General features: G+C 41.8%; 5 protein-coding genes and 3 pseudogenes across 5 annotated transcripts in view; 3 read left to right on the top strand and 5 right to left on the bottom strand.

Moving 5' to 3' along the window:
• Positions 1-1243, bottom strand: part of LOC139474554 (uncharacterized) — a 19008-nt gene extending 17765 nt beyond the window's left edge. Inside the window, exon 1 of the mRNA XM_071257616.1 lies at positions 1159-1243. The gene's annotated coding sequence lies outside the window, so the exon portion shown is untranslated. The remainder of the gene's footprint in view (positions 1-1158) is intronic.
• Positions 1244-7692: 6449 nt separating this feature from the next.
• LOC139475082 (uncharacterized) lies at positions 7693-26049 on the bottom strand (annotated as a pseudogene).
• A 13184-nt stretch (positions 26050-39233) lies between these two features.
• LOC139474678 (putative transferase CAF17 homolog, mitochondrial) lies at positions 39234-51486 on the top strand. Its single transcript, XM_071257775.1, has 7 exons — positions 39234-39333; positions 42983-43306; positions 43852-44001; positions 46739-46880; positions 47435-47578; positions 48896-48995; positions 51109-51486. Exons 2-7 carry the CDS (start codon positions 43031-43033, stop codon positions 51341-51343), a joined length of 1047 nt encoding a protein of 348 aa, XP_071113876.1. The 5' UTR covers positions 39234-39333; positions 42983-43030; the 3' UTR covers positions 51344-51486.
• An 8137-nt stretch (positions 51487-59623) lies between these two features.
• LOC139474836 (perlucin-like) lies at positions 59624-89803 on the bottom strand. The gene is made up of 4 exons (XM_071257984.1): positions 89694-89803; positions 86802-86890; positions 62742-62835; positions 59624-59935 (listed from the first exon to the last, which is right to left on the bottom strand). The coding sequence occupies exons 1-4, from the start codon at positions 89746-89748 to the stop codon at positions 59718-59720; spliced, it is 456 nt and encodes a 151-aa protein (XP_071114085.1). The 5' UTR covers positions 89749-89803; the 3' UTR covers positions 59624-59717.
• Positions 89804-105204: 15401 nt separating this feature from the next.
• Positions 105205-108728, bottom strand: LOC139474711 (uncharacterized; annotated as a pseudogene).
• Positions 106259-107736, top strand: LOC139473979 (uncharacterized; annotated as a pseudogene).
• Positions 108729-112432: 3704 nt separating the features above from the next.
• LOC139473969 (hexokinase type 2-like) lies at positions 112433-134993 on the top strand. Its single transcript, XM_071256836.1, has 13 exons — positions 112433-112554; positions 116270-116334; positions 118850-119018; positions 119941-120080; positions 122651-122732; positions 124582-124724; positions 125521-125620; positions 126258-126337; positions 126899-127011; positions 127950-128105; positions 129966-130108; positions 130615-130748; positions 132527-134993. Exons 2-13 carry the CDS (start codon positions 116272-116274, stop codon positions 132623-132625), a joined length of 1422 nt encoding a protein of 473 aa, XP_071112937.1. The 5' UTR covers positions 112433-112554; positions 116270-116271; the 3' UTR covers positions 132626-134993.
• Positions 134994-136535: 1542 nt separating this feature from the next.
• On the bottom strand, positions 136536-142676 carry LOC139473813 (cystatin-B-like). The gene is made up of 3 exons (XM_071256573.1): positions 142497-142676; positions 139063-139164; positions 136536-138288 (listed from the first exon to the last, which is right to left on the bottom strand). Exons 1-3 carry the CDS (start codon positions 142563-142565, stop codon positions 138148-138150), a joined length of 312 nt encoding a protein of 103 aa, XP_071112674.1. The 5' UTR covers positions 142566-142676; the 3' UTR covers positions 136536-138147.
• Between the last annotated feature and the right edge of the window lie 1503 nt (positions 142677-144179).

The following is a 144179-nucleotide window of genomic DNA, read 5'->3' as shown; positions in this document are numbered from 1 at the left end:
TGGGGAAAATGCGTGAACCATTATGCAACGAGTTGACAATTGTTTTAGGTATGCCCGTTTGCGCGAAGACGGAACCCGGTCGCAAAAATGGCCACGAGAGGGGCACGAGTCGCTATTCGGCTTGTCCCGGAATAACACGAGTTGGTCACGAATGGCCCCCATTCGTCACCATTTTGCGACCGGGTTCCGTCTTAGCGCAAACGGGCATACCTAAAACAATTGTCAATTCGTTGCTTAATGGTTCACATATATTTCCCCATATATTATACATATTTCAGATGCAATTGAAAGCACATCGGGACGTGCAGAATTATACAGTATGACTAAAAACATTTAACTGTGTCTTGGCTATATTTTTAGATGCAAGACATATGTAAATTTCAAAATTATTTCTGAGGGATTCTTTGACGAAGTACTTGAAATCATACGCGCATTCTGATTGGTTTGTCGTATTTTCGCACATAACATTCATCGATAGGGGGACGAGTCTTCTTGCAGGTTACGGAAAGGGGCGAGTGGTGACGAATGACGAATGTGATGACTTTGTAGGAGGCATTTGTGCATTCGGTGCGTGATGGTTCACATATATTTCCCCCACTATTATATATATTTCAGATGCACGTTACAGCACATTGGGACATGCGGAATTATACAGTTTGATTGACATTTATAAGTTTCTATAATGAACATGGGTATTGTTACGGCATATCTGTAACAAATCCATTATAACAGCAAATAACAGAACAAATTAAATATGTATTTATTATTGTATGTATTAGATTTGAAAGTGATAAGAATCATTATACATTGATTTACGTTAATTATCAATTATACGTTAAACCTAACTCACTCACTCACTCACTCACTCAGAGTGTTTTCAGTGTACCCAACACCCCGTACAACGCATTGTCTCTCTTCAGTAATAGGGAAACAATCAGTTGTCTGAAACACTGAAATTAAACTTGCTGGACTGTCAGATAACCAGAGTAAAGCTTCCCTATAACAACCATCACTCCATTAATATTTTGATACGAACGTTGCTTCCTTGTTCAAATCTAACAGTGAAAGTACTGCTCTCAAACTTACATCAATAATTTCACAACAACATTTAAATCTAAGCCAACCGTTAATTGTAAATCATGAATATTCTCAACCCACCTTTTTATCGTCAGAGGGGGACGGTTTTTCTGATTTCACTCAATGTTTTCCTGCCGGTGTCGTTATCACTCACGTGATGGTCTGTCATGTCATTCAGTGAGTATCCCGTGTCACCGTCACACTGATACCCGCCTGTCTGTGTGCCGGTATCGGGTTGCTTAAATGCCTGACCTATATATACATATACATATGACAAGGTACAGGTATTGTTTCAGGCCTCGTGCTGTCGGGACCTAGTCCTGTATCAGATGTTGTTCAATGCAATACAGTACTCGGATAAGCACCGTTAGTTCAAGGTGTGGGGCTTATTATTTGAATATATGCATACATAAAAACCATGCGCTATGTATGGCTTGAGGGGATCGTTGGAGCTAAATGCGTTCGTCTATAAATTATTTTTTTTAATCTATACCCTACCTCAGTGTGTGTGTGTGTGTGTGTGTGTGTGTGTGTGTGTGTGTGTGTGTGTGTTGTTATTTCTCTATGTGTGAGGTGTACTGTGTGTGCAATGTATGTATATGGTGTGTGTGTGTTTCTTACGTGTGTGTGTGTGTGTTTATTTTCTCTATGTGTGTGTGCGTGTGGCATGCGTGTGTGTCTGTTTCCTGTTTGTATCTGTTTTGTATCTGTGTTTTCACTCTATGTGTTGTGAAGTGTACAACTACCCCCCCCCCCCCCCCCCCCCACACACACACACACACACATGCACGCACGCGCACACACACACGCACGCACGCACGCACGCACGCACGCACACACACACACACACTGAGGTAGGGTATAGATTAAAAAAAATAATCTCCACTGATACGATGGAAATGTCCTCCACATGTCTTCTGTACCATTTTTTTAGATCTTTACTGATTGTACAATCGATACTGAAACTGAATTATTCTTGAAATCAAAACTTTCAAATAAATTCTATATAAGTAGCCACTGGAAGGTAAATTTGTACATTTTGTGAGTTGATATCATTTGTCATTAACATATCAGACTTAAAGTCATTATCCAAGAAAAAAGAGAGATGTAGACCATAACTTGTATTACTTCCTACACTTGAATAATACGTGGAATTCATCTTCAATTTCACCTCTAACAAACTGAGTAAGGATAAGATATATGGATGAACAACTTCTTTGTTACAATAAGGAGCGAGGTTTCGGTGAAGGTTCTAACACCGTTAGGGATTACTTGCTTGATAACGGTGTTAGAACCCACCACAGCACAGGTTGGATGTTACAAATATCATGTGAAATCCATACAAAAGTAAAAACACACATGTGAATAATATATTCCTGACATAGATACCTAGTTACGTTTAAGATAATCATCCTACTACTTTCACAGTTTAAAACATTGCAGAGGACATCTGCATTCTTCCATTATTAGACCCGACCGCGTCATACCAAAAGACGTTAAATAGGCATCAGTCCGGACTAGTACAAGCAGCCAGACAAACTCACACACGTACATGCACGTCGCTATATAAGTGCAATAATCTTGTACGCGACGTTAAACCCGAATTCACCTCACCTTCCATTATTACTTCATCCAGTAATTAACTACCCTTACTTGGCTACGTCAAAAACTATTACATCAAGAATTGTTTGATTTCTGGGCACATTTACCAATACCCCAAAACGTTTGAAATATGTGGTATGTCCTTTTGCGACGGCAGCATAATACATGTATTCTGGTCCCATATCTCCTTACCATATACAGTAAAGTACGGTTATAACGAACTCAAAGGGACTACTAATTTTAGTTCGTTATAACCGTAGTTCGTTATAAGCATATATACAGCATAACTACAGCAAATAGTCGGGACCAAAAAGTAAGTTCGTTATATCCGTCAGTTCGTTATAAGCGTGTTCGTTATAACCGTAGTTGACTGTAGTAATATTGGTGCAATTTTTACGGTCAAAACGTTTCAAGCTGTTGAAAATAATATGCATTTTTTTGTATACAGACACACAGGCAAGCTTGAACAGCGAGATGTTTCCAAGCTGATGACCACATACATATTGAACAAACATTAAACCCGAATATTAATAGTTAATTACTTGCTTAACCATTTCCATACGCTCATCTTTCCTTTTCGGCAACTATTCCATTTCTGAACACAATTATGTTTGTTCTATTCAAATTTACCACTAATCCTCATTTCAAACAAAAGAATTGTGATATATATAAGTGTTTTTGTAACCCACTTACTCTCTCACCGTTTTATTATTCAAACGTGAAGTTACACACATGTGACATGTAGCAATATTAATCAGACAATCCAGTGATTGACATCATGAGTATCGGTCCATGGAATTGGGATGCGATGACATGCATCAACCAAGTTAGCGAGCCTAACCACCCGATCCCGTTAGTCGCCTCTTACGAGAAGCATAGTCACCTTTTACGGCAAGCATGGGTTGCTGATGACCTATTCTACCCCGGATCTTCACGGGTCGAAACGAATGATGACAATAGCGATAACCAAAACATTAAAATGTGCTGTAAAATATATGCTTCTGCTGCGTGAACTGGCAATGACTGATAAGATGAAAAGAGAGCTCATTGAAATTATTAAATATATGAGACATAATTAGCGCTTAATTATATTTTACATTGTGTCAGCAACATTGCTGCCATTTAGCTATATACCTTTATGAGCTATTGAATCAGGGCGGTCGGGTAACCTAGTGGTTAAAGCGTTCGCTCGTCACGCCGAAGACCTGGGTTCGATTCCCGACATTGGTACAATGTGTGAAGCCCATTTCTGGTGTCCCCCGTCGTGATATTGCTGGAATATTGCTAAAAGCGGCGTAAAACCATACTCACTCACTTTAAGGAATCATTTATGTATATTGGATTTGGATTTGCCGAAAAGTACATTATTGATTACAACTTCACTGGGAAAAAATGTGACTCATGGTTTTCTTTCCCTACGCGGGGTTACAACAATTGTGCGCGTTCAGTTTGAAAAAATAACTTTATATTTGTTTTGAATGTATTTCATGTGAGGAAAACATGATTCGTCAACATGCGAATACCACTCACACTCACACCACGCACACACTCACACTCACACCACGCACACACTCACACCACGCACACACTCACACCACGCACACACTCCAATTCACACCACGCACACACTCCAATTCACACCACGCACACACTCACACCACGCACACACTCACACTCACACCACGCACACACACGTGACTCTCTTGTTGATATTACTGTGGCATTTTGTACCCCTTTTGAGTTATTTTATTTCTAAATGTGTATTTTGCATTCTTTCCGTGAATAGGGATTTAATCCTAAGACAGAATCACCCTAGAGTGTACTGCGAGGAGAGTGATTAAATCTTGTCACCTCGGTTCGCCCTGATTATGTTTCAAGGTTTGTCAGCACCATACCCGTACTCGCGGTTGTTACCAAAGTGGTAAACGTCTGAGACCTGCATCACATCAGGCTTTTCCTCCACATTAAGCTGACAAGTGGTGATATAACTGGAATACTACTAAAATAGTGGCGTTAAACGGTTTTAACCAAACTCAATCACTCACTCTAGACCCGTTAAGATCCTGGGTAGAATAGGTCTTCAGCGATTATTCTCCTCGTAAGAGGCGACATCTGATCGGGTGGTCAGGCTCGCTGACTTGGTTGATGCATTTAATCGGATCCCAATTGCGTTGATCGATGATCATGATGTCAATCATTGGATTGTCTGGTCCAGACTCGATTATTTACAACTGCCGTCATATAGCTTGAATAGTGCTGAGTGCGACGTTAAACAACAAACAAACAAACAAAATCACTCACTCCAACACAAAAGTAAATAACTTGCCTGCAATATTTAAAAGAGAAATACCACTACAATTATTTGGGTCCGTGAAGAAGGGAAAATACCTGATCTAAAACTTTGTTATACAGTAGTTTCAAAAAGGGAATGAGGTAAGGTCCTGAAAACATTAAATGGTATTTCCTATTTGCAATGCCATGTCATTATAATCTGTAATGTTGTCCACTGGATAATCGAAAGTATGCTTTGGCTTTTAATTAATTACAGCCGTGATTGTATTACACTTTCACAAACAGTTGGAACGAAATATGCTTTGGGTAGGAATAAAAAAACGTATTTAAAAATCCTCGTAAACAAAAGTGATGGTGAGATGTGTGTATTTAACAAAACCTGTTACCAAATCTTTATATTCATTTGATTTTAATCCGAAAATGCTCTTCCAAAAAGAACATTAAAACGTAAACACAACATATTATTCAAAATAATGATAATTATTTTATTGTCATGATATGCCGTATTTACAAGACTAATCAGATATAAACATTAGTCTCTTGTTAAAACATTAACTGTTCTTCAGGAAAAACATATATAATTACAATATTTAATTCATTTTCAAAAATAGTACATATAGAACAATGACGTTTTGTAAGAATACATTGTCACGTATGACCTAACCACGTGGCTCGTCACTCATGTTGTCGACCACACGTTTGTCCAATCAGGAATCGATTGTCTACAGGCATAACTTTGACACTGCCGGATGTGACGTAAAATAAATTCATGTCATAACATAATCTCGAAACAATATTCGAGTTTGTCTGGTGGAAATACATCATGTTATGCTCCATGAGATTCCAGTGCTCTGCAAGTTAACCTGGGGAGCACCAAGAGATCCTTCCAAGAAGAAAAAAAGAACAAACAGAAAATAATGTACTGCTTCAATGGACGTATACGAGTAGAGTCCGGTATAGAGAGGTTGTTGTTATCCTTACGTGCGACATTGATCAGCATTGACCTGGGTTTGTTGAGTCATCGTTCACAATGACGTTAGTTCAGTGACGTACTGATAATTGGACTTCCAGTCTAAAGTAACCTACTTATTAGCATTGATATGTACAAAACTGACAATAGAGCAGTCCACAGGCCCCGAATCAGGATAAAACGCCGGACCATGTATATAAATAGACACGGTACCTCACTCATACACGCATTCTGATTGGTTTGTCGTATTTTCGCACAACACATTCATCGTTAGGGGGGCGAGTCTTCTTGCAGGTTACGGAAAGGAGCGAGAGGTGACGAATGCACTCGAAGGATCAAACTGTTTTTCTACTAGGACTTACTGGGTGTTAAGAAAAGAAAGTGTAGTTTAAAAAAACTGAATAAAAAATTGTTCGTATTCTGCTCCCGGGGAGAAGAACATGTTTCCCGAAAAATATGTGGTTGTCTTGAAATAGCAACCGAAAAAAATAAATATTATATCTTTACAAAAAGCCAAAATAGTTGGTCCCTTAACACATGTTTCCCACTTTAGTAGGTACGCACTACCTTGCATGCATCGACACTCATACAGGCAGGACGACTATTCGAGGTAACTATGTCAGTATGCTGTCTCGAAAAAGCAGGGGGCACGGTGCTCTTTGTGAACACGAAATTAGGTCAACTTTGAGTAAGAGAGTAAAACAAATATTTATTCAAAGTGTCGCATATCGTATAATTTACACTTAAAAATGACGTTCAACCTATAAGGTAACGGTACACTTTAAAACAATAAATGTCAACATAAAAAACAACAACTGATGATGATAGTATCACAAATGTATTGCTCTGAGAGGCTGTAAGGGAGCATGTATCCCTCTGATTATTGTGGCGAAATGTCGTAAATGTGTCCTGACTGCTGAAGTCAACACAGGTCGACATGAAGATCCATTGTCTTAGAAACCGAACTGTTCTTATTTTCAAGGTTCATATATATGTATCATTTGGGTATTTACAAATACGGAACACTTTTGTGCCACAGACCTTAATATGAGGATAATAAGACTTTTTTTATTTCGAGAATAAAGCCAGTTCAGTTATTCACATAAAATACATTCTATATACTGTGAGCGTACATAATTTAGAGTCCAACTGACAGTATGGATATTGCACAATGACGAGAAACATCATTTTCCCCCTTAAAATGTGTACGTGATCCTTTCCATTCTCTAACACCAACCTCAGGAATTTGTTATTGGTCAGTGAATAAAAATATATACTAGATAAGTAGTCCAGGTACTCTTAAGTACACAAGGAACAACTGCCTCGGCCCAACTGCAGGCCCCCCCCTCCCCACACACACCCCGCCCCCGCGCTGCACCGTAACACCTTGATTCCCCTCCCACCCACCCGACCCCCACATCACCATAACTACCGCACACCCATTACACCCCACTCACCTGTCCCACCCCTAGGAGCCACTGACAGCCCTTATGTTGATGTAACACGGCACAACAAAAACATCTTCTCCCCGAAGCACATCCACGCCCCGACCCCACCCCACAACCAAAGCCACCACATTCAACCAACCCCACCCTACGCCTGTCCCACCCCTAGGAGCCACTGACAGCTCTTATGTTGATATAACATGGCACAACAAAAGTATCTTCTCCCCTTGCACCTCCCCATCCCGACCCCACCCCACAACCAAGGCCACCACACTCAACCTGCCCCACCCTACGCCTGTCCAACCCCTAGGAACCACTGGCCGCAGTGATGTTGATATAACACGGCACAGTGAAAGCGCCTGGCGCAAGGAGACCAGCAAAGGCAGAGTACGTGGAGGCGATACCAGCGACCAGGCCCACGAACACGATCTCATACAGAGCCACCCTCTTGTGCAGGGGGACCTCACTGCAATAAACCACAGAAATAAGCATTATGTTATAGTTTCAAATATACAAACAGAATGGGATGATTAACCCCCTATCACAGTTCCATTTCACGTGGTGTTGGAATTTACAATTGGGACAGCAAATAATGGCCCTGAAGAGGTACCTTTTAGCTGATATGGATAGATAGATACATGCACACAGACAGGCAGACACACAGACAAACAGACAGACAGTCAGGCAGACATACAGGCAGACAGGCAGGCAGGCAAGCAGGCAGACAGACAGACAGACAGACAGACAGACAGGCAGACAGGCAGGCAGGCAGACAGATGAACTCTGGAAAGGAGAACCATGGATCTGGGAATCACAAGGAATCACAGAATCTGGGAATCACAAGGAATCAAGGGATCTGGGAATCACAATTAAGGAATCACGGAATCTGGGAATCACAAGGAATCATGGAATCACAAGGAATCACGGAATCTGGGAATCACAAGGAATCACGGAATCTGGGAATCACAATTTAGGAATCACGAAATCACAAGGAATTACGGAACCTGGGAATCACAAGGAATCACGGAATCTGGGAATCACAAGGAATCACAGAATCTGGGAATCACAAGGAATCATGGAATCATGGAAACTGGGAATCACAAGGAATTACGGAACCTGGGAATCACAAGGAATCACGGAATCTGGAAATCACAAGGAATCACGGAATCTGGGAATCACAATTAAGGAATCATGGAATCTGGGAATCACAAGGAATCATGGAATCACAAGGAATCATGGAATCTGGGAATCACAAGGAATCATGGAATCTGGGAATCACAATTAAGGAATCACGGAATCTGGGAGCCACAAGGAATCATGGAATCATGGAATCTGGGAATCACAAGGAATCATGGAATGTGAGGAATCACAAGGAATCACGTAACTGAGGAATCTCGGAATGCTACAGGAACAGGTTCATTGGCCTTCTAATATATAATAAGTGTATCGTACCGACTGCACCTATCATCACATGCTAATTAGCCTTGAGATAAAACACGTATGTATACGACCCAGATATTGCCTTGTTAGGAGAAGGTAAAGTCCACATATCGGAGACAATCGGGAGAAGGGTGCACCACGTACATTTTCTCCCAGTCCCCCTCCATCTTGGCGAGTTTGAGGTAGAAGAGGGGCGGACAGATGAAGGCTAGGATGGAGATGGTGGATCCGCCAACTAGTGCCAGGATAGCGCCGAACTTGGGCACCGTCTCAGCACCAAACAAAACCAGGGCAACAAGAACAGTCCTCAGTAAACAACGCTTCCAGCCGAAATCTGAAACAATATTAATGACATACTTAAAATGAGACAATGATCTACGGCCTTGTATCTGCTTACAGCCTAAGGGGCATGGGTGGCCCAGTCGTCTAAGGATTCCCTGTACCGAGTTGCGTCCCTTGGGCATGCCAGAAACCTACGATTGTGGGTTCGAATCCCGGTTCGCCCCGATATGTTTCTAGGTTTGTCAGCACCATACCCGTGCTCGTGGGTTTCACCGAAGTGGTAAGCGTCAGAGACCTGCATCACTTTGGGCTTTCCTCCCACATTAAGCTTATACGCCGTGATATAACTGGAATACTGTTAAAAGCGGCGTAAAACCGAACTCACTCACTCACGCTTACAGTCTACTTCAAGGCAATGTAATTAGTGTCAGGTGTGAAACTGAGATACTGTTTTTTTGTTTTTTTTGTTTTTTGTTTGTTTCTTTTTTTTGTGTGTGTTTTTTTTTTTTTTTTTTTTTTTTTGGGGGGGGGGGGGCGCTTTTTAACGCCGCACTCAGCAATATTCCAGCTATATGACGGCGGCCTGTAAAAAAAATCGAATTTGTAAATCCATTGATCATACTCTGAGCAGTGATTAACGCCATCGGGGTACGATGACAAGCACGCAACCAAGTCACCAAACATGGCAAATGGACACCCAGTATTCCGTTCATCTCGCCTTCAATACCGTATTAGACAATGCTTTCACTTACATCTTGTGAACGAAACACTTTTTTTTTTCTTAAATGACATATATGTCAATGTTTCCTGGTAGTTAAATACTTTTTGACATTGAATAAGGACATTGATGTGCTCTGTGGAATAAGGGCAAACTTGTTTGATTCGATTTTTAAAAACAGCAATCTTTATAGAAGACATCAAAATGGTAGGATGTGGTTTGTGAATTTGTAAATATAGGTGTTGCCATATAATATTTTATTATATGTATGGGCTCAGAAGAAAATCGACGAAGATTTCGGGGTAGAATAGGTCTTCAGCAACCCATACTTGCCGTAAAAGGCGACTGTGCTTGTCGTAAAAGGCGACTAACGGGATCGGGTGGTCAGGCTCGCTGACTTGGTTGATATATGTCATCGATCCCAATTGCTTAGATCGATGCTCATGATGTCAATGATTGTCTGGTCCAGACTCGATTATTTTACAGACCGCCGTCATATAGCTGGAATATTGCTGAGTGCGGCGTTAAACAACTAACAAACAAACAAACAAATCAGAAGAAAATCTTGCGGGTTTGATACCTAAAGGTTCAGACTTAGATCAAAATGATGATTGACTCTTTGTGTCTTTATATCAAGCTGTTCGGGAACATTTGCGGTTTACTGAGACAGACATACTTACGGTGGGGTACTTTGAATATTTCCTCTACTTCCTGACTAAAAGGGTTGATAATGATGATGAATCCACAAAACAGATGAAGGGTGACGAGAATCTGCACAGTCACCAACATGGGGCCCGACGACACCGTCTGCAGGATGTTAGCCTGGGTATCTCTCCCGTACACGAAGTACCCCCGTTACAGAGACAGGAATGTACATGCACAACACAACTGGAAAAAAAGCAGACGACACTTTATGTTGAAGCACACGACATGTCGGAGATTAACATTATGAGAACTTGAGAAGCAGACGACACGTTGGATGGACATTAATGGGAAGCATACGATATGTCGGAGATTAACATTATGAGAAGCAGACGACACGTTGGATGGACATTAATGGGAAGCATACGATATGTCGGAGATTAACATTATGAGAAGCAGACGACACGAATGTTATGGAAAAGCTGACGTTACGTTAGATGGACGTTATGAGGAAGCAGACAACATGTCGGAGATTAGTGAGTCAGTGAATATGGTTTTACGCCGCTTTTAGCAATATTCCAGCAATATCAAGGCGGGGGACACCAGAAATGGGCTTCACACATTGTACCCATGTCAGGAATGGAACCCGGGTCTTCGGCGTGACGAGCGAACGCTTTAACTACTAGGCTACCCGACCGCCCCATGTTGGAGATTAACATTATGAGGAATCACATAGGATAGTCGAGACAGATAATTCCCTGGCGTTGACGTTTTCTGTTTACGTCATCGGGAACCCGATGTTGATTGACGTTAAGAGATAGCAGACGACATATTAATTAGACGTTATTGGGACGTAGACGTTGATGTGATGTTTAAAAAAAAACTTTTATTGACTTTTACGTTTGTTTGACGTTGGATTCGTAAGCAGACGATCGCAACACCTAGGGTGGAGGCAGCAGACGTTGGACTGACATTTTGAATAAGCAGGTGACATTTGGTTCTGTCGTTATACGAAAGTACACATTGACTTCACATGTAGGGGATGTAGATGTTAGACGGTCGTTATGAGAGATAAGACAAAGCATTTGGGAGAACGGCAGAGAGTACACTGGCTTTGCGCCTTCGGTGCCAGAATTCGACGTGGATAACGTCATATTCACGTGATGTCTATATGACTTCTGTTTGTTTGCCATAGGTCAACACCCTTTTGGCAAATTTGTACAGCGTCAATGCAAGTTTGAAAGGCAGAAGATGATGCAAGGACAGTCTAAATTAAACCGAAATGGTTCTAATTCGATGTGGATAATTATGTCCCTTTGTTGTGCTAGCAGTTCTTGGGTTCGAATCCCATATAATCCCGGATCTTTCAGCACCATATCCATGCTCATGGGTTTCAACAAAGTAGTAAAGGTCTAAGACAGGCATCACGTTCGTTTCGTCCCACATAAAGTGGACAGGCCGTGATATTGTTCAAAGAGGCATTAAACCGACTCCCTCCCTCGATCAATCCAATATAAAAGGTGTTTCATGTATCATTGACTCCGTCAGCCAGGGTTATGATTGTTATTATTCGAGCGTGTTTACAGAAGAAATCTTTTGGCCGAGACATCAAAGCCAAAACTGCCCCCCCCCCCCCCCCCCCCCCCCCCACACACACACACACCCCGTTTTGCAAAACGAGCATATTTCTTAAACGGTTCTTCTTGACATATTTGAGCAGAATGCCTACACTTCTACAGACCCAATTCAACATAAATATTTTATTTTCAGATCAGTAAATCTGCACGTCGCTGCATAAGTGCAGTAATTTTGAAAGCGACGTTAAACCCCATTTCACCCTGCCTCAACTTCTCACAGAGCTCAAAGCCAGACACGAACGGGCATACCCAAAAGGACCATCTTCCCGAGGCAAGAGCGTTAGCGGACTCTAAAAGTCCAGTTTCCACCCTTGCCGAACTAGGCTGGAATTCCTGGGCTCGATCGTAGCGCCACCAGTGGCTACTACGAGTTATGTCCTTTCTATGCATCTCCCATTTGACCAATCAGATTCCAACTCTCGTATAACATGCATTTGCTTCAAACAAAATGGTGGCGCCCAGTCAAGACGATCTGATCGACCATCAAGATCTATTTTGTGATAAAACGATTCTTACGTCGCGAAGTACATCAAATCACGTGAGCACCTTGATTAGAAACATGAAAAGATTTGAAAAAAATATGTTGACAAGGAGTTGGCGATGCACATGCTTTGCAAATCCATCAATTCACCGAACTCTGCATGACAGTTTACGAACCGGATTTCGATTTCGGTGCGTGATTTTGATTTGCCTATGCATAAACTCGTTAGCCCAGCCAAAATGTAACTCCATAATCCCAGCCTAGTTCGGCAAGGGTGGAAACTGGACTTTTATAGTCAGTTAACTCTCTTGCCTCGGGAAGATGCAAAAGGACAGGTACAATGCGTCATGCACGGAATTGGGAGATACACGGACACCTTTACATTCGTAGAAAATAAATGTTTGAATTGGCAAAATATTTACTCAAATAAACTTAATATTTTGTTAAAACTTGGTAATTACCTACTCATGTAAGCAAGCAGGACAGCTTTGCCGAATTGCCTGTGGTCCTTCATGTCTGTCTGGAAGGTGGGGAACGCTGGGTGCCCCCCGAACGCGAAGCAGATGGTGCCGAACGCCGTGAAGAAGGACACAAAGCCAGGAGTATCGTGAACGACTTCGGGAAGGTCCTTCTTGTCGATGACCATGTTGGTGGTGAGGATGATACAGGCCGTGCCTGTCGCCACGGCAGCGCCTACTGCTATTGGCCTGTGAAGAACAAAGAGGAAGAAGTGAACATTCTAGAAAACTCGGTCCTCAGAGCGATCTTAGCTATCTCGTAATAACCACTCAGACAAATTCAGCTTTTCCCACGACAAATGCATATTACCGTTACGGAGAGTTAAAACACTGACATCGTGACAAGCCGTGTTTATGTTATTAAGAACAAAATAAACGTCTAAATAACGTCGCAGACAAGCATGTAGGAATGGTGTTTTAAGATGGCGTCTTACCAGAAATCTTTTGGAGTGCCTAGCCAGGATAAAGGTAGTAGTATGCCAGCCACTATCAGCAACCAGAAACAGAAGGAGATGTCTTTGTGGACGTCAGCAAATAGTGACTGGAGGTTCTCTGAGGCAAGGATCAAGTAGACCACAGCCCCACCGTACATGGTAAAGTTGATGGAAAAGGATACTAGGTACCTAGAGGGTAGATAAAGATGATTATACACTTGCAACTGACCCCAAATCCTACATGATTATAACCTTGGGGCTATAACCAATTCTCCAACTCTCACACTACGTGATCTAGGGGCAGCCAAGTTACCAACTCTCTTTCTAGGCGAGCTAGGGACAGTCAAGTTACCAACTCTCTCACAACGTAATCTAGGGGCAACCAAGTTACCAACTCCTCTCACCACGTGACCTAGGAGCAAACAAGTTACCAACTCTCTCATGACGTGACCTAGGGGCAACCAAGTTACCAACTCTCTCACCACGTGACCTAGGTGCAACCAAGTTACCAACTCTCTCACCACGTTACCTAGGGTAAACCAAGTTACCATCTCTCTCACGACGTGACCTAGGGTAAACCAAGTTACCATCTCTCTCACGACGTGACCTAGGGTAAACCAAGTTACCATCTCACTCACCACGTGACATAGGGTGAACCAGGTTACCAACTCTCCCACCACGTGACCTAGGGGCAACCAAGGTACCATCTCACTCACCACGTGACCTAGGGTGAACCAAGTTACAATCTCTCTCACCACGTGCCCTAGGGGCAACCAAGTTACCATCTCTCTCACCACGTGCCCTAGGGGCAACCAAGTTATCAACTCTCTCACCACGTGCCCTAGGGGCAACCAAGGTATCAACTCTCTCACCACGTTACCTAGGGTGAACCAAGGTACCATCTCGCTCACCACGTGCCCTAGGGGCAACCAAGTTACCATCTCTCTCACCACGTGACCTAGGGGCAACGAAGTTACCAACTCTCTCCCCACGTGACCTAAGGGCAACCAAGTTACCGTCTCTCACCACGTGACCTAGGGTGAACCAAGGTACCATCTCGCTCACCACGTGCCCTAGGGGCAACCAAGTTACCATCTCTCTCACCACGTGACCTAGGGGCAACCAAGTTACCAACTCTCTCCCCACGTGACCTAAGGGCAACCAAGTTACCGTCTCTCACCACGTGACCTAGGGTGAACCAAGTTACCAACTCACTCACCACGTGCCCTAGGGGCAACCAAGTTACCAACTCTCTCACCACGTGCCCTAGGGACAACCAAGGTACCACCTCTCTCACCACGTGACCCACCTTCCAGGTTTCCCGTACGTGATCTCCCCAATGGCCGGGTAGGGGTATCTGATGTGGCCCCGGTACTGCTCATAGCGGTCTTGGATGATGCACCAAGCCGTCCCCAGCACGTCGCCGGTGTAGGTGGAGATGAAGCAGCACAGGAACAGCATCACCATCCCGATCCAGCCTAGGAATAGAGATGTTAGTTGTGTACTTCGTGATAATATGTTGTTTGTTTGTTTGTTTGTTGTTTAACGCCGCACTCAGCAGTAGTCAAGCTAAAGGGCGGCGGTCTGTACATAATCGAGTCTGGACCAGACCATCCAGTGATTGACATCATAAGCATCAATCCACGCAATTGGGCGTGATAATATGTGATACTTAACATAACCATCACCATCGATACCCACCACAACCATACCTATTTCTCATCCGAATCGCATTCCCACTTTCTCCTATGCCTAACTTCCTAACACCGCCACTAACACACGCACACAGAACTTCTGCAACATCTTGTGACACACCAACATCGTCATCCCCCCCCCCCCCCCCCCCCCCCACCTCCTTCCAGCACCGCCACTAACACACAGTAGTGGTTCATTGGTTCAAGCGTTCAAGCGTCACGCCGAAGACCCGGATTCGAATCCCCCACATGGGTACAATGTGTGAAGCCCATTTCTGGTGTCGCTCGCCGTGACATTGCTGGAATATTGCTAAAAGCGGCGTAAAACCATACTCACTCACTTCCTTCTAGCACCGCCATCAACACACCGACACAGAACTTCTTCAACATCTGACAGACCACCACCTTCTAACACCGCCATCAACACGCCCACACAGAACTTCTCCAACATCTGATACACCACCACCTTCTAACACCGCCATCAACACACCCACACAGAACTTCTTCAACATCTGACACACCACCACCTTCTAACACCGCCATCAACACACCCACACAGAACTTCCCCAACATCTGATACATCACAACCTTCTAGCACCGCCACCAACACACCCACACAGAACTTCTCCAACATCTGACACACCCGCCACCTTCTAGCACCGCCACCAACATGCCAACACAGAACTTCTCCAACATCTGACACACCGCCACCTTCTAGCACCGCCACCAACGTGCCAACACAGAACTTCTCCAACATCTGACACACCGCCACCTTCTAGCACCGCCACCAACACGCCAACACAGAACTTCTCCAACATCTGACACACCGCCACCTTCTAGCACCGCCACCAACATGCCAACACAGAACTTCTCCAACATCTGACACACCGCCACCTTCTAGCACCGCCACCAACATGCCAACACAGAACTTCTCCAACATCTGACACACCGCCACCTTCTAGCACCGCCACCAACATGCCAACACAGAACTTCCCCAACATCTGACACACCACCACCTTCTAGCACCGCCACCAACACACCCACACAGAACTTCCCCAACATCTGACACACCACCACCTTCTAGCACCGCCACCAACATGCCAACACAGAACTTCCCCAACATCTGACACACCACCACCTTCTAACACCGCCACCAACACGCCCACACAGAACTTCCCCAACATCTGACACACCACCACCTTCTAGCACCGCCACCAACACACCCACACAGAACTTCCCCAACATCTGACACACCACCACCTTCTAACACCGCCACCAACACGCCCACACAGAACTTCCCCAACATCTGACACACCACCACCTAGCACCGCCACCAACACACCCACACAGAACTTCCCCAACATCTGACACACCACCACCTTCTAACACCGCCACCAACACACCCACACAGAACTTCCCCAACATCTGACACACCACCACCTTCTAGCACCGCCACCAACACGCCAACACAGAACTTCCCCAACATCTGACACACCACCACCTTCTAACACCGCCACCAACACGCCCACACAGAACTTCCCCAACATCTGACACACCACCACCTTCTAACACCGCCACCAACACACCCACACAGAACTTCCCCAACATCTGACACACCACCACCTTCTAGCACCGCCACCAACACGCCCGCACAGAACTTCCCCAACATCTGACACACCGCCACCTAGCACCGCCATCAACACGCCCACACAGAACTTCCCCAACATCTGACACACCACCACCTTCTAGCACCGCCACCAACACGCCCACACAGAACTTCCCCAACATCTGACACACCGCCACCTTCTAGCACCGCCACCAACACACCCACACAGAACTTCTCCAACATCTGACACACCGCCACCTTCTAGCAGCGCCACCAACACGCCCACACAGAACTTCTCCAACATCTGACACACCGCCACCTTCTAGCACCGCCACCAACACACCCACACAGAACTTCCCCAACATCTGACACACCACCACCTTCTAGCACCGCCACCAACACACCCACACAGAACTTCTCCAACATCTGACACACCGCCACCTAGCACCGCCACCAACACACCCACACAGAACTTCCCCAACATCTGACACACCACCACCTTCTAACACCGCCACCAACACGCCCACACAGAACTTCCCCAACATCTGACACACCGCCACCTTCTAGCACCGCCACCAACACACCCACACAGAACTTCCCCAACATCTGACACACCGCCACCTTCTAGCACCGCCACCAACACACCCACACAGAACTTCCCCAACATCTGACACACCGCCACCTAGCACCGCCACCAACACACCCACACAGAACTTCCCCAACATCTGACACACCACCACCTTCTAACACCGCCACCAACACACCCACACAGAACTTCCCCAACATCTGATACACCACCACCTAGCACCGCCACCAACATGCCCACACAGAACTTCTCCAATATCTGACACACCACCACCTTCTAACACCGCCATCAACACACCCACACAGAACTTCTCCAATATCTGACACACCACCACCTAGCACCGCCACCAACACACCCACACAGAACTTCCCCAACATCTGACACACCACCACCTAGCACCGCCACCAACACGCCCACACAGAACTTCCCCAACATCTGATACATCACAACCTTCTAGCACCGCCACCAACACACCCACACAGAACTTCTCCAACATCTGACACACCGCCACCTTCTAGCACCGCCACCAACATGCCAACACAGAACTTCTCCAACATCTGACACACCGCCACCTTCTAGCACCGCCACCAACATGCCAACACAGAACTTCTCCAACATCTGACACACCGCCACCTTCTAGCACCGCCACCAACACGCCAACACAGAACTTCTCCAACATCTGACACACCGCCACCTTCTAGCACCGCCACCAACATGCCAACACAGAACTTCTCCAACATCTGACACACCGCCACCTTCTAGCACCGCCACCAACATGCCAACACAGAACTTCTCCAACATCTGACACACCGCCACCTTCTAGCACCGCCACCAACATGCCAACACAGAACTTCCCCAACATCTGACACACCACCACCTTCTAGCACCGCCACCAACACACCCACACAGAAATTCCCCAACATCTGACACACCACCACCTTCTAGCACCGCCACCAACATGCCAACACAGAACTTCCCCAACATCTGACACACCACCACCTTCTAACACCGCCACCAACACGCCCACACAGAACTTCCCCAACATCTGACACACCACCACCTTCTAGCACCGCCACCAACACACCCACACAGAACTTCCCCAACATCTGACACACCACCACCTTCTAACACCGCCACCAACACGCCCACACAGAACTTCCCCAACATCTGATACACCACCACCTAGCACCGCCACCAACACACCCACACAGAACTTCCCCAACATCTGACACACCACCACCTTCTAACACCGCCACCAACACACCCACACAGAACTTCCCCAACATCTGACACACCACCACCTTCTAGCACCGCCACCAACACGCCCACACAGAACTTCCCCAACATCTGACACACCACCACCTTCTAACACCGCCACCAACACACCCACACAGAACTTCCCCAACATCTGACACACCACCACCTTCTAGCACCGCCACCAACACGCCCACACAGAACTTCCCCAACATCTGACACACCGCCACCTAGCACCGCCATCAACACACCCACACAGAACTTCCCCAACATCTGACACACCACCACCTTCTAGCACCGCCACCAACACACCCACACAGAACTTCCCCAACATCTGACACACCGCCACCTTCTAGCACCGCCACCAACACACCCACACAGAACTTCTCCAACATCTGACACACCGCCACCTTCTAGCAGCGCCACCAACACGCCCACACAGAACTTCTCCAACATCTGACACACCACCACCTTCTAGCACCGCCACCAACACACCCACACAGAACTTCTCCAACATCTGACACACCGCCACCTAGCACCGCCACCAACACACCCACACAGAACTTCCCCAACATCTGACACACCACCACCTTCTAACACCGCCACCAACACGCCCACACAGAACTTCCCCAACATCTGACACACCACCACCTTCTAGCACCGCCACCAACACACCCACACAGAACTTCCCCAACATCTGACACACCGCCACCTTCTAGCACCGCCACCAACACACCCACACAGAACTTCCCCAACATCTGACACACCGCCACCTAGCACCGCCACCAACACACCCTCACAGAACTTCCCCAACATCTGACACACCACCACCTTCTAACACCGCCACCAACACACCCACACAGAACTTCCCAAACATCTGATACACCACCACCTAGCACCGCCACCAACACGCCCACACAGAACTTCTCCAATATCTGACACACCACCACCTTCTAACACCGCCATCAACACACCCACACAGAACTTCTCCAATATCTGACACACCACCACCTAGCACCGCCACCAACACACCCACACAGAACTTCCCCAACATCTGACACACCACCACCTAGCACCGCCACCAACACGCCCACACAGAACTTCCCCAACATCTGACACACCACCACCTTCTAGCACCGCCACCAACACGCCCACACAGAACTTCTCCAATATCTGACACACCACCACCTAGCACCGCCACCAACACACCCACACAGAACTTCCCCAACATCTGACACACCACCACCTTCTAACACCGCCACCAACACACCCACACAGAACTTCTCCAATATCTGACACACCACCACCTAGCACCGCCACCAACACACCCACACAGAACTTCTCCAACATCTGACACACCGCCACCTAGCACCGCCACCAACACGCCCACACAGAACTTCCCCAACATCTGACACACCACCACCTTCTAGCACCGCCACCAACACACCCACACAGAACTTCCCCAACATCTGACACACCGCCACCTAGCACCGCCACCAACACACCCACACAGAACTTCCCCAACATCTGACACACCACCACCTTCTAGCACCGCCACCAACACACCCACACAGAACTTCTCCAATATCTGACACACCACCACCTAGCACCGCCACCAACACACCCACACAGAACTTCCCCAACATCTGACACACCACCACCTTCTAGCACCGCCACCAACACACCCACACAGAACTTCTCCAATATCTGACACACCACCACCTAGCACCGCCACCAACACACCCACACAGAACTTCTCCAATATCTGACACACCACCACCTAGCACCGCCACCAACACACCCACACAGAACTTCTCCAATATCTGACACACCACCACCTAGCACCGCCACCAACACGCCCACACAGAACTTCCCCAACATCTGACACACCACCACCTTCTAGCACCGCCACCAACACACCCACACAGAACTTCCCCAACATCTGACACACCGCCACCTTCTAACACCGCCACCAACACGCCAACACAGAACTTCCCCAACATCTGACACACCACCACCACCTTCTAGCACCGCCACCAACACGCCCACACAGAACTTCCCCAACATCTGACACACCACCACCTTCTAGCACCGCCACCAACACACCCACACAGAACTTCCCCAACATCTGACACACCACCACCTTCTAGCACCGCAACCAACACGCCCACACAGAACTTCTCCAACATCTGACACACCGCCACCTAGCACCGCCACCAACACACCCACACAGAACTTCCCCAACATCTGACACACCGCCACCTTCTAACACCGCCACCAACACACCCACACAGAACTTCTCCAACATCTGACACACCGCCACCTTCTAGCACCGCCACCAACACACCCACACAGAACTTCTCCAACATCTGACACACCACCACCTTCTAGCACCGCCACCAACACACCCACACAGAACTTCCCCAACATCTGACACACCGCCACCTTCTAACACCGCCACCAACACACCCACACAGAACTTCCCCAACATCTGACACACCGCCACCTTCTAACACCGCCACCAACACGCCAACACAGAACTTCCCCAACATCTGACACACCACCACCTAGCACCGCCACCAACACGCCCACACAGAACTTCCCCAACATCTGACACACCGCCACCTAGCACCGCCACCAACACGCCCACACAGAACTTCCCCAACATCTGACACACCACCACCTTCTAGCACCGCCACCAACACACCCACACAGAACTTCCCCAACATCTGACACACCACCACCTTCTAGCACCGCCACCAACACGCCCACACAGAACTTCCCCAACATCTGACACACCACCACCTTCTAGCACCGCCACCAACACACCCACACAGAACTTCCCCAACATCTGACACACCACCACCTTCTAGCACCGCCACCAACACGCCCACACAGAACTTCCCCAACATCTGACACACCACCACCTTCTAGCACCGCCACCAACACACCCACACAGAACTTCTCCAACATCTGACACACCGCCACCTTCTAACACCGCCACCAACACGCCCACACAGAACTTCCCCAACATCTGACACACCACCACCTTCTAGCACCGCCACCAACACACCCACACAGAACTTCTCCAACATCTGACACACCGCCACCTTCTAACACCGCCACCAACACGCCCACACAGAACTTCCCCAACATCTGACACACCACCACCTTCTAGCACCGCCACCAACACACCCACACAGAACTTCTCCAACATCTGACACACCGCCACCTTCTAACACCGCCACCAACACGCCAACACAGAACTTCCCCAACATCTGACACACCACCACCTTCTAGCACCGCCACCAACACGCCCACACAGAACTTCCCCAACATCTGACACACCACCACCTTCTAACACCGCCACCAACACGCCAACACAGAACTTCCCCAACATCTGACACACCGCCACCTAGCACCGCCACCAACACGCCCACACAGAACTTCCCCAACATCTGACACACCGCCACCTTCTAACACCGCCACCAACACGCCCACACAGAACTTCCCCAACTTCTGACACACCACCACCTTCTAGCACCGCCACCAACACGCCCACACAGAACTTCCCCAACATCTGACACACCACCACCGCCGCTTTTAACAGTATTCCAGTCATATCTCGGCATGTCAGCTTAATGTGGAAAGCCCGAAGTGATGCAGGTCTCAGACGTTTACCACTTCGGTGAAACCCACGAGCACGGGTATGGTGCAGACAAACCTAGAAACATAATCGGGGCGAACCGGGATCCGAACCCACAATCGTAGGTGTCTGGCATGCCCAAGGGACGCAACTCTGCACAGTGAATCGCGACGCCTTAGACGACTTAGACGAGGTTCAATGAGCATGGGGGGAGTGTCATAAGTTCTGCAATCCTAAGGTCATTAAGATTACATGTTACACCCTCTAAGACACTCTTAAGCTTAAAATGCAGAGTGGACACGCCTGGGGTAACACATACGCAAGGGATACAGGAAAATTCAATGTTCTGTGGTTGTGGTCAGTGCAGAGACACGTGTATGTCCTCAACATGTGAACTATAAATGACCTCACCGTGTCACTGACGTTGTTGCTATACACCAACCAGCTCACGCTTTGAAACAAATGCAAATTAATGTCAACATGACTTAACTATGACAAAGTAGTAAATTTAGGAATAACAATGTTTTTATTTACTGTAAAGGCGACGTTTCGGTATAGATCCTTATACCATTGTCAAGCAAGGCTGACTTGACTTGACTTGACTACCTTCCTTGACAACGGTATACCGAAACGTCGCCTTTACAGTAAACAAAGAAATTGTTATCCTTAACTTGTGTCTACTTTGTCCTCCGTCATCTTCTAAGTAATGCCTATCAAACAATTCAACGTATAAATCTGAACCCAGGCATATGACCGAACATGTAGGAGCCTATAAATCTAAACCTAGTCATATTAGATTTCCGAACTCTTACGATTATTGCACAGGCTTGAAATACAAGAAAACGAAAATCATATTTACGCACCTCTGAAACATATATTCATTTGCATTTATATTTCTTTGTTTTCAAGACCCGCATTAATATGTGCAAATATGGCGGGCAAATGACACGTATATTTGAAACGGTTGTCATATGCATTTAGGGTTGCACGTTCATATACTAGCATGGATAATTTAATAGCACGTGTATATAATGTTATAACGTTAAAAGTCAGAATTTAACCTGACGCGCCCATTCCTTTCAATGGAACGGCCAAGAGAATGTCACAAGTGACGCAAATGCATGTGCATGTGACAGCACAATATGAATATAGTAGCATAATCAAGAAATACAATCTCGATAAACATATGCATGGCTTGTGTGTTAGGACACAAGAGAATCTGAGAGTATAGTATAGGTGTCAAGCATAGATATCCGCATACAATATTCAAGGTCTGCGTCACTATTACTTACAGTCATAAAATGATGACACGATTAGCTGCCATCTTGAAAACATGGCAGCCATCTTGGATTTCTTTTATGGTTAACGTTTATTTTCTCAATATTTACCTTGTATAATATTATATGTGAACAGTGTATGTGTTTATACGTCATATCTCCTGTTGTGTTATTGGTGCCCCTCGCTTGATGCCCTCCGTCACCAACCACCGTTTAGATTATGATTGACAAGTTTTTTTAATGAAAAACTACAATTCCGATTGTCTTTACCTGCTCCCTCGACAGCACTCGGCAAGGCCAGCACCCCCGACCCTGCAATCTCCCCGACGATGAACACTGCGGCAGTCCATATTGTCAGTCCGTGGACGGCTTTAACCTGGAACGGGTGGATGGAGCACACTATAAAAAGTGTCAGGGAACAGAATGATGCTGCTTACTTAACTTACATGTGCCCGCTTTCTCAGGTTTACACAGTTTTCCCCTACCCATCCGATATATTGCAGGCAACACATCCGATATATCCCTGTCCACTCAACAGATATATTATTTTCCACTCAACAGATTTATTCCTGTCCACTCAACAGATTTATTCCTGTCCACTCAACAGATTTATTCCTGTCTACTCAACAGATATATTCCTGTCCACTCAACAGATTTATTCCTGTGAACTCAACAGATTTATTCCTGTCTACTCAACAGATTTATTCCTGTCTACTCAACAGATTTATTCCTGTCTACTCAACAGATTTATTCCTGTCCACTCAACAGATTTATTCCTGTCTACTCAACAGATTTATTCCTGTCTACTCAACAGATTTATTCCTGTCCACTCATAGGATTTATTCCTGTCCACTAAACATATTTATTCCTGTCCAGTGAACAGATTTATTCCTGTCTACTCAACAGATTTATTCCTGTCCACTCAACATATTTATTCCTGTCTACTCAACATATTTATTCCCGTCCACTCAACAGATTTATTCCTGTCTACTCAACAGATTTATTCCTGTCCACTCAACAGATTTATACCTGTCCACTCAACAGATGTATATCTGTCCACTCAACAGATTTATTCCTGTCCACTCAACAGATTTATTCCTGTCTACTCAACAGATTTATTCCTGTCCACTCAACAGATTTATTCCTGTCTACTCAACAGATTTATTCCTGTCCACTCAACAGATTTATTCCTGTCTACTCAACAGATTTATTCCTGTCCTCTCAACAGATTTATTCCTGTCCACTCAACAGATATATTCGTGTCTACTCAACAAATATATTCCCGTCTACTCAGCAGATATATTCCTTTATCATATAATGGGTAGGTTTCTCGGCAGGATAAAGCCAACGGATAAAACGATATCCGTTGGGGTCATATGCGGATAGAGATGCAAATATCACAGGTCAAGTAGGGACTACTTTTACTGTTTATAAACAAACATGGCGTCGGACTCGTCATTCGGCGATCGAGTCAGAATTAACCATCGGGAATCTGGATAAACTACAGGGATAATTGCTATCATTATCAAAAGAACAGTCTAATATACTGAAAATCTGTGTCTAACTGTGACGCAGCTAAGGCATTTTATAAGTTTTGGCAACTTTGGAGATATAAATTTCGAAACAATTTGGCGAGGGCACGAGGCCTAGCCAAGCGGGATCAGTAGCCATATCTGGGCTTGAAACCTTCTCAACAAATTAAAATAGTTGGATTTGACGGAAATATGTTTGAATCGTTACCTTGTTTCGTTTTGTCGCTATGTGAACATCTGAGTACACTTCTTATCGTTATGACAGGACAGACCGACTGTCAACACCGTTTGACCGTGGCCGTGACGTCTCATAGACTAGGGTTAGAGTAGCTTCCCTTTGACAAAGGGCAGTTACTCTAGCGGACAGACCGATGGATTGCCGCGAAAGGCAATTAAAAACAATTGTTGTTTTGCGTATATGTTGCATCGCCACTGTATAAGAAACAGATTTCAGTTGGAACTATATTGGCTACTGTCACTGTCCGACTGAGACATCACTTACCCTGTGACGTAATAAATATTAATGCGCGCATTGCAGGAAAACTCGCAATGTTTCGGTAATGTTTGTGAGAGAGGGTAAGCGATTTTGAAGCACAGAATTAAAGAATGACATTATATGATAAAGAGGTTATCACGCGAGTGTGTTTGGGGATTGTAAATATCCTGCATTAGGAATTAACATTGTATTTAGCGAGCCTTGGCGAGCTATAAATACATAGTGTTTATTCCTAATACAGGATATTTACCATCCCCAAACACACTCGCGTGATAACCTCTATGTCCACTCAGATATATTCCGTGTTTACTCACGAGCAAAGTAATGGACCATCGATCCTACCCAATAGATTACCTTCTTATCTTCCACATTCAACCCCTCGGGGAAAGAGGACGACTGTTTTCTCGTTGCATCCACCATGTTGGTTAACTCCACAAACTACGACAGCTGTCAGTAACGTTTGTCAAGGATGATATGCTGATTTATGTACACCGGTAATGCGATATAACCATGCCCTGGGTGAAATATGGCGTATCGAGTGTCTGCTGTGTGACCAATGTGATAGCTGAAACAGCATAATCATTGTCGGGATCATCCTTCTCCTCAGCAGCAGCAGCAGCAACAGCAGCAGCAGGGTGACGACATCCGTATTGTCACTCAGTGGGGATTTAGACAATGAAGATATGTGCACCTTGACAGAAATATGATTTGAAGCTCCCGTTCTTTAGGACTAAAGCCATTTTACTCTTAACCCGCTTTAGTTAGTGTCGTCCGATCAAATTAGTTTCCTCGTCATGTTTTCCAGAAGTGTCATGTTTTACCTACCAGGTCAGTCGTCAATCAGTATTTATGAGCCAACGTATGCTAAAAGTGTTCCGTTGCTCTATATTAAGGAGCGCCTCTGTAGGATTCCGGTGAAGGCTTTGTCATGTTGCCTCTATCACACGAATGCTGGTCGTAAGATCCGACAACAGTGGTCCAGAGCCCCGTTCCACAAAGCATCTTAGCGCTACGATTGTCAGTAAGTGTTAAAGACTTAGCGCTAAGATCACTTTGTGGAACGGGGCCCAGGTCGTTAGGCTCGGGTGCTTGGCTTACTACAATAAACGCCTGCCTTGCAGAAACTCCGGGTCGTATTTTAGTCTACACAATTTAGTTGCCTAATGCTCCCTTTTCATGCCGCTAGTGTACTGACCCAGGTGTAATTACATTGAACACACAAAAGATAAATTATTTAAGGATCAAAAGGGGTTTGTTTTTGTTTAAATTAATGTTTGGGTTTTCGGTTCTTACCTCAATGAATCTGATACAATACACTGTCAATCCTTACAACTGATTGTCGCAACAGAATCACAATGTTCATATTTTCCTGTGACCCTCTAAATCTTAATTGATCGCCGCATACGACGTCAACCTGAGCCACAGACATTGCAACAGCTTAAACAATTACTACAGACCGGACTGGTAGCATTACCCGACGTATGATCCGTACTATCAGTCCATTACCCGACGTATGATCCATACTATCAGTCCATTACCCGACGTATGATCCGTACTATCAGTCCACTACCCGACGTACGATCCGTACTATCAGTCCATTACCCGACGTATCATCCGTACTATCAGTCCATTACCCGACGTACGATCCGTACTATCAGTCCATTACCCGACGTACGATCCGTACTATCAGTCCATTACCCGACGTATGATCCGTACTATCAGTCCATTACCCGACGTATGATCCGTACTATCAGTCCACTACCCGACGTATGATCCGTAATATCAGTCCATTACCCGACGTATGATCCGTACTGTCAGTCCATTTCCCGACGTATGATCCGTACTATCAGTCCATTACCCGACGTATGATCCATACTATCAGTCCATTACCCGACGTATGATCAAAGTTTGACGAGAAATAGGATGGTTTCTATTCCATCAAAGTCCCGTCAAAAGCATGTTACACCATAAAAAATTTGGTCAAAATGGACTTTGACCAAGTTTTTTAATCAAAGTGTTTGACAGTGTAACGGGGGATTAATACTCATTTGTTAGAAGATGTTGATATTTTGTTATATATTATCTTTTATAAAATGAACTGCATTTAAAAATACCCCCATCAAGATTTAATCAGATTCTTTATTTCTCCATAGACCACCGATGGCGGTACAAGTGCATATATACAATACAGAGATAAACATAATATGTACATCAAGCAGGCTGCGTGGATTTAGATTTACCATTCAAAGTGGTAAATACAAATAATACATATTTTGATAGACGTTTTAACTCGTTTAGATTAGATGTTGAAAATAGGCCTTTAAATGATAACACATTTAACCAAGTTAAATATCTGCTAGGAATAAGTGAAAGTCTTTTGTTATCAAAAGCTTGACATCCAAATATATAATGAAATACATCAGCTATTGATGGGGAGTTACAGAGTGAACATAGACGTTGTTCTCTGGGTACATTATTCTAGCGGCCAGTCTCGACTGATAAATTGTGGTTATTAGTGCGAACTTTTAAGAGCGGGTTAACAAATATAGGTAGAAAGAGATAGTTTTCAAATATGGCATTTTTTAAAGATGTTTATAATAGAAAACTTTTGAGCGCAGCAATATTGAACTTCTCCAGGATTGTAGAAAATGATCGGTCAATATTCTTTCCACAGACAAGTCCAGCCACTTGGTGTTGAAATTACATGTCATATTATATACTTGGGTCAGGCCACAGGAGCTTAATAAACATTCTAAATTATTTAACCAAGAGTGAATATTGGAGTTTACGTTAGCATCCATCTGAATTCATATATTAGAGTCGAAAACGTATTTTGTGGAGAACGTATAATATGTCTACGCCAAAAACCTATAATTCTCTTAGCTACTCTAATATTTTCGGGGTCCTGCCGAAATCACCATAGACCATAAAAGAATGAGTAGATAATTCTATACATGAGTTGATACTCCCAGGAGCAGTGCCCTTAAAGTTGAAACTGAACATTCCGAACAGATTATTTAAATGGCCGTCATGGCGGCCATATTGAACGTGTTTTACTGTGGATGCCATGTCTTTTTCCCGCTGACACATTATGCCTGCCAGCGTATTTAATTTCAAACACAGTGATATTGGCTGGGCATGATCGCACTTGCTGGTCTGCGACAGCTGTTGATACGGTTTCGCTGAGTTCAAGATCAGTGAGTGCATGAAAGTTATTTTAATTTTTACCTGTATTTCAGTTAAACCACATCGTGTCTGCTTAAAGGGGCTTGGAAGGCCCTGTTTACCTCCTTGGTGAAACCTACGAGCACGATGTTAACGAACTTATGATCATAATCAGGGTGAGCCTGGGATTCCAAACAACGATCTGAGGATCATGACACATCCAAGGGACGCAACTCTGTAAAGAGACATTGCGGTGCCTCAGCCAAATGAGCCATTCATACAAATCCACAAAGTGGTGTTTAGATATGTCAAATAAACGCCCCTAACACTGAGTACGGTTTTGATACAAAATTGTTGCTCCAATCAATTAAGGATCACGATCGGGGCAAATCTGAAATCGAGTGGAAACCGCCTCAGTGGTCTGGTGGTAGAGCGTCCGCCCGGAGAGCGGAAGGTCCGGGTTCGATCCCCGGATGCGTCATACCAATAGACATTATAATGATGGTGCCTGTTGTTACCCTACCTGGCGCTCGGCTTTTAGGGGCTTAAACAAGGACTGGTCGGGTCGGAGTCAGTATACTGTGTCTGAATTGGGTATTCATGTTAAACTGCGGCATGGTATCTCATTGAGCTAGCACTATAAATCGGCATCAGTCCGGACTAGTACAAGCAAACACACACACACACTCACACACACACACACACACACACACACACACACACACACACACACACACACACACATGCACGTCGCTATATAAGTGCAATAATCTTGGACGCGAGGTTAAACCCCATTTCACCTCACCTGAAATGGAGTTGGCACGCCAGAAACCTATGACTGTGGGTTCGAATCCTGGTTCGCCGCGATAGTTTCTAGGTTTGTGGGTTTCACCAAAGTGGTAAACGTCTGAAACAAGCTTCACCTCGGGATTCCCTCCCACATCAAGCTGACACGCCGTTGTATAACTGGAATACTGTTGAATCCGTCAAGAAGGCGGTATGTTGTAAGGAATATGGTGGTAAATATTTTCTGCACATGTGTACACCAACGCACCACGAGCCACACATCCACCCCTTGATAAATAATAAGTCCCTAAGACCACTATCCACATCTGCTGTAGGTATAGTCGTCAATACTTCACAGCTTTCTGTACACCAAGTTCCTCTGTGGATTATTTGCTGTGAATTAGTTACGCTTGTCGTGTCAGTCAGCTACTGAAATGAGGACACTTATAACTCACTGAGGTCAGAGGATGCTTACTCCGGGCAATTACGTTTTGCGAACCCCAATGGTGCCAGATATTGAAGCAATGCGAAGATGCCAGCAAGACTCTATTTTAAATTTTGGCGAGAAATATTGGCGATGTAATCTGAGCGCCCATTGGTCTGAGCACTCGCCGGTTTTCCTTTCTCTAGGACCAGGTTGCCGCTTGATTCGTAGGTTAAAAATAGCATCTACGCGACAAAGCGGTCCTACCTATACATGCGTAGCTCTTAAAGAAACGGATTATATTGTATGTGTAAATATAAAACGTCAGCGCCGGAGAATAGCCATTGTCGATTCCACAAGGCGTAAAAGGCCATTCGTCACCACTCGCCCCTTTCCGGAACCTGTGAGAAGACTCGTCCCCCCTATCGATGAATGTTATTTGCGAAAATACGACAAACCAATCATAATGCGCCTATGATTTCAAGTTCTTCGTCAAAGAATCCCTCAGAAATAATTTTTGATTTTATATATGTCTTGCATCTTAAAATATACCCAAGACACAGTTAAATGTATAATTCCGCATGTCCCGGTGTGCTGTAACTTGCATCTGAAATATACATAATATATGGGGAAATATATTTGAACCATCACGCACCGAGTTGACAATTGTTTTAGGTATGCCCGTTTGCGCTAAGACGGAACCCGGTCGCAAAGATGGCCATGGGAGGGGCACGAGTCGCTATTCGGCTTGTCCCGGGATAACACGAGTTGGTCACGAATGGTAAAAGGCAAAATAGCAGTAAAAATTACATGCATCCCTGAAAATCAGTGATGACACCAGGTGTTCGCGAGAGAGCAAGCAGGTCCTGCTGTACCAATGGTCACACAATTTTCATAATAAAAGTAAGTGTTTGTTTGTTGCCCGACGCTGCACAGCAGCACTCCTGCTATACGACGGGGACTAACCTTTTGCTGCCGACCAACAAATTAATAATTCAGGGACCCTTGTTTGATTACGGCTATTAAAGCATATTGATGAATAAAGCGACATCAGTGTCTTTGTAACTAAAACAGCAGTCAAGCTCATCTAAGGATGGTTTGTGTGTAACAATCCCATTAATTATATTAACAGTCCTTGTGATAAGCATATGTTGCAGACTAAAAGAGTTGTAATTACTTAATTACAGTACGGTGATACTGCTATATCTGATAGCGAAGCAGGCTATTACTGTAGCTGTGCATCCTCCCGAGGCAAGGGAGTTAACTGACTACAGAAGTCCAGTTTCCACCCTTGCCGAACTAGCTGGAATTTCCAGGCGCAACCAGTGGCTATTACGAGTTAAGTCCCTTTTATGTCCCTCCTACTGACCAATCCATCACTCATATCACGTTTCGGTAATATATACTCATACCGTTGTCAAGCCTTATGTGCGCGAAATACGCATATGTCGGAATGCGCACGTAAAATTCCTAATTTAAGGATCTACACCCAAGCGTCGCCTTTACAGTAATTAAAGAAGTTGTTATCCATAAATTGTCTCTACTTTGTCATCTGTCATCTTCTAAGTAATGCCTATCAAACAATTCACTTGCATATTCTTCAAACAAAATGCCCCCCCCCCCCAAGTGAAAACGATCTGATCGATAACCAAGATCTTTATTGTAAAAATACGGATCGTACGCCGCGAAAAAACATCAAACACTTGAGCACCTTGATTAATAACATGATTGCAAAATACCTGTCGACGCCCAATTGGCCATACACATGTTTTGCAAATCCTGCAGTCAACCGAATCTGCACGTTGACATCCATTTAGTTCGTTACGCGATTTTGATTGGACTATGCACAGACTCGTTAGTCCAGCCAAAATGTAACTCCGGGAGCACGAGAGCTGGACCTTTAAAGTCAGATAACGCCCTTGCCTCGGGAAGATGGCGGCTGTGAGTCCGCCTGTGTCTTTGAAAAAATAATTGGTCCTCATTGCATACCTAAAGAAATATTGTTCTCAGGAAATGCTGAATGCCCTGGAAAAAATCTTCGGCTCGGCACAGATAGAAATACGTGTTTTGAATTAGTGACTGAAACCACATTTGTCTCTAACGGAAATACCACGCCCTTCCTAGAATATTCAACGTGGGTCCCTAGTTGTGGGTAATATAAAGCACAAAATTCCCAGGATGCAGGACCTTAATTGTTTGTTGTTCAACGCCGCACTCAGCAATATTCCAGCTAAATGACGGCGGTTAATCAGACAATCTAGTAATTACTATTGTGAGCAACGATCCACGCCGTAGCTGTTAATTAGATTAATTAAATAAATATTCGTTGTGTTCTTTGTAATTCCTGCATTCTGATCAGCTGAATTGGTCACGTGTTATTGCATTCATTTCCCAATGAATGTAAACATTTAAGCCACGCCCACCGAAGCGGACTACTTTTTATTACTTAGGAATGTCGGGGAATCCCAATATTACAGTCGAGGGAATTCCCTTTCTCCTCACGTGTATCGTCATGCACGGGACATTTAGCGATATTCATGCATATTCATTGTCCAAACCACCCATTAAGACCGAAGGCCGAGAAGGAATGAAACAGCAAACGTGCAGTCTCCCTCGGCTGTTTTTTTCCACTTGCCACAAATTCCATGTCTTCGAGTTTAAATTCTAAGCAGCACTTTCCAATTGTGTCTTCCCATTCTCAGAGAACTAAATAAATGTTTGAGTCTGGCGGTGACTGACCATGTCATCCGAAACCTTCTCCCGGAAATATTTGATCCGGTTCGTTACTGTCTGACTCATTCGTCACCACTCGCCCCTTTCCGTAACCTGCAAGTTGGTCACGAATGGGTTTGACTGTTGCAGTTCTTCTCACCTCTTGCCTTGATTGACAGGTCCTATGAACCTTGTTTTGATCCTACTCTCCGTTGAGTGGCTACTGACTTTGTAGGCGTGTCAAGTTATGTGCATAAATCAAACAATCACCTGATTCATGTCACGCCACAGCATGTACTCATACATCTGGAATGTTTATCAATCTCGTCATTTTTGTCTGCTTTATTATTTACAAATGATGTTACGCGGATTCATACCGTTTTCAAATCGGTTTTTCGATTCATATCTGAATGAACCGAAATAAATACAGTAAATCCTTAATACACACACACACACACACACACACACACACACTTCATTTCTTCAGTAAAATACGATTTGCAGCGGTCTCATTAGAATGATAAATACAAAAGTCCAAAGATGAGCTGTATAATTTACTCAACCGGTTTCACGCATGTGATTTTCATATATATATATATATATATATATATATATATATATATATATATATATATATATATATATATATATATATGTGGCAGATACATATTATTGTATTATATAGTTATGTAAATATTAGTTTTAAGTCATTTAAGTGTTGCATTGATATTTGTATACTGACAATTGCATTATGAATTGCAGGTGTATTATTTCCGATTTTAACTAATGAATGTATTTTTTCTATCAACAGGTTTGGTCATTTTTTGATACAGGCTATAATTATAAGGACACAGAAGGTTGAGTCTATTATTAGCTCTATAGTTAGTTTCATTCTAATATGATTAAGGGTAGATAGGTAGGGCTACCACATTATTACGTGGCCTGATTTCATGAACACCGATTGGATCATTCAAACTCTTGCCCTCTTTCCTAATTCAAAGCTGCACTTCACAGTCACTCTTTGCACCATCAGGATTGTTATGCCATGGAGTCATAAACAAATGCAAATACCTCACAGGTTAGTTTTATCTCTTACATTGGTTTATGAGTGTGTACACTTTATATGTTATATTTGTATTGTGTGGATATAAATAAAATAAGTAAATTCAACCTTAATAATGGTAAATCTAACCTAAATGTAAAAAACACTTCAGTCAGGTTCTAGTGCATCTCAGAGTATAGAATCAATACAAAAACTATCAAATAACTCATATAATTCATTCAGGTAATTATATTTTCCCTATGAGTGAATTGTTGCATGTTTGAGTGTTTGATTGATTGACTGATTTCATATATGAGAGGAAGAATAGTGTATATGTGAATGTAAGTACGAATGTGATTTTAGCCTAAGTTGTTTTGATGTGTTCCAGGTATTGGTAATGATAATAGCTATGTTGATTTGTAGTTACTGTAGAATTAATGTTGCATATTGTTTACACGGATTTTAGGTACGCTTGGTATACCTGGCTTGGCGGAGCTTGGTGAACGTCGTGTGCACCCTAGTGCCATACACCGGATAGGAATTATGCTATTTTGCATCTCGTATGTTTATGTGATACTGAGTATCACATCTATTCTATTTAATATGCGTATTGCATTAAGACGTCTGTGTCATATTTAATTTGAAGATATGAGTTAATCAAGGAGTTATCTCCCCTTGTTGTATTGTCATACGATCTGTCATTTTTGTTTCACCTAATTTGTGTAATGGACTGTTTTTTAAGCCTCAGGTATATTGTATGACGCTATATATATATTGAATGATATATTGTTTCAGGGTGTGTTTAATTGACCGGGAATAAAACGTTCTCACCCCGTAACCAGTGTCTTGGACTTTTGATGTTGCCTCCACACTAAAATCGGTTACATATATATATATATATATATATATATATATATATATATATATATATATATATATATATATATATATATATATATATATATATATATATATATATATATATATATATATATATATATATATATATAATTTTAAACAATTTCAGAACACGATCATTGCATGAAACTTTAATTACTTAACAATGATATATGTACACAACAATGATTTCCGGAATGTTATAAAGTTTAAAGTCAAATCAAATCCTGAATAAGCGAAATAACGTTTGAGCTCTGGGACCAAAACGCTATTAAGGATAACTTTTTTCAAGATATGCGATAATTGACACGTACAATAAATGAAAAGAAAATGATCATCTGGAGTGAGTGAGTGAGTGAGTGAGTGAGTGACACAACATTCAGCATATGCAATTGTATCACGGGATTCGCAGTTGATCGAATCTAGACCAGACAAACCAGAGGGTGATATCATGAGCAACATCTCACACCATCAGCTGATCTAATCAGCTGACAGTTGGTAGATTAGGTACTGGTACTATTTTTGACTACTACCTACTACTATCGAAAAAATACAAGAAAATCCACAGTTTATCGATGTCTTTTGTTATAGTATTTAAGTCCCATTTTATCACAAGAACGGGATACAGGTACAGATACAAGGAGTACATGTCCCCATGCTCCGTCCAACAGTACGTGTAGTCAATCTGGTTTTTTAGACTGTAAAGATTTAAAAAATATTAAATGTTTTTACCTTCTTGGTCGAAGCATCACCATTTATCAACACATCCGTAATTTCTGATTCCATGCTGTTGATGTGGCCGTATCCCTGTTACCATTACAACACTGAACGACAAGGCTGTTCAGTATAAAACAAACCGATATCAAGTTAAGGTGGACTTTGGCGTAGTTGTGATACGACAGATCACATATCACATGAAACACTGATAGCCGTCAGCGTTGTTTCGAAAGACGTGATACATATCAATAAGATTTAACACGTGCACATCACATGGAACAGGGTTTTGGATAATAAATAATTATTTTTATGCTTCAAAATGTGACCAATCAGGGAGCAGAACTACTGACCCCATATGAGCCCGAATATTGTTAGTAAAAATCTTAGATGGTTGTTACTGAACTAATATGAGACCGTTTTCCGTCAGTAACAACCATCTTCGATTTTACAACACCCACATCACATATTTCACATGGAATTTCTTGTACAGAAATTCTTTATTCGACATTGTTGTTTTTTTTATATCATTAAGTGTGACGTGCAAGGACAATAATCTTTATTGAAATCATTTTCGTGACTTTATTAATAAAACTTATTGAGTAGTCGACGAAGGAGGGGAATTGAGCAGAAAGAGGGCTTCTGCATATGATAATGCCCTGAAAAAAAATCGTTACCGTTATTAGAGCTTAAATGGGTAGAATTTTTAGCTAATCAACAGAAGAATATAACTTAAAACAGCAGCTTACGTTTAGTAGCTGTACAAAAATACTCCCAAAACGGAGGTCACTGATTGGCGCTTGCAGCTTGATGACGTCGTAAATTGGACGACGTTTTTGAGGTGTGAGTTGTTCCCCATAGACGTAGCTGGGCAGCGTAGATAAACGCAATGGCCGAACGATCGCATCCTTAAGGGGGAAATATGTGACAATCGGTATTGGGAGAAAGTGGTTCAGATAATCGACGTAAAAGTTGTTTTCCGCCTCTCGTGGTTTATTCTCCCTGCAGGGGGCACGGGTGGCCTAGCCGTCTAAGGCGCTGTGCAGAGTTGCGCCCCGTGGACACGCTAGAAACCTATGATTGTGGGTTCGAATCCCGGTTCGCCCCGGTTATGTTGCTGGGTTTGTCAGCACCATACCCGTGCTCGTGGGTTTCAACGAAGTGGTAAACGTCTAAGACCTGCATCACTTCGGGATTTCCTCCCACATTAAGCGTACACGCCGTGATGTAACTGGAATACTGTTAAATGCGGCATTAAACACAACTCACTCACTCACTATTCTCCCTGCAGTGTTTTATTGTTTGATAATTAACTCCCACTCGTCGTATATTTCTTAATAACAACGTCATAGAACATACAGGGTAACGTCACAATAAAGACACATCACGCCAATGACGTCACATAACAATGGAATATAAAGCAGCTCGTCGTTAGGCAAAAGAGGACTGCTATCACGATTGTTTCATTTATTGGTTTTAGGTTAACGCCGCGCTCAGCAATATTCCAGCTATATGATGGCGGTATGTAAATAATGGAGTCTGGTCCAGACAATCCAGTGATTAATATAATTAGCTTGGATGCGCGCAATTGGGATCGGTTACATGTATCATCCAAGTCAGCCAGCCAGCGAATTCCTGGGCTCGATTGTAGCGTCACCAGTGGCTATTATGAGTTATGTTGCGCAATTTTGATTGGACTATGCATAGACTCGTTAGTCCAGCCAAACTGTAACTCCATAATACCAGCCTAGTTCGGCAAGGGTGGAAACTGGACTTTTATAGTCAGTTTACTCTCTTGCCTCGGGAAGATGGAGGTATCCAGGTCTCGCATCTAAATGAGAGGTTTCACTCCTGCATCCTCCAGAGTCAGAGAACATTTCAAACGTATCCAATCTGATTCCACTAAACAAAGTAGAATCAAAGTCAGACTCGTGGTAAGACGTGTCATCAAGTATACGTAGGTTTTGCCGAACCTTCTCACTCGTCTCCATAGGTAGGTGTAGAAACTATTTGCACGGTCCTCGTTTGAGTCGCATGTATGGAATACTGTAAGGGACATTCTCGCGATCTCGACCTTTGGAAACGAGCTAAATATGCCCAAAACACGAGAATGCGAGATCGCGAGAATGTCCCTTACAGAATTCCATACGTATGACGTATGTTGGACAATGTCCTTCTTTTACCCTTGAGTGCATGAACAAAGCCATATCGAGCGCTGGTTGCACTTTTTCACTCTGAATTTTTTAACGCACTGCAGGAAGAGCACGTTCAGAGTGGCCAGGGAAATCGTGGCTCAGAACCAACTGCGTGACGTCATCATAATGGTTTAACATGAGGGAAATGGTGCTTTTAGATATGGGTATTTGGGCTGAATTGGTCGTCGTACACATAAACCGTATTACAAATTTGTACCCCAGGTACCTTACTGTTTTCTGAAATATAAATCAATTTCAAGATATAGCATTGCAATTGATTGGCCAAGCAATGTTTGGTTCCCTTATAGTCCTTAAACCTGAAGGCTAGCGGACAACTTTTTTTCGCCTGTGTTGCTTCGTTGCTTTGAATGATGTAATTCATTTCGTATCGTTGTCTACACGTTATTGTGTTAATGATAAAGTACGCTGTCCGTGAAGACACCAGTACTATTGTTGATGGATTTAAAAAAAAAATTGACTTCAATATTTGTTTTGAGTTTATGGAAGTATAATCATAAAAACGCTGTGCAGAATTTGCGCAAATGCGCTACGCAATCCCAGATCTATGTACCCTATCTTGGCAATGTATGGTTGGCATTAATTGACGACGCGGCCGTTACATGATGTGGGAATCGGTAAGGAAGCCTAAATTCCGTAAGACTTCAAAGGCACCGCGGTCTCGTGCATTGCCGAATCCCCATGCCCTGGACCCAGTGACATATTTGAGTGTTCCAATTTTTGATAGGGTATTTCAGTAGAACGGTAACTGATGTAGCGTATCTTCAGTACCCATACGACAACGGGCCCCTTAAGATTTATTAAACCATTATTTTGTCAGAGCAAAGACGTATAGTAGATATATATAGAGACATATTTATCATTCAAAACTGGCTCCCACAGGAGATATCGCTTGGATTAGATCAAGAGATATATCTACACTGTAGATATCGCTGCAATGAAATTACATCACAATGCTTTGCAAACCATTGTGACGTCACCGGTTACCATGACGTCACAATCAAATGACATCACTAATGGCTCTGCTTCTGAAGCTGTTAGCAGTACTTTTTACACTGAAAACACGGCTAATTACTGTCTACAAATTGAAGAAGTTGGGAGAATGGTGTTGGATGATAAATAAAATCTAACCCTCGTGTCTTTTGATATCATATATATCAACACTCGTTGATAAAAGTGGCAAAAATCCTCGGCAAGCCTCGGAATTTTTCCACTTTTATCAACTCGTGTTGATATATTTGATATCAAAAGACATTCGGATGAGATTTTCTATATATACGTCTTTGGTCAGAGGAATCTTGTTGTCAACCTATTGGATATTGTTTAAAAGCAATTCTCACATCTTACTTACACAAGCAATATTTGGCATAACTTGATTGATAAATTACAAGACGTTAAGAGAGCAATAACATTGAGCGTTAATGATCTATATCCAAATAAAGCGGTGCTCCAGATACTCGATTTACAATCGAAGAGGGCCAAGAGTATAACTCTTTTTTTCTTGAAGTTACAGATTTTGTATTAAGTTGAACTAGTTCTTCTCTCTGACTCGCTTCTACCATTGCGCTAAATGTTTCATACGTTTTAGTTTAGCCAGAACCCAGTTGACAGTTTTTATGTAAGGGACATAACTCTCATCTTCGCATCATGATTCGGACAGATTTCTCTCCGGACAAGATATGTTTATGTAGAACAATATCGTAATAGTATTGCTCCTGGATGGTGCTTGAGAGAACGCATCTTTTTCAATGGTAAGCAAATCCTTTGACCGACTGTAGCTTGAGGAGAATGTGTCTGAGAAGACCAGCGGGGTACCTGCAGCCGATATCAGCTGCTGACTGTTTCGAAGGCTAGCCTGATCGTATTCGTAAACCTGCCCTACTCCTTGGTTATTTCAGGGACGTTAAATATAGATCGTGTCCCTGCCAGTGCTTGTTTGTTTGTTGTTTACGCCACAGTCAGCAATATTCCAGTTAAATGGCGGCGGTCTGTAAATAATCGAGTTTGGAGCAGACATAGCCGAGAGTCGCGATGGGGTTCTACAGTCAAGACATATCATGACTGTAGTGCCCCATCGCGGCACTCGGCAAGGCAAGCATGGGTTGCTGAAAACCTCCAAATGTTTTATAAGTATGCATTGCCGCTCAATCGTTTAAATCATATTTATATTTGAGGGGGGATACGGGCGGAAGTCTTACGATCATACCCCGGATGTTCACGTGTGGAACTGATTAAGGCCAGTAAGAGCTTTACGTTAAAGGCTGCTTGTGATGGGTCCATCTAGTATTGAACGTTATCGAGATGACAGCTGCACTGATCATAATGTGCATTTAGGAATCATTCATCCCTGTTTTGCGATATCTAATATGATTTTAATGATTTCGAATTCATGATCTTGAATTAAACTCAGTGTCAAGACCCAAAAAGAATACACTGGTCAATGTCTGGTGTTTATTTACATGCAGTCGTCATATAGCAAGATTATTGCAGTGTTAAACAGCAAACAAACAAGCACGCATGATATGAGCGTGGAGTTCTCTTTCATTATATAATATGCATGTAAGTTTGGGGAGCTTGAGTTTTTGCTACTGATTTGAGAGTGGTTAGTCTAGCGTAGTATGAGTACCTACATCTATGTAGTTTAATGTTTCATGATCTTGAATCATTCAGTGACCAAACCCTGAGTTTAGTCAAGGTTTCCTAAGGGGATTAAAATGAAATATGGGATCAAATTGAAAAATAAATATTTATTGTTTCATGCCACAGTTGGCAGCATTCTAATTATTTCGAGTCAAGGCCAACCAGGGATTGATAGCTTGATAAACACCTTAGGGTCACGGAGCCTTAGTACCCAATCATCATTTCCTTAAGCCCAAAATAAGTAAGTCAATTAACATATTCCCAATTAGCTGCAGTCAACACTCAACCCTAAAATATGAATTTCTTCCAGAAAATTAGATATTTAGTTAGATCAACACCTCAAAAGTTGTCCATTTGGTGGTGTGACTATGAATACATCAGGCTCACATTCTGAAAAGTCTTTTTCCAGTCAACAACAGACTAGTAATTCTTCTTTTTGTAAGGGATACTTGTTATCATGGTTACTGAATACTGATATTTTAAGATTCTAATTTCTACTGAATCTTAGAACATGACAGCAAAACAGTGTTGTGCATATAGGCCATGAATCACATCTTCCAGGACTGTATGTTGAATATGGGCTAGAAAACGTACATAGGCCAACATACAAAGGCAGCCTTCTCGAAATCTGCTCCCCGTGGTCTGTTCGGAGAGCAAAAGGTCCAGGGTTAAATCATCAGCCGCGTCATACCAAAAGACGTTAAAAGATGGTACTTGTATACTGTGTCTGAGTGGGGTATTCATGTTATTGTTAAGCTGCAGCATGGTATCTCATCAGTCCAGAAGGGGCGGTCGGGTAGCCTAGTGGTTAAAGCGTTCGCTCGTCACGCCGAAGACCAGGGTTCGAATCCCGACATGGGTACAATGTGTGAAGCCCATTTCTGGTGTCCCCCACCGTGATATTGCTGGAATATTGCTAAAAGCGGCGTAAAACCAAACTCACTCACTCGTTAGTCCAGACTGGTGCAAACACACATGCACGCACGCAAGCACGCACACACACACACACACACGCGTGTAAGTGCAACAATCTTGAATGCGATATTAAACACCATTCCACCTTGAAATCTGCTCAAATACGGCCTGAAGTTGTTGTACAATACTTGCTTACAAGTAATGATCAGTATATGACGTGAGAAGTTATGAGAAGATATAAATATGTCCATGCTGAATATCTTTTCAGGGATTTATGCCCATGGAATGGAAATTTGGAGGGGGGGGGGGGGGGAATTACTATTTTATTCATATTACCTTAAGTTCAGATGTATTTAACATTGCATTCAATGCAGTTATGTCAAAACAAAGCATTAACGCCTCTTCCTGTTTAATGTTGTTATCAGTGGAATACACGACACATCTTTCTAAACATTCATTGCCTTAGTTCTAATTCTATGTATTGGGAGGTGTTTAACTCACTTAAAGAATTCCACTGGAAAGCAGGATGTGTCTTTTGTCTTTGTACCAAAGGGAAGGAATTGGTAAATATGAAGTAAAATGAAACCCATCAATCATATCTATGAAAACGTTCAATTGATTAATTAAATCTTCTGCTTCTGTAGTTTTCCCATCTGCCCATTATTAAGATAAGTAAACTAATAATTTAACTATAAACAGTTTCAAACACAATAACATTATTACATTATGGATTGCGACTTCATTATTCTCTCTGTATGATGTTTCAATAAAGATGCAATTACCTTGACCAAACTCGTACCTCCATGATTTGCTTTGTGGAGGTACTAGCATCTGTACCAATATGTCACTCTGTCTTCATTGCACACATTATTATTGTGTGTTTGTTTGGTTTTTAACGCTGCGCTCAGCAATATTCCAGCTATGTGACCACAGTCAGTAAATAATCGAGTCAGACAATCCAGAGATTGACATCATAAGCATCGGTCTAAGCAATTGGGATACAACTGCATGCAAGGTGGCCTGACAATCATCGTCGCCTTTAACAGCAAGCACAGGTTGCTGAAGACCTATTCTAACCCAGATCTATGGTTTTAATGAGTGAGTGAATGTTTGTTTGTCTATTTGATGTTTAACGCCGCACTCAGCAATATTCCAGCTATATGACGGCTGTCTGTACAAGACAATTCAGTGATTGACATCATGAGCATCGATCCATTTATTTGGGATACAATGGCATGCATCAACCAAGTCAGCGAGCCTGACCACCCGATCCTGTTAGTCGCCTCTTACAACAAGCATTGTCGCCTTTTACAGCAAGCATGTGTTGCTGAAGACCTATTCTACCCCGGGCCTTCACATGTTCCGTATAATTGAACCATACACATGATAAACAATTTCAGATCAGAACGTTATTATGGCATCAAAGTTCTTCCTATCATATTTATGCATATGAAATAATCAATAAAAGGTTTTAATAAAGTCCTTTTTAAGTCATCGTCATATTTTCTACTTCTTCTTCAAAATAGCATGATGGATGTAGCTGAAATCAAGTCTGGGCCAGACAATCCAGTGATTTATATTATGAACATCGATCTACGCAATTGGGATACCATGACATCAGTGAGCCTGACCACCTGATCCCATTAGACACCTCTTATGACAAGGATTGTGGATATTTGTTACTAGGGGTTCAAGTTTGTTCAAGGCATCAGATAATTAGGATATTGTTGGGTATGATGTTAAACAACAAACAAACAAACAAATTTACCATTATGATAATTTTTTTACAGAAACCTCAAACCTGTTAAATATATTTCTGAAGTACATTCATGTGTTTTCTTGTAGGCATCTACAGGTGACTGAGTAATTATACTCCAAGCAATAAGAAGCAAGATGTTTTGCCAGAGGGCACTAGCTAAGATCTCCAGAAGCCTGACAAGATGCACAACAAGACCTGCCCTGGGCTCGCTGCAGGGCGTGCTGCGGTCACTGTGGCAGGTGTCCCGAGCCAGCTCCACACAGGGCACGCTGCACGAGCTGAAGACTCGGGGGTTGGTGGAGCTGAGTGGTCGAGACACCGTGGACTTCTTACAGGGTCTTGTTACCAGCGATGTTGCTGCCTTGGAGGGAGATGTAACCTCTCAGTACTCCATGATGCTTAATGTGCAGGTACACTATATTCACTAACTCTTCACTTTAGGCAAAACATTTCTAATCAACATCGACATACAACTCCAATGTCCCTGAAAATATTAAATGTATGATTTTCATATGTTTTCAATATCCATAAGTAAGGATTCAATATGTGTTCAATATCCATAAGTAAGGATTCAGTATGTGTTCAATATCCATAAGTAAGGATTCAATATGTGTTCAATATTCATAAGTAAGGATTCAGTATGTGTTCAATATCCATAAGTAAGGATTCAATATGTGTTCAATATTCATAAGTAAGGATTCAATATGTGTTCAATATCCATAAGTATTGATCCAATATGTGTTCAATATTCATAAGTAAGGATTCAATATGTGTTCAATATTCATTTATTTCATGTATGCATTGAGCATGGTGGACACACCCCTTTGTGTTTGTCATAACTTGTATGGTATAAATTGAGGTAGTTTAGAAAAGGGTCCAAAGTATATTTGACAAAGAGACAAATTCCTAAGTTTCCATGAGATAACGTTTGTAAGACTGGTGCCCTGATGTCCAGGGTCGAGTGCTGTACGATCTGCTGCTGTATCGACACCCGGACAGTGCCATGAGTGGTCAGTCTGACCAGCCACGCCTCCTGCTGGAGTGTGACCGCACCGTGCTGGACGAGATGCTCAAGGTCATCCGCAAATACAAGATCAGAAAGAAGGTGAGGCACAAGCATGTTGAGGAGTCCAACACAGTTGTAGTGACCTGACTTACAGAGTTGGTCATGTTTGTTTGTTTGTTTGTTTGTTTAACGCTGCACTCAGCAATATTCCAGCTATATGACGGCGGTCTGTAAATAATCGAGTCTGGACCAGACAATCCTGTAATTGACATCATGAGCATCGATCCAAGCAATTGGGATATGATGACATGCATCAACCAAGTCAGCGAGTCTGACCAACCGTTCCCGTTAGTCACCTCTTACGACAATTAGTCGCCTTTTGCGGCAAGCATGGGTTGCTGAAGACCTATTCTACCCTGGATCTTCACGGTGGAGTTGGTAATGATTTGACTTGAGAGTTGTTTGTTTCTCATTGAAAATATGTTTTCCCTTGTTTAATTGAACCTATCAGTGACAATGCATAAGAGGCCAGACAAATTTGTTTCTAGATGTACTGATGTGTCTATCCAAAAAGTTAAACAAATAGCCGACGACGTGTTGTCTTTTATTGTAATTCAATGAATACCCTGTGTTGACTTTTCGAGGTTGTATGATTAGAAAACACATTCCTACTCTCACTATCCCGATCTGGTAAGCGATGCTGTGGTTGGTCAGATAAAAGCTCGTTCCAACATGACCCATTATGGGCATGATGGGATGTCCGCAGATCTTTGTTTAGCCGCAGCGAGCACTAAGGTCCGATTTTAATGAGATTGGTTGAAATAATTAGGGATGTCACAATGCAGGTACTGTAAATCTGGAAATTAATGCATCCCCAAATTAATACGACTGCTAACCCCTAGCCCAAAATGTGACCCAATATCTATGCGATTCCCCCCACCCCTTCCCCAGTGGAATGATGCATATCCTTACTTTAATCCAATAAAACTGCAAATATCATCGCTTATTAGCACTGAGAAGAGCACTTCCGTAGAAACAATAAACAGTGTTTTCCTAATAATAACACACAGTTTATCTGATTACTCTGTTGAGTGGCATTAACATGATTAAGGTTCAAAGGCAATACACAACTGAATCAACAACAGTTCACTGATTGGTATGCGGAGAAGGTGTCAACAAGCTTGACACGAGTGGGTAGAACTCTTGACCCCAGCAGTGATAACTCACCGGATGCCCAATGTGTAATTCCTATTCTTTGAATGACATTATTATGAACTTGTGACAACTGCTGCTCAATAAACCGTGTTGGTATTTCCGCCATCCAAAGTGCGCAGTGAGGCCGTCTTATTGTTGATAGTTTTTTTGGAGACATAAATGCGAAGTTAATAAATGCGAGCAAAGACCACTCGCATTTTTCGCATATAATTCATGCTCTCATTATTTTCAAGATTTACAGTATCACATGATACGATACATATCTTGATACAGAAGCCATGACAGCATATGTATGTCGATACTACATATAAGACATTTTGTGTGGAAATCCTAGTCATTGGACTGAGAATAGAGTCCAAAGACTCACTCATAAAGTAAAGGACAACTGACTAATACCCATCAACATGACACTTTATGAGAAAATAATAAGAAACAAACAAGTTTATGTACTGTATTATGACAGGCAGGTAGGAAAAGCTGGTCAGTCTTGTTATCGGGCCGGTTTCATATCAGAAACATTACCAAGAAAGTTATGAGGAATTAAAAAAACAGTTTGTATTGCATATTGATATTGATTATGTTGATGTGAGATCAACAAGGACAATCAATATGTGGTTAAATGTGAATCGATGCCAAATTAAGTGTATCGGGTTTCGTATTGTGCAAAGTTTGGCGACGATGCACCAGTGTACCAGTGAATAGTGACATCATTAGAAATTATACTTTTCTTTCGGGGGGATTGGAAATTAACATGTAATTTATCACTGTAACATTCTTTATATTCATTATTCACTCTCCTTCCTCTTTGCTCCAGAAAACTGTAAAACCAAGAAGAACAAGAATGATTTAACAGTGGTTGTTCTATTTGTAAATTGAGGATTTATAATGTTTTTATAATTGGTTGCGTGAATTCATGCTCATGGTGTGTCAATCACTGGATTGTCTTGTCCTGAACAGAAATTTGAAGAAAAAATACTTTTTGACAAATTTGGTTTAGTCAACTTAGGTGAAATGAAAAAAAATGGGACATTTTATCACCGTTGTTCATAAGAAAGGGTGAATAATATGTCTAAAATTCCTTATTCTAACAAAAAAAATCCAATCAATTATCTTTCAGTATCATTTGGCAATCCTGCTTCCATGATGGTGTGACATACAAGTTTGTTTTCTATTCATTTGTAGGAGTCATCATCTGGAAGTGACTCGTGAAGATCCGGGGTAGAATAGGTCTTCAGCAACCCATACTTGCCGTAAAAGGCGACTATGCTTGTCCTAAGAGGTGACTAACGGGCTCGGGTGGTCAGGCTCGCTGACTTGGTTGATGCATGTCATCGTATCCCAATTGCATGGATCGATGCTCATGATGTCAATCACTGGATTGTGTGCTCCAGACTCAATTATTTACAGACCGCCGTCATATAGCTGGAATATTGCTGAGTGCGGCGTTAAACAACAAACAAACAAAAACATTTTAAAAAATCATCTGGAAGTTGAAATTCATTTTTATTGTTTTTTGGACCAAACATTTTGTTTACAACTACTCAGGGGTAAAAAGGGGCCTTTCACAGCTGTCTGCTCATCCTTTATGAATAAGTTACCAATCATGGGATTCCATTGTCAGGTCAATATCCGCCCTGTGGATGAGGAGTGGAGACTGTTTGCTGTGGTGATGGACGTTGAACAGAGAGGGGTGACAGTCGGGGTACCTGACCCCCGGGTGCCTACGTTTGGGAGGAGGGTTTTACACCCTGCTGACAAGCCAGGTGAGGAGATGTGGTGTGAGGGAGGTGATATTTGATGTTCCTGACCCCTGGGTGTCTTATGTGGGTCTTATGTCTTAGTTATAGTGTGTGTGTGCGTGCGTGCGTGTGTGTGAGGGAGGGTTTCGGGTGGGTTTGGTTGGGGTGGGGAAGGAGGAGAGGGAGGTGGCTGTGGGGATTCCTGACCACCAGGTGTCTAATGTTTAGGTGGGGAGTCTACACCCTGCTGACAAGTCAGCTGAGGAGATGTTGGGTGGAGGAAGAGGGCGGTGAAAGAAGTGTTATAACAGACTCCTGTCATCTTGTATACCCATTCCCGTGGGTAGTAAATGTGCTAAGAATGAAAACTGAGGTGATTCTGAGATTCTGAAACCTATTATGTGGGGATCCTGGCATGGCTAAGGGACACAACTTTGTAGAGCAAAACATGGAAACCTTAGGCTCTAGTCCACCTCGCAATTGTATCAGTAGTCTCTGAAAATATTTTGAGATAGTAAACATACTTTGGATCCTGCACATAGAATATTTAGTTTCTACTTTAACTTTTTGTGCATCAGACCTGGAAGTAGAAGGGATGGAACTGGAGTCGGAGACGGAGTACCACCGGCGCCGCTACATGTGGGGGATCTCAGAGGGGGTGTCGGACCTGCCTCCGGGGAACTGCTTCCCACTGGAGAGCAACCTGGTGTTTCATCAAGGAGGTAAGCCATCTCATCAGCCATCTTCTACACAACCTGCACATGTTCATAAGCTGCGGTTCTTGTCTCAGGGGCAGTAGTGTGAAGCGTCTGTGTTTGATTCCCCTCCTGGGTACAATGTGTGAAGCCCATTTCTAATGTGCCCTGCTGTGATATTACTGGAATATTGCTGAAAGTGACATAGTCCCATCCTTGCTCATTTTGTCTGAGGCCATGTTTCAGGAACGCTTTAACATTTTATTGGTTTGATTGGTATTTCTTAAAGTGTTTTTCACTAAAATGGTTGACTCAAACATTTTTACATTAACCCATGACGGTCCTGGGTAGAATAGGTCTTCAGCCACCCATGCTTGCCGTAAAAGCCGACTATGCTTGTCGTAAGAGGCGACTAATGGGGCCGGGTGGTCTGGCTCGCTGACTTGGTTGATGCATGTCATCATGTTCCAATTTCGTGGATTGATGCTCCTGATGTCAGTCACTGGATTGTGTGGTCCAGACTTGATTTTTAACAAACCGCTGTCATATAGCTGGAATATTGCTGAGTGCTACGTTAAACAACAAACAAACAATGAAAACATGTTAATGAAGTTTAGTTTCCCTCCTTGTCCCAGGGTTCCCATAGATGTGGAAGTTATAAGGTTCAGAAGCATGTGCTGTTTATGTGTTTACCATCCAAATCTCGATTTATTAATGCAAGTTAGTTTGGGTTAACGCTGCTTTTAACAGAATTCCAGTTATATCACGTGGGAGGAAAGCCCAAAGTGATGCAGGTCTCAGACATTTACCACTTTGGTGAAACCCACAAGCACGGGTATGGTGCTGACAAACCTAGAAACATAATCGTGGACCCATGACCATAGGTTTCTGTTGTGCCCAAGGGATGCAACTCTGCATGAGAGTTACGACGCCTTAGATGACTGGGCCACCCTTGTCCCTTATTTATACAAGTAGATGACTCCTTGTTGAGGTGTCGACAATGAGAAACTTGTAGTCGTTTCACCATTTTTGATTTGTAGGTTCATGTAAATTTATGTCATGGCGCATATTGACCAGGGTGCTGTTGTACAGAGCGATCTTAGCGCTAAGGAGATCGTAACTCCCATACCTTAACATAGACTTAAAACAGTCATAGCGCTAAGGTTGTTTTGTACATTGGCACCAAGGAAAATCTGTAAAACAACAAATTAAGTTGGTCTGTCCTTAAAGTATTCCTGCATCTAGAAATGTATGAGAGACACCAGATTCAGTACCCATACATTGTTATCTTGTCAGTTTGATTCCTTAAGTCTGGGATGATGGCTGAGTCTTTTATGTTTGCAGTGAGTTTCCAGAAGGGCTGCTACGTTGGTCAAGAGCTGACCGCCCGGACGCACCACACCGGGGTCACCAGGAAGAGACTCATGCCTCTAGTGTTTGACAGGTATGTGTTCCGTCGTCACGCGACTAATGTGTGTGTTTGTTTGTTTGTTGTTTAACGCCATACACAGCAATACTACAGCTATATGATGGTGGTCTGTACATAATCAAGTCTGGACCAAACAATCCAGTGATTGACATCATGAGCATCCATTCACCCAATTGGGATATGGTGACATGCATCAACCAAGTCAGCGAGCCTGACCACCCGATCCTGTTGGTTGCCTCTTAGGACAAGCGGAGTCGCCTTTTATGGCAAGCATGGGTTGCAGAAAACCTACTCTACCCCAGGTCTTCACGGGTCTGAGTGAGTGAATGAGTGCATTTGGTTTTAGCAATATTCCAGCAATATCACGTTGGGGGACACCGGAAATGGGCTTCCCACATTGTACCCATGTTGGGAATCAAACCCGGGCCTATGGTGTGACAAGCGAACGCTCTATCCACTAGGCTACCACACCTCCCCACTAGTGTGTGACAGATTGTTCGATCATGCCACTGGTGTTTGACATGCTAAATACAATCTATAATTCTGGTAAAAGGTTACTTTGTTGTGCAAAGAGCTGAGAGATGTGTAGCACTAGGGCTGTAACTTTTAATGCAACACAACTGCCCATGCTGTTTAAATCAATGACAGCTTACAGTATCAATAGTTACATTGAAGCTGTGCTACGTAATCTGTACTGATGATTGATGGATATAATAAATTGAACAAAACAAATCCATTGGTTTTGTTTCAATATACAGGGATTTATCTAGACCTGAACAGAGACCGAAATTCGGCCCCAAGTCTGCAGGAAATGTCAGTACAAAATCCCAAATTGGAACAATTTCCCAATTCTTGCTGTTATAGCAATGTCTTTGTAGAGGTGTCTTGTATTCCACTGATGACATGGCATATTGAGGAGGAGGCTTTATTTTTTTTGATATTTTGCATTGAAAGCGATTTGAAATAACCACTAAATTTTTTAAATTAAGTTGAAAAAAAAAAATCAAAATTTTGAGTTAAATAGATATGTTCCCAATATGCCTGCCATGGAATCCAAGACAAAATCACTGACATAACTTATTATGCAAGATGTTTTAGGCTTTGCCATCTTGTCAAGTTATGCCGGGAAGTCTATGTTTAAGGACAGTGCATTGGCTTATCAACAAAGCACAAGGCTACTGCAATAGTTGTATTTATTTCAATAATATTGCAATAGTATGTTTGAACACTAGTATCCAGTGTATTATGGGTGGTGGGGTAGCCTAGTGGTTGAAGCGTTCACCCATCATGCAGACGGCCTGGGTTCAATTCTCCACAGTGTGTGGAGGCCATTTCTTCTGTTCCATGCAGTGATATTGATTGAATATTGCTAAAAGCGGAGTAAAACCATACTCACTCACTCAGTCCCAGTGTATCATATCTCTGTTTTGTTTTCATCAATACCCTGGGTCCTTTCACCACCAACCTTTGTTTTGAGTCCAGGTTGACTGACAGGACACTAAACATAGCCGTCCAATCAAATTATCATGACTGAACCAAGCAGTGATATCCCCCTGTACTTGACTTGCCTTTGCATGTCATCTCAAATACCATCCAGAACATCTTACTGCATTAGGATCCCAATCTTAATACTGAGGAAAACATCTTTCTATGGCGATGAGACCACCTCTAGTGGAAAGGGTATCTGCCCAGAGGGCAGAATATCGTGGTCGATCCGGGGCGAAGGTATACCTATAGACGTTAAAAGATGGTACTTGTTGTCACCCTGCCTGGCGGTTGGCATTAAGGGCGAAATGAGGAATGGTTGGCTCAGGGTCAGTGTACCCTGAGGAGGGTATCCATGTTGAACTGTGGCATGGTATCTCGGTGGGTTAGCATGGGCTAGCATGGGCTAGCACAAGCAGCCACACACACACATCCATGTCGCTAAACACGTTCAATAATCTTGATCAAGGCGTTAAACCACATTTTACCTCACCTCTATGGTGGTGAACTGGCCAGGGTATATATCTTAATAAAATGGAAACGTGATACACTGAATAATTGACAATGTCACGTACTGTAGTGGCTTTATAAACCGCCCACACTAGTCCCCCTGTTTAACATCATCCTGACTGACTGATTTCAGAGATGGCGCTCCCATAGAGACGGGGACGAACATTACAAGAGATGATGGCAAAAATGTTGGCAAATTCAGAAACTCAGTTGGCAAATATGGACTCGGACTGATTCGCATGGCTGATGTCAAAGGTCAACTGTCTGTAGCCAATACGGGTGGAGAGGCTGTTCCAGTGATTACCAACCCTCCCTTGTGGTGGCCGCACGAAGCACAAATACAGTGGAAGACTGAGAGAGGGAAATGATCCCATGTGTTCAACAGACCATGGAAAACTATGAATAGTGCAAAACCTCTTGAGATTACGATACAGATGTTTGTTAATTGTAACAAGATTTTAGTTGTGTTATTGAATATACTGATTGTGAATGTGTGCCTGTTGTTTTTTTACTTTATGATCGTGGAGTCTGAAATTGTTTTTGGAGATGGGTCCTTCCCATGCTGTTCATCTCAACTAACAATACTTGCAAGGCCAAATCGGTATCTGAAATAGTTTCCCGAGTCACCTCTTGGCCTGATAGTTTAGGCTGTCACAGGGATTTATCTAGACCTGCTTAGAGGCCGATATTGAGCCCAAGTCTGCAGCAAATGGAAGTAAAAATATCCAAATTGGAATTATATGTTTCTCAATTCCTGCTGTTATTGTTATAGCTAATGTTATGGCTTGGTAGAGGTGACTTATATTTCATTGAGAACAGGACGTGAGTGGAAGAGGTTTGAATGCTTAGTTAAACATTATTGCAGTGAATGCAGTGTTAATATTTAAAAATATAATACCCCTAAATTCAGGAAAATAAGAATGTTATTAAAAAAATCCCAATTTTTGAACAACATAATGATTTTCCCCAATTTGCCTGTCAAGGGCACTCAGTTTATAATTCCAGATGAACTGCTGCTGTCGAGTAAACCCATCCTGTGTGTCTGCTTTGATAATCCCTCCTGTCAAGTAAACCCATCCTGTGTCTACTTTGATAATCCCTGCTGTCGAGTAAACCCATCCTGTGTCTACTTTGATAATCCCTCCTGTCAAGTAAACCCATCCTGTGTGTCTGCTTTGATAATCCCTCCTGTCAAGTAAACCCATCCTGTGTCTACTTTGATAATCCCTGCTGTCGAGTAAACCCATCCTGTGTCTACTTTGATAATCCCTCCTGTCAAGTAAACCCATCCTGTGTGTCTGCTTTGATAATCCCTCCTGTCAAGTAAACCCATCCTGTGTCTACTTTGATAATCCCTGCTGTCGAGTAAACCCATCCTGTGTCTACTTTGATAATCCCTGCTGTCGAGTAAACCCATCCTGTGTCTACTTTGATAATCCCTGCTGTCGAGTAAACCCATCCTGTCTGTCTACTTTGATAATCCCTGCTGTAGAGTAAACCCATCCTGTCTGTCTTCTTTGATGATCCCTGCTGTCGAGTAAACCCATCCTGTCTGTCTACTTTGATAATCCCTGCTGTAGAGTAAACCCATCCTGTCTGTCTTCTTTGATGATCCCTGCTGTCGAGTAAACCCATCCTGTCTGTCGACTTTGATAATCCCTGCTGTAGAGTAAACCCATCCTGTCTGTCTACTTTGATAATCCCTGCTGTAGAGTAAACCCATCCTGTCTGTCTTCTTTGATGATCCCTGCTGTCGAGTAAACCCATCCTGTCTGTCTACTTTGATAATCCCTGCTGTAGAGTAAACCCATCCTGTCTGTCTTCTTTGATGATCCCTGCTGTCGAGTAAACCCATCCTGTCTGTCTTCTTTGATAATCCCTGCTGTCGAGTAAACCCATCCTGTCTGTCTTCTTTGATAATCCCTGCTGTCAAGTAAACCCATCCTTAGGGGGCTAAAACAAGGACTGGTCGGCTCGGAGTCAGTATACTGTGTCTGAGAAGGGCATTCATGTTAAACTGCCACATGGTATCTCAGTGAGCTAAATCGGCATCAGTCCGGAATAATACAAACAGTCTCACACACACGCACGTACGCATGCACGTCGCTATATAAGTGCAATTGTCTTGGGCACAACGTTAAGCCCCATTTCACCTAACCTCACCCAAACAACTTAATACCTGTAACAAAAAATGTGTGAAATCAGTTGAATATCCATATTTCTTTATCATATTCTCATTATAATTGAGAATATTTATCCCCAAAACATCTTGAGTGGGCATCTAGAAACATGCTCTGTCCATCTGTCCCGAGCGTTGCCCTTCTTTAACCCCATTAATATTTCTATACACATAAGGCGAGCGCTGAACTTGTGCCGTTTGCTATTCGCAAAATATAAAACAAAAGAGAAAAGAAAAACTGTTGTCTTTCCGATCAACAAGGTTGACTTTTGTCAAATATGGGTAGGGTATGTTTCCAGGGATTAATTAATAAATCATTCAATATTTCGTAGTGAGATGTTGTATTCTCATTGAGGATGTGCTGAACTTGTGTGTTTAAGCTTGTCAGGAAATGTTAAACAAAATACATATGGAGTTGTGAAATGTTGTATTATGTACGAGGGTTAATCGAAAAGTCCCAGGCCTCATTGTCAGCTCCCAAGACAAACACCACTAGTGCCGCAGAATAAATGCATTATGTCATCTTCAAATATGTCCTTGTTGATTCACAATATCAGATTGTTGACGTGATGAATGATGTTAATTGTGTTGTTTGGGTTATGTTGAGATGGTTTTGCATGCACACACGCAGGCACGCACACACGCATGCACGCTGGGTACATGGTTTTTCATTTCTCAAAAACGACTATAAAACAATCAAAGCTGTTGTAAATGCAGTCTATTTCTTATTAAGAAGGCAATTACATATGCAGTTTAAGCTTACTCAGGAGATGTTTAGCAACACCTTACATTCTTTGAAAACTGAAAGAAATGTATGTGTACAGTTTGATAAATGTTTCCAGATTGGGATGACACCTATATGCTACATGAGCGCACCACACTTCGCCTATATGCTGCAACAGCACACCACACCTCACCCACATACTGTAACAGCATGCCACACCTCGCCTACATACTGTAACAGCATGCCACACCTCGCCTACATACTGTAACAGCATGCCACACCTCGCCTACATACTGTAACAGCATGCCACACCTCGCCTACATACTGTAACAGCATGCCACACCTCGCCTACATACTGTAACAGCATGCCACACCTCGCCTACATACTGTAACAGCATGCCACACCTCGCCTACATACTGTAACAGCATGCCACACCTCGCCTACATACTGTAACAGCATGCCACACCTCGCCTACATACTGTAACAGCATGCCACACCTCGCCTACATACTGTAACAGCATGCCACACCTCGCCTACATACTGTAACAGCATGCCACACCTCGCCTACATACTGTAACAGCACACCACACCTCACCTACATACTGTAACAGCATGCCACACCTCCCCTACATACTGTAACAGCATGCCACACCTCGCCTACATACTGTAACAGCACACCACACCTCCCCTACATACTGTAACAGCATGCCACACCTCGCCTACATACTGTAACAGCATGCCACACCTCGCCTACATACTGTAACAGCACACCACACCTCACCTACATACTGTAACAGCATGCCACACCTCGCCTACATACTGTAACAGCACACCACACCTCACCTACATACTGTAACAGCACACCACACCTCCCCTACATACTGTAACAGCATGCCACACCTCCCCTACATACTGTAACAGCATGCCACACCTCGCCTACATACTGTAACAGCATGCCACACCTCGCCTACATACTGTAACAGCATGCCACACCTCGCCTACATACTGTAACAGCATGCCACACCTCGCCTACATACTGTAACAGCATGCCACACCTCGCCTACATACTGTAACAGCACACCACACCTCACCTACATACTGTAACAGCATGCCACACCTCCCCTACATACTGTAACAGCACACCACACCTCACCTACATACTGTAACAGCATGCCACACCTCCCCTACATACTGTAACAGCACACCACACCTCGCCTACATACTGTAACAGCATGCCACACCTCGCCTACATACTGTAACAGCATGCCACACCTCGCCTACATACTGTAACAGCATGCCACACCTCGCCTACATACTGTAACAGCATGCCACACCTCGCTTACATACTGTAACAGCACACCACACCTCACCTACATACTGTAACAGCATGCCACACCTCCCCTACATACTGTAACAGCACACCACACCTCACCTACATACTGTAACAGCATGCCACACCTCCCCTACATACTGTAACAGCACACCACACCTCGCCTACATACTGTAACAGCATGCCACACCTCGCCTACATACTGTAACAGCATGCCACACCTCGCCTACATACTGTAACAGCATGCCACACCTCGCCTACATACTGTAACAGCATGCCACACCTCGCCTACATACTGTAACAGCACACCACACCTCACCTACATACTGTAACAGCATGCCACACCTCGCCTACATACTGTAACAGCATGCCACACTTCACCTACATACTGTAACAGCATGCCACACCTCGCCTACATACTGTAACAGCATGCCACACCTCGCCTACATACTGTAACAGCACACCACACCTCACCTACATACTGTAACAGCACACCACACCTCCCCTACATACTGCAACAGCATGCCACACTTCGCCTATATGCTGCAACAGCATGCCACACCTCCCCTATATGCTGTAACAGGACACCACACCTCACCTATATGCTGTAACAGCACACCACACCTCACCTATATGCTGCAACAGCACACCACACCTGACCTATATGCTGCAACAGCACACCACACCTCGCCTACATACTGTAACAGCATGCCACACCTCGCCTACATACTGTAACAGCATGCCACACCTCGCCTACATACTGTAACAGCATGCCACACCTCGCCTACATACTGTAACAGCATGCCACACCTCGCCTACATACTGTAACAGCATGCCACACCTCGCCTACATACTGTAACAGCACACCACACCTCACCTACATACTGTAACAGCATGCCACACCTCGCCTACATACTGTAACAGCATGCCACACCTCGCCTACATACTGTAACAGCATGCCACACCTCGCCTACATACTGTAACAGCATGCCACACCTCGCCTACATACTGTAACAGCATGCCACACCTCGCCTACATACTGTAACAGCACACCACACCTCGCCTACATACTGTAACAGCATGCCACACCTCGCCTACATACTGTAACAGCACACCACACCTCCCCTACATACTGTAACAGCATGCCACACCTCGCCTACATACTGTAACAGCATGCCACACCTCGCCTACATACTGTAACAGCATGCCACACCTCGCCTACATACTGTAACAGCATGCCACACCTCGCCTACATACTGTAACAGCACACCACACCTCACCTACATACTGTAACAGCATGCCACACCTCGCCTACATACTGTAACAGCACACCACACCTCACCTACATACTGTAACAGCACACCACACCTCCCCTACATACTGTAACAGCATGCCACACCTCCCCTACATACTGTAACAGCATGCCACACCTCGCCTACATACTGTAACAGCATGCCACACCTCGCCTACATACTGTAACAGCATGCCACACCTCGCCTACATACTGTAACAGCATGCCACACCTCGCCTACATACTGTAACAGCATGCCACACCTCGCCTACATACTGTAACAGCACACCACACCTCACCTACATACTGTAACAGCATGCCACACCTCCCCTACATACTGTAACAGCACACCACACCTCACCTACATACTGTAACAGCATGCCACACCTCCCCTACATACTGTAACAGCACACCACACCTCGCCTACATACTGTAACAGCATGCCACACCTCGCCTACATACTGTAACAGCATGCCACACCTCGCCTACATACTGTAACAGCATGCCACACCTCGCCTACATACTGTAACAGCATGCCACACCTCGCTTACATACTGTAACAGCACACCACACCTCACCTACATACTGTAACAGCATGCCACACCTCCCCTACATACTGTAACAGCACACCACACCTCACCTACATACTGTAACAGCATGCCACACCTCCCCTACATACTGTAACAGCACACCACACCTCGCCTACATACTGTAACAGCATGCCACACCTCGCCTACATACTGTAACAGCATGCCACACCTCGCCTACATACTGTAACAGCATGCCACACCTCGCCTACATACTGTAACAGCATGCCACACCTCGCCTACATACTGTAACAGCACACCACACCTCACCTACATACTGTAACAGCATGCCACACCTCGCCTACATACTGTAACAGCATGCCACACTTCACCTACATACTGTAACAGCATGCCACACCTCGCCTACATACTGTAACAGCATGCCACACCTCGCCTACATACTGTAACAGCACACCACACCTCACCTACATACTGTAACAGCACACCACACCTCCCCTACATACTGCAACAGCATGCCACACTTCGCCTATATGCTGCAACAGCATGCCACACCTCCCCTATATGCTGTAACAGGACACCACACCTCACCTATATGCTGTAACAGCACACCACACCTCACCTATATGCTGCAACAGCACACCACACCTGACCTATATGCTGCAACAGCACACCACACCTCGCCTACATACTGTAACAGCATGCCACACCTCGCCTACATACTGTAACAGCATGCCACACCTCGCCTACATACTGTAACAGCATGCCACACCTCGCCTACATACTGTAACAGCATGCCACACCTCGCCTACATACTGTAACAGCATGCCACACCTCGCCTACATACTGTAACAGCACACCACACCTCACCTACATACTGTAACAGCATGCCACACCTCGCCTACATACTGTAACAGCATGCCACACCTCGCCTACATACTGTAACAGCATGCCACACCTCGCCTACATACTGTAACAGCATGCCACACCTCGCCTACATACTGTAACAGCATGCCACACCTCGCCTACATACTGTAACAGCACACCACACCTCCCCTACATACTGTAACAGCATGCCACACCTCGCCTACATACTGTAACAGCATGCCACACCTCGCCTACATACTGTAACAGCATGCCACACCTCGCCTACATACTGTAACAGCATGCCACACCTCGCCTACATACTGTAACAGCATGCCACACCTCGCCTACATACTGTAACAGCATGCCACACCTCGCCTACATACTGTAACAGCATGCCACACCTCGCCTACATACTGTAACAGCATGCCACACCTCGCCTACATACTGTAACAGCACACCACACCTCGCCTACATACTGTAACAGCATGCCACACCTCGCCTACATACTGTAACAGCACACCACACCTCACCTACATACTGTAACAGCATGCCACACCTCGCCTACATACTGTAACAGCACACCACACCTCACCTACATACTGTAACAGCACACCACACCTCCCCTACATACTGCAACAGCATGCCACACTTCGCCTATATGCTGCAACAGCATGCCACACCTCCCCTATATGCTGTAACAGGACACCACACCTCACCTATATGCTGTAACAGCACACCACACCTCACCTATATGCTGCAACAGCACACCACACCTCACCTATATGCTGCAACAGCACACCACACCTCACCTATATGCTGCAACAGCACGCCACACCTCACCTATATGCTGCAACATCACACCACATCTCACCTATATGCTGCAACAGCACACCACACCTCACCTATATGCTGTAACAGCACACCACACCTCCCCTACATACTGTAACAGCACACCACACCTCACCTATATGCTGCAACAGCACACCACACCTCACCTATATGCTGCAACAGCACACCACACCTCACCTATATGCTGCAACAGCACACCACACCTCCCCTATATGCTGCAACAGCATGCCACACCTCACCTATATGCTGCAACAGCACACCACCTCACCTATATGCTGCAAGAGCACACCACACCTCCCCTATATGCTGCAACAGCACACCACACCTCACCTATTTGCTGCAACAGCACACCACACCTCACCTATATGCTGCAACAGCACACCACATCCCACCTATATGCTGCAAGAGCACACCACACCTCCCCTATATGCTGTAACAGCATGCCACACCTCACCTATATGCTGCAACAGCACACCACCTCACCTATATGCTGCAACAGCATGCCACACCTCACCTATATGCTGCAACAGCACACCACATCTCACCTATATGCTGCAACAGCACACCACACCTCCCCTATATGCTGCAACAGCATGCCACACCTCACCTATATGCTGCAACAGCACACCACCTCACCTATATGCTGCGACAGCTCATCATGCCACACCTCCACGCAAAGGCGCAGGGAACACATAAACACATGCTCATGATATAGTCGAAATCGGACAAGGACTCTGCGTTTAGCAGATATTTCTTATGATTATGGAAATGATTTTGTTGCTGTTATTTGCAGTGTTTTCCCTATCCAATGTCACAAGGAATTTGTTATTTGAATTTAATAGTTAGACATTATATCATTATGATACTTTATTCAAAGACTGTGGTTATGTTTTATCTTAAGAAAAGCGAGGTGTTGCCCAACATTTTACTGATATTTTTAAGGACTGATTCTGATTTTAAAGGTTTTTCTCACAGATAAAGTTTAAGCGGTGATGACACTGAAAATCATTCCACTTGTAGTTATACTCCTTTCTCAGTCCCAGACAGTTTTCAGCTCCTTTGTAATTATTAGGGTTGTTACGACCCCAGTTGGTGTACGTCATGGCCTTGTTCCCCTCCCACAGCCACATCCCTTCAACGTTCAAGTCAGTAGCACCAAGCCAGTAATCAGTACCTGAAAGGAGTAAGTGAATTAGTAAGTGAGTGAGTGAGTGAGTGAGTAAATGTATGGTTTTGCGACGCTTTTAGCAATATTCAGCTATATAAGGAGGGGAACACCAAATATGAAACCACATGGTGGATCATATCCAGACCTAACTTTCGTGCGAACACTTTATCCACTAGGCTATTCCTGTCATGATCAAGAGCTCACAACGTTAATTACACTTTTCTCAATGGCATACATCACCCGCAACGTTTCAAGAATGAAATAATCAACTTGGTTGGCTTGCTTCATTGGTTAGATTAGCGACTTCAGCCAAAAATGGTGGTAAGCCTTCACAGATGATGGCGGAACACAGCGTGTCAACTTAAGGGAGGAAAGCCGGAAGGTCTTAGACCTTTACCACTTTGGGTATGGTGCTGACAAACCAAGAAACATAATCGGAGCAAGCAGGAATCGAATCGAATCATAGGTTTCTGGCATGCCCAAGGGACGCAACTCTGCGCAGCGAATTGCGGCGCCTAAGACTACTGGGTCATCAGTGACCCCCACGTACACAGAACAAAAAGAGCCAGAAAATGTCTGAAACCCAAAACATCGCTAGTCAAAAGCCGGTTCTTTCAGCAGACAATTGATGTTAGATCTGAGGGAGCCTGACCACTTGATCCATTAAATCGTGATCGATATTATGAGCAACGATCCACATCATCGTGGTACGTAAACGAGGACACACTATCAACCAAGTCACAAAGCCTGACCTCTCACCTGATGCTTTTTACGATAAGCATAGGTTGCTTTGGACCAATTAAATTCTAACCATCAAGTCAGAGTTCATTTTAACAACTTCACCTAGAAATACATCAGCTGTATTTAGTGATGTGTTCAATCAGGAATGGCAAAAACTGCCGCAACACCTGCCATGTGGTAACTTACTGTTCTATTTGTTACAATAACTATGCTATTTTTGTGACTCAAAATGTTCTGGTAATGTCATGAATGTATATATACTGAACACCAAAAGAAACGCGAAATCTTCAAGTTCCTATTTAATATGGGAAAATGGTTGTGAAAACGGTTGGCTACTATGGTTCCATTGTTATGGGCTTTAATTGTTTCAAAATGACCCTAACCAGAGTTAAGGGCAGTGAACTCTTAATCCACAGCGCTCAAACGCACCGACGTTGAAGTCAGTGTGGGATGGATATGCACGAAATGCACGTGCTGTTTATGCCCCAAAAACCGTCCGTGAAGATGGTGTCTTTAAGAGCCATGAAAGTGTCACTGTGAATCATTCACTCGTCAACGTCACTGACAATGCCACGACTGTCACAGATCGATCGAGAGAGAGCTATTGGGCAACTTCAAGCTGCTGAGAGTGTTCAGAGAGTTGCAAACACCTTTAACGTCCACGTTTCCACCATCTACTGTCTGCAGGAAAGATTCCAGACAACCAACAGCACCAGATACAGGCATCATATCGGCAGACCACGTGTGACAACACAACGTCAGGACCGTCACATTCACAGGTCACATCTGCAAGAACGTTTCCTGTCGGCCAGTGAAACTGCTAGGAACGTCGTTGGAAACCACAGGAGGGCTGTAAGTTCCAACACAGTAAGACGGCGACTTCGTGACAGAGGGCTTCAGTGTAGGCGACCATCACAAGGTCCTGTTCTCACTCAACGTCACCGTCTCCTGAGACTACCGTGGTCCCAAGCATGCTTGAATTGGTGTCATCAGCAGTGGAGAAGAGTTCTGTTCTCTGATGAAAGTCAGTATTGTGTTGATCGTGCCGATGGACGTGTTAAGAGTATGGTGACGTCGCGGTGAGCGCTATCATGACCAGTGTGTCCTTGAACGGAACTCGTGGGGTGGTCCTAGTGTCATGGTTTGGGGTGGAATAGGGTTAAATCAGAGAACTGACCTTGTAATCTTTCAGAACGTTGGAGCTGGTAGGGGCAATGGTGTCACTGCTCAGCGTTACATCGATCAGGTGTTGAGGCCCCAGGTTGTACCGTTTTTTGCAAGACATGGCAACTTCCAATTTCAACAGGATAACGCTCGTCCCCACACCGCCGGGATTACTCAAGCCTTCTTGCAACAGCACAATATCAACACCATGCCCTGGCCGGCTCTTAGTCCTGATCTCAACCCTATTGAACACTTGTGGGATGAAGTGCGGAGACGTTTGAACATGGCACGTCCGAGGCCAAGGACAGCTGCACAGCTCGAGGTTACCATCCTGCAGGTGTGGCGTCATATCCCCATGAACACTATCAACCGTCTTATTCACTCCATGCACAGACGGTGTGTCACGCTTGTGAATGCAAATGGGGGCCATACCAGGTATTGAGGTGTACTCATACTTCAGTTGACTTCAGCATGGTCAAGTGGTGTTGTGTTGATGGATACAGAAGATTTCTGATGTTCAGAGAACTGACTCTTTCTTATTGCTAATGAATTGTGTTGTATCCATCATAATTATGTTTATACCAGCTGAAACAAAATACATCATGTTTCCTATACCTTCTTGATTCGCGTTTCTTTTGGTGTTCAGTATAGGTTAAGGCAATGCAAAATCTTAGCCAAAACACATCTCATTTTTAATAACGAATAGGATATATATTTTTTAACAGAAGTGAAATGTACTTCAATCATATCTAAGTAAAATGCCATTGCGTTTGCCTCAAGATGCTTCACATCTGCTGAATGCAGTCATCCAGCAGAATTGTGAAACTAGCGACGGTGGTTTATTCTCTTCCAGGAGCATGTAATCAGGGTCTGGTTGGGCCTTCTACCAGGGACTACCATAACTCACCCTTGCCACGACGTCTGACATAGCCCCTCAGAAAGTAATCCTCATGTCTGCTGGTTATCCTTGCCAGGTGACTCTGCATATACTGACAGTATGTCTGAAAATATAACATTTACTCCACTGAGACTGTTTTTTATGGCACGATCGAACACTGAAACATTGGCAGTAACTGTCGTAAATAAAGCATCTCCAGGACTCTCACTTCACAAAACCTACTCTACTAAAACCTTTTAAAAAGTATACTACGTGTATGTGTACTGTAGCATAGCAAAACGGATTACATTTTGTAGTAAATTTGAATTTAAATTTCTCATAAGGAAAAGCATGTTATCTTTATTTTCTGGCGGTTTGAAATGAAATGACGTTAGGGATTATCTGTCCTTTGGCAGAGGTGAAGGTTGAAGAGATTAAAATATGGCGGCAAAGGAACGGCGTCTTGTTGTCTGTGGTAGCCAGAATAATTCCAAGATGCAAAAGACAGGTCACACAACGCAACATATGGTGGAGATGTAAAAACGATCCCTTATCCTTTCGGCCTCATACCGTGAACATGGCTTCTTCCAAGCTAATATTGGAGCCATTCTTTGGATTGCCCACGGAGGACGCCCGTATGTGCTTGGTCTGGCGTGCAAAGATTTAGAGACGATCAGATTGGACCGGCAATGATGCTGAACTTGCAAGGTATTGCTTTGATTTGGTACACTTCTCTGCAGGATCACATTAAGCTTTCTAAAGACCGACTTTTCTATACATTTACTGAACATTTTGTGTCAAACCAACCTTTAAGGCTTTTCGAACAAGTCAACATTTGTGGGACAGGAAAATGTCAGAATTTGAAAACCTGGAAACGTATATCACAGACATTAAACTTAAATGTGCCCGTTTAAATAAAATAGATAGTGAAAAACTATCAGCATTGACTCGTGGAATTACACCGGAAATACAACATAGACAAAGCTCATTCCAAGATGCGATAGAGTTCGCGAGAGTAGTGAATGAGTCAACTCTTATCTCAACAACAGAGGTCAACACTGGTGCCACGATGCTTGACAAATTGACCTCCCAAGTCACCGCAATTCAGGCAAAGATGGGAGAGTTCACAGTAAATGTAAACAGACGTCAACATGATACATGAGCACCATCGCTGCTATGACTTATTCACAACCACCTGTTTGCAAGATTTGTAATAGGAAAGGACACACAGCGAAGAAATGTTACAGATATACCAGATTAGACAACAGCAAATCTGAGCCATCTAAGACTGTGATATGTTCTTTGTGTGGTGGAATATACCACACAGCTCGTTTCTGTCTTGCTAGAGGCCAGAACCCTGCCACTTCAGCAAACAGGACACTTGTCAACTTCATCACAGGAAACCAGTAAACTCTGATAATGAATCCCCGGTTGTCAGAACACAATTAGTAGGGGGTTAACTGAAATCTACACTTGATTCTCAGGATTGTTCAATTGGAACTCTTCATACCTCAACCAACTTATTGCGGAATTATGTCCCTATCAGTATTGGTTTGACCCAAACATGTGCTCTAGTTGACACTGGAGCCGACTTTTGTGTTTTAAATGAATCAACTGCCCAAAAGCTTAGCGTTACTGTAGTTAAACCAAAAACTTTAACACACATTTTTACTGCTAAGAATGTTAACGCCCCAATCACTGGAACAACTCATCTTCATTTGACAATTGCAAGTTCTCAGATTACAATGTTGTTTCATGTAGTGCCAAATCTACAACCAGATATAATCTTGGGCTGTGACTTTCTTGAACAACACAATGTTATTATTAACTTTGGAACGCAAACTCTCTCATTCGATCCTCGTCGTCACTTGATTACCACAGAATTTATTATCCCCCACCCAACGAAGTTGGCGGGGGATATAGAAATGGGTTCCGTGCGTGTTTGCGTGTGTGCGTCCCGAAATCGTTTCCGGAGTGTAACTCAAAAACCGTTAAATAATTTCTTACAAAACTTTGCATGTTTACCACACACATACTGAACTGGCGCCTTTTGCTATTTAGGAGTTTTATAAATTTTTATTTTTTACGTTTCCATGGCAACAAGTTGGACTTAGCCTCTATAAGAGTGGTGTTTGTTTCCGGAGCATAACTCAAAAACTGTTAATTATTTCCTTGTCAAACATTGCATGTCTTTATATAAAGCACATACTGAACTGGTGCCATTTGATATTAAGGAGTTTTATAAATGTTTATTTTAGAATTTCCATTGCAGTTATTTTGACATGGCCTTAGAGAAATGTTGGGTCAGTAACCTGGTTTGGGACCATAACATGTTAAAATGGCAGGGGATATAGATGACTTCGTCGACTATACGCTTGTTGTTCCTGCAAAGAGTCAAGTTGTTACAGCGGCACATATTAAAGGTGCTATACTTCCAAATGGTGTTGATGGATTAGTGACAGGTTCAGATGTACTTAATGCAACTGGATTACTTACAGATAAATCTTTGTCCCGTGTTCATGATGGTAAAGTGTTCCAATCTGTCTGTAACTTCACTGATGAACAGATAACAGTTGGTCTACTCAATAAAATGACTTGACAGCTACGTCAGGTATTCCAAGTTTCCATTTCTTGTTGATCACTCTGCTCTGAAGTGGTTATTTAACATGCGCAATCCAGTTGGAAAATTTGCAAGATAGATAGCGGTCTTACAGTCTTATACCTTTGATATCCAGTATCGGCCAGGTCAATGTCCTGCAACTGCAGATGGTGTGAGTCGTCGTCTGTATCATCAGTCAGAAGAAAATGAAGAATCATACCTGGATATTTTGCCATGCTATGATGTTAAGTGCCTCACCCATGTTTTCCCTGTGGATACTGCTGTGAGAAATCCTGCAGTTGATTCGTCCAAATCGCCCAGTATATTCTGTCCCTTTGACGATGCTCAGAATGAGGCACAGGCAGCATATCAATGTTCTCAGGAACTGTGGTCAAAGGAATCTCTTCAGGAATATCAGAGAAAGGACAAACTTTGTAGATACCTTATCTCCTATCAGGAAACTGGTGTGTTGCAAGATGACCAGTTGAGGAAGGACACCTTGTTGACCAGCTCTGACTACTTCCTTTTGGATGGACTCTTGTACCATGTCAGCATCAAGAAGGGCAAAGGTCATCGTTCCAATAGGTTATCTGTTCAGCTCATTATACCTACGCTCCTAACGCCCAGTGTGCTCAAGTCTGTTCATGATGATCCGCTGATGGGCAGACATTTAGGTATTGTTAGGACAATTCAAAAGACAAGACAAACGTTCTTCTGGACTACAATGTACAGAGAACTGGGTCAAATCTGTCTGCTATCAGAGGAAACAGCCATCCAAAGCTACTAAGGCCAAGTTACAAGCAATGCCTGTTGCAACCCACCCCTTCCATCGAGTGAGTACAGATATTCTCGGACCACTTCCTTAATGTGAGCAAACCGGTAATCTGTATGTGTTAGACTTTGTTGACTATTTGACAAAATATGTTGAATTGATACCGCTACCTGACATTAAGGCTAGAACTGTCGCTTCAGAATTCATCAAAAATGTGATGTGTCAACATGGCATTCCAGAGTATCTTCATTCAGATAGAGGAACAAACTATCTTAGTAACAGTGTTCAAGAAACCTGCAAGTTACTCGATATCAAGAAGACACAAACAACGAGTTATCATCCAATGGATGATGATGTCAGCTATCCTGTCTTCATTGTCAAAGTACGTTGAGGAAGTGCATTCCCAGTGGGATGCATTTATTCCATTCATTCAGTTTTCCTACAATACAACACCAGTTGTGGATGGCACTGAATATTCACCCTTCTTCCTTATTCACGGAAGATATCCAAAGACACTTTTGGACATTGCGTTCCTTCCCTGGATATTCCTAAGTCTGCATCTTCCTATGTTGTTTCGTTATAAGAAGGTGTAGAACTGGCCTGGAAATTGGCTATAGAAACACTTACAGACAGGAAGGAAGCTATGGTTCAGCAATCGGCACTAAAAGCAAAGAATCCAATGTTTTCAGTCGGAAACACAGTATTCCTCTACTGGCCTGTCATAGTTTCAGGTCAGACTCGGAAACTTCTGCAACCATGGACAGGGGCGTACTACATAGTAGAAAAATTGTCAGAAATGCATGTAAGACTTCGTCGTAAGCAGGATTGTAAGCTCGTACACAACAGAGTACACATTAACAGATTGAAACATGGATATCTCCGTCGGGACCAGCCCCTGATGACAATACACCTGTTCCTGATGAAGAAAGTGTGGAACCAGCATTACTGGACGCAGATGAAGTAGAGGACTTGCTATATAATAATAACTCTACAGAGAAACCTGTGCCCAGTTACACTCGACCAAATGACAAGAGAGACAAATCTGACAACGCTGCTAACACACAAGACTTTGAAGTTGAGAAAATCCTCAAAAAGAAATACAAGAACAATGAGTGGTTGTATCGTGTGAAATGGTTAGGATACGATGATTCTAGGGACAATTCCTCGATTCCATTTTCAGACCTGTCCGAAAGTTGTCAGCAATATGTAGATGACAATCATAACAAAATTCCTACAGATAAGAAAAGTGCAAGGAGGCAGTGACATTCTGTGACATTCTCTCTGAGGACATTGTGCCCGTTCTGACTGGCCTATTGTGACTGTATTCTCTGTGTATCAAGATACTAATACTATGGCAAATTGTTACTCATGCACGTTTGGATATTGTTCTTTTGTCATTATTAAAATGTATAAAAAATGTTTGCATGATGTTTAATGTCAGATATTTACAATATTCATTGTCTAGTTTGTTTGAGACACAAGTTGGTGGTCTTTGTATTTGTGATGTTTTCATTTAGAAGATAAGTAGTATTCACCACAAGTCTAATTTTGATTAGGGGACGTCCTGATCCTGATATTACCAACAACATATTTCACTGATGGTTGCCAAATGTAATGATATCAATGTTACAATGTCAAGAGATGTGTACTGGAGACCGGATTCACTCCTTAGCCATAATAGCAATGTTTGTTTATTACACGGTACAGGAATGTCCAGTCAAACGTAACCTTGACATGTTGGTTACTATGTTTCTTTTTCTTCACATGTAGTAGTATTATATTTTTGTCATACCCTTTGTGCTCAGTTGTCAGTATTTTCAAGGAATGATATAACGCCAAGGTACTTAAATGATATTATCATTACGTCAGTATGAGCATTGCAATCTAAAACTTCAACTGCATTCACGTATTTCGCAGGGTTAACTTCACATTTGTATCCATGTATATTAAGTGGTAGAAACTTATGTTTGATCAAGGTTTCTTCACTGAACTATCTCTTATCTCAAATCTTGTCATAGGTTCCCTCCCCCACATTCATGCTACTGGAATTTGATACTGGCCATATCAGGTTCTTTTCTAAATCATGTAAATTGCACCTTTACAGTATTAACAGTTATTATAACATATTATACCATTTTGCCAAGCCAACATTTTATGTCATATTCCAGTTGTACTCGTGGCACTCGTGAAGAGCAACCTCCTCATGGTGAGTGCTGGGTAGCGCTAATAGCTCTTCCCCCGTGTGGACTCGGGGTAGAATTTGTCCACAGCACCCCATTGCTGGTCGTAAAAGGCGACCGAATTGGGCAACCTGTTTGCCGTGGGTTGCGCCCCTGTGTCGGTGGAGGAAGGTAGTCTGGTGGTTGAGGGCACTGGTTCCAGGAATAGTGTTCCTTTGCCCAATACACCACTTTGACCCTGACTTCACCTAGATGGGTGGTAGAATGGGCCCGGTTCTATCAATCGGCTGGTCATGCCAGGCCCTGTGCATTCCATTTTCATTTTGCCCAAAGTTGTTGTATTCAATTGTTTATATTTTGGGTCTTGGTCAAACTGTTAATTATATTTCAGTACTTTTTGGCTGTAAATGAATAAGCATTATTGCCTAGAGTAAAAAAATGCCCAGAAGGCGCTCATGGGCAAATCTGGTGGATCTATTGATCTTGCACTGATATTTCTGCTTGAGTATACCATCCGAGTATCCTTGGTGCTGTTAGTTGGAAACCCACTAACACATAGCATTGTCTTTATGATACTCCGTGGTGGGTGGGAACCTGGGATGGCGAACCACTATAAACTTACCATGATTCCACAAAAACAACTGAAACGAACTTTAGATGATAGTTCATCTGATGATGACACTGTTACAAGAAACAAGTCTGAATTTTGGTCTAGATTTTTGATCATCTCTTCGTCTGATGATGGACCCTTGAAATTAAATCCATTTGCGCTTTCTAAAGCTATATATGGTATCGCTGGTGAATGTTATGTCAATGAAAAGGATACGTTCTGGCTGTATCTTGATAGAAAGCAAATCTGCATCACAATCAGCTACGCTGTTGGCTGTCAAAAATCTCATTTCTGTGCCAGTCATTATCTCTGCGCACAAATCACTCAACAGTTCTAAAGGCATTGTCAGAGATCGTGAACGTTGTCTGAAGATGACATTACTTCTGAACTGGAAGACCAGGGTGTTACAGGTGTAAAACGTTTTACAAAGCGGCAGAATGGTCAAATTGAAAAGTTGAACACCTATTTTTTTACCTTTTCTCTTCCTGTTCCACCACATTCTATCAAAGCAGGTTACTGTAACATTGGTGTGGATACGTAGATACCGAATCCACTCCGGTGTTACTCATGTCAACAGTTTGGGCATGGTGCCCAATCGTGTAGGAAATGCCAACGAAAAGAAATGCCATCGATGTGGAGAACCTGCTCATGACACCATAGACTGCTCAAAAGATCCAAAATGTGCAAACTGCTCTGGGAATCACGTTGCATCATCCAAATCTTGTCCTGTATGGCAACTTCAACACCAGATAACAAAAATGAAGCATGACAAGAACATTTCTGATCATGTGTCGAAGGGTCACTGTGATCCTATTCAAATTTATAATAGGTTTCAAACCTTGGAAGACATGGATATCTCTCCTCTTCCAATGTAGTGCAACAGAAGTAAGTCGCACAGAAATGGGAGACGTAGATCTCCCTTTCATCCACCTATCACCTGAACACCATGAATCCACTTATTCAGTGGAATTGCAGAGGTATAAGGACCAATTTTAATGAATTACAATTATTAGTACAGGACTTTCAGCCATCAGCATTTTGTCTGCAAGAGACATATCTCAAACCAACAGATAAGTTTGACTTGCCTAAATACATTTCGCATCATTCATTTTCTCCTCCCGCTGTTAAAGCTACTGGGGGATGTTCTATTTTAGTGAGATAGGATGTGATCCACAACCCTGTTCCTCTGAATGTTAATCTACAGGCTGTTGCAGTTCGACTCACATTGCACGTTGTTTTCACTTTATGCTCATTATATATTCCACCCTCTTCAGCTCTTTGGCGGTCTGAACTACAGTCATTATATGACCAACTCCCGAAACTCTGTATAGTCATGGGCGACTTGAATGGCCATAATCCTCTATGGGGAAGTGCCAACACAAATTCAAAGGGAAAAGTCATTCAAGATTTTATAACTGACAATAATCTTTGTATTTTTAATGATGGCTCAAAAACTTACTTACATCCTGCTAGCGGGACTTATTCTGTTTTGGATCTTTCACTTTCAGATTCCACTATGTTAAATGAATTTACATGGAAAGTCCATGATGATCTTTGTGGAAGTGATCATTTCCCTTCTATTCTTACTGCCAACAACCCAACTGATGAGCCGCCTTCATTGAGATGGAATTTTTCAAAGGCAAATTGGCCTTTATTTAAATCATTATGTGAGGAAATATTGACACCTGATATTATGAAAAATGTCCCTGATCTGATTCAGGTATTCTCAGACAAACTAAACGAAATTGCTGATGACACTATTCCTAAGTCCTCTGCACTTCCACATATTCGAAAACCATGGTTTGATACAGATTGTAAAAAGGCTAGGAAGATTAGGAAGAAGGCGGAAAAATATTTCCGTCGACATCCTACAGTACATAATCTCAATAATGTGAAAATAACAAACGCCAAGGCACGACGTACAATTAAGCAAACAAAACGTCAATCGTGGAGAAGGTATGTATCTAAAATCAATTCCCGAACTCCGATTTCAAAGGTATGGAACATGATACAAAAAATCAAAGGTAAAGGTTCAAAATCTGCTGTTCATCATCTTGAAGATGGTGGTCAATTGCTTACTGACAAAACTGACATTGCAAATAAAGTGGGCGAAACTTTGGCCCAACGCTCTTCATCATCTAATTACGAACCTAAATTTAAAAAATACAAACAACAACAAGAGAAGACAAGTATTGATTTTAGTTCCGACAATGGTGAAAAATTATAACGAAATATTTTCAATTCATGAGCTAAATACTGCACTTGGACAGGCCCATGATACTGCAATGGGTACTAATAACATCCATTATCAACTTCTGAAACGCTTGCCTGAATCATGTTTGGAGGTTCTGCTTTGTATCTTTGATGAAATATGGACTTCGGGGAATTTTCCATCTTCTTGGCATAATGCCATTGTCATCCCTATACCAAAGCCTGGCTGGGATCATTCAGATCCTTCAAATTATCGACCGATATCATTAACTAGCTGTGTCTGTAAAACCATGGAACGTATGCATATATGGTAAACAATAGATTAGTTTGGTACTTGGAAACCAACAATTTAATCAATTAAAACATTCAATGTAGTTTCTGAAAAAACAGAGGTGCCATCGACCATTTAGTACGTTAGGATTCGTTCATAAAAAATGCCATTGTAAATAAACAGCACGCGCTATCAATCTTTTTTGACTTGGAAAAGGCATATGATACCACATTGAAACATGGTATTTTAAAAGATTTACATGATTTTGGTTTGAGAGGCCGTTTGCCTAAATTTGTATCTCAGTTTTTAACTGACAGGCAATTTCAAGTCCGCGTGGGCTCTACCCTGTCTGATCATTATAATCAGGATCAGGGTGTCCCACAGGGCAGTATATTGTCTGTCACTTTGTTTAATATTAAGATTAACAGTTTAGCAACTGTATTAAATGACTCGATTGATGGGTCATTATTTGTTGATGATTTTAACATTTCGTGTCGTGCCAAAAATATGCGCACTATTGAAAGACAATTGCAGCTTTGCTTAAATAAAATTCAAAATTGGTGTAAAAAAAAAAGTATTCATTTTTGTCGAAGTTATAAACCTCATAAAGATCCTGAATTGTTTCTTGGCGATAATCAAATAACAATCAAGGTTGTTGAGGAGGCCAAATTTTTGGGACTTGTTTTTGACCATCATTTGACCTATTTGCCTCATATTAAGTATCTGAAGAATAAATGCCTGAAGGCTTTAGATTTATTGAAAGTCGTATCAAATTCTAAGTGGGGAGGGGATCAGACAACCCTCCTCCACTTATACAGATCAGTTATTCTCTCCAAATTAGATTATGGCTCGATTGTATATGGCGGAGCCTGTAACAGTAATCTCGAAAAATTAGATACAGTCCACCATCAAGGCCTGAGACTCTGTCTTGGCGCCTTTAGGATATCTCCTATTGAGAGCCTTTATGTCGAAGCTAATGAGCCTTCTCTTCACCAACGCCGTATTAAATTGTCTCTTCAGTATATTACAAAACTACGTTCAAATCTATCAAATCCTGCTAATGATCCACATAAGAAGAACTGTTTCAGAAGAAACCAAAACATATTCCACCTCGTGGGATTCGGATGAAATCCCATATTACCGCTGCCTGTATCGAACTGGATACTGTATCTCCATACATACTTTTATCAACTCCTCCATGGCAACTGGTTCGGCCGACAGTGGATCTAACGCTTGCTAATGACAAAAAATCAGAAACTAATGACTTACAATATCAACAGGATTATATACAGTTACGAAGCAAATATGATTCTCACCGTTCTATTTTTACAGATGGATCCAAGGATGGGGGCAATGTGTCTAGTGCCACTGTCATTGGATCTTAAACTATCTCTTCCCGATTACCAGACAACAGCTCTATATTCACAGCCGAGTCTAAGGCAATACTCACAGCCTTGGAATACATTCAGCAACAGTCAGTACATAAACAGTATATTATATTTTCTGATTCACTGTCCTGTCTTCGCGCGATTAAAAACATGTCTTCAGGTCATCAATTCATCTCGGATACATTGGAACTGTACAATGATCTTGCCACTGGCCAATACGACATTGTCTTCTGTTGGTTGCCCAGCATGTGGGCATAGTGGGTAACACAATGGCTGGTGCTGCTGCAAAAGCAGCACTCAACAAATCTGTGACACCACTTTATATCCCATACAGTGATATTAAACCTGTGATTAGATGTTACATCCGAAATCTTATGCAAAAGAAGTGGGACACCCAAGTTGGTGTAAATAAGCTACATGCAATAAAGCAAACCATCGGTTACACCTACTTGGGCTGTCAGTCCAGATTTGAAGAGGTCATTATGTGACGATGTCGTATTGGCCATTCTCGTTATACGCACGAATATTTGTTAAAAGCTGAAGATCCTCCATTCTTTATCTCTTGTGATGAGAGAATCACCGTCAAGCATATTTTGCTTGATTGTGTCGATTTCTCTCTCACAAGGGATAAATATTATCATTCATCTTCTTTAAAGGATCTTTTTAATAATGTCAGCACTCATTGAATTCTTGAATTTTTAAGAGAGATAGAGCTAATATATAAATTTTGAATAGATGATTTGCATTTTAACTAAGTTACATATTATCATCAACTGAGATTACTGATGGTGTTGCCACTCGGGTGGTTAAAGTAGCGTAAAAAGATTGTCCTCCTGCTAGTGCCACGTAAATCTATGTTTGATCAAGGTACATAATATAGACTTGTGTTTTAGAACTTAGATTGTATTGTCTTTTTCAATATTGGCTAGCATACGGTACAGCCACTAGTAGCCAAAGGGATGGCATAAATCTTGCTGGGGAGTCATGCAGGAAGCATTGGTACTGTAAGTCCCCATGATCTCCAGTAAGGTGGTCTAACTTTGGATATTAGTGGTCTATAGCCTTGTTTTAATTGATAGGACTTAATATTATAGCTATATGTTTTTTAAAAGAAATTATGATCTAGTTTGTTTTATCAAAAACTGTGATATACCTTACTGTTTTACTGTCCTTTGTTGACAGATATTTAAGATTTAATACCTAGTTCCCATCGCTATATGGCTGAAATATTGCCGATGCGATGTTGAAGAGATTAACATATGGCGGCAAAAGAACGGCGTCTTCTTGTCTGTGGTAGCCAGAATAATCACAAGATGTTGAAGACAGGTCCCACAAGTCAACAGTAGTACCAAATGTACTTTTCCGCTACAATCCAGGTTTCACCACCCATGACTCAGGTACCCACAGCAAGAAAAGACAGTGTAAGGAATGTGGTCTTACTTCACCTTCAGAATAGGATGTATCCATGGTTACTGACTGCCACCTGTGAGAAAGGGTACACTGACATTCCCGCGAAAACCTGGTATCATCACTATTTGAATTAAAATTAAAATTGATTAATTGGTAAGCGTCCAGAAAGTGTCCGGAAAAGCGTCGTGTTTTTCAAGCGTAAAATGGACGGAAAAACTATTCTTTTTGCTCCGCCTTGCCAAACTGTTAACAGCCAATCAGATGGCGCTGGTCCCCCGACGCACGTGATGCCCAAGGCTTCCTTTCGGAAGCCGCAGGTTTCGTATTTCTGGCATGCCTTGCACTAGTATCTGTGGCGGGCAGTGCAGCGAGATTTGCAGATTAGTCAGTTTTAGGATATGTAACATGTTAGTTGAATTAAGAGACGCGCCATGAAGTCAAACCAAACCATGTTACCAAGTTTATTGAGATAACATATCCTCCCTTATGCACAGTTACCTCTTTCGGATATTGGGTTGTGTTTTATTTGGTTATAACAGTAACTGATTTTTAATGTGAAGTTTACAGGATATCGGCCTTTTCCATAGGACGAGAGGTCAATCACATGACGTTTTTCACGTGACTGTTTTCTTGAAATGACATAAACACTGACTACTTCCACATTCCTAGGGAAAACCCCAGGGAATTCCCTACCACGAATTCATACAGAAGCGTTGTTTGTCATAATTTAGACACTTTAATTTTGAACTTAGCGTCTTAGCATTCTCTGGGATAAGTCAGAGAGTTTGATTGCATGCCCAGTCAAGGATACCCTCGCTACAACCCGTCCTAGAGAAAAACAACAACCCCCCCCCCCAAAAAAAAAATAAATAAAAAAAAATAAATAAATACAAAAAAATAAAAATAATAATTTTTAAAAAAATCAACACTTTTGTTGTGACAATCTACAGCTATTTATGAATTTACCTTAGTATCTATTTGACACATCTTTACAATCACCTTTCAATGATCAGCCAATTGATCAGTGATGACAAAGGCTTGAAATAGCCACAGGTTAATTAACAACTTCTGAAATATCTCCCGTCACGTTTATAGTGTCGGCCATTTAGACGTCTTGTACTTGATGTAAATGTATTACGACGCTTAGTCATTGTGATTGACTTACTGAGGTTGTTCTTAACAGACCTTCTCATCTAATAAGGATAATTTTGGGAATACATTTCTTGTAAACAAACTAAAACAGACGTGTATCTCTTTTGGGGGAACTATTTTATTCCGGAATGGCCTATTAAATAAGTAGTAAGTCAAGGCACCAAGGCCCAAGGTTTTGGGCGTTAATAAAATACACTGATGCAAGTATATTCTAATCAAATCAATTGGATAATTGAATATGTTATCTTTTACATATTACATAACATCACTACACAAAATTTGGACAGTTGCAGTAACACACAACGGTGAGCGCATTAAACACCACTTTGAACAGTATTTCAGTTATATCAAGGCGTATCAGACTGATGTGGGATAAAAATCCGAAGTGTTTCAGCCCATCCAACGGGTGTTCGCGAAAAGGTGAGCGTATCCTGCCACACGGCTGGAACCCGTCACAAACACATGCAAAGGCAAGTCAATTGTTCACCCGAACAAAGCACGGAAACACACAATGATACCCGTCCTCATTGTTACTGAGCATGTAAATTACATTGTCCATCAAAAACATCGACGAGTATAAACAATATGTTCCTACAGGTAATACATGTCATACATTTCACAAAATGTATTGACTCAGGGCATTATTGTTAATCACAGCGTATAGACTCGGCATGCAGATGAACTCATCACACATCCCATCATTGATAATCCTTCTTGAAGAGCTATGAATTCAGAAGCGCATTTTTACACTTTATCTTTTAACTGGCATGTTAAACTTCTATTTCATAACTCAGTTTTATTTGCACGGATCACTATGGAATCTTGGAAGGGACATTGTCGCGTTGTCGTATTGTCGCATTGACGCCCTTACAAAAACAAGCAAAACGTGTCAAAATTAACCAAAGAGCGGCGTTAAAACAATTTGGTTTCATAATGGACCGTTGCAGTCATTTTAAATAGAACCGTTTACATATGTAGTACCAACTCAGTTATTGACATCAAGAGCACCGATCTACGCAATTGGGATACGATGACATGCATCAACCAAATCAGCGAGCCTGACCACCCGATTATGTTAGTCGCCATTGTACAAGCATGGGTTGCTGAAGGCCTATTCTAACCCGGATCTTCACGGGTATTTTATTAAATAATAAGGTACAGTGAAATTCTGTATATGTCCATAATAAGCGTGTATAAGTAGATGGATAATACATCCATACACGCCAATTAAATGGGTTACACTGCATATGGTTCATTGATGAACTCTTTTACAAGTCCATATTTCAAGACATGTATTTGATATTCATAATAACTCCACAAAAGCTACACAATGGCGACAAAACGGTACCAGCATCACAGATACCAATAATACATTTTTGAACATGAGATAAAAGTTAAAACATGCATCTAAATAGTAAATTAGAAGGATTAAAAATATACACTTCCGACATTTTTCGTATTTCGTTTGGAGAGGGAAGTAGTGACAGTAGTGACTGGTATCTGATGGGTGCAAACAGGTGTCGAGTCGCTGTCTCAGATGGCTCAAATGTCGTAGCTCTAAAGATCACGACGGTGATACAGACTGTTAAGTACTTTGTCTTACAGTCCCTGAACCGTATTACATTTCCTTCCGCCCAGGCCTTACTGTTATGCCCTGGAGACCCAATGCAATTTAACACTGTCCTTGTTGACACTCCATGGTGGGTGGGGAGCAAGGCTGCTGAATCATTTTCTTTCACCATGGCTCAAAATCATTCTGGTTCTAAACGTAGACATTTAGATACAAGTTCGTCTGAGACTGATACACACGTTGATTTATGGGCTCGATTCCTTGTGATCGAAGCTGCAGATCATGAACCAATCAAACTCAACCCTTTTGCTATATCTAAAGCTGTTCATGGCTATTGCGGGGATGTAAAAAACGTTTGCGCAGTGGATCTCTTTTGGTAGAATGTGTACGAAAGCAGCAAACTATAAATTTATTATCAATTACACAGTTTGCTAATGTGAAGGTCGTTGTTTCTGCTCACCAGACTCTGGACTCTTGTCGTGGCATTGTCCGTGACAGGACACGTTCACTGTCGGATATGTCTGAAGCTGACATTGTTTCAGAACTTCAAAATCAAGGAGTTCAATCAGTCAAACGTTTCACCCGAAAGGATGAAAAATCTAATATTGTACCAACGATCACATATCTGTTCACTTTTGACCGGCCATCGATTCCTAATTCGATTAAAGCTGGATATGTCAACATCGGAGTGGAGGTGTATGTCCCCAATCCACTCCGATGCTACAAGTGTCAAAAGTTTGGACATGGTTCAAAAACTTGTACTCGCCCCATCGTTTGTCATCGTTGTGGTGGCAACCATGAGAATACGGACTGTAGTCTAGACCTGAAGTGCTCCAACTGTGATGGCCAACACAAGGCCTCTTCCAAATCATGTCCTATTTATAAGACTGAAACCCAAATTCTGAAAATGAAGTGTGAAAAAAACATATCTTTTGCAGATGCTAGGAAGCTTGTCACTCAGTCAAGATCTTCTTCAACTCTGTATTACTCTGCTGCTGTGGCAAAGCCTATCACAACCTCATCATCTGTTCAATGTCAGACCGATTTGACATGGGTCACTTCTTTTCAACCAGTTACAACTGTGTCTTTCACTAACATTAATATATCTGACAGTCAATCCGCATCTCCACCCGTTAGTGTTCAGGCAGAGACTCAGACTTCTCCTAAAGAACCAGATGTTCTGAACCGAACATTATCAAAAAGACAAAGGAAAAAGTTAAATAGAAATCTTTCACCCAGCACCCCTTCTTCTTCAGTATCTCTCAACAACTCCTTTAGTGCTTTAGACATGGAGGTGACTCCATCATCAGACATTAACGGTAGGAGTTCTTCTTCCTCACGTTCACCAATCGAGCCACCATGACTCACTCATCAAATTTAATTCAGTGGAACTGTAGAGGACTTAGGAATAATTACAATGAGTTACAATTCTTAATTTAGGATTTTAAGCCATCTGCCATATGTTTACAGGAAACATATTATAAGGATACTGACAAATTTGATATTAGAGGTTATACCTCTTACAATGTATTTTCACCTCCTGGTGCTAAAGCCACTGGAGGTTCTTCAATTCTAATGAAAAACGGCGTCATCCACAGCCCCGTTCAACTTTCTACTCCCCTTCAGGCTGTTGCAATCCGTGTAACTTTGCACGTTGTTTTTACATTGTGCTCACTATATATCCAACCATCTTCTTCTCTCCGACAGTCTGAACTTCAAGCTCTCTATGATCAACTCCCAAAGCCCTGTATTATTACGGGTGATCTCAATGGGCACAATCCACTTTGGGGTAGTGTTCAGACAAATAATAAGGGGAAACTTTTGGAAGATTTCATTTCCAACAATGACTTATGTATCTATAACGATGGTTCAAACACATATCTACATCCCGGTACAGGTACCTACTCTGCTCTTGATTTATCAATCACTCACTCTGATTTATTAAACGAATTTGAATGGTCCGTCCACGAAGACCTCTGTGGCAGTGATCATTTCCCAACTAATTTAAAACCTGTCTTACCTTCAGATGTTCCTCCTTCAACAAGATGGAACTTCACTAATGCCAACTGGCCTTTATTTGAAATGCTCGCATCAAAGAAATTGAAACCTGATCTATTTATTGATGCGACTGATCCTGTACAATTATTTTTGGATGAATTAAACAAAATAGCAGATGACTGTATTCCTAAGTCCTCTACAAATCCACACATCCGTAAACCATGGTTCAACAATGACAGCAAACAAGCTAGGAAGGCACGGGAAAAGGCTGAACACTATATCCGTCGCCATCCCATGGTCCATACTTTGAATAAATATAAAATCTTAAATGCTAAAGCCAGGCGTACGTTTAAACAAAATAAACGCCAATCTTGGCAACATTATGTTTCCAAAATAACTCACGAACGCCCTTGTCCAAGGTATGGAACATGATACAGAAAATTAAAGGTAAGGGTTCTAAATGTAGCGTCCACCATCTTAAGAATGGGGAGAACCTTATAACTAATAAATCGGATATTGCAAATAAACCCGGTGAAACGTTAGCAAATATTCTTCTTCCTCAAATTATGTCCCTCAATTCCAAAAAATTCTAAAACAACAGGAAAGGAAAACTATAAATTTTAAATCAGATAATGGGGAAGATTATAATGAAATATTTTCGATCCATGAACTTCATACAGCTCTTGGACAAGCTCATTATACTGCTACAGGAGCTGATAATGTACACTATCAACAAATATTAATTACAAATATTCAGTGTTGCTTTCAAAAGAATCGAAGTACCGTTGACCATTTAGTACGGTTAGAATCATTTGTGAAAAATGCAATCATTAATAACCAGCATACAGTGTCTATCTTTTTCGATTTAGAAAAAGCGTATGACACAACGTGGAAACACGGGATTTTAAAGGATTTACATGATTTTGGATTGAGAGTCCGTTTGCCTGAATTTATATCCAAGTTTTTAACTGACAGACAATTTCAGGTCTGCGTGGGTTCTACCCTGTCTGATCATTATCATCAGGATCAGGGTGTCCCGCAAGGCAGTATTTTGTCTGTCACCTTATTCAGTATAAAAATAAATAGTCTTTCAAAGGTTTTAAGTGATTCACTAGATGGATCACTTTTCGTGGATGATTTTAATGTTTCTTGTCGTGGAAAAAATAGGCATACAATAGAGAGGCAATTGCAAATCTGTCTCAATAAAATTCATAATTGGTCCCTTGAAAACGGGATTAAATTTTCCAAATCAAAAACTAACTGTATCCATTTCTGCAGAACATATAAGCCGCATAAGGGCCCTGAACTATTTTTAGATGGCACCCCTATCAAAGTTGTAAAAGAGGCCAAGTTCTTGGGCCTTATTTTTGACAGTCATTTAACTTTCCTTCCTCATATTAATTACCTTAAAGCCAAATGCCTGAAGGCACACGATTTGTTGAAAGTAGTTTCAAATTCCAAGTGGGGTGGGGATCAAACAACCCTCTTACACTTGTACAGATCATTGATCCGTTCAAAACTTGATTATGGCTCCATCGTCTATGGTGGAGCCTGCAAAAGTAATTTACAAAAACTGGATACTATCCATCATCAGGGCCTGAGGCTTTGCCTTGGAGCCTTCAGGACGTCTCCAATTTACAGTCTGTATGTAGAAGCAGATGAACCTTCTCTTAAACAACGCCGTCTGAAATTATCTTTACAATATGTCACTAAATTATATTCTTATCAATCAAATCCAGCTTTTAATTGCGTCTTTAATGCTCTTTACCAAGATATTTACAATAAAAAATCATCTCTTGTTCCACCACTCGGAATCAGAATCCAGTCTGCTATGTTTGCTTCAAATATTAAACTGCAACATATTGCTCCCTCTCAACTGTTTTCATCACCTCCTTGGCAAATGGTAAGGCCAGGCCAAAATCTGATACAAATCAACTCATTTATCAACAACAATATAATGAATTAAGGAGCACTTATGATACTTACAAATCCATATTTACAGATGGATCCAAGGATGGTGACACTGTTGCCAGCGCCACTGTCATTGGATCCAGAACAATATCTTCACGATTACCAGATAACAGTTCCATCTTTACAGCAGAAGCAAACGCCATTTTTACTGCTCTAAAATATATCAAAAACCAATCTAAACATGAACAATTCATTATTTTTTCAGATTCTCTTTCATGCCTTCAGGCTATTAAAAATATGTAATGCAAACATCCACTTTTAATCCAAAAACTTGAATTATTGAATGATCTTGCTACTGGCCAATATGACATCGTCTTTTGTTGGTTACCGAGCCATGTTGGGATTGTTGGTAACACAATGGCTGCTGCTGCTAAGGCAGCTCTCAACGAATCTGTGACACCACTTCTTCTACCCTACAGTGATGATAAACCTGCCAGATGTTACATCAGAGATTTAATGCAGAAGAAGTGGGACACCCAAGTAGGTATCAATAAATTACATGCAATAAAAGCAAATATAGGTTATACCTACTTGGATTGTCAGTCCAGATTTGAAGAGGTCGTATTAAGACGATGTCTTATTGGCCATTTTCGATATACTAATGAATATTTGTTGAAAGGAGAGGATCCTCCATTCTGTATCCATTGTGAGGAAAGAATCACGGCCAAACATGTCCTGCTTGACTGTACTGATTTTTCCATCACAAAGGATCAATATTTCAAAGCATCATCTATTAAGGATCTTTTTACTAGTATCAACTCTCGTTTAATTATAGATTTTGTTAAACATATTGAATTGTTTGCAAAATTTTGATTTATAATATTGTATAAAAACTATGTTTTATACTTGGTAGAATAAATTAACAACTGTGATTGTAAGTGGCTGTATCCTCGAAGGGGGTTAAAGTACAGTAAAATTATTGTCCCCCGGTGAGGATACATAAGTTCCATTTCTTTCAAAGTAAATTTATAGCTATCACATTTTTAATCGTAGTATATTTGTTCGTTTTAATTGGTGGTTAATATTGACAACAATCGCCAGCGACTGAAGGGATAGTGTAAATCCTGCTGGGGAGCCGTGCATGTAGAAAAAGCATCCCCTCGGTCCCTAGTGTGGTGGCCTAACTATGGTTGCTGGCGATCTATAACCCGTTTTTATATTGTGTTGTTGAATTGTACCATATTCTTTTATATACTCTCAAACTAGTTTTAACTAAAATCTGTGATACTCTAGTTATTGTACTGTCCTTTGTCGACAGGTTTTATAGTTCAGTTTTGTGTTTCATGAATATATAATTGATTTAGTCACGATATGGCTGAAATATTGCCGATGTGACTATAAACCATAACTCACTCACTCACTTACTGTAATGCTATAGCCTCAAATGAAACAAGCCTAGATGTTCAACAGGTTCAGGCTGCAATTTCCATCCCGCTGGGGCTCCAATTAAATTTAAATGTAGTTTCTCGTTTTAATCAAAATAACATATTTTGAGAGACTAGGCGTTAGCCTAACCATGAAGTACAACTATCCAAAAGATCCCATGCATGTCTACATTTCTTCAGACAGAATCTCCATGTTCCTATCGATATATATTAAAAGAAAAATGAATTAAATATTACAGCACTGGTGAATAGGTTATATGCGCATGTCAGCGTCGATCCTACAATATCCTTTTGCGCAAAATACAAATATACTCATGACTTAGCGTAGTAATACCTCGCAAATACATGTCCAGATGTATACATCAGTTTCATCTCGTCGCTTTGGTGCTTTTAGCTCTTTTTCTACAGGAGATTATAGTGTCTTCACACCAGAAAGCCAGGTCCAAATTCAAGTCATAACTTCATGGTCCGTCTGGTATGTTGGAAACTAATATGTCAATATGGATGAATATTGCCAAACATGGTATTAACCCGATTACTCACATAATTATTCCATTTTCTTCATGCACGTTCAACAAACATCTACGATCACTATCTATAAGAAGGTACATCTATATTCATCCAAATGTCCATACATATATGTCCACATATATATGTATTAAGCAACCCCTACACTCTTCCTTAAAGATAGCTAGATAAAGGGGGCGGTCGGGTAGCCTAGTGGTTAAAGCGTTCGCTCGTCACGCCGAAGACCCGGGTTCGATTCCCAACATGGGTACAATGTGTGAAGCCCATTTCTGGTGTCCCCCGCCGTGATATTGCTGGAATATTGCTAAAAGCGGCGTAAAACCAAACTCACTCACTCACACTCCTTAAAGATAAATGCCACGCATTTCCTCTGTATGTATTTATATATGTAAACATCGTTTTAATGTCAACACTGATGCAGTGAACGTACCACAGACCCGATGCTAGAAAAACATCTAATCTCTGAAATGAACATATTTACAGAAAAAACCCAGTTGTTAAACAATAGTTAGAAAATATAATAAATAGGAGCCAAGAGATTTTCTTCATTTTGCCAAATAATAGGCTGTATTGGACATATTTGTTTCCGGGTCGGTATGACAGACAAACCTGATGCTTTTAAGTAAAAAGATAAGTAAGTATTCAAATATGTTTGTGATTAACCTAACATGAAAAATATTGAAAGATGATTTATAACTATTTATGTAATTATTTCAAATTAGAATGATAGCACAGCAGGAAACCATGGCACTTTTATATACGTATCTTGTTAACCCAATACTTTTTTTTAAGTAAGAGCAACATGTAGTGGCCCGTACTTGAATAATGATGACATCCTGAATAGAATTCGACCGCGGCAATGCCAGATAAATCCATTTTATGAACAGGAGGGTTTGAATTTGGACTTTCCCGCATATTCGCACAATTTTCTCGTCGATTATCTATACCTTTTCTCCCAATACCGATTGTCATATCGCTCTCACTTTCGAATGCGATTGTTCGGGCATTGCATTTATCTACCTTCCCCAGCTACATCTATTGGGAACAACTCACTAGACACTTCCCTCTAAAAAATAACGTCAAATTTACGACGTCCTCAAGTTGCGAGTGCATGTTCGAATCTACATAAATGACGTCATGATAGAACAATTTTTTATCGTGAAATAAATATCGCTTCCATCCTCTTTTTCTTTGCGATTTATCGCGTAGCTATATCATATCATCAAATGTCAATTTCTCATTGCTTTATCATGACGTATCCGTTTCATAACCACTCATGTAGCAATAGCATACCCAAATATCGTTGACTTCGACGTAGAATAGTGTCATGATATATGATTATCCTTTGGTGAGCAACATATGCTTACTTTTAAGAATAGCGACTTTACATTTTTATATCACTTTATCAGGTCTCTGTAACATTTGCAAAATAAAACGAATTTAATAATACAACTGAACCTAAATGTATGTATGTTGTAATATCCTTAAGTTGCTGAGTGCGGCATTAGACAATAAACAAAACATAATATCTTTAAGAATTATGTTAACAATGCCGATGCTAAAAAAAAAATCTCAACAATATCCATACCTCTTTCTCTATGTTTAATATGAACACATAATAACTCTTTTTAATAGTCTGAGGTAATAATAATGACAATAATGTCATAATAATATCATCAATACTTATGTTACTTATCCATAACTGAAGTAGTCCTCAACACTATACGTTCAGTGAAGAAACCCATGAACATATTAACTATGTAACATACATTAATGGAAATTAGATAAACAGTTGAAGTTAAAGGATATTATTCGGTCGAACGCCTATCAGCCAGTACTACATTATTAAATTGTGAGTCTACAGTGATTTTTGCAAGGCTTCTCTCATAAATGTCATGACGCATTTTAGGCCAGGGTTCTATACTCGCATTAATGTGCTGACTTATTATTGCGTTAATTTCATTTCATGTGGGACCAACAGAGGGAATTATGAGTATCGACTATTTTTTAATATTTATCCAGCTCAAACGATCTATTGGTTTGATTTATTGTTATGGTATCCACAAAATAAGTAGGATCCGGTTTTTTTCGTTTTGTTGTTCTTTGTTTAACGCCGCACTCAGCAATATTCCAGCTATTTGACGGCAGTCCGTAAATAATCGAGTCTGGACCAGACCATCTAGTGATTGATATCACGAGAATCGATCCACGCAATTGACATACAATGACATGCATCAACCAAGTCAGCGAGCCTGACCACCCGATCCCTTTAGTCGCCTCTTACAACAATCATAGTCGCCTATAACGGCAAGCATATATAACCTTTTATTCCTCCATAAAGAAGAGTACAAAAAAAGCAGAAACTAATAGATGAACATTTATCAGAAGAACATATTATTTTGCATTAAATATGCAGAATGGTAATGCTGATGTATTGAGAGTTAGTTGAACACCATTTTAAACATTGGCTTGACATATTTAACACACACTCGTGCAAAGTCATCAGCATCTTTGTCACATAGTCTGTAATCTGTTCTACAAGGACAACATGCATTCAGTGAGCTTTGCTGAGTCCATACCATGCAGGTAGCAGCTAAAGTCGACATCACCGATATTGATCAACTCCATCCAGAGCTGATCCCGAATATCACACGTACATTCGCACTCAACAACTGCATGTGTCACTGGATCACGATACACAAGACCACATTTGTGGCACAGTCCTGTATCACACATGTCCTTTGCGGTGGCACACGTCCTTATCATTTATTGTTATGGTATCCACAAAATAAGTAGGATCCGGTTTTTTTCGTTTTGTTGTTCTTTGTTTAACGCTGCACTCAGCAATATTCCAGCTATTTGACGGCAGTCTGTAAATAATCGAGTCTGGACCAGACAATCTAGTGATTGATATCACGAGAATCGATCCACACAATTGAGATACAATGACATGCATCAACCAAGTCAGCGAGCCTGACCACCCGATCCCTTTAGTCGCCTCTTACAACAATCATAGTCGCCTATAACGGCAAGCATGGGTTGCTGAAGACCTAATCTAACCCGGATCTTCAAAGGTCAAGTGGGATTCAACTGATATATCAAGATGAAATATAACTGAATTATATGTGCTGTTTATATATCTAAGTTTGTCAAATTGTTACTAAATGTTTTGCCACAGCAAGGCTACGTATTCACAACTTATTGTGCTAGGCACAGTATAATTCATGAGTCTGGACTGAGGGAGGGCCGTATTCCTCCATGTGGGTCACCTGCTTGGCAATATGGGGCGGGAAAACTGCAGGGGGTGAGGGCAGTTAAGTTGATGGTACAGACAGATAACAGAGATCATTTTACAAATGTGAAACCTCATTCCACAAAGGAAGAGTCGAAAGCTGAAATTTACAGAACAAAGGCAGTTATTTCTAGTTTCTTACTGACTCTCGAGGATACATTTAATAAAACAATTTATGTGTGTGTGTGTGTGTGTGTGTGTGTGTGTGTGTGAAGAAGAAGAAGAAAAATGGCTACGTAGTTCGGGTAGATATGTAGAATGCCCGGCCAGTATTACCTTTGAGACACCACATTTTCATCATTAAAGTGCGTAAAACATTTATTGAGTACAAAAACCACTATAAGTGAGTGAAACAAAAGACATCAGTACAAGCACACCCAGTCCCCCAACCCTAAGTTTGCATGTATCAATACTCATACCTGCCACATCCTCAACCACTTAACCTACTAACACAATCATCTCACTACATGTTCGCCTACCCTCGTATCACAACGCACGCACGCACGCACGCGCACACACATCGCATTCATCTTTCCCCTTTATCCCTACAACCATCTCATTATGTCTACCTCAGCCACCATGGATCCATGCGCATGCTTACACACATAATCCATCCTCCCACCATTCCCCAACATCCATCGAACTATAACCGCCTTCATGTATGGGTATTATATCTACACTGTAGATATCGCTCGATCTCAACCAAGCGATATCTCCTGTGAGAGCCAGTTTTGGATGATAAAGCGAACTTACCTTCGCTTCAGCGAACGACGCCACTGTGGTTGAGATCCAGTAGCAGGAGTTCCCTCGCCGAAGGAATCCCAGAGGACACCGGCTGCGTGCTTGTTCCGGAAAAAGTGATTAAACCACAACTATTACGTCGTCACTTTATCATTTAAATGGCCTATTCTTTTTCAAGAATGAACAGTTGGCTGTACCCGAGTCACGCCTACATTACCGCACACAACTTGGCCCGGTGTAACACAGGATTACATTGATATAATAAAATTAATTTGTGATGCTTTTGGCAAGAAAAGACTGAATCTAGTTTCATAGCATCCTACCAATAATGAGAAGGTAAACGCTATACAAAATTATTGTGCATTATTGGCATATTGGGATCAGATCATGAGAGAGACAACTCGCATCTGGCGAGAAGTGAGTGAGTATGGTTTTACGCCGCTTTTAGCAATATTCCAGCAATTTCACGGCGTGGGACACCAGAAAATGGGCTTCACACATTGTTCCCATGTCAGGAATCGAACCCGGGTCTTCGGCGTGACGAGCGAACGCTCATCTTGCGAGGAAATATTACGATATACGAGATAAAGACGTTACGAGATATATCCCGTGTATATTGTCAGAACATGAATCATTCATATACATCTGCAAGACTCGTATTACAACATTCATTTTGTGAGATCATGATCAACTGATTGACGAGTTTGAAAACGTGGTATATTCGAGGGTTGATTGATAAGTTCTGAAACTCACATTGACCTAAAGATATTCAAATAATAATCCCCTACCACGTGGATACACTTTTGCCAATGATGTTTGAGGAATTTTATCCAAGTTTTGTAGAAGTCCTCATGACTGTCCAAATCGTTCTCAACAGCTGCTATGACGTCATCGTTCGTGAAGAAATGGGTTCCGGCTAGCGCTCTCCTCGTGTTTGTGACCACATGAAAGTCTGACGGTGCCAATCAGCAGAATAAAGTGGGCGCTGAAGGAGTTCGGAGATCGTAAATTGTAGCCGTGGGGTTACTGATTTGTGCACTTGCGCATTGCCCTGATGGAGGAGCACACCTGTTCTTTGCTTCCCCCATCTCTTAGTCTTAATCTAATCCCATAGTTGCCTCGAAAGCGCCGCATAATGTGTTCCGTTTGCCGGTCTTTTGGAAGATGTAACAGAAGTTAATATTTGGGATAACACTGACTTAGATCGCTGGCGATTAGGTGCCTCACCCTGGCAGTGTGGGTCCGAATTCCGGACGTGACTCAACCCTAAAAAGTACGAGAAACTGTTCTTTACTGAGAAAATGGTATCCCTAATTTAACATCTGTTACATTTGACCACTTTCTAAATGTGTTTTGGAAGATAGTTCTCCATGATGGCACCCTAATCATCCCAGAACACAGAGGCCATAACCTTTCCAGCTGATTGGACAGTCTTTGCCTTCTTTGGTGGTGGTGATGCTTATAATTAAATTCGACAACGTAAAACATGTTTTATCTACAAAAGTTTAACCCCAAACAGTTGCATATATCAAAACAGACAAAAATGACGGCATTGATGAACATTACAGGTGTAGGAATACATACAGTGGCGTGACATGAATCAGGTGATCGTTTAATTTATGCACATAACTTGACACGCCTACATAGTCAGTAGCCAATCAACGGAGAGTGGGATTAAAACAATGTTCATTTGACCTGTCAATTAAGGCAAGAGGCGAAAATACTTGCAACAGTCAGACTGTAACGAACCGGAAGAAATATGTCCGAGAGAAGGCGGCTGTTTCAAATAACATGGTCATTTACTGCGTGATTCAAGCATTACTTCTCTGATTACGGTAAAACAGTTGGAGAAATGCTAGTTAGAAATGAAACGCGAAGACATGAAAGTTGAACCGAGGCGAGCGGGAAAAAAAACTGGCGAGCGAGCCTGCACGTTTGCTGTTTCATTCATTCTCGGCCTTCGGTTTCAAAGGGTAGATTGGACAATGAATATGCATGAAAGTCGCTAAATGTCCTGTGCATGACGATACACGTGAGCAGAAAGGGAATTCCCTCGACTGTAATATTGGGATTCCCCGACATTCCGCAGTAATAAAAGTAGTGCGCAGCGGTGGGCGTGGCTTAATTTTTTACATTCATTGGGAAATGAATGCAATAACACGTCACCAATTCAGCTAATCAGAATGCAGGAATTTCCATGAACACAACGAAAATTTAATTATTTAGAAATAAAAGGTTTTGTTGCATGTTGATATTGAATAAATCACCCCTAAGAGAAATATGAAACTTCTATAGGTCATAATCATCTACATTTGAACAGGCGGCAAAAGAAAGTATATACCTATATTTGATGGTATTAAGTAATAAGTAATGGTTATTCCATGGTGATTTGATACAGGTATCACATTTGTGTTTTGGACCATAAATTTGCAGTGTTTCCGCGACATACGAACCTAAATAAATGTTTGTTTGTTGTTTAACGCCACACTCAGCAGTATTACAGCTATAGGAAGGCGGTCTGTAAATAATCGAGTCTGGACCAGACGCTCCTGTGATTGACTTCCATGAGCGTCAATCCACGCAATTGGGATACAATGACAAGCATTAACCAAGTCAGCGAGCTTGACCACACGATCCCGTTAGTCGCCTCTTACGACATCATAATCGCCAAATAATTGTAATCAAGCCAAAAGTGAAGGGACGAACTGACGGTATTACATATGTCCCAAGCTCACTTTCCCGTTCAAACTTTGGGAGTATATGATGTATATATAGCATCTGGACGTAATTGAGACCATAACTGACTATTGTTTTAAGAAATATTTCCTCTTGAGAATTTGCCTTGGAGTAAGAAAGGCAATACACTCCGATGACATAAGTAGACATAATTAACACATGAATTACCTGCAGCCAGGGATGCAAATGGGAGCAGCAGGAATGATAGGACTTCGAGTCTCATGCTTCTGGTTGGCAGCGTCAGACTTGAATATTGGGAGGCACAGCTAGATTACAGGTTATACTTGCAGCAAGGCAGTAGGTGCGAGTAAGGATGCACGTGGCATCAACAGCTTTCATAACAATACAAGAGATGAATACACAATGCCATTTAGAAAGTGGTCAAATGTAACATATGTTATATTTGCGATAACACTTATGTGTTATTCCAAATATAACATATGTAAAATACAAGAGATGACATTTCGGTTTGACGACTTCACTGGGCATTTACATTAGCTTGATTGCAGTATCTATTGACTCTGGGTAATGAACATGTCTTGCGGTGTTAGGAACACGGACCGTGGCGTTAACGATAATGCATGGTGTCAGGCCATTTGGGACGCTTGAGTTTATACACCTGTCGACACACATGCTTCATTCTTCCTGGTACGATGATGGTGTCAGATCCTGTTAGTTTATACCACAGCTGTTGTATCAACACTCGAAATAATGAAAAATATCATGTTTTTCATTTGTGCTTTTTGGTTTTTCATATAAATATCGATATCAATAACTGAAATCAAAACTAAATATGTTGAAATGGCTTTACATATAGTTCAGTTTCTTAACTCCCACGAGAACAAACGAGTTTTAAAATGGGATGGGGCCCGAATAAGTCAAACCTCCAAGGTTCTGGGATTTTTGACCGCCTCAGTGGTCTAGTGGTAGAGCGTCCGCCCGCAGAGCGGAAGGTCCGGGTTCGATCCCCGTCCGCGTCATACCAAAAGACGTTGAAAGATGGTACTTGTTGTTACCCTGCCTGGCGCTCGGCATTATGGGGCTAAAACAAGGGCTGGTCAGCTTGGAGTCGGTAATCTGTGTCTGAGTGGGGTATTCATGTTAAACTGCGGCATGGTATCTCGGTGTGCTAGCACTAAAAATCAGAATCAGTCCGGACTAGTACAAGCAGCCACACACACGTACAATAATTTTGGATGCGACGTTAAACCCTATTTCACCTCACCTCTGGGTTTTTTTGTCAGATAGAATATATTTACCGTGAAAGAAGCCAAACAATTTACAGTTAATTTTAAGGCATCCAGCGAACAATACCTTCTCTCCAGTAGTTGCTGGACCAAATAATTTCATTCCAATTACAGATTGTAAACACGTTATATATTTAACCAATAACTCTTACGACTCGAGGCACACCAAGCAATAATTTCCTCTCCAGTAGGTTCTGGACCAAATCATTTCATTCCGAATACTGTCAGCACCATACCCGTGCATGGGTTTCATCGAAATGGTAAACGTCTGAGACCTGCATCACTTCGGGCTTTCCTCCCACACTTAGCTGACACGCCGTGATAAAAGCGGCGTTAAACCCAACTCACTCATTCTAAATACAGATTGTCAGCGCGTTATATATTTGTTTTCACTCGCACGACTCGAGGCACACCAAGCAGTGCTATCAACTCACACCATGGTTGCTGACGGAGGTCTTCGATTTCACATGCGCTTCCTGTTTGATTTGAAATCAAACCGTCACTACTGCGTTTGATTATATAATTTTGAGTGACCTGAGTCCACAGAGGTTACCACTTTATGCCAACTATGTTTGACTAGATTCAACCATAAATAATTTGTGTTAATTTTTCATGCATATTACACAAGAAAACACAAAATAACTGTATCAAACACATAATCAAAGTTGCAATATTGATTCTAAAGTATGATTGGTTCTTTAACGTCGCACTCAGTAATATTCCTGCTATTTGACGGCGGTCTGTAAATAATCGTGTCTGGACCAGACAATCCAGTGATTGATAACATGAACATCGATCCACGCAATTGGGATCGATGACATGCATCAACCAAGTCAACGAGCCTGTGTAAAGTGTGTATACTGTGTAAAGTTACTGTGCTTCACATGAAGTGGTGTAACTGTTGTGCAATTGAAAAAAACAACATAATAATTGGTCACTCGTCTCATCAATGTTTTATCAACAAATTCATTGACAAAACTAGATGATTGAAAACAGCCTGGAGGATGTTATTCTAACTATCAACCAAACATTGAACCAACTGAGCTAGCGTCACCGGCCGGTTCTGGTCCTGTCGTAGGCGTCTTTACAATCTCTTCCTAGGTTGTTCTATGGGGTAGAGGTCTGGAGCAACAGCCGGCCATGGCAATACAATATTATGCTGCCACAAAAGTTTGTTACAAGTCGTACAACATGTGGGTGATCAGGCATGATCTCGAACGATATTTAGTTGTAGAGCGTCCGTCCTGAGAGCTTCCGGGGTTCGATCCCCGGCCGCGTCATACCAAAAGACGTTGAAAGATGGTACTTGTTGTTACCCTGTCTGGCGCACGGCATTAAGGCGACTATGCTTGTTGTAAGAGGCGTCTAACGGGAATCGGGTGGCCTGGCTCGCTGACTTGGTTGATGCATGTCATCGATCCCAATTGCGTGGATCGATGTTCATAATATCAATCACTGGATTTCCTGGTCCAGACTCGATTATTTACAGACCACCGTCATATAGCTGGAATATAGCGGCGTTTAAACAATAAACCAACCAAAAATATGTTCTACACGGCAGAATTTCAACCTGACTCTGACAGAGATTAAAAGTTGAGACATTCAATGAAAGTGCAAAATCAGGACATAGTGCTGGAGATTCAGAATCTCGAGGAACCAAATATTCAGCAAAAGAGAAAAATGATTGACTTTGTGCATGTCAACAATGATAACTGGACTGTGTCATGTCAACCAGGAGGGCTTTGTTCTGTTGGAAAATCTGAAACTGTTAAGAAATGAGATTTTCAATGAAAGAAATCTAACATCATCAGCTGAGGACAATGTGGAACTTATGAGCCCTTCTACATCTACATTCACTGACAGGTTTTGTTTTGTTTGTTTGTTGTTTAATGCCGCACTCAGCAATATTCCAGCTATATGAGCGCGATCTGTAAATTAACGAGGACCCGTGAAGAATCCGGGATAGAATAGGTCTTCAGCAACCCATGCTTGCCGTAAAAGGCGACTATGCTTGTCGTAAAAGGCGACTAACGGGATCGGGTGGTCAAGCTCGCTGACTTGGTTGATGCATGTCATCGATCCCAATTGCATGGATCGATGCTCATGACATTAATCACTGGATTGTGTGGTCCAGACTCGATTATTTAGACCGCCGTCATATAGTTGGAATATTGCTGAGTGCGGCGTTAAATAACAAACCATTTACCACAGAGTTAGCATACTTAAAACACTCTCCCTTCTCACTACTCTTTCCCTATGATAGTAACACATTTATTTCATTATTTCAAGATGCCTCTACACATAATTGGGCGTCATGACACTGGTGTTCTTTTCCAAGTTCCAAAGGATCACAGAATCAATGGAAACCATTCTGTATCCGATTTTAACAGCTCAGTAGTAGGAACAAAACAAAGGTTTGGAGGAGGAGTTCCACATAAGTCATCAATGTCTATTGACTGGGACAATGCCAAAACTGGACAGTAACTGGACTGTTTCATGTCAATCAGGAGGGCTTTGTTCTGTTGGAAAATCTAAAACAGTAAAAACCCGAGATGGATCCCAAAGGCTCTGTCCACATTCATTTTCAATAAAAGAAAACCAACAACTCGGGATTCCTTCAACGTCGAATGAGGAACTGATGAGCCCTTTTACATCTATATTCACTGAAAGGCCACTCTTTCCCTAGGATAGTAACACATTTATGTGATTATTCCAACAGGCATCTACACATATTTGGGCTTAAGACACTGACTATGACTATGCTTGTCGTAAAAGACGACTAACAGGATCGGGTGGTAAGGCTTACTGACTTGGTTGATGCACGTCATCGATCCCAATTGCGTGGGTCGATGCCCATGATATTAATCACTGGATTGTCTGGTCCAGACTCGATTATTTACAGACCGCCGTCATTATAGCTCAGATATTGCTGAGTGTGGCGTTAAACAACCAACCAACCAACCAACCACTGTGAACAGACTGTTCATGTCATCCACGCAATTGGAATCGATGACATGCATCAAACAAGTCAGCGAGTCTGACCACCCGATCCTGTTAGTCGTCTTTTACGACAAGCATATAGTCACCTTCAACGGCAAGCATGGGTTGCTGAAGACCTATTCTATCCCGGAATCTTCACTTTTAAATGCTATGAAAATTGTACATCTGTGAGAAACATCCCCAAATCCGCACTACTGCATGAATGGCCATGTCCATCACAACCGTGGGAAAGAGTTCACATTGATTTTGCCGAATACAAAGGACGAAATTACTTCATTCTAATCGATGCCTATTCCAGATGGCCAGAAATGTACCTGATGAATTCAACAACCACAAGCAAGACAGTTGAAACTCTGCGACATATCTTTGCTACACATGGCACACCAGAACAGTTAGTATCTGACAACGGCCCACAATTCAACTCAGAAGAATTCAACACTTTTATGAAGATGAATGGCATTAATCACCTGTGCAGTGCCCAGTATCCAACGGTGCAGCGGAGAGTTTTTGTTCAGGTGTTGAAGATGCACCTCAAAACTTCAGAAGAATCTGATCCCCAGAGACAGTTAGCAAATATGTTGATTGTGTACAGAACTACTCCTCACACAGTCACTGGAAGAACTCCGTCAGAACTGCTAATGAAGAGAAGAATCAGAACAAGACTTGACTTGCTCCAGCCAAATCTAAGACAACATGTTACAAAGAAACAAATAGGCCAGAAGATAACACATGATGGTGGATTAGTCACGATATGGCTGAAATATTGCCGATGTGACTACAAACCATAACTCACTCACTTACATGATGGTGGAAATCCTACCTTGAGACAGTTTGAACCTGGACAAAGAGTAGCCGTCAGAAGATTTAGAGGTCCAAACAAGTGGGTCTATGGTTCCATATTGCAGAGAATCGGCCCCCTTGCTTACATTGTGAACATTGACAATCACCCCAAGTCATGTGCATATTGATCACATCATTGTGGCTCCTAACAATGATTCAGGTAGTGAATTAAGACATCCTTCACAGAAGAGAAATGCTGTTACCAACAACTTTGCAGACTACAAAGTTTATTTTTCCTGAGACATCACGGACCATGCCTCAGCAGCCTGCAACACCACCATCCACCACTGAGACAACGATGACTACAAATGACGATGCACCATCAAGTGAGATGTCTTTCCCCAACACCTCACCGGTGCCATCGATGACGATGCGACGTTTACAACCACTTCGCCTACCTCCTGAAAGACTTGATTTGTGACTTTCTCGCATTGTGACTTTTTCGCATTCTCGTATTGTGACCTTTTCGCATTTCCTCCTCCTAGTGTTCCTTAAACTTGTTCGCGGGTGTGTTGTATATTCTAAACAGGGATGTCATTGCATAAATAACTTAATTGTATATATATTAGCTTGGTCTCGTCGCTATATGGCTGAAATAATGCCGATGCGACGTTAAATTTTAACTCACTCACTCACTTAACAGGGAGGATTGTAGTGTGGTGTTGTTTACATGGTGCACGTGCTACTTCGCGCACTGCCAATTCGGATGTGACGTCACATGTCGAAGTGACGTCACTGGCGACGTCTGCTTGTCATTGTCATCGTGGGCTCCCAAGTAAACAGGCATTAACAAAAAAGGTCATCTCCTTATCATTACGTACTAGGTACTGAAGAAATACTTTGGCCTATACACTACAGTCCTGAAAGTGGACAGGTCAAGCCCCCGTCATACTGCAAAGTGACAATGCTTTATTGTTTAACGCCGCACTCAGCAATATTCCAGCTATATGACGGCGGTCTAAATAGTCGACTCTGGACCAGACAATCCAGTGATTGATAACATGAGCACCGACCCATGCAATTGGGATACGATGACATGCATCAGCCAAGCCAGCGAGCCTGACCACCCGATCCAGTTAGTCGCCTCTTACGACAAGCGTTGTCACTTCTTACGGCAAGCATGGGTTGCTGAAGACCTATTCTACCCCGGATCTTCATGGATGGACACAGTAGTTTGTTTTTCTGATTTCTGTCCCTTTCATGGCCATTGACTTGGTTTCAAATTCATTCCTGAAAGTAAAGGCAGAAGAGATCGATTTGCTTCCATGTTCAAGCACGTGCCTACACCATAAAAACATGTATATTTAGGTGACTATTCTTGTTCACTGTTCACCTTCTGAAATTGTTTGAACAGGGAACTTTATTTGAAATATGAGTGTCTGAATAGTTCAACACAGACTTTCAAAATATCAAAGCAACTTCTACTCATATAAGCCAGAACAAGTTTGGTTTTCTTTTGCTTCTGGTACACTGAAATGTTAATCAAAGAATGCAATCAAGATTGCCTTGGAATACAGGAATATATAGATAACACATGTATCTAATTTTTTTAAGAATCACCCATGGCCTCGTTGATGACACATGTTTTTTTAATAGTGCAAGCTCACCGAGATACCATGCAATAAACCAAAACGACCATTGATTAATTTACTGTAGAATATTGTAGTTCTTCTCAGAATGGTCAGTTGTGAGACAACATAGCTGTGAGTTATTCTCTTTGACATATCAAGTATCTTTCCTCACACAATCATCTAGCATCACTGTTTTGTTTGTTGTTTAACGCCGCACTCAGCAATATCCCAGCTATATGACGGCCGTCTGTAAAAAGTCGAGTCTGGACCAGACAATCCAGTGACTGACATCATGTCGATCCACGCAATTTGGACACGAGATGCATCAACCTAACCACCCGATGCCGTTGGGCGCCTCTTGCGACAAGCATGGGTTGCTAAAGAGCAATTCATACCCGGATCTTCACGGATCCTTTAAGGAATATATTTTAGAATCATATCACACTTCTGAATGGGATATCAAGAAAACTGTGGACAAAGAGTTTAGATTATTTTTCCACAACATGCTGAATCCAACAGTGAAAGGTCCTCTCACTCATCAGACCACATCAGCCTCCACAGAAACAAAGACCACCGTGAGGAGAGAACACCAGAACACGTTGACCATTCGACCCGTGAAGATCCGGGGTAGAATAGGTCTCCAACAACCCATGCTTGCTGTAAAAGGTGACTATGCTTGTCGTAAAAAGGCGACTAACGGGATCGGGTGGTCAGGCTCGCTGACTTGGTTGATGCATGTCATTGATTCCAATTGCGTGGATCGATGTTCATGATGTCAATCACTGAATTGTCTGGTCCAGACTCGATTATTTACAGACCGCCGTCATATAGCTGGAATATTGCTGAGTGCGGCGTTAAACAACAAACCAACCAACCGTCTGTAATCATTGTTTGTCCGGAGCATATTTCTTAAACCGTACAACCTAGCTTCACAAAACTTGGTACACTTACCAATCAGGCTCAGTAGTGCCTTTTGCTATTTAGAGATTTTTAGAATTTTATATTTTTGTCGTTTCCATGGAAATATTATGAACTTAGGAAATTTGAGGGTAGTGCTCTTGTCCGGACCATATCTCCCGAACCATACAACTTAACTGCTCAAAAGTTTTTACACCTATCAAGCAGGTTATGTAGTGGTGCCTTTGCTATTAACAGATTTTTTATTTTTTCAATTTAAATTGAAAATTAATGAAGGGTAATGTCATATGTTAAATATGTCTTCGGATGACTCTTGTAATATCATTGTACACACACAAAACGACATAGTGTAGTTTTTAAATAGTGATCTGTTTGGCAGTGTTTTATATATTGTATATTTTCCTTTTCACTTTGTCTACTGGCCTGCATTAGTCCTTGTCATTTTCCTGTTATTTCTTATACATTGCAAAATAAGATTTGTCTGTACAGTACCAGCACACTTTAATAAGGACTAAGAGCAAATGTGCATATTTCTCAGTGTTTTTGTCAGTTTGTGTTGTACCCAAATAGAGGGAATATCGTTACTGTAGTTCTTGTCATTGTCTTGGCAGCAAGTGCCACATGATCATAGGCACCACTTCAGCATGTTTAGTTCATACAAATTTACCAGTGAAGATCAGGGTTAGAATAGGTCTTCAGCAAACCATGCTTGTTTTAAGAGGCGATTATCCTTGTCATAATTGGCGACTAACGTGATTGAGGGGTCAGGCTCACAGACTTTTTTTGATGCATCGTATCCCATTTGCAAGGATTGATGCTCATGATGTCAATTACTTGTTTGTCAGGTCCAAATTTGATTATTTACAGGCAGCTGTCAAAGCACGAATATTGCTTTGTACAGCATTAAACAACAAACAAAGTTATACAGTTCAATTATTAAAATAATCTTATACTCTAGTATTATAATGTGCTATTTCTATTGATTATTATGAATACAGACTGTTTGTATCTGTTTGTAAGAGACAAAACAAGATTCCCACAACTATCTGCACATGCTTTGTCATAACACAATTAATTTGGTATCTTCAGGTTATGTAAGTTTGTAAAAAGTGCTAGAAAGTGTCCACTTTAGTTGTAAAATCAGTATGTTCCTCACAACAGAGCTAATGTGCACTACCTTGTTGTGGTATTTTTTGTTGAACTCGTCTCTGTCTTTCTCAAGTTATGTTAGTGCAAGGTGCCTACCTGGTGTAATATCACCTGACAAGAATCAAGTTTGCTCATCATATTCTGAAATAAGTGTCTCCAATCTAATAGAAATGGGAAAAGTAATACGGGCGAGTCACCATCATTTGAACTCGGCTCTTAGGATCATTTTCAGTAGAATGTAGTGTTGTTATATGGACTATTCTTAACTGTGACCAAACAGAATTTTACTAGCCTTGGGCTTCCAACTAGTGGCTAAAGTTGCAGACTGCTAAATGCTATACAGAAAGATAATAATAATTTTCTGACTTCATGAAATTGGTTTGAATCCATACTGTGATAACTGTATTTAAGGACATACAAACAATGAAACAGACATTAGTAATACTTAACAACATCACCTATATGGGAAAAGTTGAGTGACTGTCGAATCCGATTCCTGAAGAACATTGGAAATGGATGGCATGATTCCAGAGAAGCATCCACTTTCAAAATAGGACACAAACATCTGACTTCCCTTTGTAAAGGCAATGGAGTAGAAAACGCCTTGTACAACATCTGTGGCCGCAGATGGTCTAAGACTTTTCTTTCCATTTTTGGGAGTTGTCTATGAGTTTTGGAGACAGAGCCGCTGTTAATATAAAAAGGTCTGAATCCATCATAGCAGAGAAAAGCATGGCTCTGTTGCAATTATTTAGAGTCTCCAATACAGGATCTGCAAATCGAAAAATAATCATATATATATATATATGGAATTGATACATGTCATGTTTTTGCCTTAACGCAATACTCAGCATTATGTTTATAATTGGGCTTGTGACAGTAGTTTGTTTGTAATCTATTATTTTGACTTAATCGAAGATATCATTTAATATTGTTTATATAATTTCGGCAAAATCGTGATTGAACTCATCATTTTGAGTTAACGGACTATAAAAGCCCAGTTTCCATCCTTGGCACTGACAGAGATAATGCCACTCTGAAACAAAGTTTGAAAATTAATAAGGTACCGCACAGGAAGATAGGTTTGTGGAAATCTAAACACAATTATCTTGCCCTGGCATTTGGACAGCTAAAAAGTGACTAGTTGTGTTAAATATCTGTTTTGAATGTTCAGTTGCATATTCCCAGCAGGTGCAACTACATGTAGATCTACATTAGCTGAGCAGATTCTAACCTAGCGTTATGTACCAGAGGGCAAGAACTATGCCAGTCCCTAGCCATGATAATTATCATTCACACAGTGGACTGTAGATAATGTGGTCTCAACTAGCTGCGATTAGTTAGTCGATTATTTACAGACCGCCGTCATATAGCTGGGATATTGCTGAGTGCGGCGTTAAACAACAAACAAACATTAAGTAGGTGGATCGTGGTGCTTTTTGGTGTGTGATTGGATTAATGTAAGGTTGGATTAAGGTGAGGATTCTCCTGTAAACCTGACAGAGGACTTCTGTTTAGATATAAATCCACTGATGCTTGAGAGGAGGGGGTGTCGCATTCATATTGAATCGCATTTTTGGCTAGGGGCCAGCGGTCGCATTCTTTTGGAGACGCATTAATTTCACGTTTTACAGTATACTATGATACTGTAGGAATAAATTAACCAATCATACAAACACAAACCATTTGACATCAACGACATTTTGTTGTCTGTTGGGTGGTATGGAACATGAAGAATTCAAACAAATTATATAATGCTATTTGTATCATATAGTGAATCAAACATGGCAATAAGAATTGTATCATGAAGTAGGTGTATCATGACACCCTTCCGGATTTCCGGGTCCACTAAGCCGCTTTATATGACAAGCTTAGGTTAATGGAGGCCTAATGACCTTTTTTAATTACATGAAACAAAATGATACATTTGACATTCATATAGGTATTCATGATAAACCCCATTTTTGCCTGATATGACAAAAAACGCACCAAATGTTTGCAAATTGTGTTTCCACCAGAACCCACAACTCATATAAATTGGAATAACAACTGAACTATGTAATTTTTTAATAAGAGTAAACGTTTTGTAGCCGCCATGAATTTTGGGCATCACCTGTCACGCGCGCCTGCCTAGTAACGCAATGAACATGAAATAATATTACTTATGAGTCTGAACATAGTTAAATGCATAAACCTTTGCGAGGAAGTGCGAATAGGATATCAGTAAACCATATAACTGTACATTAAAGTTTAACACTGCATATAGTTAATACTGGTACAATTCTTACCGCCATTACTGCAGATAAATGTTGTATATGTAACGTGTCCTGGCCTGAAACGAGAGAAAAAACGCAGAAAATAGTTGCTGAAAAGAATAATAGTATGCAAAATAAGTTACAGGAACAGCATGCAACAACATTCAACAAAACGAATCCAACTCTTTGGACGCGAAGTGTCTTGGGGCTAGGCTAGATATTTGATTTGCAGCTGAGCCAGAGAGACGCATGTGCAAAATGTCTTGCTACGCGAACGATATCTGCAACCAGTTATCCCGCCGTGTTCCATGAAGGTGAAGGCTATAACTGTTATTAATAAATTCATTGCTTTAGAATCCAAGAAAGGTGTGGATATCTGGTCACAATAACAAGGTGGTAACTTGGAATAAACACACAAAGTATAGAACAAAAACTTAATCCAACATGTTCAGCTCTCATATGTGAGATTATGTAGCGTACTATTCGGCTGATTACACATGCAAGTGACCTCTGATGACTCACTCACATTAACCAATAAAAAACACAGACATATTTAGCTTATTACATATGCACGTGAACTCCTATGGAAGGTCACACATATATTAACACATATATGAACCAATGAAAACCTTGCTCACTTAGGCTGTCATGTTCATAATGGTATAATGGTAATAAATATCCATCAAACGATTCCAAGACTTTTCAACAAACTCGTAGGTCTTTGGTTTCAAAACCTACCTGCCATGTCGTCTTCACGTCTTCAAAAAATGATACCGTTTATACAATTTATCCAACACAGTCCAACACACAAATTATAGTTCTGAGCTATTCACTGGACGTGAACGAAATACGTTTGTCGTGATGAATATAGGCAGCTTAATTGAACAAAAAAACATAATATGTGTCACGGCACCAATCGTTATCCCGTGGTGTACGGTTTATCTGCAGTTTATGAATAGCATTTCTCGCAATATATATACGGCAATCGGTGATTTCAACAGTGTTGTTCTTCGTTGTGTTCGTCTTGCCTTCATCTGGAATCTGGATGACAACGAACGTTTAAAAAAAACCCTGGTAATGGTCAAAAATATGTTCAAGTGATGAAAGTAGTTTTTTTTGTCGTTTCCGTGTATGTTTTCAGTGCCCAGTAGCAATGTGTTTTGGCGAAGTCACACTTGTCCGAAAGCTCCTCGTGCCGAAGTAACTCAATCCGTGAAACTTGGCGTGTTCCAGTGACCCAGATTCCCCGTTGATTGGCATGCCAAGTGTCATTTGCATAAGGCCATCCATATTTTTTGTATGTGTTTCTCCCCTCAAGCCTCAACTGACTAGAAAGCGGGCGGACGAAATAAACTATATTACTTAGCAAAACATGTCTATCAATAATTGTGGAAGGTATTTTATGACAGTTAAAAAAGAAAGTTTAAACACTTGGGAGTAGTTGTGAGCAGGACTACAGGGCCGCTCCTGGCTTCTGATTGGTCGGTTGGTTTACGTGACCTCTGATGACGTCACTTCCGGTTGGGTGTACGCAGGGCATTATGGGTCATGCGTGCGCATCCAAGATGGCGGCACATCCGTTTCCGGTGGCGTGCGCACCTCCAAGAGGGCGTCACATCCGTTTCCGGAGAGGAGGGGGAAAAACCAGAGAAGCGGTCGTAAAAGGTAAACAAGATCGACATTGAAAGAAGCGCGTATAAAATCTTTTTTTTGGTTCTAAACATAGACGTGGCTGGAGGAGGAGGTGGGTTCTTTGTTTGGGTTTGAGGGTCGTCAAAGCAAAGGATGAAAAGCGTTCTTTCGGGAGAGATGGGTGGCACTGAAAAGGACCATTTTGGGGAAGAAGTTGATCACTTCTTCACCCACATACACGCAGTGGTGCAAAGGCACGGGTGGACTGTCATCTTCCGTCTCACAGGGCACTTACTTGTGTGAGTTAAGCGTCTCATGTACGTGTCCTTCAGGACAGTGTTGCAATAGATGCACTGGAATGTGCCATCCTGTGCCCTTGTGCCAAGGGCATATACTGGCAGGCACCCTTTGCACCTGTCGCACTGCCATGGAGGTAGCGATTGCAATGCTGGTACTGCTTCTTTCTTCGCCAAGTCCGAGCGGCATCCTTTGCACAGTGGCAAAGGATGCACCACTAAGACGAGCTCCAGATCCCAGTTTTCCATGTTGATGTCATAGAATGCAGGGTGAGTGGCTTCGCTCTTGTTTTATAGGAGAGGGACTGATACCCTGCTTCCTGGTTGGTTCGCCAGGCAGCAGCTCCGATTGGTTCGTTCCGGTGCCTGGCCTGCACCTCGGTTTTCCAAAATGACCGACCCCTGTGTTTCTTTTCCATAGGAAATGGATTTTACCATGGGAGAGAAAGCACAACCCGGGTTCGACCAATCAGAGCCCACCATGGTCCGAGCGCGGCCTCTGATTGGTCCAAAACCAAGGCTTCTGATTGGTCAGATTTGATCCGGGTTTTTTTTCTTGGGTAGTGTTGGTATTTTTTAGGTAGACGGTCGTCTGAATGCTAAAGGTGGCCCAATCAGTGCGTTGCGTTTTTGGCCAATCAGGAAGCAATGATTTTCGATCTGGTGCTTCTCCTATAAAACAAGAGAACAACCACTCGAGTGGGTCAGTGTCACTTGTGATAAAAAAGAAAATCATGCGTGACACAGTACGGTCTCAGTTTGGAAATGGTGCGGCCAACACGTTGCAGAAATTCGTCGATTCGAAAACACAGCGTCGCCAAAACTTCTGGACTGGGTTAAATTAACGAAGTGTTTGGAGAGATCGTAGATACTCGGACTTTAAGAAACGGACATTAAACATTACAGCAGATGAAGGATTGGTGTGGAAACGGGAAAGGGATCCCAGATTGTATTTTAAACCTCGTGTGCGATGTATATCCAAATCCCCCGAACAAAAAATACATGGGACAAGTGTAGATCTAATGATCAAAACTCAGTTTCGTGTGTGAAAATTCTGTGAAAGAAATGGAAATCCATAATTAAAGTTGTCTTGGAATATGTGTGCATTGGAGTTTTCGTTTATCGTAAGTATCCCTGTTTCACCTGTTTTCGGCGATGTACGAAAAGTGCGCGGTAAAATTATAGACGTTCAAATTAAATCAGTTAATTTTCTGTTAATGGCAACAATCATCTGTCAAAGGATATTCACTCACATTTTACTGACGACACTCTTCAAATTTAGCTGTCGCTTGCCGCCATTACTGCAGTGGCCCATATTTGGTAGATGCGTCCGACGTCACCTGATTTCGGCGATGACGTTTCACACGAAGAATGTATGGTGCACCGTTGGTGAAAACCAAAATTATGTTTCATACACAACACGTGAATGTTTTTGGTGAAAATACAATGGAACTCAACGTAGTTCCAACATCAAATAAGAAATATTAAATGAGTCACTCCAACTGGAATATTTGAAGACATTTATGAATTTTACTCTTCAACCGTTGGCTCGCAGTGGGCACAAAGAAATTGTGTATGAGTGCGGACAAATCGTAACTTCGTGCAAAATACTAGATGCACCCAATGTCCACATTTACTGCCCTCTGACCACTTCACCAATGTGATTGTGTCAGTGTACCGTAAGACGTCAGGAGTGAATTTCCCGCCAACACAACAGACATCGTCGTCATCGGTCTCACTGTCTGTGAAACCCATTCGGTGGGACTACAGGTGCGCGCGTAGCTTTGGCAGCAGTACCCGCGTGACTAGATCTCTTCCTTAGATATAGAAACGGACTATGTCCGTCCGTCCGTCCGTCACGTTTCGTTTCCGGAGCATAACACAGAAACCGTTAATTATTTTTTCATGAAACTTTGCAGGTCTGTCAAGTACATACTGAACTGGTGCCTTTTGCTATTAATTTTTTTTAGAAAGTTTTATTTTTTACGTTTCCATGGCAAATAGATAGACTCAGGTTCTGTGAGGTTAGGGTTAGTTTCTGGAGCATAACTCATAAACCGTTCAATATTTTTTCATCAAACTTTGCAGGTCTGTCAGGTACATGCTGAACTGGTGCCTTTTGCTATTTAGAAATTTTAGAATTTTTTATTTTTTACGTCTCCATGGCATCAAGATGGACTAAGGTTCCAAACTCTTCTTTTTTACAATTTCGATGACAAGTTCCACCTCGGTTAAAAAAGGTTAGGGTTTGTTTAGATTTACTTATGTCATACATTCTGCAACAGGGACGGGGGATATAGCCACGTTGGTGGCAAACTCTTGTTGTTATTGGAAGAATTGCCTTTTCCCATAGATATATCCATCCTGATGTTGTGGGCTGGTCAGTGCATGGATCACGTTGAATGTCCCGTTTCCTCTTGAGCGGATTCTGTTTCCCTACTTTATTCTGTTTATCCCGATGCGCTGTAATTTTGTCAAGTATTGTCTGGTCAGTTATTGCTTTCCCACCGACGATTTTACTCAGTGTATTCCTTGGTTTTAACGTTTTCACATTCTTCAAGATTTCGCCACCCCGGCATTCCAGAAAATCTCGTGCAGCACAATCAGTATTGGCAACAACCGCATTTCCTTCCGAATCAGACGACGGGGGCCTGGTAAAAGACCGGGCAGGCAAGACAAGCAAGTCAACAACCTCTGAGTTGAACGGGTGGAGTCCAGATTTTCTGAAGGAAGATACAATGTTAATAGGCGTCGAAGTGGAATTAAACACTTTACATGCTATCCCGCATATGTCTTGTTTACTGATGGCTTTCCCGGAATTTTCTCTAAGAAATGAATCACAGGCTCTAATCCAGGTGGTCTCAAAAGGACCGTAACACCCGCACTCTAAAAACAAACGTTTAGTAGAGACATGTTGAAGTGCTTGTTCCTAAACGCTAGTGTATATCTTACGTCACTGGTGCATAATAATCACCACAGTTTGCCATACAGCCAACACACACATGTGCATTCATAAATGCCCACCCGTTTGTTCTTTTTCACACCACAAACAATTTTTTAGTACAGACATGTTGAAGTGTTTGTTCATGGACGCAAATGCATATTTTATGTCACTGGTGTAAAACAAGTTTGAGATACAAGATACACACAGACGTATTTATAAGTGTATAACTGTTAACTAAAATTACATTTTTGATCAAAATAATAGAATTAGTTATGGCGACTATTATTTCTAATTTATTAAAAACAAGCTGAATTTACACTTTTAAGCTTATCTATTTAGATCTATCTCTCATCTTAAAGCTGAATACTTTTCCATGGACCTCTTACGGATGGTAGATATCTAACATAAATTGTATATATCGGCAGATTTACTCCGTGTGCCTCATGCCGCATGCATCTATCCAACAACACATCCAGGCATACATCAATATATGTTGAAAAGTCAAAATGTGATTTTTCACCCGTTAGGTCCTTTATCTCATGGTTGGTCACATGAGTTGATTTATTAACACCAGTGTTTATATACTATCAGCAGTGGTATAAAATATAGGACGTCATTATACTGAGTGGTTGTCGCCATTTTGTAGTAAGTGTTCCTGCAAAAGATTACTCAAAATTGCGTAAGTAGTATTGCAAAACTGCAGTGAAATTTCATTATATTAACTAGTTGAAAACACAATATTACAATTTACGCAAGTCTTGTTTGAACCTAGATTGTTATATAGGCCTACCTAGATTGTTGTCGAGTATATTCTAAATTTTCTAAACAACTGCAGGTTCACCTTCCGTCTTCCGTGAAGCCAGGTCTACTGTCATGTGGGTATGTCTCCCTTCACACAATATTTCCGATATAGAGAAGTCACTGTTTCTAATGACGATCTCCTGTCTGAAGAAGAATATTCTGTCAATCTCAAAGAACTTCAAGCTGAATGGGACAAGGCCAAACCAAGTAACACTCACATCAAGCTGCTTCCCCGACACCTACGTCAGCACAGAAAAAGGTGGATGACTTCTCTACCAGACGGAAAGATCCGGCCATAATTGAGGCGTATCCCTGTGTCTCAGAAGGACAACATGTGAGTACTGAGTAGTGACAGATGATAGGAACATGCTGTTGGTAGTCCATGATGTCTCCAAATATTATTATCAAAACACTGTACAGTTTCAGAGAACAATTATAAACTTCATGTGCAAATGAAGGAAAGGATTATACTCAATAGATTACCCTGTAAAATGACTAGACTTTTGTCATTTCATACTCTGTTATTTATTCACAGGTGCTGTCGGAATTCTTTGCTATGGAGTACCCAGAAAAGGAGGAGGAACAGGTCAGACAAGATGTCTGCCAGAAGGTTGAATGGCTCCTGCGGCATGTGGCGAATACAATGAAGGCTAACGCGAGCACTCTTATTATCATAGCTTCACATATCAAAAGTACTATAACTGTAACTACGAATCTTATTACAGAAAGATGACATAACAGAAATAGACTTACTGGTGGGCATGGAAAAGACTGTGGCAGTCGAAAAAGGCCGAGCTAAGAAGTCCAAGTCAATCATTAGTGTCCATAAGGTTCGTCTCTAAATCCCCCAAACAGTATGCTGAATAATAAGGTGGTCTGGGGCCTTAAGGATTTTTTTCCACCTGTGGTTAAAGTATGCTGTGACCCCTACATTTAAGCTTTTAACATTATGCTATATGGAAATGACCAACTGACTTTCATCCTAAGTTAAAGATTATCATATTTTTTTAAATGCAGACGTTTTTTACAATTTTATCAAAGCTTTTTATACCAAAACTTAAATTTAATGTTTAACTTTCAGGTGGATGGAGTGGCTTCTGTCAAAGAAACATTTTTTGAATCCAAGGAATTCACCTCGCCACCCATCACCATTGTCGTCAATAATAGTTCAGGCAATCTAGGCCATTTTGGATTATGCAAATTAGACATATTTCCCAAACTGGGATTGCTTGGGACTTTTGGTATGTTGTTTTCGGGACCTTGTAGAAATGCATTGTGGTAAAATAAATTCTGTTGCAATTTGTTCCAAGTGAAACCTTATTTTGCCTATAAGGACTATAAGGACAACAACAGTTTCATGACAGCCTACATTGTGGTGGACAGGACGAAGAGAGTTTGTCAAGCTGCATCTATCTTGGATGCAGCTGTTATGCTACTGGCAGCGTATTATGTATTTGATCTGAGCTACCCAGACATATATGCGCGTGCGCTTGGATTGCTGCAGCAGTTTGTGGTCGGAGACGCGGACCTAAAGGAACAATATGGATCACTTTCGTGAAACGTCTCACCCTGGACTCTCCCTAGTCTTACTGACTCAGTCATTAGTGTTTATCATTGAACATGTATTCTAACATAAACATGTATAAGTGTCTATAAAGTGTTGCAAGAGTATCAACATGTTTTTTGTGTTTATTTATAAACGTCTCAATGTGCATTTAATTATAAGCGGCCCTGTATCTACATAAACACGTATGTTTATAAACATACACGTAGACGTATCTATAAAGTGTTGTATAATCAGTGTTTATTTCTGTGTTTATACAGAAACACTTGTTTTTAGAGTGCGATATCAAGCGGTTGTGGTGGAAGAACAAACAATATGATGTGACTTTGCCTCGCCCATTCAATTAAACAAAGTGACACGTGACTCTTGTGGCCGTCATATAATATAAGAGCGGGTGAATCTGCGTCACGAGCTGGCAGGTATTTCGCCAAGTGATCCTTCACGTAGGTGCTGAATACGTCCGTATTCGACCATCCTGTCTCAGACACAGTGCCAGAGGCTCCAGGTGTTGTTTCAGACAACAGTTCTTCTCTCATCCGTTGACCAGGAAATACAAAAATAAGGAGGAACATTCCCGCCAACTGCACTGACAGCTGCAATCATCGTGACTGTTTTAGACTTCCCCGATGTTACGGCCTGTGCCTTGCAATTAACACCGGCAACAATTTTGGGGGGTGTAACGTCGGTAGAGAGGCCTTTCTCGTCGATGTCGAAGATAGCATGAGGAGAATTGTCCAAGCTGTTTCTTTATGACTTGTGATAGCTCTTCAAAATACCTCGCAATGTTCTCCTTGGTCGCCGATCTCGCCCTTGCAGCCTCCAGTTTGCGTGGTTTCTGTACTTTAAGTTCTGGCCATCTATCAATGAAGCTGTACAACCACCGCAAGCTCAATGGATGAGAACGATCCCGATATCCCAAGTGGACAGCAGTCACTCGCAAGGTTGATTGTCTCCTGACGAGTGTAACCATAGCCAATCTCCCCCATAACCCGAATGTGACTGGCCAGGAATGATTCCTGTGTTGCTGTATATAAAGGCATTGGTCCCGACTTGACTGTGTTGAGGCTGACATTTCCGAGACGACGGTCTAAACTGGAACACCCCGCCTAGCTGCAGCCCTCTGTGCAGATACATTTTCTTTGGTAACCAGTTTATAGGCATTATCCAGGTCATCAATGCTGTAATTGGATCTATAATGACCACGAACGGTCGCACTGGTCTAAAAGAATATAAAGAAGTATCTTAGAACCATTGGAACGAATGGTAAAAATAGTATAAGAGATGTCCCGAAAACGTTTCCATATTTTTTTAACCGCGCCGTATCTGATTACGTCAGTCACGTGATATATGGTTGACAAACATAGTTAACTTAGAAGACGATGACGAAAGGATTTCCAACGCTTTTAAATAGGGTAAGATAGGTATTAAGTTTCGAAAGTATATTTTTCAACAACTTTTTTGTAACTATAGTAAGAATACCTTCCTGATTTCCATAAGGTGCCGATTTTTTTCCGAGAGGGGCGAAGTGACCTGCTGACGAAAATATCATCCGTTGACCTCTGACACCGCGCGTGCTCTCGGACAATAACGCGAGAAACATGATCGCCGAATTCAGGTAACGTTGGGATACAATATTATCTAGATAAGCCTAATGTAGGTCAAAACATCTTGTATGTTTCGTTACTTATTTATCAGTTGCTTGTATGAATTGTTATGTTGATACACGCGACTATGCTTGTCGTAAAAGGCGACTAACGGGATCGGGTGGTCAGGCTCGCTGACTTGGTTGATGCATGTCATTGATTCCAATTGCGTGGATCGATGTTCATGATGTCAATCACTGAATTGTCTGGTCCAGGCTCGATTATTTACAGACCACCGTCATATAACTGGAATAGTGCGACGTTAAACAACAAACAAACCAATCAAACAAAAGCCTTTTACGGCAAGCATAGGTTGCTGAAGACCCATTCTCACCCGGATCAGAAGTGGATATATAACTATAGAGATGGCAGAATGTACTCAGGGATTCGTGGACCATGTTAAACGTACACATTTAAGGTCTGTGTCAGCTAAGTTAAGGTCAGACGTGTACCGAATGATAGCTTTCATTAACTATCTATTTATATGACATTGTCTGACATTGCTGTCGGGTGTAAATTTAACGTATACCAGCTAGCACTGACCTAATTATACTGACACTCCACTTCCATAAGTAGTGCTTTAACAATAATGTTAACAATAACTTTGCTTAATCAGTTGCTATGAATATATAGTTAGTCTCTCTCTCTCTCTCTCTCTCTCTCTCTCTCTCTCTCTCTCTCTCTCTCACACACACACACACACACACACACACACACACACACACACTCAGGCTTGTGTGTTATGTCAGATCCGTGTCACATACCTTTGTTACATTAACAAATACAGGTTGCTAGAAATATATCGATTCCTCGATAAACATTCACATTATGATGGCTGGTATACCATAAATCATACACATAAAGATGTGTAAGATTCAAACTAATTATTTCGAAATTCGTTGAAGAAAAGAGGAAGGATAAGAGGAAGCTATCGTAAACATGTCAACATTAAATGCTTACAGAAATTGTTCTTGAAAACTTAATTTAAGTAAATGTTATGGGTTTAAAATTACTTTATAATCAAGTGCAGCGAATATCATAGAAACTATCCAACTAAAGAATACTTGTCAAAAATGTAATTTGACTGTGATGTTATCAAAACAGCAGCAAAGTTGAATTTATCGTCCTCTTGCCGTGCGCTCTTGTTTGCTTCTTTCCTCGTGTAGTTCAAAACAGGGTAATTCAAATCTGACGTTCAAACCGTGAATGATTCCGGGGTAGAATAGGTCTTCAGCAATCCACGCTTGCCGTAAAAGGTGACTATGCTTGTCGTAAAAGGAGACTGTCATCGATCCCAATTGCGAGGATCGGACCCGTGAAGATTCCGGGGTAGAATAGGTCTTCAGCAACCCATACTTACCTTAAAAGGTGACTATGCTTGTCGTAAAAGGCGACTAACAGCATAGGTTGGTCAGGCTCGCTGACATGGTTCCAGCTATATGACGGCGGTCTGTAAATAATCGAGTCTGGACCAGACAATCCAGTGATTAATATCATGAACATCTATCCACGCAATTGGGATCGATGACATGCATCAACCAAGTCAGTGAGCCTGACCACCCGATCCCGTTAGTCGCCTTTTACGGCAAGCATGGGTTGCTGAAGACCAGTTCTACACCGGAATCTTCACGGGATTTGGATGTGACCAGAATCTGTGTTAAGCACTGGAAATACATGGTGGGATTTAGTTGCACAAAGGTTTCTGTCACTTCATCTAGAGCCTCCCAAGCTTGCCAGGATAACATTTTACTTTTCCCAACAAAGGCTGATGTGCCACACACCGAGATGGCATGACACACTGGTATAAAGCAGGAGAATGCAGCTCTCCCAGATTCCAATGGCATCCCATATATCTACTTTGTAGTGCAATCAGGTCAAAAAATTATCCAGTAAGGATGAACAAAACATCTGTATCCATTGCATGCATCTGCAGTGACATCGCACCTGGCACACAATGAATGACAATCCTTGTGTCTTCTGCCTCATGATATTGGAATTTCTCACGAAGATGAGAGAATCATTGCCGTTGAATGTCAGCTGCTCCTGATGTCATATAGACAGTTTTGGCTTCTGGCCATGGATATTTTGCAACATTTGATTTGTTTGTTTGTTGTTTAACGCCACACTCAGCAATATTCCAGCTATATGACGGCGGTCTGTAAAATAATCGAGTCTGGACCAGACAATCCAGTGATTGACATCATGAGCATCGATCTACGCAATTGGGATCGATGACATGTATCAACCAAGTCAGCGAGCCTGACCACCCGATCCCGTTCGTCGCCTTTTACGACAAGCATAATCTTCACGGGTCAGTGAAGAACTGAAATAATTCTTCCCTACCCTGGGAAACATACAGGACATCCATCCACTTGACTATGCCTCTTGGCCTGACATGCCTGATGGGATACCTTTTGACGCACAAATGGGCCCACTTGCACAAAGCGATCTTAGCTTTAAGATGATCGGAACTCCCATACTTTAACATAGGCTTACAATAGTAACGGCCATCATATATAGCTGGAATATTGCTGAGTGCGGCGTTAAACAACCAACAACATTATCTCCAAGCCTTGATTATGTTTCTTATTGTTTTCAGCGTGGTGTTAATCAAGACTCGACAACATGTCACCCCTACCCGTGAAGATCCTGAGTAGAATAGGTCTCCAGCAACGTGTGCTTGCCGTAAAAGGCAACTATGCTTGTCGTAAGAGACGACTAACGGGATAGGGTGGTCAGGCTCGCTGACTTGGTTGATGCATGCCATCGAACCCAATTGCGTGGACCGATGCTCATGATATCAATCACAGGATTGTCTGGTCCAGACGCGTTTATTTACAGACGGCCGTCATATAGCTGGAATATTGCTGAGTGCGGCGTTAAACAACAAACCAACCAAATCCATCCCTGTGGTGGTGCAATGTTTCCCCGTCTGAATAATGAACGTAGCCCAGACGCAATCCAATAAATCAGCAACTTGTTGAACATCGACAGAAGCAGCTGTGCTAAAATTGAGACAGCTGTGCGCACGCCGCAGCCTCTCCTATAGACCCTCGCGGTAACCACACACCATGCACCGGGAACAAGCTGGTGTAGACGCTGACATCGTCACGCTTGCACTTCTTGGAAGATCACAGCTAGACCACGTTCATTGTACAACAGAAATCAGGTGTGTACGTCAATTCTCATCATCCACAAACACGATCTGTAGGCCAAGTTACCACACACGGATTCTGGAAAGACACCTTTGCGCTAGAAAATCTAGTCTAGTTCTGCCACTGCTGGCCGAGCTTTCAAACTTATTGCAAGTATTTTAGACTCCGTGTTATAATGAACCTATTCCTTGCCACGAACAGCCAGAATTGAAACTTCGTTGAATTCAAATTCAGCATGCAACGAATATGTGTCGACATGTGCTCAAACAGAATTTACTTCACTTATGGTTTGCAAACCAAGCTTATCGATGCAATGTCAATAGACCTTTTAATCTACCGGTTGAAATTCTAACGTCATGTTTGTTTGCCTCCTTTAAGAAAAATCCTATTAAATCGCTAGATAATGGAAATCTTTACGAGAATCTTTACCAATCACGAGAATGCACGCATCGGATGTACTTATAGTTAGTTAGTACACGTATGGACTGTAACACTCCGAGATAGCGAACTGAGGGTGACCCTCGTGGCGCTGTTTTATTAAAACTTGAGTATGCATATTCTCTGGTGAGATTGAATTTTAGGGTAAATTATTTGAAACAGTCAGGATACCATTTTACACACCAACATTGTCGATTTGAACTTATTTGAAACATTTACGTTTATGTAGGTGGTTGTGTTCCGATTGTTGACACAAAACAAGATGAGGTTGTGCACCCTCACCAAGCAGGTTGAGAGGTCAATAGTTCAAGCAATAATGTCAACTGGTCATTGTGGGATTGTGGACAAGGTGTTCTGTTCAGGAGTTTGCAATCTGCCTTCATTTGTTATATATACAGAAAAGCAGATATGGTCCATGGAAATGTAACATTAAATTAAATTTGTGCTGTTTGATATTGATTGAAATTTGACAAATGGAATTATGTCTTGTTAACAACTTACTGCTATATGTTGAGGCGAGATGTATTGCAGTGAATGAGTGAGTGAGTATGGTTTTACACCGCTTTTAGCAATATTCAAGCAATATCACAGCAGGGGACACCAGAAATGGGCTTCACACATTGTACACATGTCAGGAATCGAACCCGGTCTTTGGCGTGATGAGCGAATGCTTCAACCACTAGGCTATCCGACGGCCCCGCGATATATTACAATTACACAGTATTGTTTTCAGTTGAAAATACTTTTTGTTGTGGCCAGACCAAATTCATTTATTATATTATTAATTTCTTTGGTCAATGATATGTGCTAAGAATAATGAAATATACAGTTCTTGTTTGTTGTTTAACGCCACACTCAGCAATATTCGAGCTATATGACGGCAGTCTGTACATAATCAAGTGTGGGGGAGACAATCCAGTGATTGACATCATAAGCATCAATCCACGCAATCGGGATACGATGACATTCATCAATCAAGTCAGCAAGCCTGACCCCCCCCCGATCCCGTTAGTCGCCTTTTACGACAAGCATAGTCGCCTTTTACGGCAAGCATGGGTTGCCTAAGACCTATTCTACCCTGGATCTTCACGAGTTAGTTAGGAAAAGGTACACAGGTTTTTTGACATACCATACTATTAAGAATATGAAGGTATCCCACTTTGCTTGAATATTGTGATGAGCTAGAGCATTTTGGACCCATGGAATTAATGGTTAGGTAGATACGAAGAAATAGACAACCTCGAGCACTTTGTATATAACTTTATCTGTCAACTTTAAGGCACTGCGATTCGCTGTGCAGAGTTGCATCCCTTAGGCACGCCAGAAACCTATGATTGTGGGTTCGAATCCCGGTTCACCCCGATTATATTACTAGGTTTGTCAGCACCATACCCGTGCTCCTGGGTTTCACCGAAGTGGTAAACGTCTGAGACCTGCATCACTTGGGCTTTTCTCCCATATTAAGCTGACACGCCGTGATATAACTGGAATACTGTTAAAATTGACGTTAAACCCAACTCACTCACTCAGTTATAAGTACAGTTGTTGATTACAATGTAACCTTGACCATGGACCTATATATTTAGGCCGTGCCTGTAGAATCTACATTGTAATCAGTACAGTTATTGATTACAATGGAAATTTTACAGGCACGACCTTAATATATAGGTCCATGGTCAAGGTAACTACAACATATGGTATCGAAAGTAGGTCATGTTATCTCCCTAAATGCATTTAGTATCACAGTAAACATCTCTTCAGAAGCTATTGGGCACGTGTAGATCCGGGGTGGAATAGGTCTTCATCAACCCATGCTTGCCATAAAAAGGTGATGATGCTTGTCCCGACTAACGGGATCGGGTGGTCAGGCTCGCTGATTTGGTTGATGCATGTAATCGGTCCCAACTGCGTGGCTCGATGCTCATGTTGTCAATAACTGGATTGTGTGGTCCAGACTCGATTAATTACAGACCGCCGTCATATAGCTGGAATATTGTTGAGTGCAACAACAAACAAACAAACCAAACCAGGAACTACTGAACCCATGAAACATGCTCATGACCATAAATGACGACACCTGAGTTTGTTGAAGAGGTTTGAATCTGATTATCAATATGGCCACCAAGGCAGCCACATTATGCAGCAGCAGAAACTTACAGCTTTAGCCCATTTGACCTTATAATGATAACATAAAGCAACCTTTAAAAGGGCCAATTTCTACCAGTCCGTATGATACCTTAACTATTGGGCAGCTTGACAAGGACTATAGGACAAGTGTCAATTTCTATCGCTATTGAAAGAAATATTTGTTGTCATTGCTCCATAATATTTGTTAAAAATGGAATGCTACTGATATATGTGCAGTTACCAGAAGGGCTCAGCATATGTGTTCTGTTTATGCGATAATTTGATTTTTGAAAATGATTTGACGTTTGCACTATGACTATCATCCGTTGACCTCTGACACAGCACGTGCTCTCGGACAATAACGCGAGAAACATGATGGCCGAATTCAGGTAACGTTGGGATACAATATTATCTAGATAGGCCTAATGTAGGTCAAAACATCTAGTATGTTTCGTTACTTATTTATCAGTTGCTTGTATGAATTGTTATGTTGATACACGCGACTATGCTTGTCGTAAAAGGCGACTAAGGGGATCGGGTGGTCAGGCTCGCTGACTTGGTTGATGCATGTCATCGATCCCAATTGCATGGATCGATGCTCATGATATTAATTACTGGATTGTCTGGTTCAGACTTGATTATTTACAGACGGCTGTCATGTAGCTAGAATATTGCTGAGTGCAGCGTTAAACAACACACCAACAAAACCAACCATTTTTGTTCCAAATGTAATAATGTCTGGGACATGTAGTTTGTGGTGGGGATCATCATGCTCCAATTTTCACAGTATTTTAATTTTTGACTTTCATTTGACCCTTTCTGTTTGGCCATGTTCCTGAATTCTCTCAAAATGCATTTATCTGAGACTTTGCAGAATCACCCTCATATCGAGAAACCCCTATCATAACTTATTGGGAACGTCAGATAAGCAGACATTGCATCGATGTATGGGGGTTTAAAAGTAGCTCTTGCTAGTGAACTCATTATTTCTCGTGATATCAAGTTTGTCAAATTGGTTATTTGACAACACTATCCATTATATGATAAGAGGTTTTAGGGCTAGAGATGGTGTTTCCTTGAGTATTTGCCTGATGTGCTATCAGTATTGATATTACCATGATTACCAAATTAGAAAAACCACGACATGTTTTTGTAATTTTGCAGAAATGGAAGCCATTGGTGATCGATTGAAAGGCAACTCAGTTCTCAGTGATGAGACGAAGAAACAGGTGATGAATAGCATTGTTTCACTGCCATCATGCCTGCAGTGCCATTATAGAATATACAGTTGAAAAATGGCTATTTGTACAATTATTCAATCTCATTAAAATCAGACCTTAGTCCTCGCTACCGCTAAACAAAGATCTTAAGACATCCCATTAGGGGTCATGTTAGAATGACCTTTCATTCAACTAATCAGAGCCTTGCTTACCAGATTATGAAAGTGACAGTCGGAATGTGATTTCTAATCATGCAAACTCGAAAACTTTAACACGGGGTATTCAGAACGATAGTTACGGGTTCAACGACTGAATCCATACAATCTAGACCAGCTATTAGCCATTCCAGAATGTTCTTTTGTTCAGGTTTCAAATTTTTCATCGAGAATTTGTCAAAATATGTTTTGAAGCGTAGTCGCCAATTTGAAATGAGTGCCGTAAAGCACAAGAAAGCTCCCTTCTGATTGGTCAATCCATTGGTCGGTCAAAGTTCGCGCAAGGTCGGTCTGATGTACCCCGTAATAGGATGTCCTCAGATCTTTGTTTAGCGGTAGCGATCTGATTTTAATGAGATTTACAATAATTTTGTTTTAACCACATCTGTAGTGAAGTGGACAGAGAGCCTACCTGGAGTTCAGAGTGTCGGTGGTTTGATCCCCGTCCAGGTCCTAACAAAAGACATTAAAAGATGGTACTTATTGTTACCTGCCTGGCACTTGTCATAAAGGGGATACAAATAAAAAACAAAGGTTGGTCGGCAATGAGTCGGTATACAGTGTTGTTACCCTGTCTGGCGCTCGGCATTAAGGAGCTAAAACAAGGACTGTTCGGCTCGGAGTCAGTATACTGTGTCTGAGTGGACTATTCATGTAAAACTGCGGCATGGTATCTCAGTGAGCTAGCTCTATAAATCGGCATCAGTCCGGACTAGTACAAGCAGCCAAACAAACACAAACACGTACATATATGTCACTATGTAAATGCAATAATCTCTGAGTACACACACATACTCTTGTGTACTTGAACATGTCAGAAGTTAAAAACTTGTAAGTCAAGACAAGAAAAAGGTTACCGTATTCGACGTTATTAGCGCCCAGGGCGCTCTCAAAATTAGAAATAGGGGGCTGTTATTGGAATATTAGTTTGGTGGAAAAAAACAGAGTTGAAAGATACATTTCGTGGTTTATGCTGACGGCCTGAACTGTTTATATAAGAGAGATATATTTTTCCAGAATTTAATTGCCCATAATTAAGGGTGCATATAACACACGAGTGCGTATTATACACGAATAAATAAGTCTTGTCTACATTTATCAATCGGAAGGAATGCTAATTGGGACTGTTCACTTGCCAATATATTAGCAAATATCGCTGTGGGCGCTTATTAGAGCGGGGCGCTTATTACGTCGAATACGGTAGTTGTCAACTGTTTGAACATGTATGATCTTCATACCATTACAAAAATTTCTTTAATATCTGTCATTTACAATGGGAAAAAATGTCCTATCTCATCCTTTCGAATTTGTTTGAATTTCATCAGGTCACTTTGAGAGATAGACATTATTACCTGATGCATTTGTTTCATGCTGATTTTAATGAATGAGTTTCAGAAAACTTTTTTTTTTATTTAAAAATTTGAGCCTGAAATCTTTTTTAAAGAAAAAAACCTGTCAACCAATCACATTTTTGTGGCAGACTGGCACATAATTTGTTTTGTCACGAAATCTTTGGGACTATTAATTTATTTTGATATTTGTACTAATGCTCAAGTGCACATACGATGGGTAATAATTAGACGTTATTATAAGCCAGTTTTCATGTCATACCCCATATCAACCCTTGAACCCCATTTCAACCCCCGATCCCCATATCAACCCTCGACCCCATATCAGCCCCTGACCCCCATATCAACCCCCGACCCCCATATCAACCCCCAACCCCATATCAACCCTCGACCTCCATATCAACCCCTGACCCCCATATCAACCCTCGACACGAGGACAATAAGGACAGCAGCCTGATACGGTGGTAAGGGGTTTGTGTGGGGTATGATATGAAAACTGCCATATAATAACCCTTATATTATATATATGCAATGAATGCAATGCATTTTCACCTTATTTGGAAGACATTGTCATGGGAAAGTTAGCCAAGCAGACGACACACTAAGGGACGTAACTCTAAATTCTTACCACCCAGGCAGATATATATATTGCTCATTTGAAATGCATTGACAAGCCATATCCATGTTGGCTCTATCAAACCTGCAAAATGCTTAATGTCATTGATGGGTTCTGGTAAAGTGAGTTATGTGCTTCTTAAAATCACAATGACCCGTGAAGATCTGGGGTAGAATAGGTCTTCAGCAACACATTCCTGCTGTAAAAGGCGACTATGCTTGTCGTAAGAGGCGACTATGCTTGTCGTAAGAGGCGACTATAATCACAGTATGATACCTATAGAATAAGAACATTATCCCTTACTTTTGCCTTAAAATATATCACTGTGATGTTGTTGTGGTCAGCTGGGGGAGTTTCTGCAGCCCCTGGTGCTGCCGCGGGAGGTGATCGAGAGAATCATGGCTGGCATGGAGGACCACATCAAACTTGCCAACAGCCCTGACCGCAGTGTGCGCGACAAGTCGGACGTCCTCATGGCCAACACTCATGTCCGATGCTTGCTGGACGGGAAGGGTACGCTCTCATCTCGCATTCTTGTCCGTGCATGATAAAGACATACTGTGAATCTTGAATTAATGCTTCTCCAGATTAATACGACTGCTGACCCCTAGCCAAAAATACAACTCAATATCAAAGCAACTCCCCCCACCCAATCCCCAGTGGAATGATACATATCCTTACCTTAATCCAATCAAACAGCAAATAGCATCGGTTATTAGCACTGAGTAGAGCACTTCCGTAAAAACAATATACAGTGTTTTCCTAGAAACAACACACAATTTATTCTGGTGGCAATAAGGAAGTTCAAAGGCAATGAAATAATTGAACCAACAACAGTTCACTGATTGGTATGCGGAGAAGGTGTCAACAAACTTGAAGGCAGATGACAAGACAAATGCTGTAGATCTGAGGAGTGTGATGAAGCCTATCGATGCGCATTGGGTTGTGTCGGCCTTTGACCAAGTGTTGCATGGTGGCATCTGTCTGGACTGCTGGAGTGGTCAATGATCCCTAGTTTGACATTAGTGGATAGAAACCTTTACCCCTGAAGTGATAACTCACTGGATGCCTTTTGTGTAATTCCTCTTCTTTGAATGACATTGTTATATACTTGTTACAACTACTGCTCAATAAACCGTGTTTTTGTTTATAATCAAGTTGGTATTTCCGCTATCCAAAGTGCCATCTTATTGTTGTTCATTTTGGAGACATAAATGTGAAGTTTCATTAATGCAAGCAAAGACACATTTTCCTAAGCTCCTCACAGTGTCACTGTCATGCCGTTCGCCACTGACAGCATAGCCAAGGTTTCATGCAAATGTTTGGGACAAGTAAAAGCTAGACACAAACTAGAAACTTGGGAAAAAATAAGAAGCTCGTTCAATATCCTATAATTATCTGAAATTATGTCTGACTTTGCAAATTTCCATTTCAGAAAATGGTACCTACTTAGGCCTAGATCTAGGTGGGTCCAACTTCCGCGTGGTGAAAGTTATATTCACGAACGGTGAGGCATCAACCAAGACCAGCTACTACACTTTGACCGATGAAGTCCGGAGTGGACCCTGTGACAAAGTAAGCAATGCTTTTTACGATCACAATTCATGGAGATAAATTACCGTATTCGACATTATAAGCGCCCAGGGTGCTCTCAAAATTAGAAATAGGGGGCTCTTATTAGAATAATAAAAGAGTGAAAGAGTTGAAAGATCGTAAATTTCGTGGTTTATGCAGACAGCCTGAAATTATACAAAAGAAAAGTCTGTGCATATTATACACGACAGATATATTTTTCCAGAATTAAATTGCCCATATTTAAGGGTGCATATAACACATGAGTGCGTATTATACACGAATAAATAATTCTACATTGATCAATCAGAAGGGGTGCTAATTGGGATTGTTCACTAGCCAATAAATTAGCAAATATCACTGTGGACGCTTATAACAGCGGGGCGCTTATTACGTCGATTACGGTAAGTGATGATTTTTACCCATCTGCTCAGTTTGGGTGAATACCATAAAACAAATGTTAGACATCTTATGTATCAATTGATTAGAAATATACGACCACCATTCATTTATTTCTTATATGAGATTTCAACATTATGTACAGCCTCTTTAAGGATGTTGATAAAATGTACATTTAAAAATATTTACCCAAATTTTAATAATGATGACTCCCTGAATAGAATCCATCCTCGGAAATGTTGGACTAGTCCATTTTACGGACAGGTGGGTTATGTTTGGTATTTTCCGCATATTCTCACAATCCTCACGCCGATTGTACCTTTTCTCCTAATACTAATTGTCAAATCTCTCCCACTTTGGGATGCAATTGTTCGGCCGCTGCGTTCATCTGCGTTGCCCAGCTACATCTATGGGGAACAACTCACAAGACGCTTCCCCCTAAAAAATAACGTTGTCAAATATATAACGTCATCAAGTCGCGAGTACATATTTGAATCTCCAGAAATGACGTCATGATAGAACAATGTTTTATCATGTAATAAACCATGCTTTGGTCTTCATTGTTCTTTAACGATTTATCACATGGCTATCTTATATTTTATCATAAAGTGGAGCCTCTAGCCACTGAATACATGAAGCAAAGAGACTCCTTGTCTGGCAAAAGGAAATGTTTCATGTGTCACACCATCGTGTGTCCTGTGTCAAAGTCCCGCCCTCCTGGACTATCTTTTATCTCCATTCTGATATAAATAAGGGGCAGTCGGGTAGCTTAGTGGTTAAAGCATTCGCTCGTCACACCGAAGACCCGGGTTCGATTCCCGACATGGGTACATTGTGTGAAGCCCATTTCTGGTGTCCCCCGCCATGATATTGCTTGAATATTGCTAAAAGCGGCGTAAAACCATACTCATTCCCGCACTCGCTCTGATATAAATAAACCCATTTACTGGCATAGTTTAGTTTTGAAGCTGATTGGATTGACACAGCACTAAAACTAGCCTTCCGATCCAACATGACTGAAGAATCTAAATATCTGTAGTGGTATGAGAGATGAAGGGACGTTACTTCTGAAATACAGGGGGGGGGGGGGGGGGGGGGGGGCACGGCTGGCCCAGTCGTCTAAGGCGCCACGATTCGCTGTGCAGAGTTGCGTCCCTTGGACATGCCAGAAACCTATGATTGTGGGTTGGAATCCCGGTTTGCCCCGAATTATATTTCTAGGTTTGTCAGCACCATACCCATGCTCGTGGGTTTCACCGAAGTGGTAAACGTTTAAGACCTGCATCACTTTGGGCTTTCCTGCCAACATTAAGCTGACACTCCGCGATATAAGTGGAATACTGTTAAAAGCGTTGTTAAACCCAATTCACTCACTCACTCTGAAATACAGTGAATAGATCCAGGGTATTTATCTTGAATCGAGATACAGAATACTGGACTGTTGAGGACAGTTAGAGACAGTAAAAATGGCTTGGGGTTTTCTCAGACAAAAGATTTGAGAACTTTGAATATTAATAATAGCAGACACTATTTTATACAAGTTCCAGTATTCTTGTTTATACATGTTATAAATCAACTGACCACAACCAGAAGACTCCTTCTAAATTAAATGAAAAACATACCAAAACTATTTTTTTGATGTATAAGAAAAATAAATATTACAAAATTCAACTTTGTTCTCAAATATATGATGAAGTGCATAGTATATAGTGAGCCTCTGACAAGAGAAGAGACTCTGATGGAAGTGAATTCAATAAAATAAAGTGTCCCTGACTAAAGTGTATATATTAGCTGCTTTTTATCCACCCATGCTGAAAACCATGCGTTTTAAGGGTGTGGCCTTAATATTTGTTTGTTTGTTTGTTTGTTTGTTGTTTAATGCCGCACTCAGCAATATTCCAGCTATATGATAACGGTCTGTAAATAATCGAGTCTGGACTAGAAAATCCAGTGATTGACATAATAAGCATCGATCAATACAATTAGGATACGATGCATCAACCAAGTCAGTGAGTCTGACCACCCGATCCTGTTAGTCACCTCTTACGATAAGCATTGGTTGCTGAAGACCTATTCTGACCAGGATCTTGACAAGGTGTTGCCTTGATAGAGTAACTACCACTGGTTTAGATCTATCTCATTGAAACATCATCAGGTTGATTTTTCTGTTGCAGGTATTTGAATTTATCGCCATCAGCATCAAAGATTTCCTGGAGAAGGAAGGTTTGGCATCTTCAACAGACAAAATCCCTTTAGGTAATACTGACAAGCAGAACTAATAGATATCCCTTCTGTTCCTTCCGGGGGCACGGGTGGCCTAGTCGTCTAAGGCGCCGCGATTCGCTGTGCAGAGTTGCGTCCCTTGTGAACGCCAGAAACCTATTATTGTAGGTTCGAATCCTGGTTCGCCCCAATTATGTTTCTAGGTTTGTCAGCACCATACCTGTGCTTGTGGGTTTCACCGAAGTGGTAAACGTCTGAGACCTGCATCACTTAGGGGCTTTTGTCCCACATTAAGCTGACACGTTGGATATAACTGGAATATTGTTAAAAGTGGCGTTAAACCCAACTCACTCACTCCGTTCCATCCAGTCTTTGTCTTCAAACATGTAGACATGAGCGTCTCTGCTGATGTGACCTTTTGATAAACATCATGTATCTCATCCCTTCATAATGAACAGAAACATGTCTTGAATAAACATAGTTTATTCCCCTTGACTTCTCACACACATCGAGTCAGTGTTCACACTTTAAACATGGCCGCTGAGTGACGTAATCAGGCATGCATCTCTATATATAGTAAAGTGTGTTTATAACGAACACGCTTATAATGAACTGACGGATATGACAAACTTATTTTTTTTGTCCCGATCATTTTTATATATATACTGTACATGGGCGGATACAGCTTTTTTTAAAAGGGGGGGTGCACAATTAAGATCTATTTATTGTCTTCAGTGGTAATTTATACAGAAATAAAGATTTTTTTCGAAATAAAATCCGCCCATGCTGTATATCTGCTAATAACAAAACTACGGTTATGACGAACTCAAATTTATAGTCCCTTAGTGTTCGTTATAACCCTAGTTATAACCCCTGAGTCTGCACTTTATATTCTCGAACCAATAGCTCTTACACGATTCATTATACATCATTAATTGAACTGTATAATCTTTACATTTTTGATACTTTTGATCCTAAACTACATTTTCACCACTCAGTGAAGCAATGAGCATGATGAAGGTATCGCCTCAGTCAGCCGATAATGTAATTCACAATAACTAACCTATTTATTAGTTCAAAACTGACATATGTTGTTACTATATTTACTTTTTTAGCTATTGTGTCCCGAACACAATTCCTATGTGTTACTGTTGTAAATTTAAGGGTAGAGTTATTATAGTGCTGAGATCTTTTTGTGGTCACCATTCCACACTGAAAGGGGCGGTCGGGTAGCCTAGTGGTTAAAGTGGTCTGTAAATTTAAGGGTAGAGTTATTATAGCGCTGAGATCTTTTTGTGGTCATCATTCTACTGTGAAAGGGGCGGTCGGGTAGCCTAGTGGTTCAAGTGTTTGCTTGTCACGCCAAAGACGCAGGTTTGATTCCCGAAATGGGTACAATGAATGAAACCCATTTATGGTGTGTCCCCCCATAAAGATTTTTCAGAAACTACTCAATTTACATGAATGAAACTGTGCATGATTACCGAAGAGATACCTGTCAAGACTGAGTTGAAACATTGACCCCACAATCTTTTTCTCTAGAGTTACCTCCCTTTCTCCATGTATATTCACTACTAAAGGAAGCTATCTTTATAACGAACATGCTTATATCGAACTTACCAATATAACAAACTTACTTTTTAGTCCCGGCCATTTGTTGTATATATGCTGTGTATATGCTTAAATCGAACAACAGTTATTTCAAATCAAAATTAGTGATCTCTTTGAGTTCCTTTTAACCATAGTTTACTGTGTATGAACAAACAAAATTCTAATGAGCTAATGTGTGTGGGGGATAGTGATATAGTGCTGTTTTCTTGTGTCTTCAAGAAATGTTACAGTCCTATGTTTTTCATGACCTAGAGTGTGACTCTGTCTCCAGGGTTCACCTTTTCCTTCCCCACGGAACAATACGCCCTGAACAGGAGCAAGCTGCTGACCTGGACGAAGACCTTCAAGAACCCAGATGGACCTGGGAGGGACCCGGTACAGATGCTGGAGCAGGCCATACAGAAGGAGACGCCGGTGAGCTGATCTTGCCTACCAAGTAGGGCTGGGATAAGTCCAAATTTACTACCTGGGTACCCGACCCCCTATTACCTGACCCTACCTGGGTACCCGACCCCCTATTACCCGACCCTACCCGGGTACCTGACCCCCTATTACCTGACCTTACCCGGATACCCACAGTAGCCACAAGAGTTGGGTACAAAATGTCTGATTTGGAGTTGTTTTACTGGACTCTTGGCAAAAAGGTATTTAGGTACGTCTGTAAAACGATCTGTTCATGCCGACACTGAAGTTGACTGAAGCTCTATGTTTACTCAAAACATATAAAAGTCAGAAGGAATTTGTAGGTTACCATAGAGTTGTAGTGGTGAATTTTTCTCATTAAATGATATCATGAGACTAACCATGGGTCCAGGTATTCCTGTGGGTACCGACTCCTACTCAGTACCCACCCGACCCAAGTACCCTAATTACCCGTCCCAGCCCTAGTACCAGGTAGTCCTGTGGGTATCCGAGTCCTACTCAGTACCCACCCGACCCGAGTACCCGAATTACCCGTCCCAGCCCTAGTACCAGGTAGTCCTGTGGGTATCCGGGTCCTACTCAGTACCCATCAAACCGGAGGATCCCAGTTACCCGTCCCAGCCCTAGTACCAAAGAGCTTCACACAGATCCCATATTGCAACATGTCCATAGTCAATGAGGACTTGACACCTGATAAGATGCCGATAAGGAACTGAAAAGTCCATTTGCAGGGGCTGCCAGTCGATGTCGTTGCAGTCATGAGTGACCCCACTGTTCTGTGTTGCAGGGGCTGCCAGTCGATGTCGTTGCAGTCATGAGTGACACCACCAGCACACTGATGGCTGGAAACTATCTGGACAAGAAGTGTCGTATAGGACTTATACTCGGTGAGTTCACACGAGGGCTTCCTGTTAGAGATTTGTCTATAGATTTGTTAAACAGAAAGTCAAGGCCTCTGTCAGGTGTGTGACTGGGTGTTCTGTCAGGTGTGTGACTGGGTGTTCTGTCAGGTGTGTGACTGGGTGTTCTGTCAGGTGTGTGACAGGGTGTTCTGTCAGGTGTGTGACTGGGTGTTCTGTCAGGTGTGTGACTGGGTGTTCTGTCAGGTGTGTGACTGGGTGTTCTGTCAGGTGTGTGACTGGGTGTTCTGTCAGGTGTGTGACTGGGTGTTCTGTCAGGTGTGTGACTGGGTGTTCTGTCAGGTGTGTGACTGGGTGTTCTGTCAGGTGTGTGACAGGGTGTTCTGTCAGGTGTGTGACTGGGTGTTTTGTCAGGTGTGTTACTGGGTGTTCTGTCAGGTGTGTGACTGGGTGTTCTGTCAGGTGTGTGACTGGGTGTTCTGTCAGGTGTGTGACTGGGTGTTCTGTCAGGTGTGTGACTGGGTGTTCTGTCAGGTGTGTGACTGGGTGTTCTGTCAGGTGTGTGACTGGGTGTTCTGTCAGGTGTGTGACTGGGTGTTCTGTCAGGTGTGTGACTGGGTGTTCTGTCAAGTGTGTGACGGAAGGTTCTATTGTTGTGTTCCAGGTACAGGGTTTAACATCGCGTTTGTGGAGCATGTGAGGAACATAGAGAAGTGGACAGGAGACAATAAGGAACCCACACATGTAAGTTGCAGAACCAGACAATCCAGTGATTGACATCATAAGCTTGACCTACACAAATGGGATATGATGACATATAGCAAGCAAGTCAGGGAGCCTGACCATCCGATCCCATTAGTTGCCCCTTTAATATGAAAAGCAAAGAATGAATGGGAACACAGTTATCGGAGAAGCGGCAAACAAGATAATCACATGCATTCGGGTCTTGAGAATTGACATTACATTGCTCTCATGTTGGATAAGTCCCAAGCTACCTGTCTTGATCGTAACAGGTGACCAAATGGATTGGTTCGGGGACTTGGTGGATTGCATGTCTTCGTACCCAAACAGCGTGGGTCATTGTCCACAATAACAGTCACTGGATTGTCAGGTCCAGACTCTATTATTTACAGACTGCCGTCATATGGCTGGAATATTGCTGAGTGCAGCGTAAAACAATAAACAAACAACCAAACAAACAAACAAACTTGATTATTTACAAGCTGCTTTATAGTTGGAATATTGCATTGCAGCATTAAGCAAGAGACAAACAGTAAAATGAGTGAAACGTTGTTGATGTTGCAGGTCCTGGTGAATATAGAAAATGGTTCACTAGGCGACGGAGGATCACTGGACTTCTACCGGAGTGAGTTTGAGAAGGAGGTGGACAAGCACTCTAATCATCCCAACTCATTCACGTAAGTTAGCTTACAATGAATTTAATTAACATCAGATCTACTCCAATATGATACCTATGTTTGAACGCTAACCTTCCACAGAGGACTTCAGGTGAACACTGAGAACACTTCAGCCAAATCTGAATGAAGGATACAGGACTTTTTGAGCCAATCAGATGTCAGCTTTGACACATGTGGGTCAGATGTCATTGTTCCCGTTTACCTGTAATTACCAGTTTCTTACCGGTAAAATTAGGCTTGGACCGGTAATTAATGAGACTGCCCGTCACTGTGGACAGGGAAGTAAAGTACCTTATAAATCTTTGTTGTTGAACAAAACATCACGATATTCATATAAGTGTAATTTTCAAATGATAATAAACAGAATCAGCTTGTCTGTTGCCATCTGGGTTTCCCCTCGTCTATTCTTAGTGCAAAGAAATAACATTTCACTTTGCTTCAAGGTTAAAAATCTATTTGTAGCGACTTAGTCTCGAAATATTAAAAAAGAGAGAACATTGTGACTGAACTTTGTGAATGAAGCGTAGATCAAACTAAGTTACTTCAGAGATGACGTCATTTCATTAAACATGTTGAAAGAATTAGAACCAGGTAATTAAAAAATTGTTTTTTATTTGTTGAAAGTTGGTACTGACACAAATTAGGGGAGACTGGTTATTTTTAGAGTTTCAAAAGCCAGGGGGAACACTGAGATGTACACAAAACACACCTGTGACACACACAATGTATGCTTGGCGGCATGAGGACGCTCTCTGCCAGGTCACACTATATCTACTCGATCCTTTTTTTTCAGTTCGTACAGTTTGTTTTGGGCACTGGAGACCAAACAAATCATGAGAACCTTGCTGGTATTGTGTAAACTTAAATGTAATGTTTTTTAGGAGATGGTACTTCATAGAGGTGTTGGCCAGGATAAGAGTCGTCTCCCTTTGTTTCAGGTTTGAGAAGTCATTCTCTGGCCACTATCTAGGAGAGCTTGTGAGGCTGGTACTCGTCAAGTTGATTGATCAGAAACTGTTGTTAGGGGGCGCTACCTCAACACAGATATTGGAGCGATGGAATTTTACAACCACAGATGTCACAAAGATCGTTTGGTGAGTTTAAAGGTAACGTCATTGGTTACCACAATGGTCTGCACAGATTTACACAGATGGATGGGCCATAGCTTTGTAAGCCTTGAGTGGAAAGTAAAAAGTATAATTTGCGTACAAATGTTTTATTCTGTCACGGTCATCTGAAGCTGTAAGGTGGATTTCTGATAGGTCTGGTACCCTCATTTCTTCTGCATCTTCTGATTGGAAACTGAGATCAAAGTTACCGATCACCTCTTCAATTATGGGATCTACTCATCTCAAACTGTGGAAAGGGAAGTCTTCTTCAGTCAGGCTAATTTCTCTATAATTTCACACTGACAATCTCGCCAGGCAATAGTAGCCGTTTTCGCTTGAGGCCAGGTGACGTTTTTGCCAATTGGTGCCGTTTTTGCCAGGGGCCGTTTTGTTGAGGTGCTGTTTTAGCTATAACCCCAAAAATATTCTAGGTACTTTTTTATTGGGGCATATACCAGGCACCAAAGGAAATTGTGCATAGAATTACATGCACAGTTTCTTTAGGTGCCGAGTACCTATATGTCCCAATAAATTACTGTCAGTCTTCCTCTATTGTGTTCAGAACATGAAAGCAAAATGGCAGCCAGTTCTGTAATTGGGCCACCCGAGTGCATTGTATCATGCCATTGAGGACTTGCTTTGCAGAGTGCACAAGTACCATGCCCCACTTGGTGCATAAGGCTGGCGGGCAGGTAAATATTTCCATTTGGTTCCCTGTGAGCAAGTCAAATATAACTAAAAACCAACAAGAAATACAGTGCAACCCTGTTTGCGATACAATTTCACACACAACACAGTTGAATAGTATTGTTTCTATATACACCTAGACAGGTAGTTTTAACATAGATTATGCTGTTATCCGTACTTATACAGTTTACATGCCAAAGGACAAGCTGACACATCCCACTTTTGAAAATTATTACATAGAGAATCTCACCCGAGTGTCTTTTGACAAAAGTGATAAAAGTGGAAAATCTCCAAGGCTTGCCGAGGAGTTTTTCCACTTTTATCAACTCATGTTGATATATTTTATATCAAAAGACACAAGGATGAGATTTCATTTATTATCCAACATCATTCTTCCCACTTTTTCAGTTTGTTGACAGTAATAAGCACTGCCTTAAGTGTAAAAAGTACAGCTAACAGCATCCGTAGCAGAGCCTTTAGTGATGTCATTTGATTGTGATGTCATGGTAACCAATGATGTCACAATGGTCTGCAAAGCATTGTGATGCAATTTCATTGCAGCAATATCTACAATTTACATATCGCTTGATCTCACCCAAGTGATATCTCCTGTGGGAGCCAGTTTTGGATGATAAACATGATTTGCAGTTATATTATGCATGAGCTTCTTGGTATATGATGCTTGAACTAAGATTCTAAAAAGATATAGCCCATTGTTCCAGTGTAAATAATGCTGACTTTATTTGCAACCGTTGAATTCCGCCATTTTGTCATATTTGCTGCGGACCACTTCCTGCAATGGAGGTGAATGGACGTGTAAGCATGGGAATGATATTCTGAATAACATTCTTGTTGTAAGCATGTTATACTTTTATGTACAAACCTGGATGTAATGTGTTGAGGAAAGGTGACGATGTTCTGTAAACAATGTTGTTTGTCTGTGCTCTAAATTTCTGTTCACGAACTTGGACATGGACTGAGAAAAATTGACAACCGTTCCAGTAATTTGAAAGTTATACATTTTAAAACCTCATATTTATTATGGACATGACAGAATTTTCACCTTTCGTGAAAAATATATGAGTATTAATTTTCCAACATCCATTATTAAAATCCATTATTCCACAAATTATGTTTTCATGGTAACGTTGATTTCAGTGATAAGGAAGGAGATGGGAAGAACGCCAGGGATGTTCTGAGCAGGATGGAGCTGAATGACAAGGCCAGTGATGAGGATGTAGAGATGATACGACAGGTTGCTCTCTTCATGTCCAAGAGAGGGGCTTACATCGTCGCATCAGGTCAGACTTAGATAGGAGTCCAGTATTACATAATTTGAGGCCATCGTTCAATTTAGACAATAAGCATGGTGGTAGCATGAGTGAGTGTGTATGGTTTTATGCCGCTTTTAGCAATATTCCAGCAATATCACGGCGGGGGACACCAGAAATGGGCTGCACACATTGTACCCATGTCGGGAATCGAACCCAGGTCTTAGGCGTGACGAGCAAACGCTTTAACCACTAGGCTACCTGACCGCCCTGGTGGCAGCATGACTTAATGACCGAAGATCTGATTTTTTTTTAAGAGGGGTTTGGATTTTGTATCGAGATCAGATATTTTGTCAGCTACAACTACAAAACCAGATTATTTTTTTATTTCAGACTCTGAGTCTGAATTGTTTTTCAAGAAAAACACCTTGCAACAATGTAGTTTTTGTGGCAGGCAATTGTTTCCAAAATTTTCAGTAACAATTTGTTTTTCGATAAAATCAATGTTATTATTATGAGTTGTGTACTGTCTGCAGCTCTAGCCGTGTGTGTACGTCACGTGAATCTCCCAGAGGTGACGGTCGCCATCGATGGGTCCGTCTATGAACATCACCCAACATTCCATCCTGACATGACAGACTTGCTGGAGAAACTAGCCCCGCAGAGCAAGGTAGGTAGATTCACAACCTGGCGCCTGCTGGTCTGGCTTCACTTGTGTCAAGACCCGGGGTAAAATTGGTCTTCAGGAACCCCTGCTTGCCGTAAAAGGTGACCATGCTTGTCACCAGAGGCGATTAACAGGATTGAGTGGTCAGGCTAGCTGACTTGGTTGATGCATGTCATCGTATTCCAATTGCGTGGATCGATGCTCATGAAGTCAATCACTGGATTGTTTGGTTCAGACTTGATTATTTCCAGACTGCAGTTATATAGCTGGGTGTGGAATATTGCTGAGTGTGGCGTTAAACAACAAACAAACAAACAAACAAAAAACCATCAGTATTGCATGGACTTTGTCTGTGTACATTAGTCTTTTACCGATGCCGTGAATGGAACCAGAATTTATTTCATAGAAATCCTGCGAGAAGTTATTGCTGGGTACATTTAAGTGCACAGGGGTAGTTGTGAGACTGGCGGTAGATTTTAGTATATGCCAAAATACCTGGGTAAGTGGTAAATGGTGTGCCGACTATGACCCCTTCAGCGTTATGTATTCATAGTATTCTACTCAACCTTTAATAGACCCGTGAAGATTTCAGGGTAGAATAGGTCTTCAGCAACCAATGCTTGCCGTAAAAGGTGACTATGCTTGTCGTAAAAGGCGACTAACGGGATAGGGTGGTCAGGCTCGCTGACTTGGTTGATGCATGTCATCGATCCCAATTGCGTGGATCGATGCTCATGATATTAATCACTGGATTTTCTGGTCCAGACTCGATTTTTTTACAGACCGCGTCATATAGCTGGAATATTGCTGAGTGTGGCGTTAAACAACAAACAAACAAACAAACAACAACATTTAATATGTATATACAGAGTGTGGGACCTGAAAGTGTGTGTTTTGATGCCTGGAGAGGTTGTGATACAAATAGTGTCCCATGTTGCCATGCCACTAGGGAATGTTCAGCTTCAGTTAAAGGTAATGAAAGTAAGTATGCAGTTCAAGTACGCAGCTGCTGTCTTCTAATTACATAACAGAATGAAATAGCCCAGTATTCCTTTGAAATATTTAGAGGCATATATCTTGTGTGTGTGTGTGTGTGCGTGGTTCTTAGGCAATTACTTTTGAAAATATTGTGCAAGCAAGCAGTGTCTTTTGTTTCTTTTTAGTTGTTGTTCAAACTAGTATGTAAACAAGTAAACAGATGTGTAACCGAATAAACAGTTGCGTACAATCAACCTGGGAAAGGGCCTCCCTATGTAAATGTATTCCTTGATGAGTAAAATACTGGAATACAGTATTTGATAACCGTTGGACTTAGAATATTTGAGGATTTTTTGGTTGTTTTTAAAAAAATTGGAAATAATAATTAAATATGCGGTGAACTTTATGATGATGCAGGTGTGCCTTAGAACCAAAACTTTTATTTTTTTAAGCCTAAAAATTTAAACTATGAAAAATAAATGCCTGCCGCCCCCAAGAGGTACATGTCCGAGACCTGCATCACTTCGGGCTTTCCTCCCACATTAAGCTGACACACCGTGATTTAACTGGAATACAGTTAAAAGCGGTGTTTGCTATTGAACGCCACACTCAGCATTATTCCACCTATATATGACAGTGGTCTGTAAATGAACATTGATCTACACAATGAACATCTGATCCCATTAGTCACATCATACGACAAGCATGTGTTGCTGAAACCCAACTCACTCACTGCCGACTAGTTGATGCTGCTGTTGGTCGCTGTTGTACATCATTCTACATTATGTTTTGCTTGTTATCAGGTCAAACTTATCCTGGCCAAAGATGGCAGCGGACAGGGAGCAGCGTTTGTAGCAGTGTCGGCACTCCGACAGCGGGATCTCAATCTTCTCAGTGCCTAAACATCTGTGTATACATACACCAGTGTTCGAAATACCTGCCTGCCCGACCGTTCGAGACAGGTTGATTTCAACTCGGGCTGCCAGATTCTCAAATCCCCCTGCCCGACGGTCGGGTTATATTTCATATGTGAAAATATTCTAAATATTTCCCGATGATAAGCATTAATTCACATGTAAAGATGAATGATAAAATGTAACCAAAAAGAAACCCCGTTAGCTTATTCTGAGAAACATATGATTATAGTGGGCAGGCAGGTTTTGGTCAGGGCTGGCAAGTATTTCAGCTAGCCAGTCCTGTGGTGTGGCTGAAATTTTGGGGAGTTTCATACCCTGACATACACAATCTCATTAAAATCAGATCTCAGTTCTCGCTACTGCTTAACAAAGATCTGAAGACATCACATTACGGGTGACGTCAGACCGACCTTGCGCAAACTTTGACCAACCAGTTGATTGACCAATCAGAAGGGAGCTTTCTCATGCTTTATGGCACCAATTACAAATTGGCGACTACGCTTTGAAACATATTTTGAACAGTTCTCGATTACAAATTTGAAAACTGAACAAAAGAACATTCTGAAATGGCTAATAGATGATCTCGATTGTATGGATTCAGTCGTTAAACCCGTAACTATCGTTCGGAATACCCCGGGTTAAGTTTTCGAGTTAGAAATCACATTCCGACTGTCACTTTCATAATCTGGTAAGCGACACTCTGATTAGTCGGGTGAAAGGTCGTTCTGACATGATCCCTTATGGGATGTCTTCAGGTCTTTGTTCAGAGGTAGCGAGAACTAAGGTCTGGTTTTAATGAGATTGATACATACACAGTTTAACGATTGATTATCAATTATCAATTGTTAAGCTCTGGAAATACTTTAATACCGACTGTTGTCGTAGGAATCTACAGGGATACAAATCTGCTGATTGGTCTATGTTTCGTGAGAATATCACAAAGCTTGGTGATGTTCAAACAGATCTAAGTTCTCGCTGCCGCTAAACAAAGATCTGAGGATATCCCATTTCGGGTCACATCAGACCGACCTTGTGCGACCTTTGACTGACCCATGGATGACCAATCAGAAGGCAGCTTTCTCGTGCTTTACGGCACAAATTTCAAATTGGCAACTACGCTTCGAAACAGATTTTGACAAATTCTCGTTAACAAATTTGAAACCTGAAGAAAAAAAACATTCTTGGATGGCTATAATAGATGGTCTAGATTGTATGGATTCAGTCGTTAAACCCGTAACTATCGTTCAGAATACCCCATGTTAAAGTTTTCGAGATTGCATGATTAGAAATCGCATTCTGACTACCACTTTCATAATCTGGTAAGCGACGCACTGATTGGTCGGATGAAAGGTCGTTCTGACGTGACCCCTAATGGGATGTCCTCAGATCTTTGTTTAGCGGTAGCGAGAACTAAGGTCTGATTTTAATGAGATTGGGTGATGTATCATATTTTTCTCACATGTTTTATTTTGCATGAATATTAATATTAATAATATTTCATGGCTTATTGATATTTTAGTGAAGTTGGTATATGTTACATGGGCACATTTGATTTCATTCATTATCAGTTATGTATACACTTCACTTGGGGTGCACAACGAACCACATTGATGAGCTTGTACCCATGTGGGGATTAAACCTGCTTGTGTCAGCGAACTCCTTGTCCTGTTCATTATTGTGTGTTTTTGTTTTGTACCAAATCATATCAGGAACATGTGATATAACAGAGGCAGCTAGATATACCTGTTTGATGCAGAGACATTTGTTACAGGGTGGAGTCTTCAGTTGAAGTTATATACACTGGTGAATATATATTCGGTGCAAATAACAGCGAACATTGTTGATATTTTTTCATTGTTTTGGCTGGTATATAAACCAAACATTGAAACTTCTTGCTCGTGTACAGTCAGAATACATGTGACATACAGTGTGTGCATGTATGACATAAACATGTGTGACGACCAGTTTCGCAGCTCATTCTCTTGAAATATACTGATGACAAGAAATAAGGTAACGGATAGCAATGTAAGCATTTGTAGACATGAAATTCTGTTTGTATGACACTGACATTACAGATGATTGAAGATTATTGATGTAAAGTCTGTTTGGTTTATTGGATGAACACAGCATTCAACTCTCTGTTGCAAGATTACTGTTCCTTTATTTTATGCCATCAGTATATTGGCAGGGTTCCTTGAAACTGAGCCAGCTTATAGGATTGAAGAGGCACTTCATGAAACAATCTTCTGCTTTCCACACACAAATGTCTTGTTTTGCTAACCCTGACTTTTGTAAATATACATATCCTTGTCTTGACTAGGTCTGTATGTTTGTGTGACAGTGGACTTTCCAAGGTTGTACAATAAACTACAAATAATTGGTTTATTTTGAAATAACCGTTTGGTTTGTTGTTACTTTGATCATGACGGGATCTGAGGAAGAGTGACATGTGACTTGTCTACAGTGAGTAGCATCCTCTATATCTCCAGGGCTCACATTTCGGTAAACCTACACTAACTCGTAGATCCATTCCCATGGTACTCTCAGTATCATTACCCGCCCTTGATTTTACCCGACCTTGATTTTCATTACCATTTTACTGACCAATCAAATGTTGAGATAAGGAAGAAGGAAATGGGTATGGGAAGAGTTTCCATCGCCATTTTAAACAAACATGATGACATCATTTCAATCAACAAAGTTTTGGAGGGCTTTCTTGTTGACACTGTCTAAATGCAAGAAATACCAGATAAAATAAGAAAACATCGAGACACCCTACAGTGAAGCACAACAGTTTGTTCCGGTATAAAGGAATTCAATCAAAGCGTACGATTAAAACCATGTGCAGCATGGACCAACTGGAATCATGACATGTAAAATTGAACAACTTTTTATCACCTCCCCGGTGGCTCAGTGGGAACACAGTGGGTGACAAAACTATATGTTAGGTTGCAGGTTCGATTCACATGGAAATTTTTTTCAAAAATCAACATTATAGTCATATCAAAAGGCCAGTTTTTAAAATGTCAATTGTTAAACCAAGGTATTACAATTGTATTAAAAAGCCTAAAAGCAGTTTTAGAAGCGACCCATTTCAAAACCAATTTTCTTTCAAAACAGGTTTGGAAGGGAAGGGCTTTAGAATCTAGGTTTGGAAGATTAGCTGGTTACTGATTTACTTCCCATATAGGTTCATCCAAGGTTGTCGGGAACCGAATGCAATATAGGGTAATACAGTGATATGTTTAAAACTGGAGAAGCAGTCAGCAGCTGTCATCGGGATGGTGTTGGGGTTGAATCAATGCCTACACCAGAAACAACTTTCTGCTCCAAGTTTGATGAAAATGTATTGTCACTGTGTAATATTACCGTGTGGTTAAAAAGGTTGACCCGTAGCCCATACATTAAGGAGAGTATGAACCTACATAGAAAATGTTTCTGTCTTCAGCAAGACATCTTCCCGAGGCAAGTGAGTTAACTGACATTAAAAGTCCAGAGTGATTGAGAGAGTTGGGTTTAACGCCGCTTTTAACAGTATTCCAGTTATATCACGGCGTGTCAGCTTAATGTTGGAGGAAAGCCCAAGTGATGCAGGTCTCTGACGTTTTACCACTTTGGTGAAACCCATGAGCACGGGTATGGTGCTGACAAACCTAGAAACATAATCGTGGCGAACCGGGATTCGAACCCACAATCATAGGTTTCTGGCGTGCCCAAGGGACGCAACTCTGCACAGCGAAATGCTGTTTTTTAGACGACTGGGCCACCTGTGCCCCTCTGCTCCAGAAATGAAATGTGATGGACAGAAGGACAGCACCCATTCCTATATCCCCCTTCCACTTCATGGCAGGGGATAATATGCCTTACTTACCTCCCATATCACCACAAACACATCTTTGTAAAAAGAATGGTTTATTGTTGTTTATGTGAAAATTTCAACAGCAGATAAAAAAGTCAACATCACAACTGTTACCTTAATTTCATCTATGGCTCAACAAATAGACGCTGATAAAAGGTGTTGTGTAAAAGTGTCTTTAAACATAATCTTGTCGTTTCACAATTCCTGTCTTGCTGTTTCATGCAGAACTGCTGATTAATTAAGTCCACAGATCCCAACACGTGGAATGAAGGGTTCAGTGGCAGTGAGATGAAACAACCGGAGACGGCAGCTAAGATAAGTCTGTCAGGTGGAACCGACTACAAACACTCCCAAGAGCAGATTCCTCTGAATCAGTAACTTTCATATTAAATATGAATCTACTGTGCAGAAACTGCAATAATGTTCGTTTGCAAAAGATCAGGAGGTCATAGACAAAAATTGATTATCAAAATGCACCTGCACTGTAACTTTTGGTCCTCTTTTCCAAAGAAATCTGACATTTTACATGAACATACAAGAATTTCATGGACAGTCAAGAACGTCAGAATCTGCAAATGCGGCCTTATAGCATTTTCACATGAAAATGTAAGAAAGTTTTCAGCTTTTCAAACAGCACACATCAATTTGTAATTTCAGCAACTTTAACCATTTTTATATTGTATAGATATGAGTGAGCGAGTTGGGTTTAACAACACTTTGAACAGTATTCCAGTTATATCATGGCGTGTCGGCTTAATATGGACGGAAAAGCCAAAGCGTTGCAGGTTCGGACGTTTTCTCGTACCACTGGTGAGACCCCCAAGCACGGGGAATACACATAAGCAAGATACTGGCTTTATATATTTATCTCTGTAACCACTCTAAGCAGATCATATAGGCAGCTCTCTAGGAAGCATTGTCACAATAGAGAGACATAACATGATACAGGGATTCCTGCAGCAGCCTACATACTGATAGATAAAACAAGTATAATGGAAAATGGTAGGTTACAAAATGAGAATTCTGAAACGCTAAACAGCAGCAAATATACTATTTCTGAAAACAACCTGTTGTAGTAGGGACAATAGTCAACCAAATTCATTTTTTTTACATTCTGGCGTCCCGAAAGGAAGCAAAACAATACAAGCACAAATTTGACATATCCTTGTGTGGCGGACGTGATGCTGATCAGAGGAAGGAAACGAGCATACATGCATCATAATCTTGTGTTTTGGTGTTTACAAGCATCTTACCACCATGATGTTGTTCCATGGTGTTAATGGCAGTTCTTCTTGAGTGTACACAATACAAATGATACAGGCTGCAGGGGACGCTCACCATTGTGATTACAGTAACACAGTAACACACCGAGACAAAAAGTAAAAGTAAAAATATCCATTAATTTTGTACAAAATTCACTAAATGGATGTTGTCTTTATGTACAAGATTAATCATGATAACTGTTTCGTTTTTGTTTTTATTTCAAAATGATTTACGAACAGATCATTTCCTGAAGATATTAAAGGGAGATAACACATGAAGCTTGAGCTTTAGCTACTGATATGTTATACTGAGAGATTATGTAAAGATCCCATGAACATAAGCTATCAAGAGCTTGTCCAGCACATGGTGTAAACTTGGACGGCGACTACTTGGCATCAAAATACTCCAGATCTGATGCAGCGGTGTGTCCAGTCCGATAGCCAGCCAGGGAGGGTGGGGAGTTGGTGTGGGGGAGGGGGGCGAATATCCTCAGGTGAAAGTGTTCATCGTTTTCATCCACCTGGACCTGAAAAGTACAATTTACTGGATTAGGATGACATCAGTTTCTTTGTATCCTATTCTGATGGAAACGTGAGTGAGTGAGTTGGGTTAAAATTTAACGCCACTTTTAATGTGGGAGGAAAGCCCGAAGTGATGCAGGTCTCAGACGTTTACCACTTCGGTGAAACCCACGAGCACAGGTATGGTGCTGAAAACCTAGAATCATAATCGGGGCGAACCGGGATTTGAACCCACAATCATAGGTTTCTGGCGTGCCCAAGGGACACAACTCTGCACAGCGAATCGCGGCGCCTTAGCGGCGTTAAATCCAACTCACTCACTCACTTGTGTATTCTGTAAACATTCTCTAAATTTGCTTAGAACGCTTCACAAGTCCTCTCAAACCGATTACATGAATGATATCTTATGACGCAGTCAGCAATATTCCAGCTATATCATGACAGCCTGTGAGTAGCCTGGTCCAGACAAACCAATGGTTGATATAATGAACAAAACCGCACACCATCAACAACTTTGACATCTGATCAAATTCAGCACCTCCAACAACAAGTAATGGAGGTAGAAACTAACATTTTTAGTCCACTAGTCCTTACAATGGTAACATATAGCAAACCCCTTTAAAATGGCAAATTTCTTCTATTCCTTATGAAATGTTAACTATTGGGCACTTTGGCAAGGACTATAGGACTGGTGCCAATTTCTAACGCTGAGAGTACTGGGGACATATCTTAACCAGTTGCCCCCAGTTCTCTGTAAGATTGACGGATGCCATGGTTACCTTTACAAAGTAGTTGGTTCCTGCTACCACTTGTGAACGGAAGGATATGGCTTTGTACGCTCCAAACGTTCTCCCTGCTTGTGTTTGCAAGGCCTCTCGAACCTAAATACAGATTACAGGAACATGATGAACCTAAATACAGATTACACGAACATGATGAACCTAAATACAGATTACATGAACATGATGAACCTAAATACAGATTACACGAACATGATGAACCTAAACACAGATTACACAAACATGATGAACCTAAATATAGATAACATGAACATGATGAACCTAAATATAGATAACACGAACATGATGTTACATTGCCATGAGGACTAAACTGGTACCTCCACGTTGCATTCACTTGACGTTGACCGATATTGGGAGCAACGTCCAGTGCTGTCAGGTAACAAACATTATGTTGTTTGTTTGTTGCTCAATGCCACACTCAGCAATATTCCAGCCATAAATACGACAGTCTGTAAATAATCGAGTCTGGACCAGATAATCCAGTGATTGACATCATGAGCATCGATCCAGGCAATTGGGATACGATGACATGCATCAACCAAGTCAGTGAGCCTGACCCCCCGACCTTGTTAGTCGCCTCTTATGAAAAGCATAGTCGGTGAACAAACAGTATGTGATAAGATAATCATATTACAAATATACACATAAGACACCCAGCATTTCATATTCTTCACCCGACATGGGTACAAATTGTGAATCCCATTTCTGGTGTCCTCTGCTGTGATACTGCTGGAATATTGCTAAAAGCGGCGTAAAACCATACTCACTCACATTCTTCACAAACTGGTGTTGGGAATTTTCCTAACAGAATACTTTTCAGCCACTGCTTTAGAACATGCATTTTATTCTGTGAGAGGAGGTCTCGACCAATGCTTTTTACCCCAACAAAGTTTTTTCCACGACATCTTAAGCAAATGCTATCTACTTTTGGGGAGTAAAGTCCTAGCTCTTGCCCCCTCCACCATCCATTCCAGAAGATTGAGTCAGCCCCAATCATGTTGATAATGAATATCAATTCTAACTGTATTTGATATAAGGCATGATCTTAACACACTATTCCATTTTCTGTCATAATATAGCGAAGACCGGTGCTGAAAAGGTTGCACAGGAATCACGCATGCACGAATACAGTGTTAGCGTTGGGCGTCTTAACGTGTGTGATTTGCGTGCAACCTTTCGAGTTGAGTTGATTGGTTCAACTGTGTCATATGGCCCTGTGACGCAGGGGTAGCATTATGCAGATGGCTGTTACAATGAATGCTCGTTCCACCCATGATGAACAGTTCTGGTTGTTGATGAAATATAGTGATGGCTAAATAGACAGAATTTTTATTCATGCACCGATTGTCTTTAAATGTAATATCCAGTTATGTATGACTGTTTAATAATCTCATACCAACTTAGACTGGAGTAGGTCCAAAAGTTTTTCAAATATTGTAGTAAACATTGGTACCTTAAATTACCTTCCAGACTATATATGTTTCTACGGTTTGCATTTCTTTTGGCAGTAAGTATATATTTTCGGTCATGAAACTTTCAATGTACTTAGGGACCAGTTCAAAAGTTAGATGTTGGATAAAAAAATATATTGAATTCCTTAAGTTTTGAGGCATAAGAAAGTAAGACATTTATCCAATATCAAACTTTTGTACTGGTCCCTCATCGGGTTTGAATCATCCAGAATAAAGGTACAGATTTTTGCCTTCCATTTCTAAAACAATTTACCGGTCTGGTTCCCACATCGATACATAAATATTTTGTTGCGAGATGTGAAATATAAGTACTCGTATTTGAAGGCAGGTGTCGACGAATTTATTCATATTAAAATTATTGGTTAGATCATGATGCACAGACTTGGCTGACAAATACATACAATACATTTACTTACGATCAAGTAATAACAAAGTTAACAATATGTATTTCATCAATTGATTCTAAATCTTTAATGCCACGACGCTTGTAATCACCATCCCCATCTGATTGGTTGGTTGGTTTGTTGTTTTCGCCGCACTCAGCAATATTACAGCTATATGACGGCGGTCTGTAAAATAATCGAGTCTGGACCAGACAATCCAGTGATTGATATCATGAGCATCGATCCTTGCAATTTGGATCGATGACCTGCATCCCCATCTGAACCCTCGTAGTAGTTTAAACTTGTAGCATTATCACTTACAACCAGTAGAAACTAGTGGTGGCATAAACCCTTAACAGTGGTAGATTTAATACTAGTGGTTTGTATGTTTGTTGTTTAAAACCTCAATCGGCAATATCCCAGGTATATGATTGTAGTAAATAATCAAGTCTAGACCAGACAATCCAGTGACTGATATCATGAACATTGATCAACACAATTGCAGTATGTAAATAGTCAAGTCTAGAACAGACAATCCAGTGACTGATATCATGAACATCGATCAACACAATTAGGATACGATAGGCATCAACTAAGTCTGCGAGTTTGACCACCCGATCCCGTTAGTCGCCTCTTACTACAAGCATAGTCGCCTTTTATGGCAAGCATGGGTTGCTGAAGACCTATTCTAATCCGGATTTTCACGGGTCCTTTGATAGGCATTTAGAAGTTGTGGGAGAAACTGGTTACAGGAAATGATGCTATCCATAAAAAAGCGTCATGTATTCAACCATGTAGGACTTCGACTCTTACGTCAAGCATGGCTTGATGAAGACCTATTTTAACACAGATCTTCTCGGGTTTGAAGTACATTTTAGCAAGACAGGATCCGACAAGGCTGCAGCCATCGACATTGATGTGTATGGCGTTGACAACAGTCAAGACAAGATCCGACAAGGCTGCAGCCATCGACATTGACGGGTTTGGCGTTGACAACAGTCAGGACAAGACCCGGCAAGGCTGCAGCCATCTACACTGACGGGTATGGCGTTGACAACAGTCAGGACAAGACCCGGCAAGGCTGCAGCCATCTACACTGACGGGTATGGCGTTGACAACAGTCAGGACAAGACCCGGCAAGGCTGCAGCCATCTACACTGACGGGTATGGCTACAGCCATCTACACTGACGGGTATGGCGTTGACAACAGTCAGGACAAGACCCGGCAAGGCTGCAGCCATCTACACTGACGGGTATGGCGTTGACAACAGTCAGGACAAGACCCGGCAAGGCTGCAGCCATCTACACTGACGGGTATGGCTACAGCCATCTACACTGACGGGTATGGCGTTGACAACAGTCAGGACAAGACCCGGCAAGGCTGCAGCCATCTACACTGACGGGTATGGCGTTGACAACAGTCAGGACAAGACCCGGCAAGGCTGCAGCCATCTACACTGACGACAGGATACATATATTGCTATCAGATTTCCGCTTCAGGGGCTCTCAGCATCTGTCCACTCGTCTGCATCAGACACTTGCACAGTTGCACTCTCACCTTATTACAGAGTTCTTGCACTTCTTCTGTTGCAGATTTCACTTCGGATGCACCACCACACATCGACATCTTCGTTTTATCAAACTTTCACAGCCAACAACAGCAACAAACGCAGCTCGTAAATATCTGTGTGTTTTCCGTAATCAGCGGGGAACGCCTCATGTGACTTGTTTGCTTCACGTGATCAAGACTCATTCACGTGACACGTCACGTGATAGAGGAAATGACGTCGAGCCACACACACCTCCGACAAATGCAACCAGAGGGTGTCGAATGAGATAAATCGTATGCGATGATGTGTAATTATTGAGATTGCAAGATCACTGCACAGTACGTATGTTTAATTCCCCATTCTTCATGTTGATGTGGGAAATCTGAAATTGTATAAGACACCGTCGTATGAGACACTCTCGAACCCGACAGCTCTGATCAAAATGGCTGTATCCCTTCAGTGACATAATTATTAAAACCGGTTTACCTATTAATAAATGTCCCTTTCTTTTTTTACCACAGTGGATAAATATATGAATTATTCCCCATCATTAAGATTCAGGTATTTTAGGAACAAGACAATTTTAATTCAAAATAATATTCCACCATAGCATAATCAGATTGAAATATTTCTCAATTGTAATGCCAAACTAGGCCTGATGGTGCTGGAGGTCAACTCATGACCATTAAGATATTGTTATGGATGTTCATTATCAACTTGTTATCTTCCTCTGTGTAATTTCCTTCATATCTATATTTTATCAGCTTTAGTCAGTTCCAATGATGGTCATGATGAATCCTCTTGTCCTGTGTATTATGAGGGACCAGTGAAGATCTGGGGTAGAGTAGGTCTTCAGCAACCCATACTTGCCGTAAAAGGCGACTTTACTTGTTGTAAGAGGCGACTAGCATGTCATCGTATCGCAATTGCTTGGATCGATGCTCATGATGTCAATCACTGGATTATCTTGTCCAAACTCGATTATTTACAGACCGCCGTCATATAGCAGGAATATTGCTTAGTGCGGCGTTAAAACAACAAACAAACAACCAAAGTATTATGAGGAGTGTGATGTCACATCCAATATTTATGTTTCTCAGGACAAACTTTATGGATTTTGTTCAGAAACTGCATGGGCGGATACAGCTTTTTTTAAAAGGAGGGGTGCACAATAAAGATCTATTTATTGTCTTTGGTGGTAATTTATACAGAATTAAAGATTTATTTCGAAATAAAAAGGGGGGGGTGTGCACCCCCGCAACCCCCCTCTGTATCCGCCCATGAAGTGGTTCTGTTGTCAGAAATATTGAGGCATTTTACAACATATATGTTCATTATTAAGTCAATTGAAATATTTGTTTTAATGAATTACAATTTTACTGAGGCCAAACATAGCTATGTAGGCCTATGTGTAATTAATCTGTTGTTTTATTTACTGGACAAGATTTAATGAAATTTAACAAAATTTTCCTTCAGACTTTTCATTCTGCTACCCCATTTCCCTGTTCTACACTGCATGAGTTACACATAAATCATAGAGCACAATTAACACGTGGGCCTTAAAATCAGCTACAAAGAAAGACATGTTCATGTTGTTATTTTTCCATTTTCCACCAGAGTGGGTGATCTACAAAACTAAGTCCAAACCCAAATATTATCTTGTATTAATTATAAGTATATCCTAATTTTGG

Source organism: Haliotis cracherodii, unplaced genomic scaffold (assembly GCF_022045235.1).
Source record: "Haliotis cracherodii isolate W230 unplaced genomic scaffold, xgHalCrac1.p SCAF_3, whole genome shotgun sequence".
Classification (NCBI taxonomy): domain Eukaryota; kingdom Metazoa; phylum Mollusca; class Gastropoda; order Lepetellida; family Haliotidae; genus Haliotis; species Haliotis cracherodii.
The sequence above is the reverse complement of the archived record's forward strand: the minus strand, read 5'-3'. Positions and strand labels throughout refer to the sequence as shown.

Coding starts and splice junctions, on each gene's coding strand:
- LOC139474836 (XM_071257984.1), bottom strand. CDS start 89,748: ATGAGACTCGAAGTCCTATCATTCCTGCTGCTCCCATTTGCATCCCTG. Junction 86,891..89,693: donor ATTTGCATCCCTGGCTGCAG/GTAATTCATGTG, acceptor TTCCGGAACAAG/CACGCAGCCGGTGTCCTCTG. Junction 62,836..86,801: donor CGTCGTTCGCTGAAGCGAAG/GTAAGTTCGCTT, acceptor TTATATTTTCAG/ACATACTGTCAGTATATGCA.
- LOC139473969 (XM_071256836.1), top strand. CDS start 116,272: ATGGAAGCCATTGGTGATCGATTGAAAGGCAACTCAGTTCTCAGTGAT. Junction 116,335..118,849: donor GTGATGAGACGAAGAAACAG/GTGATGAATAGC, acceptor TGTTGTGGTCAG/CTGGGGGAGTTTCTGCAGCC. Junction 130,109..130,614: donor GGCTTACATCGTCGCATCAG/GTCAGACTTAGA, acceptor TACTGTCTGCAG/CTCTAGCCGTGTGTGTACGT.
- LOC139473813 (XM_071256573.1), bottom strand. CDS start 142,565: ATGTCGATGTGTGGTGGTGCATCCGAAGTGAAATCTGCAACAGAAGAA. Junction 139,165..142,496: donor TGCAAGAACTCTGTAATAAG/GTGAGAGTGCAA, acceptor ATCTGTATTTAG/GTTCGAGAGGCCTTGCAAAC. Junction 138,289..139,062: donor GAACCAACTACTTTGTAAAG/GTAACCATGGCA, acceptor TGTACTTTTCAG/GTCCAGGTGGATGAAAACGA.
- LOC139474678 (XM_071257775.1), top strand. CDS start 43,031: ATGTTTTGCCAGAGGGCACTAGCTAAGATCTCCAGAAGCCTGACAAGA. Junction 44,002..46,738: donor AATACAAGATCAGAAAGAAG/GTGAGGCACAAG, acceptor TTCCATTGTCAG/GTCAATATCCGCCCTGTGGA. Junction 46,881..47,434: donor ACACCCTGCTGACAAGCCAG/GTGAGGAGATGT, acceptor TTTGTGCATCAG/ACCTGGAAGTAGAAGGGATG.